The 144179-nt window shown below is 41.9% G+C and overlaps 1 protein-coding gene across 2 annotated transcripts; it reads left to right on the top strand.

Annotated features, from left to right (window-relative positions):
• Positions 1 to 25065: 25065 nt before the first annotated feature.
• LOC125892851 (sodium- and chloride-dependent transporter XTRP3-like) lies at positions 25066 to 141733 on the top strand. 2 transcript variants are annotated; one of them, XR_007449792.1, is made up of 12 exons: positions 25066 to 25305; positions 65173 to 65313; positions 65916 to 66007; positions 66135 to 66362; positions 70582 to 70692; positions 75367 to 75608; positions 84342 to 84504; positions 91602 to 91803; positions 96148 to 96307; positions 96471 to 96636; positions 141090 to 141203; positions 141300 to 141431. XR_007449792.1 is itself a non-coding variant. In XM_049583159.1 (11 exons), the coding sequence occupies exons 1-11, from the start codon at positions 25182 to 25184 to the stop codon at positions 141492 to 141494; spliced, it is 1824 nt and encodes a 607-aa protein (XP_049439116.1). In that variant the 5' UTR covers positions 25066 to 25181; the 3' UTR covers positions 141495 to 141733. The 2 variants fall into 2 exon arrangements, 1 of the variants encoding a protein (XP_049439116.1); XM_049583159.1 differs by lacking the exon at positions 141090 to 141203 and having other exon boundaries at positions 141300 to 141733.
• The last annotated feature ends 2446 nt before the right edge of the window (positions 141734 to 144179 follow it).

The raw sequence follows: 144179 nt of genomic DNA, 5'->3' as shown, positions 1-144179 counted from the left end.
TCTCCCCAATTTCTCTTCAAGAATTGACTGTAGTGATTTCTTCATCCAAATCATCGACGTGTCTCTTAGACCCCATCCCAACTAGGCTACTTAAGGAGGTCTTTCCTTTAGTTAACACTCATATATTAGATATGATCAATATATCCTTATTAACAGGCTATGTACCACAGTCTTTTAAGGTAGCTGTAATTAAACCTCTACTAAAAAAGCCCACCCTGGATCCAGAGGTGTTAGCCAACTATAGACCAATATCTAATCTTCCCTTTATGTCAAAGATCCTTGAGAAAGAAGTCGCAGACCAGCTGTGTGATTTTCTCCATGATAATAATTTATTTGAGGAATTTCAGTCAGGATTTAGAGTGCATCACAGCACTGAGACAGCACTAGTTAAAATTACAAATGACCTTCTGATTGCTTCGGACAAAGGACTTGTCTCTGTACTTGTTTTATTAGATCTTAGTGCGGCGTTTGACACAATTGACCATCAAATTCTACTGCAGAGACTGGAACACTTAATTGGCCTAAAAGGTTCTGCACTAAGCTGGTTTAAATCTTATTTATCTGATCTTTTTCAGTTTGTTCACGTTCATAATGAATCGTCATTACGTACCAAAGTTTGTTTTGGAGTTCCATGAGTTCTGTGCTTGGACCAATCCTATTTACTCTATATATGCTTCCTTTAGGTAACATCATTAGAAATCACTCTATAAATTTCCATTGTTATGCGGATGATACTCAGTTGTATTTATCGATGAAGCCAGAAGAAAGTAATCAATTAACTAAACTCTATAATTGCCTTAAGTACATAAAAACTTGGATGAGCACCAATTTCCTGATGTTAAATTCAGACAAAACTGAAGTTATTGTTCTTGGCCCCAAACAACTCAGAGACTCTTTATCTGATGACATAGTTTCTCTTGATGGCATTGCTCTGGCCTCTAGCACTACCGTAAGAAACCTCGGAGTAATATTTGATCAAGATTTGTCTTTTAATTCTCATTTAAAACAAACCTCATGGACTGCATTTTTTCATCTGCGTAATATTGCGAAAATTAGGCCTATCCTGACCCAAAAAGATGCAGAAAAATTGGTCCACGCTTTTGTTACCTCTAGGCTGGATTACTGTAACTCTCTGTTATCAGGTAGCTCTAGTAAGTCCTTAAAAACTCTCCAGCTAATTCAGAATGCAGCAGCATGTGTACTAACAGAAACTAAGAAACGAGATCATATTTCTCCTGTTTTAGCTTCTCTGCACTGGCTCCCTGTAAAATCCAGAATTGAATTTAAAATCCTACTGTTAACTTATAAAGCTCTAAATGGTCAAGCTCCGTCATATCTTAGAGAGCTCATAGTGCCTTATTATCCCACCAGAACACTGCGCTCTGAGAACGCAGGGTTACTCGTGGTCCCTAAAGTCTCCAAAAGTAGATCAGGAGCCAGAGCCTTTAGCTATCAGGCTCCTCTCCTGTGGAATCATCTTCCTGTTACGGTCCGGGAGGCAGACACCGTCTCCACATTTAAGACTAGACTTAAGACTTTCCTCTTTGATAAAGCTTATAGTTAGGGCTGGCTCAGGCTTGCCCTGTACCAGCCCCTAGTTAGGCTGACTTAGGCCTAGTCTGCCGGAGGACCCCCCTATAATACACCGGGCACCTTCTCTTCTTCTTCTTCTTCTTCTTCTTCTTCTCTCTCTCTCTCTCTCTCTCTCTCTCTCTCTCTCTCTCTCTCTCTCTCTCTCTCGTATTCTATTACTGCATCTTGCTAACTCGGCCATTCTGGATGTCACTAACTCGGCTTCTTCTCCGGAGCCTTTGTGCTCCACTGTCTCTCAGATTAACTCATATCGCAGCGGTGCCTGGACAGCGTGACGTGTGTGGTTGTGCTGCTGCTGTGGTCCTGCCAGATGCCTCCTGCTGCTGCTGCCATCATTAGTCATTAGTCATACTTCTACTGTTATTATACACAACTATTGTCACACATGTATACTGCCAGATATTAATACATACTTTCAACATATTGTACCACAGTAGCCAGAACTACAACTATAATATTATTACTTTCAATAATGTTGTTGTAAGCTACTGTCATTACCTGCATCTCTCTCTCTCTCTCTCTCTCTCTCTCTCTGTCTCATTGTGTCATGTGGATTACTGTTAATTTGTTATGCTGATCTGTTCTGTACGACATCTATTGCACGTCTGTCCATCCTGGAAGAGGGATCCTTCCTCAGTTGCTCTTCCTGAGGTTTCTACCGTTTTTTTTCCCCGTTAAAGGGTTTTTTTTGGGGAGTTTTTCCTTATCCGCTGCGAGGGTCATAAGGACAGAGGGATGTCGTATGCTGTAAAGCCCTGTGAGGCTGGGATATTGGGCTGTATAAATAAAATTGATTGATTGATTGATTGATGTTCCTCTGGAGCAGGAATGCATACAGCCTGAGGACGACATGCCACCTGAGCTGGAGGAAGAACATGGAGAAACAAACCAAATGGAGGACTTACCTGGGAGGGAGGATAATGATTTTTGGGACCTGCCTGTGGAGGATGCTGTCCCCTCGCCTGCATCAAGTGATCTCAAAAGTGAGGAGCTTCAGCGGCCTAGGCAGCAACACAGATGGCCTAAGGTTTTCACGTATGATAGACTTGGTTCACCAGCCTGCTACAACATGAGAATATTACCACTACATACAAACTACACAGTGCCATGGACATACACTGTGCAGCCGCACCGCTTCCAGCATTTTCGACAGTAGATACAAACATCGCACAACACTGAGTAGATGCACATACATTATATTCAAAGGACCATACAAAATGGACTGTTCAATGCAGAATTCACATTCAAATGGACTGTTGAACATAAAATGGACTGTGATTACACTCAACACCCATTTACATGACACTGTTGCAGTCAATTATAGTACACTCATGGACTGTACTAAAGGAGAGTGAAATTGACTTGTACATGCTGCACAAACGGAACTGTTTAAAAAAAGGGCAGCAATGGACTGTGAATGAACTGTGTTTACGCTATATGCAACCAAGTGGACTCTATAAGTCATAAATGACCAAAAGAGACAAAGGACACTGGTTATTTACTCGTGTGAAAGAATGTATGAAAAGAGTTCCAGACTGTAACACTGCATTACATAAGATAAACTGTAGCAGAAGTGACTGTCTGAAATGATACATCCTGTGTTTGGTAAAGCACAGTTTACTCCTTATTTGCACTAAAGGTCAAAGGTCAGGATGTTGAGGACAACATCTGTTTTGAGGGGGAGTATGTGACAAGTGATATGGCAGACATGACTAGTCACTCATTTGGGCATTGTTCATTTATATTGATCCATGCCTCATAATTGTTTGCACGTCATTCTGACAGTATTTAGTTTTAGTTTCATGTTTGATTGTGAATGTGTTAATATTGATTACTAATAATATTGTGTTTCAAAGAGGAGTACAGACAGGTGATGTAGAGCCACATCTGTGTGGGTTAATTGTTCGCTGCTCTATTAGTAATGTCTCGGGGATCCAGTAGGGGGAGCGCGCATCTCTTCCTCACTCATTACAGACGAGTGAAGGCAAGAGCTGCATGTGTGTCACACTCATTCATCTCCCATCACTATTCCCCTTGTTTAAGGTAAATATCGTACACAAAGCCCTGTAAAATTGTTAATGTGACGATAAGAGTTTCCTCTGTGTGACTGTGGTTTCAGTATGCAAGTAGAAATAGTTTCATTAAGTGTTTTAGAAGTTGTTGTGTATGGCTAATGCAAACGATGTTTAAGCTAAGCGGCTAGGTACCTCGTGGCTACGTCAGAAAGTTAGACTGTTTATAATTTCATGAACTCATGTTTGTACTGTGTAGTTTATGTGCTTTTTCACTTGTCCAAGTTGGATTTATGTTAGCAGCAAGATAAGTTAAGAGGTTAAAAACATGTATCATAATCTCATGGCAATGTAATAGTTTGTGTTAAAAATATAATTTAGATCATTTAGAATATGATAAAAATGTACGCTAGACATGGTTACTGTGGTCCTGAAGTTGGGTGTGATTATGCCTAATATGTGTACATTGTATTTGCCATGTTGAAATTTAAAACTCATTACAGACGAGTGAAGGCGAGAGCTGCATGTGTGTCACACTCATTCATCTCCCATCACTATTCCCCTTGTTTAAGGGCACAACACAAACATACCTTTTAAGTACATGTAGAGTCTATAAAACCACATTCATGAAAAACAGATTTAATTAACATTTTTTAAAATAATTAATTTACTAATATATTGGCCAAATGGATTAAATTACCATGAAATTGACACATGTTCAACCTCATCATTGTGACAATTAAAATATTAACAATAACATTAACAGAAAAACTATCACTCCATCAGCGTGCAGATAATCTGTAATGCCGACTGCCATACCCTTAAGGCTGTGGCCCGCTGGCCAGGAGGCACCCACGACTCATTTATTTTGCAAAACAGTACAGTGGGAATGCGTTTGGAGGCAGGGGCTGTGAGAAGTGGATGGCTTGTTGGTGAGCATCTTTTGTTCTAGTCTTTTATTTCAATTGTTTTTAGTTAGTATTTTTAGGAAGTCTCTATTCCGTTAATGTTAAAATGTTATATTGTTTTGGTGACCGGGCATATGGCCTTAAAACATGGCTGATGACACCATACGCAAACCCTGAAACCCCTCAAGAGGTGCACTATAATAACATACATGCCCACACACGTGCCGTAGAGCGCACTTTTGGCGTGCTTAAGGGCCGTTGGATGTGTTTGGATCAGATACGGACGGTGGCAAACTACTTTATACCCCTGAGAAGGTGTGCAAGATCATCCTGGCATGCTGTGTCCTCCACAATCTTACAATGACCCATGGCATTCCTGTAAGACCCGGCGTCATCGCTTCTAACAAACTGTGAAATTTACTACTTCTCTCCTCGCGTAACCGCTTCCTTCATTCATGAATCAACGCTAGGCAAGCAGTTTCCTTATATGGAGAAATGGAGGCATGGTAGTATGCTGATTGCAGATTGCGGACACGCGCCTGTCAATTTAGAATGGTTCTGATTTACTAACATACACACGGTGGCCGGTACGCACGTGTCATGAATCCGACGGTGATTTTGCGCAAGTACTTATTTTTTGCGGAGAGTAAGAACATTTCTGCGCAGATATTAGTGAATGAGGCTCATTGTCCCCAAAATATCCTCAGAATGCTATGGGTAAAACGTTCTTCCTTTGTTTATAAATGACATTACAGAAACATGTTATTTGTGATTTGAGGCATCAATTACATCCTGAAAATATTTTTGAAATATTGCTTTGTGCACATTCTTCATTTATCAACATATAACATTGTAAGAATGTTTTATAAATAACATAATGTAATCTGAGGCCTTTATAACACCATTAAAATGTTTTCTGAATGATGCTTTGAGAATGTTCTTTTGTGGTTTTCCTGTAACATCATGGAAATGTTCTATAGAAGAACATTCTATAATCAATTAACTCAACAACATCCCCAAAATATTCTAAGCATGTTGTAGACAAATGTTCTACATTTGTTAACATATCACATTGTATGATCTGAGGTATCAATAACATCCTCAAAACATGTTTCAAATATTTATTTAAAAATGTTCCTCATATGATATCATTTAACATTGTGGGAACATTTTATAAAATAACATTCTGTAATCTGTTACCAAACATTGTCCCTAAAATATCCCCAGAATTCTATGGGTAAAACGTTCTTCCTTTGTTTATAAATGATATTACGGAAACATGTTATTTGTGATCTGAGGCATCAATTACATCCAGAAAACATTTTTGAAATATTGCTTTGTGCACATTCTTCATTTATCATCATATAACATTGTAAGAATGTTTAAAAATAACATAATGTAATCTGAGGCCTTAATAACATCCTGAAAATATTTTTGAAATATTGCATTGAGAACGTTCCTTCTTTATTATCATATAACATTGTAAGAATGTTTAAAAAATAACAATGTAATCAGAGGCCTTAATAACATCCTGAAAATATTTTTAAAATGTTTCTTTGAGAATGTCCTTCCTTTGTTATGTAACATTGTGGTAATGTTTTATAGAGGAACATTCTGCAATCGCTTACCTCTCTAACATCCCCAAAACATTCTTAGAATGTTACATCTAAAACATTCTATCTTTGTCAACATTTAACAATACAGGAACATTATTTGAAATAAGAAACATAAGTATAATGTTCTGTGAACATTAGATGAAAATGTTTTCTTTAAAACATTAACAGAACCTATACGGAATGTTAGCCATTGTTGTGGGAACATTCCCTGCTAGCTGGGTTAAAAGAGCTACCTGATAATAGAGAGTTACAGTAATCCAGCCTTGAGGTAACAAAAGCGTGGACCAATTTTTCCGCATCTTTTCAGATCAGGATAGGCCTAATTTTCGCAATATTACGCAGATGAAAAAATGCAGTCCGTGAGGTTTGTTTTAAAAGAGAATTAAAAGACAAATCTTGATCAAATGTTACTCCGAGGTTTCTTACGGTAGTGCTAGAGGCCAGAGCAATGCCATCTAGAGAAACTATGTCATCAGATACAGAGTCTCTGAGTTGTTTGGGGCCAAGAACAATAACTTCAGTTTTGTCTGAATTTAACATCAGGAAATTGGTGCTCATCCAGGTTTTTATGTCTTTAAGGCAATTATGAAGTTTAGTTAATTGATTACTTTCTTCTGGCTTCATAGATAAATACAACTGTGCATCATCTGCATAACAATGGCAATTTACAGAGTGATTTCTAATGATGTTACCTAAAGGAAGCATATATAGAGTAAATAGGATTGGTCCGAGCACAGAACCTTGCGGAACTCCAAAACAAACTTTAGTACGTAAGGATGATTCATTATGAACGTGAACAAACTGAAAACAATCAGATAAATAAGATTTAAACCAGCTTAGTGCAGAACCTTTTAGGCCAATTAAGTGTTCCAGTCTCTGCAGTAGAATTTGATGGTCAATTGTGTCAAACGCCGCACTAAGATCTAATAAAACAAGTACAGAGACGAGTCATTTGTCTGAAGCAATCAGAAGGTCATTTGTAATTTTAACTAGTGCTGTCTCAGTGCTATGATGCACTCTAAATCCTGACTGAAATTCCTCAAATAAATTATTATCATGGAGAAAATCACACAGCTGGTCTGCGACTACTTTCTCAAGGATCTTTGACATAAAGGGAAGATTAGATATTGGTCTATAGTTGGCTAACACCTCTGGATCCAGGGTGGGCTTTTTTAGTAGAGGTTTAATTACAGCTACCTTAAAAGACTGTGGTACATAGCCTGTTAATAAGGATATATTAATCATATCTAATATATGAGTGTTAACTAAAGGTAAGACCTCCTTAAGTAGCCGAGTTGGGATGGGGTCTAAGAGACACGTTGATGATTTAGATGAAGAAATCACTGCGGTCAATTCTTGAAAAGAAATTGGGGAGAAGCAATCTAAATATATATTAGGTCTCACAGCTGTGTTTGAGGTTAGATAGGTACTATCTGAGGACAGGAGGTCATGAATTTTGCCTCTAATAGTTAGAATTTTGTCATTAAAAAAGCTCATAAAATCATTACTGCTAAGGGTTAGAGGAATACAAGGCTCAATAGAGCTTTGACTCTCAGTCAGCCTGGCTACAGTACTGAAAAGAAACCTGGGGTTATTCTTGTTTTCTTCTATTAATGCTGAGTAATAGTTTGCTCTGGCATTGCGGAGGCCCCTCTTATACGTTTTGAGACTGCCCAGATTAGACGAGATTCTTCCAGTTTGGTTAATCGCCAATTCCTTTCAAATTTTTGCGATATTTGTTTTAACTTACAGGTTTGAGAGTTATACCAAGGAGCGAACTTTCTTTGCTTTGTTAACTTCTTTTTAAGAGGAGCTACAGAGTCGAGTGTTGTTCGCAGCGAGCCTACGGCACTATCAACAAGATGATCAATTCGGGAGAGGTTAAAGTCTGTACGGGAAACCTCTGTTACTGAAGGACATGGTATTGAATTTTATGACGGAGTAATCATTTCCTTAAATTTTGCGACAGCACTATCTGATAAACATCTAGTATAGTAACTGTTGCTGAGTGGCGTGTAATCAAGTAAAAAGAAATCAAAAGTAATCAAATAATGATCCGATAGCAAGGGATTCCGTGGAAAGACTGTTAGGTTATCAATTTCAATTCCATACGTCAGAACTAGATCGAGGGTATGGTTAAAACAGTGAGTGGGTTCATGTACACCCTGACTGAAGCCAATGGAGTCTAATAATGAGATAAACGCGGTAGCCAGGGAGTCATTATCAACATTGACATGAATGTTAAAATCGCCTACAATAGTAACTTTATCTGATTTAAGAACTAAACTGGATAAAAACTCTGAGAATTCACATACAAATTCAGAATACGGGCCAGGAACATGGTACACTATAACAAATAAAATTTTTCCAGGTCGGATGTAAAAGACTAAGAATGAGGCTTTCAAATGAATTATAATCTAATTTAGGTTTAGGGCTGATTAACAGACTAGAGTTAAAAATGGCTGCAACTCCCTCTCCTCGGCCGCTGCCTCGAGGAATGTGGATATTATTATGACTGGGAGGAGTGGACTCATTTAGACTAAAATATTCATTTCAACACAGCCAGGTTTCAGTGAGACTGAGTAAATCAATATGATTATCTGATATTAATTCATTTACTAACACTGCTTTAGACGATAGAGACCTGATATTTAACAGTCCACATTTAATTCTCCTGTTTTGTCTTTCTGTCACAGAAGAGGTTTTAATTTTTATGAGGTTGTTATGCACAACTCCTCTTTGTTTAATTTTGGATTTAAATAATTTAGGTAGTCGGGGGACAGACACCGTTTGTATAAAACTATGAAAACTATGGGTGGGTAACTGAACTAGAAGCTCAGAGAAGCATGTAGGACTGCGACTCTGAGTTGTCAGGGATTTGAATTACTAATAAAATTTGCCAGGTTCCTAGAAATGAGAGCAGCTCCATCCAAAGTGGGATGAATGGCGTCTCTCCTAATAAGACCAGGTTTTCCCCAGAAAGTTTGCCAATTATTAACGAAACCCACATTGTTTGCTGGACACCACCTGGACAGCCAGCGATTAAATGATGACATGCGGCTAAACATGTCATCACTGGTCAGATTTGGGAGGGGTCCAGAGAAAACTACGGAGTCCGACATCGTTTTTGCATATTCACACACCGAGGCAATATTAATTTTAGTGACCTCCAATTGGCGTACCCGGGTGTCATTGCTGCCAACGTGAATAACACTCTTACTGAATCTACGTTTAGCTTTAGCCAGCAGTTTTAAATTTGATTCAGTGTCGCCCACTCTGGACCCAGGGATACATTTGATTATGGCCGCTGGTGTTGCTAACTTCACGTTCCTCAGAATAGAGCTGCCAATAACCAGAGTTTTATCCTCAGCGGGTGTGTCGCTGAGCGGGGAAAAGCGGTTGGAAACGTGAACAGGCTGGTGGTGAACCGTGGGCTTCGGCTTGGAGCTACGCCTCTCGCGAATGGTTACCCAACCTCCCGGCTGAACGGGTGTTACCAGAGGACCACTAGTGGAGGCTATGCTATGTGGCTCCGCACCGGCTACAGGGGACTGGCTAACTACCGCAGCTACTGAATGATTTTCCATGGTGCGGAGCCACGCTTCTAATTCACTAAGCCTCGCCTCCAACACAGCAAATAAGCTACACTTGTTACAATTACCACTGTCAGTAAAGGAGGCAGAGGCATAACTAAACATTTGGCACACCGAGCAAGAAAGAGCAGAGGGAGAAGCCATCACTAACTGTAAAGCTAATGTAGCTACCAAGGCTGGTAACGTGCAAACAACAGCTAAGAGATTAGCAGGGAAGTCGTAAAAAGGAGGAGAGCTATGAGTGCTTAAACAGAACGAGCGTGAGTTAAGACTTGAAGTAGATGTTAAAGCAGCTGAAGTGAGAAAGCATAAAGCAGGCTAGTAGAATTCACTAGAGCAGTACAGAGGCGCTGTCACAGAAACGGAAATGACACAACTTGCTTACCGCAATACGTCAGCACGTCAGAGTAACAGTCTAACAGTCTAAGTCCAGACTCACCACCGGCTACTGCTCCACCAGTTCTTGATCCCTGTCATCCTGTCCTTCAAGTGTAGCTCCACAGTTATACAATGAACCCAAAACCGAAATTGCTGGTAGTTATAGTAATCATATAACTTTTAGGAGAGGATTTTTTTTTGCCCTTTAAATAGATTTAAGATGAACTATTAATTTCCTTCCTGAGTGATCCTGTCTTTGTAACCCAGTTTGGAAATTTCCAACTCAGCATAAAATGTGTAATAATGTGCTTATCAAATAACACCCTATCCAAACAGAATAGACAGGTAGTAATAACTGTCAAACTCTTCTCGATATAAGCAAAGCCCCCTACACAATTTGGCTCACCAGTAAAGGTCAGTCAGTAAACATAACTTCAAGCTCTTGAACTGGATAGGCCACAACATTTTACAGTGAATAACATTATTAACAGGTGGCACGGTGATGTGGTGGTTAGCACTCTCGCCTCACAGCAAGAGGGTTGCCGGTTCGATCCCGGGCGTGGGAGCCCTTCTGTGCGGAGTTTCCATGTTCTCCCCGTGTCAGCGTGGGTTCTCTCCGGGCTCTCCGGGCACTCTGGCTTCCTCTCACAGTCCAAAGACATGCAGATTGGGGACTAGGTTAATTTATAACTCTAAATTGTCCATAGGTGTGAATGTGTGCGTGAATGGTTGTCTGTCTCTATGTGTCAGCCCTGCGATAGTCTGGCGACCTGTCCAGGGTGTACCTTGCCTCTCTCGCCCGATGTCAGCTGGGATAGGCTCCAGTCCCCCTGCGACCCTCAAGAGGATGAAGCGGTTAGAAGATGAATGAATGAATAAACATTATTAATCGTAATTGTGCAATTTAACCTTACATATAAACGATAACCCTCTGTAAAAACTGCATTCTATGGTCACCTGTATGAGGTTCATGTTAGATTCCTCATTCTCAGTTTTTCTCTAGAGGTCCGTAATGCAAAATCCTCCTCAGTCTTAAGCTGAAGGTCTGGAGAGGTGCTCGGCATACTGACAGGCTTCCTCTAGATCCATGAAGAACATCTCTGACTCGTCTTGAGACACTCTCACCTTCACGGGATACAGTAATCTAAATCTGACCCCAGGTTTGTCACGTAGCATCCTTCTAACTGGGGTGAATATGGCTCACCACTTGAGGTGGGAGATCCCTGAAAATCTGGATCAGCTGGCTATGATATGTTAGATCTTTGATGGACATCGCTTTCTGTATTATGTCTTCATAAGCATGACAGTGATGTATCCTTGCAATGAGATGTCTAGGGGGCTCATTGTCACCGGGTCGTCTCTGCAGGGCTCTATGGGCTCAGTCTATTTCTGGTGCTTTTTCAAGGTGTAATACCTTCTTTAACACGTGAGCCATTAAGTCCCTTGTTTTCTGGCCATCTTCTCTCCCCTCTTTGATTCCGACTACTCTCAAGTTCTGTCGTATCTATCGGCCTTCCAGGTCCAGACATTTTTCTGAGAGAGTTTTAACTTGCCCAGAAAGTTTCTTCACCTTGTCTTCCAAATCCTGTAGTGTATCCAAAGTGCCGTTAGCCGAATCTGCTAGCTCTTTCAAAGTTTGGTTTTGTGTATCAATTTGGGCCCTTAGTGTTGCTATCGCTGCGTCATTTTCGGCAACCTATCCTCTCAATGTGGTGGTAACCTCCGAAATCTCAGCCAAGATTTTGTTGTGAATCTCTAACTTTACGAGCATCAGCTCTGAGTGTAGCGACGCTATAGCCTCCAGCACGTCCCTGTTGTCGGCTCTCTGGGCGACCTTGCCCACACTTGTGTCTGTGGTTGAGCTGGAGGCGTCGATCAGGCCTGCTTCATTGTTCACGTCCAAATTTGTAGTGACCTTTTTCGGGATTTTCCACGGAATTGCTCTTCAAATTGAGAGAGTTACGTATACCACCAGAACTCTTCTTCAGTTAAAGCATGTATGGTTTTGACAAAATGAAGTTTTAAACTAAAAATCTGCAGGAGCTACTGGTGAGTGTGTCCTACTCGCTTATTGCTCGACAGTGCCCCTGGGTCCTTACATTCTTTTTTTGTTTTTTGTTTTTTTTTATGGGGCATTTTAGCTAGGGATGCACCAAATATTCAGTAACCGAATATATTCGGCCGAATATTGAAAAAAAAAAAAAAAAAAAACACATTCGGTATTTGGTGGAATAAGTGAAAAGCAAGGCCGAATAATAGCGGCGTGTTTTGATAACACAATCAAAAAGCGTGTGGTGACGGACGGAGTAAAATGTCGGCAGTGTGGCGATATTTTACTCCGTCTGTCACTGCACTCGCATTTGCGACTAAAAATAGTTTTGTTCGAGCAAAATAAATCATTCAGCACGCTGTGCGAGTACAGATTTCAACCAGCAGCAGAAACGAAAGGCGAATCCCTCCGGTTGTGGGTTGAACCGGGGTCACAGACACAGACAGGAATGTATTCCTGTCAAGTACGGTGGCCATAGGCTTACCGGTGACAGAGAAGTCTGGCTCCAATAATGTCCTCTTCTTGGCGTCATGACTGCCCAAAAGTACCTGGACAGCCAAGCCGTGGCAGCACACAGGTATGTGACGTGTCAGAGGAGAAACGAGCCGTTGACATTTCTCTCTTTATGGCAGGTAACGGTCCACAAACCTCACCGCACTTTAGAGACTGTTCTTTACTTATGAAGGGAGTGTTATTTACTTGTCAGAGTAGGATGGTGGCTGGTTGATTTTTATTTTATTTATTTATTTTATTTTGATCCCCGCTATGTTAATCACTTATTGATGATGTTTTTGAAGTATGAATAAGTCAATAAGTAATTTATTCCATTGAAATATCTTTGATGTATTATAGAGAAGTGATTTATCTTTTTATAAATGACAAAAGGCACATCTGCCTCATTTTCGCTGTGGTATCGTGATTCTACTCAGAACCATGATATTTTCACTGGTATCGTACCGTGGGTCCCAGTTTTGGTACCGTGACAACACTAATCTGGAGGGTGTTCATCTGCAAAAACTAATGAAAAACTAAACAATGGTATTCGGTATTCAGTACTTGGTATTCGGCCAAGCGTTTAATTTCATTCAGCTTTGGCTTCGGCCACAAATTTTCATTTCGGTGCATCCCTAATTTTAGCCTTTAATTGATAGGACAGACAAGCGTGAAGGGGGGAGAGAGAGAGGGAGGGAGTGACATGCAGCAAGGGGCCAAAGGCTGGAGTCGAACGCGGGCCGTTGCGGCAACAGCCTTGTACATGGGATGCCTGCTCTATCCACTAAGCCACTGACGCCCCATCCTTACATTCTTAAGTGCCTTGGTAAAAGACACTTCAATTGAGTTTTATTCAAGCCCTGGTGCCACAAAGTCTACTCCCAATTAAGCCTGGGCAACAGTGCAGTACCATAGCAGATATTGTTAGCGACCTGAATATGAGCAGAAAAAAAAACACAGTGACTCTGAACATATAATAATTACTGCAGTTATACTGTAAAACAAACTATATTGCACAGAAACATTGCATTCTCTTGCAGTGCAATTAAATGAATGCTCAATAGGCAAGGAACCTAGCACAATAGTCAGTTACTGAAGCTAACATTTAGAATTAGAAACACTTATATCCGTTGATGAACTTAAGGACATCATGAACAATGTAGTGATAAGGAAATGTGCTTGTTTTTCTTGAGAGGCCACTATGTTTGAATAGTTGTTGTTTTACTGGTTAAATAATGGTTAAATAAATAAAATAAAATAAAAACATTAAAAAAAAAATGGGAAAAAAAACATGTAGTTTTCCCATCCCCACCACAGGTCAGAATTACATTTTTGGTGTATGCACACTGTGATATCCACAAATTTAGTCCAACAAAGGAAAACACACTGTAAGAAGTGCCACCATTGTGAGTCAGTATCCTTCTTTTTTGGGGGCAGCCATCATCTAAGCCAAGAAGGGTGGAGCATGACCTTACAGCATACAGATGAATTAAGCAGGATTTACACTTGTGCCTCAGCTCTTTGCAGAGCCTATGCCGTAACCTATGCACGTGGTCTACGCCGCTGTGAGCATTTATACTTGTGCGGTGGTGTGTCTGTGTAACTCTGTGGTTACACTTCCATAACACTAGTCAGCGGTGTCATTCTGTGAAGTGATGTAAAGTTAAGTTGATTAAAAACACACCCAAAACACACAAGTACACACTATAACTCGCAGGATTCACAGACAAAGCACTTGTCTTTCTTTTGAACACATTTTCCCCACAAACACAACATGCTAATGCTTTTAGCACAAGCATACGGCATTTTACATTGTATAAATTAGCCTAGCGGCTAGCAGACATTTCTTCGACTCCTATGAAGCCTGGGACAATGGCAACATTTTACAAAATTCGGCTCCATCACAACTCACAAGGAAATATGCCATGCTAATGTTATTAGGTCAAGCCTTTAGCATTTTACATTGTATAAATTAGCCTAGCAATGAGCAGAGATTTCCTTTACTCATATGAAGCCAGGATAAATGGGAACTGCCCATTGGTTTGACAGCCCATTGGTTCGACATCCCATTGTTCCGACCATATTAAACTCATTGTTCCGAAGTCCATTCTGAAATCATCATGATGCCCTGTGGTTAAGGTCTGGTTAGGTTTAGGCACAAAAACCACTTGGTTAGGGTCAGGAAAAGATCATGGTGTGGGTTAAAATGAAAAAGAAAGTGACAAACACATAAGCCGTGAGCCTGCTCCGCCTCAAGCCGGTCGCGGCGCACCATACACCGCGAGCCGTTCAGCACCGTGGACAGTCAAACTAATGGGATGTCGAACCAATGGGCTGTCGAACCAATGACACGGACCCAGATAAATCACACAAAAGATTTAAAATGCTATTTTGTGGGGGCTTTATTTTCTTCACAATTTAATGTTTCTTACCTGTGAAATTATAATAAATAAAAGCTTTTGTTTCCAATTCGGGAAATGGTTTCAGCTTACAAAAAAAAGACAGGAGGTCTGCGTCGCTGCGACCTGTAGTTACATTTCTAGGGAGGCGCACATCAGGCTAAGGCATAGGGTTACCTCAGTGCAGAGCCTATGCCGTAGGTACTGTATCCATTCAACACAGAAGTACACATTTGGCTTTAATAGTCCAGGTAGAGCTAGCTAATACTGACAGAGCATGAGCATGTTACTTTAACCAGTTTAACCACACCAAGGGATGGCCTTTTCAACACTGACCCTGGGTGTATAAATCCTGCAGCGTGGGGTGTGAGGATCCAATGAGTGTGATGTAATGGTTTTTAATCCTTGCGTGCCTCCACAGTCCCATTGTTATAACCGAGACACCTCCTTTGCCGTCCTTTGTTTGTATTCCTGTATAAGAAGGATGGTGACAGGAAGTGGCTTTCTGAATGCTGAGAGAGAGTTAGGGTCTGTCCAGTGGAGTAGCGGTAGTTGATGAGTTGTGTGTAGTACTAGTACTAGTAGGTTACCAAGGAGGAAGTGGGTATACTGTCCTATACATTCCAATGGCTTTTTGGTTGATAGGTGGGTATACTGTAAACAGCCAGAAAAAGAGATGGGTATACCCTGTATAACTGCGTATACCCTCCACTACACCACAGGGCCTGTCCAGTATCTAGTTATTAATATCTATGGTCCTGATACATGCATGTCGAAGTATACTTGAGCAAGATACTGTTATAGGCATATGTTAATACTTGTTATTGGAGGACGCCTAGTGCCATCTCAAGATAGTGCAGGTTCTGTGCAAGGGGACTTATGCACATGTGCGGGTTGGCCTTTGTTTTTAACGGAAATAAAGTTCATGCTGGAGCATGGTGTCAGAAGCGGTCTAGCTCCGCTAACGAAAACCACGCCATGGCGAGTAATGTTCCTGCACCCGAAGGTATGCAAATGTCCAGGGATTTAGCAAAAAACTGGGAAGTTTTTAGGGCAGAGTTTGAGGACTTTCTGCTGGCAACAGGTCTGAGCGAGAAGTCAGGAAATTCGGGCAGCGGCACGGGTAACGAGTGCCGGCACATCTACACAGCCTCATATTAATGGAGGATCAAAAGAAGGACCCGAAGGCTATATTACATGCACTGGGGACATATTTCAAGCCGGTAAAGAATGTGATTTATGAAAGATACATGTTTGGATGTTGTACACAAGAGACTGATGAACTGATCGACAGTTTTCTGATGAGGCTGAGAGAAAGAGCATCATCATATGAGTACCGAGAGCTTAAGGACGAGCTGATACGGTTCGGGCTCGTGCTCGGTGTTGCTAGTGAGGACACCAGATGGCGCTTGCAGCGCGAACGGGAACTGACGCTACAGGCACCAGTCAAAATCAGCCGGCTCGCAGAACTGACTGAGAAACGCATAAGGATTATTGAAGGCCCACAAGTACAGACGGACAGCGTGCATGCTGTGCACAGACAAGGTGAGCGACGGAAAATGTATGGAAAAATGGCAGGGAGAGACCCGCCAGGGAGCTGTAAATATTGTGGAAACAACCACAAGAGAGGCAGAGAACAATGTCCAGCCTATGGCAAGATATGCAGAGTGTGTGGCATTTCAAACCACTTTGCCAAAGTATGCCAAGCCAGTAATAAGTCGGACAAAATAAAAAAAGTGCATGTGATAGAAGATGCTGAGCAAGGAGAAGGGGACTCAGATACTGACGAAAGACTGTTCCTAGCCACTGAATGCATTAACACTGTGGAATACCCAAGGCGAAAGCGAAAGTGGTTTGCACACCTGATTTTGAATAAGAAAAGGCAGGCATACCAGCTAGATTCAGGTGCCACCTGCAACATAATGAGCCGCAGGACAAAAGAGAGGCTTTCACCGGGAACTGCATTACTCTCAAGTGCATCCAGGATTAAACTGTACTCTGGACAATGGATGTGGTCACTTGGGACTTTCCACACAGACTGTATCATTCGGGGAGAGAAGCACAACCTCATATTTGAAATTGTGGAGACCAAGCAAGAGCCTCTGCTGTCAGGGGACACATGTGAACATCTGGGCCTTATGAGCATCACAATCCCAGATGAGCTGCAAAAAGCAGAAGCAAGCCAGCCCACACCGCTCACAAAGGAACAGCTGTTACAAAGATACCAGGACGTCTTCAAGGACCCAATTGAGTCAGTCCCAGGTGAGGTGCACTTTGAACTTGACCCCAGTGTAACGCCTGTACTGTGCATGCCACGCAACGTTCCAGTAGCCTTGAAACAGAGAGTTAAGAAAGAGTTGGACAGACATATTAGAGACGACAACATCTGAGCCAACAGCATGGATTAGTAACATGGTGACCATCGCAAAACCAGAAAAAATCAGACTTTGTATCGATCCAAAGCCTCTGAACCAAGCACTGCCAAGGTCTCACTACCATATGCCGACGCTGTATGAGCTGCCCAAAGCTTGCATTTTTACACTAGTGGAGGCTCGCAATGCCTTCCTACAATGCAAGCATCACGACGCCAGCAGCCGTCGGCCAACCTTCTGGACACCATGGGGCCGAATGAGGTGGCTAAAGCTCCCATTCGGAGTCTCAGTTGCACCTGAAATCTACCAGTGCAAACAGCACAAACTGCTATCGGGTCTGGCTGGCATCGAACCAATAGCGGAAGACATTCTGGTGGTCGGCTGCAGTGATACAGATGCAGAAGCCGAGAACGACCATGACAACAACTTACAGGCCCTCACGGGGCGCTGCAGGGCTGTGAAGCTCAGGCTGAGTGAGCGCAAGCTGCAGTTTAAGCTCAAGGCTGTGCACTTCCATGGTCACATACTGTCCTCAGACGGCCTGAAAATCGACCCTGAGAAAACACGGGCTGTGTTGGAAATGCCTACACTCATGGATGGGAAAGCTGTGCAATGCTTCATCGGGTTCGTAACGTATCTTGCTAGATTCCTGCCAAAGCTTTCTGAGACCTGTGATCCACTCCACAGGCTCCTGGACAAGGACACTCAATGGCACTGGTTGCCCAAACATTAGGATGCAGTGCGAGAAATAAAGCAGATGGTCTCCAGCACACCTGTTCTCAAATATTATGATGTCACCAAACCTGTTACAATCCAGAGCAATGCTAGTATGACCGGACTGGGGTGCTGCTTGTCACAAGGGGGACAGCCCGTGGCTTTTGCTTCAAGAGCACTGACACAAACAGAGCAAACTACGCTCAAATAGAGAAGGAGTGTTTGAGCATAGTTTTCACCTGCCAGAGATTCCACCAGTACTTATATGGCAGGGAGACAGTCACTGCAGAAACAGACCACAAGCCGTTAATAACTATCTTCAAGAGACCGCTCCTGAAAGCACCAGTCGTCTCCAAAGCATGTTGCTGCAGCTGCAAAACTACAATCTCAACGTTGTGTACAAGCCAGGGCCCGAGATGTATGTCAGTGACACTTGGAGCAGGGCAACTCCATCTGGCCGCGGGTCAGACACCCCATATGCACTACATGCTGCGTACATCATGGACAGCAACCAGGATGTGTATGCACAGGTTGACCAAGCGCAGCATCTGAACGTTACAGCCTTCAGATTCCAATAAATTACACAGCACACTGAAACGGATGATGCACTTCAGGAACTGAAGTCTGTTATCATCGGGGGGTGGCCAGATTACAAGGACATCCCGCTGGCAGTGCGGGAATACTGGCCCTTTAAGGATGAACTGAATGTCCAAAACGGGGTGCTATACAGAGGGCAGTGTGTAGTAATCCCAAAGGCCCTGAGAGCAGACCTGCTCAAACGCATACACACCAGCCATATTGGTGGGGAGGCATGTTACAGATGAGCCAGGGATACGCTTTTCTGGCCAAGCATGAAAGCAGAGATAAAAGACTTTGTGGCAAAATGTTCTGCGTGTAATGAATATGCACAAGCCCAACAGAAGGAATCCATGATGTCACACAATATACCAGTATGTCCCTGGCAGACAGTGAGCATGGATGTTTATTCTTATGCCGGCAAGGACATCCTTGTCATCACACGCTGCAAAGCCCAGTTTGCTCGATATGGGCAGCCAAAGTGATCACTGACAACGGCTCGTAGTTTGCTTGCGAACAGTTCAGGAGGTTTGCAGCCAGCTGGGGATTCAGCCATATCACATCCTCACCCAACACCCCAAATCGAATGGTAAGGCAGAGTCAGCTGTTAAGATAGTCAAATCACTCTGCAAGCAGGCGAAACTTGATGGCACAGATGCGTGGTTGTAGATCCTCCACTGGCGCAACACACCAACAGAGGGGTTGGACAGTAGCCTCGCACAACGCTTAATGTCACGCAGGTTCAAAACTTCACTGCCAGTCACTGACAATTTGCTTCTGCCACACATGGTGGATGGAGTTGCAGAAAAGTTGCGATGGAAACGGCGGATTGCAAAGTCAGCCTATGACACCTCCGCCAGAGAACTCCCTGAGCTAAATGTTGGAACTCGGATAAGAATGAAGCCCCTTCCAGGAGACCCCACAGGACGGTGGTGGCTCGGCCAGTGTCTTCAGAAGGTGGCTCCCCGATCATACATGGTGGATGTCGACGGCACACTTTACAGACGCAACCGTGTGGATCTGCGTGTTGCAGAGCGTTCAGCCCAAACACAGCAGGTGGGAATGCCAGAGCAGAGCAATCCTGATCAGGGACATCTTACTGGAGAGACAGTGTCAGCTGAGACAGGGACTGTCTCATGTCAGAGCGAAGCAGGACAGGGGTAATCTCCTCAAACCCCAGCTGCACGGATGCAGTGTCAGCACTCTACACCAGGAAGATCTGTGGACAAAGACTGAACTTGTAACAACCCCCCCCCCTCTTTACACACACACACACACACACACACACACACACACACAATTCCTCACCTATCCTCGGCTTAATACCCCTGGACTGTTATGCCCCAGGACTGTTCACTCATAGCCCAGGACTGTTCATTGAGTTGCGTGCATTAAGGGCACATATGTCAAAAAAAAAAAAAAAAAAAAGGCATGTATGTGTTTGGAATGCAATGTTGTGAAACTGCTATAGATGTACATGCAGACTTGAAGGAAGTTAAAAGGGGACAGCCCACAAGTTATTAGGTCAGTCCAGAGGTTTAAGGTCTGCCCACAAATTAATATGTTAATGTTTGTTTGATCACAACAGCTAAAGGGAAGGAGATGTTATAGGCATATGTTAATGCTTGTTATTGGAGGACGCCTAGTGGCGTCTCATGATAATGCAGGTTCTGTGTAAGGGGACTGATGCGCATGTGCGGGTTGGCCTTTGTTTTTAACGGAAATAAAGTTCATGCTGAAACAGATACTGAACCCCAGACAGTGTGTGAGTGTGTTAAAAGCTGAGTAGCAGGAGGCACCCTGTATGGTAGCCTCGGCCACCAGTGCATGAATGTGTGTGTGAATGGGTGAATGTGACTCGTAGTGTAAAAAGTGCTTTGAGTGGTCGGATGACTAGAAGGGTGCTATGTAAGTGCAGTCCATTTACCATTTACCCTTATGGTCTTGAACGCTTAATTGCGCATTCATGCAGCACCAGGTAGTGGCAAGTGTCTTCAAAGTTTGAAAAATGAAAAAATACACAGTATACTTAACTTACACCTGATGCACACTTTTTCCTAAACCCTGGGAGTGATACTCGAAGCGAAGGGTTTCCCACAAATAAACACCAGTCAAGTTGTTGGCGATAGTACATTTTTATGCTGGTTTCAGGACTGACATTAATCAGAAAACATAAAGAAGTTTAAGATTGTAGTATGTTGGTTGTTCTCATTGTAGGGGCTAAGGGCTCATTTATTTTCAACATTAGATACAGAGACCGAGACAAACAGGCCCCTCTGTTCGTACTCTGCATTCATTTCATCTGTATTTGTGCATGTTTTCTGAAAGCTTACAGATACAGACAAAGTGAAGAAGTACCGCTGGACATCATGGAGGCCATGTAATGTAGTTCAAGCAACATACATTGGTCGGAGATAACGAAGAAATTAAAGTAATGGCAGAACAGAACTAATTGGTAATATATAATAATACATATTAATATATGGTGAAATTAATGAAAATAATTCTCTGTCCACAGGTCAGGATGTATAATGGCTGCAAAGACTGCAACAGTCTACAACATTGCCTCCATTTACGACCTCCTCCACTGTCCCCTTGTTTGTTGTTGTGGGATTTTTTTTTCTGTAACCTCTAGTGCCATCTATTGGCTGTATCTATGCTATCATAAAGGATGCATACAAGTATGAGGCAGTGACATTTACAATGTTTGAAATGGAAATGTCTATTTTTGTATGTAAAGGGAGCCTAAATGAACCTTAAACCTAAGATTAAAGCCACCAAGGGGCTGCAGAGACAGGTTAATAATGGATGCGCTGGCCATAGCGCTGCTTAGTAGTGTCTAATGGAAATAAGAGAGTCAAACTTTGGTTTCACACCTTTTATAGTATATTTATTGCTCATTGTTATGGTCTTCATTGTGTTGCATGCAAGAATCCATAATCACAGTCCATAAAACTGCATATATCCAAACATTTAACAAATACAAAAAACACGTTCACCTAGCATGGCATGGCAGTCAAAGAACTGTTTGTGGTCCTCCGTCCAGGAACACCTTTCCCCTGAATTAAGGTAATACCTTTACATGGTAAATAACACCAAACACAAAGTTGCCATCTACTGGACCAATTTGGTGCCTTCATACAAAGATCTATAAATAGCTCCTACACATACACCAATGTTGTGACAGCACCTCTACAGATCGTTAACATGTAATATGTGTTTGTTATGATGGGACTGATAAGAATCATACTGCATATCTGAGACACTCAAGATAAGTATTACACATCATATCCTTTTATCAAAGATTTGAGAAATATCCTCCGGTAAACATTTTACAAGACACCATTTAGAGGTAATCACATCATGTATCTTTTCTGTATAGTAGTTCCATGTGCTTCTAAATAACTCAGTTTAACAGGTTTATTACCGTAAAACTTGGTGTATAAGTCGCACTTTTTTTCCCCTTTTTTTCATCTAAAAAGTTGGGTGCGGGTTATAGACCGGTGCGACCTACAGACCAAGGTAAATGCTGACATAGGTAATTTGACCCACAAGATGGCGTTATGTAGTAATTTAACTCATTCGTTTTTGTGATTTGAGTAAGCATTTATAGTTACAGCCCACACTGTAATAAGGTACTGTAATGCTGTCTTCTTAAAAAAGAAAAGATGTGTAAAGATGACAAAATGGCCGCACTTAAAAGTAATAACAAGTACAGTCTTTGGAGAGCAGCCACAACATTGCGTGGACCCCTGCCATAATTGATTCTAATCAATTATGAAATCAAAAGTATGCCAAACAGATGGCTGGGATAGGATCAAGTCAGCAGGTAGAGGTGGGTTATGTGGTGTCGGGGTTCAGTATGAGAGATGGCTCCCAGACAAGAGCTTATTCATATTATTCATGTGTCCAGGTTGATATTCAACCTGTTGTAGGTTATCTCTGAAGAGGGCTGCAGGGTCATCACATTCTACCTTGAAGTCAGTGTCATTGAAATATATTAACTGTTTCATGAATGGTTAACCAATGGAGCCAACTATGACTTGTTTATGGGTCCTGTAAATACAATATTGTAAAATAACAGAATTTATCAAATAGTTTTGCAATAAGTGAATGGTTTGGTGGGACGATTACCCACACAAAAAGAAAAGAAGACTGGATAGATATAAACAGTGGGTCACACCATTTGTCAACAGTTGTCTGCAGTTGCCCCTCCAGCACACACACACACACACACACACACACACACACACACACACACATACTATGAATGTTTATAATGATTGTGCTTCCATAAGACCATGTACCTTTTTCCAAAATTCATTAGGTCATTTGTTCACCACATATGAAGAATTAAATCAAATCAGGCCAATCAGGTCCCCTGCTGCTGGCTTCCAGGGTTGGACATCAAGATAATTAATTATTAATTGGCAAATATAATTCTATTATTGGTATTTTTGTTTGAGCTCCATAAAACATTTAAATGCAACTTTGATCACTCAGTCTTGCTTTATAATTATCAATCACTCAACTACCTTTAATGCTATAAACCTCCATATCTATTCCAGTGGCACAGTCCAGGCTCCACAGCATGATGTTACATAACTACATAATTATTATAAATGAATGAAAATTGTCTTTTTCTGTTGGGTCAGGTTCAGGTGTAGAGGCTTTCTGCTAAGACAGGGTGCTGTTGGGTTAATGTGTACAATTAAACATTCACCTTCATCTTCCATGTCCTGCCCACCTCACAGTTACTTTGACTGACAACAGCCTCCCTCTCACCATAACTGAGACATACATTACGACTGAGACATACTCTCTATGCCCAAACTAACTCCCAGGATAAGTGCTGTACTTGACCATAGTCTTTTTAACATCTCCTCCTTTTAACAGAAAATTGTTTTATCATTTAAGGACTATATACAATGGGGTGAATAAGTATTTAACACATCAACATATTTTCCTTAAACATATTTCTAGTACAGCTATTCACATGAAATTTACACCAGACACTGGAATTAACTCAATAAACTACACAGATAAAGAAATCATAACATTTCAAGCCATAAATGGTTATGAGAAATAAAGATGAATAACACAGGAAAAAAGTATTGAACATGCCAACTGAAATGTATTTAATACTTGGTGGAGAACTTTTGTTTGCAGTGCCAGCGTTTGCTTCCTCTATCGGGTAATCGATCTGTCACAGTGAATTTTGATCTTCAGCGTCTTCCACAAATGTTCTTTCAGGTTTAAGTTTGGTGATTGACTGGGCCATTCAAACAATCTTTATTTTCTTCCTCTGGAACCAGTTGAGTCTCTTCTTTGCATCATGTTTTCAATCGTTGTCTTGCTGGAAGGTCCAATTCAATTTTTTTCAGTTCAATTTTATTTATAAAGCCCAATATCACAAATCACAATTTGCCTCACAGGCCTTTATATCATACGACATCCCTCTGTCCTTAGGACCCTCACAGCAGATAAGGAAAAACTCCATCTGTGTCTAATTCTCACCGTCCTGGTGGATGGCAACCTAAAGAAATTTATGGTATATGGCTCCATTCATCTTCTCTTTTTTTATGTGAATTCTGCTGGTACTACAAAAAGAGAAACAGTCCCATACGATGATGCTTCCACCTCCAAACTTCACTGTAGGTGTGGTATTATTAAGGTCATATACAAAACCATTTCTCCTCCTAACATTACACGTTGTACTGTCTCGTCTGACCCATGATCTACAGGCTTCTACAAATTTTGTGAAACAAAAATAAAACAAGCTTTTGGGTAAGACTCTCAACTGACTCCAGCAGGGAAAAAATAAAGGTGTCCAAATGACCCAGTCAGTCATCAGACTTAACCTGATTCACCAGCAAACCCAACCCCAACGCCCCCACCCCAGAATCTTCTAGATTTATGGACTGTTTGTTTGGAAGAATGCACCAAAATCCACCTGGACATTGTGAGACTGATTTCTTCTTAAAAGCTGGCATAACAAACAAAGGCTTCTCCACCAAGTAGGCCTATTAAATTCAGTTGGTATGTTCAATTTTTTGGTATTTTGTTTTTTTGGTATTTTCAAGTTTTTGATTAATTAAAATATGATCATTTCTTTATCTGTGTAGGTTTCTTGAGGTAATAGCAATGTGTGGTGTAAATTTCTTGTGTGGAAATATGTGTGTGTGTGTATAATGAAAAAAAATGTTGACGTGTTGAATACGTTTTTCCCCCACTATATATTAAAAGCGTTTACAGCGCTTTAAAGTCAAAGGCTCATGCGAGGAGTGGTTATGTAATAAAATAAGAATGGTGAGAAGACCCTCCTCCTGAGAGTGACCACATCACAATCACAGTGAGCTAAGAAACGTTATCAGGGCGCACACACCGCGGCGCGCACTGATCCACTTGTTATTCTTGTACTGACTGGTTGACGTTTGGCTGTGGAGCAGTAACCTGGAGACCTTCTGAGGACGCAGACATGGAAAAAGGAGCAAGACCAAACTGGGACAACCCCATAGAGTTTGTTCTGGCATGTGTATCGTACGCAGTCGGACTGGGAAACGTGTGGCGTTTTCCATACCTTTGTCAAATGCACGGCGGAGGTAAGTGACCGATTCATTTACATAAGAATAGCCTACTGAATAGTGACAAGTTCATGTTTTACCAACGGGCTGTGCTCTCCACCAGTGTGGTTGCATTTTATATAGGGAAACCACCTTCATTTTCAACAAAACTGATCACAAAACTGATCCTCATGTGAGATTTAGCTGCACCTGAATATAACGAGCCTTTTCATTTCACTTCCACACAACACACCCAGAGTGAGAGTGTGGGTGTCAGTGTAAATAATTTACAGTAGTGTGTTATCCTCGTTTAAACCCGAGACCTCACACAATTGTACCTCTGCCCTTTAATATCGAGAAAAAAAAAATTAAATTAGTAGTAGTTACGCTATTCCTGGTACAGGGGAACATATCCTCCGGTTTATTGACTTGTTGCCAGTAATCTGAGTCATGCAGGTGCTGTTTCTGGCGTAAATATGCAAAAAACTGGACTGAATGAGTTGGACAGTCAGTTGACCTATAGTTGAGACTGGCAGTAAACTTATTGCAGGTCATAAACAAGGGTAGAACCGGAATTAGTTGACATTTATACAGCATGCAGCAATATCTACAGACTTTACACTCTGTAGCACCATAGTGAGGTGATAAGAGACAATACACAGTAGTAAAATAACATGAGTACAGAAATTATCCATAACTTCCATAATTTTAGTGGGTTTTCCTCTCAAAATTTCAGCAGTAAACTCTCATACTGCCTGAGTCATTCCAGCTTTTTATTTCTAACTGCCAGAAAGCTGCAGCCCAGAAAAGCCATTTGTTTTTCTACTGCATGAATATGAAATTTGTCAATCTATTCAAAACCCTGTGTCACAGTACAGTATAGTAGTACTGTGGTAAAGTAAGTAGTGCAATAAAACCATATAAGGCACACTGTAAAAAGGTTGCTGTAAATTTAACAGCAACTTACCGGCAGCGGGATGCCAGTAAGTTACTGTTTTTGTTGTTGTTGCTGTTGTTGTTGTTTTTACTGTATTTTAATTATTATTGTATTGTATAATTTTTTGAAGGATTTTTTATTTTTTGGTTTCAGTTTACAATTAGTTCCAATAACTTTCAACAAAGTCACAGTCCATGACTGAAATGAGAAATTGCTAGCAATATGTTTCTGTCAGAGGGTCACCAAAATGTTACAGTTTATCCTGATGGGAATATGAATGTACAAACCACATTTCATCACAGTCCATCCAGCAGTTGTTGAGATATTTCAGTCTGGACCACAACAAGTGTCCAAAGCCAGAAAAATGCTCTAATATCCAGGCTGATGTTACCAAATACTCCTCTGAGAGTGCTGAGCCACTGAGAGACACACACAGTCATTACAACCCACTAACGTTAGCAAGATGAAAGACCACTAAAGATGGAAAACAATATGTCATATAATATTTGAGGGCGGCACAGTGGTGTGGTGGATAGCACTGTCGCCACGGGTGCCCTTCTGTGAGGACTTTGCATGTTCTCCCCGTGTCAGCGTGGGTTTTCTCCGGGTACTCCGGCTTCCTCCCACAGTCCAAAGACATGCAGGCTGGGGATAGTGTAGGTTCATGGGTGACACTAAATTGGCCGTAGGTGTGAATGTGAGTGCGAATGGTTGTCTGTCTCTACATGTCAGAGTGTACCCCGCCACTTGCCCAATGTCAGCTGGGATATGCTCCAGCCCCCCCGTGACCCCCAAGAGGATAAGCGGGTAGAAAATGGGTGAATGGATGGGATGGACATAATATTTAAATAATATTTTGGTGGTATCAAAGACCGGTGCAAGATAACATTAATAATCTTTATGTAACTTAGCTGAATTAAAGGAACACTTACCTTTCTGGACATTTTACACTTTTCTTTGTTTAGGTTAAAATGCTATTAATAAGCTGATGGCACACTAAAATGTAAGTGAATTCCACCAGAGATAAAATCTCATAATTGTACCATATGGTTCTAAGAAAACTACAACCAATCATTGCATTCGGACAGACCAGGAAGAGTCTGTAAGACAACAAATAGGCTCGTAACAGGGACGCTTGTGAATATAAACCTTCCGTAACAATGGCAGATAAATGCGGATCACCGCTTCCACCTCCAGCCGCTACAACATGGAAATCAGTTCAGTGGTGGTTCTAGGCCAGTTTCAATGGGAGGGCCAAGCTAGGGCCAGTCCTTTGATACAGGGGCACATATAAGTAGGGTCAAATATCTAAGTCTGAACAATAAGATATATATGTACATATATATATATATGTATATCAGTGTTTCCCACAGGATTTTTGGAGACTACATCCAACCCTGTAGGGGGGTCCGGGGGCATGCTGCCCCAGGAGAAAATTTTGTATCTATTTGATTTAAAGGCATCAATCTGGTGAATTCTGAGAGCCAAGTTATGATGGCAGAATATGCCTAGATTTCAACATATTTGTGCATTTTATATGTGAAAAATGTTCTATTTTTACTGATAAAAACACTGGTGGTATGTTATGGTGAAGGGTTACACTTAAAATATGGCTAAGTATTAGTGGTTTAACATTTCAGTAATCAAAAGAAAAATGACTAACGTCCTAAGGGAGGGCTATTATATTATTTTAAAGCATGAGCAGACAAAATATTCTTTTAAAACTGTCTCACTCAAAAACACAGTTACAGATACGCAAAACAATACAAAATACGCAATACGAAAAGAAAACAAAAAGACTTAAATTAAAGCTGCAAGCAGCGTTTGGTGGGACCTCGCACTCGCGCCTGTTTCGGCCCCCAGCATATGTTGTCACTGTGAATTATTTAGAAATATCAAACATATTGCCACAAACATCAGAAAATCCTTACAGAGCTGAACGTTTTGATGTTTGAATGCTTTCTGTAGCTGTAGGTATATAGAAGTGATGTCATAATATGCAAATTAGATGAGCGAATTTCTTCCCATCAGATTCCTCTTCCTTTATTTTGAGGATGAGATGACAAAAACAGCACAAAACAAAAGAAATTGTGTAAATGAGCCAAGTTTTCTTAATTTATCCCCCCTCGCACACCATTTAGACATTAGTTTCATGTTATAAAAATTTGTCAATGCATTATAACATGAAAGATTTTATAGACATTATATTACACATCCTAACAAGATAAATTGTATATTTTTTATAAAACCAGCTCGCTGTGTTAACATGATAAGTTTGTATGTTGTAATATCATGAAAATATTTTGTCAGGTGAAAAACATCTTGGTATAACAAAAAAAAAAAAAAAAGAAATAAATTTCGCATATTAACATGATACTGATCCGTTTTCCTTTTCTGGCATGGCAGCAATGCTGCAGTAAAAAAAAGTATCACAGTATTGTTTGAAGTTCCATTTCTATTTACAGAAGATACGTGCTGATACTATTGTCCCATGTGCTGACTAGGTCTGTCTCTCCTAAACCCCAAAATTATGTCATCGTATGTCTTGTTTCATACTCGAGCCAAAGGGTTTTAGTTCACTGTCATGGAAGAGTGTGTAAAGCTGCCAGTATTTGAATGCAAGAAGCTGCAATAAGAGTATTTTGGGGTACTTCATAGTTCTTCTCTGAGTCAAACCGATTAGTTGACTACTAAAATAGTCACAGATTATTTCAATAGTCGATTAGTCACCAATTAGTCGACTAATTGTTGTAGCCCTAATGCTAACTAGATCTTTTAAAATGTTGCTGTGTTTCTTTATAGCAATATTTGGTCCAAATCACTGTTATGTCCCTGGTCTAGGGGAACCTTGACATAACATGCTACAAATCCCCACTCTTCCCACTCACAAGGAAGGCCACTTACACAATATTAAGCTTTTCAACAAAGTAAGCAGATTATTTCGCTTCAGAGGTGAGCAGTGCCCAAAACAACAAACAAACATATACTCATGGTCCCTGACAATTTTCTAACCTAAACTCCTACCATTCAAAACAAGAGAAAAGAACATGGCAATGCCAAAGAAAAAGGGCTTCTCACTCTTACTAAAGCTGCTTAATGTGCTCTATTTACATTGCTCAACAAAAGAATACAAGAAAACCCACTGATAACTTTAAAAAGTAAACTGTTAAACAAATCTCAACTTGCCTACTCAAGACTGACCAACTAACTTTCCTGAATGCCAAAGTTATCCAAATATTCACACTACTTCACCTAAATCAGAAGGTTTTTGGCCTGCAGATACTCACAGCAATTTCACAGTCGCAGTCTAAGTTCTGGCTCTGTTGGTTAAAGAGTGAAAAGGAGGAGAGCGCTTCTGTCAGCTGGTGATTTAAAAATCCTCTGTCTTGCTGTGGACCAATCCGGTGACAGCAATGTCTTCGGACAACCCAATCAGCAAACACCACCTGCTTTGCAACAACCAATCACACTCAAAAACATGCACACACTCTGAAAGGAGGAGAGACACCATCTCACTTATCACTACAGACCAATACAAGCACATCAATACAAAAAATAATGACCTGGGTCATAACACCTCCCCAACTGAAAATCTAACATTTAACTCTAGAAAAAATTGTTTGATTCAAAACCTAGACAGAGCATCACCCATGACATTATCAAGACCCTTCTTATAACGAATATCAGTGTTGATATGCAACAAGGACCAGCACATGAGGCACTGGTTTCGATTCTGCATCTGAGTTAGGAACACAAAAGGGTTGTGGACAGAGAAAACCTGTCTTGGGCTCTTGGCTGAACCCCAGATACACTTTAAAATGTTGTATCACTAAAAGCAAGGCCAAAGCTTCTTTTTCAATCATGCTATAGTGAAGCTGGTGTTTTTTGAACTTTCTGGAAAAATAATAGATCAGGCGATCAATGCCACACTCATCCTCCTGCAGAAGCACAGTACCCGCCCCAAGTGCACTGGCATCTACTTCCAGTTTAAAGGCTGTGTGAAGTTTGGGGCGACAAGCACAGGGGCACTGCAGAGGAGAGCTTTGGCGGCCTCAAATGCCAACTGACCACTGGAAGGGAGTTTTGGGGCTAACTAAGTTTGTCAATGGAGCCACTACAACAGAAAGTTTTTACAGAACACACAATTATACCCAGCCATCCCCAGCAAACGACAGAGTTCACGTCGGGTTCGGGGAGCTGGGACATCTAAGATTACTTGTACCTTGGCACCAACTGGGCAAACCTGAACTTGCCCTACCTTTTTACCCAAGTAGGGAACAACAGCCTTCCCAAACTCACATTTGGCCAAATTTAAAGTAAGTGAAGCAGAACACAGGCGATCAAAAATCTCATGGAGGGATTTCAAATGTTCAGTCCACATGAATGATTAGGCCACAGTATCATACGAATAAACCTCACAGTTATTAACACTGAAAAGAACTGTTAAGCTCATGCTTGTAAACTGAATATTTCAATTACACAGGATATGGTGTTAGGAATCCAAAGTGCCTATGGACTGTGCATGGCAGGGGCATCCTCCTCCCTAAGCTAGGCTTGTGCCTGGTTGCATACCTAGACATAGAGGACTTGAGCGCTGTATTACTCTGGTGTTGTTGAGGAAGGCTGGACATCACTGGGGTTGTCAAGCAGGATCCTACTTTCACTGATGTTTCGCTGATTAAGCCCACAAGATCACCAGCAGGCTCAGCAGTGGATTCTAGCGTCCCAGAACCAACCCCCTCTGCATCAGTCCAGCCAGCCTATTTGATCTTTCCTTTTCAGCCAAAACCACCGGCTACTCCGCTCCACCACCCTTGATGTCTCTTTGATGGCCTGGCATAGTGCTTGTCCACTGATGCTCAGGTCCCTCATCAGCCTTATTGTTGATGTTGCCACAAAGCCCCGACACCCGACTTCTACTGGGCGGATTTTAACGTTCCAGCCTTGTTGTTCAGCCTCTGCTGCAAGTTCGGAGTATCGCAGTTTTTTTCTTTTAAAGGCTTCCTGCACAGCATCCTCCCAAGGAACTGTGAGCTCCACCAAGTATACACTGCACTGTGAGTTGGACCACAGGACCAGGTCAGGCCTCAGGTGTGATATTGCTATTTCTGGTGGGACTGTGAGCTGTTGGCCCACATCCACCAGCATCTGCCAGTCCCGGGCTGCCTCCAGTTCTCCCAACCTGGTCCTTGGTTGGAACTTGCGGTGTCCTTGTTCCCCTTCTTGAACGAACACCATTGGCAAGCTGGAACTAGTTGTTCTGGGCGGCAAGGCATTGATCGTGGTCCTCTTGCTTTCCAGGGTTGCTGCCAGGCATTTTAGCACTTGGTTATGTCTCCAGGTGTACCGTCCTTGAGAGAGGCTTACTGTGCAACCAGTGAGTGTAGCTGGTGTTGAACACAAGGGGCATGATGGATCTTCACCCACCCACTGGTTGAGATGTTGAGGGAATGGAAGGACATCATAGGTGGCACAATTGAGGAAATTTATCCTGCTCGCCACCATGGCTCACATGTCCTTCTAGCTGATCTTTCGTTTTACCACACTCTCCCATCTCATCCACTGGCCCTGTTTGGCCTGCAACACAGCCTTGGCCGCCTGGTACATGGTGCTGTTGTTGTCACGGTTGTCATGTCATCCATATAGGCCCTGATGGGTGGTAGACGGACTCCAGTAGTCAGACGCTCACCATCACTTGGAGGCCTTATGATGACTTCCATCGCCATGGTGAATGCCAATGGGGAGATGGTACATCCTGCGACTATGTCAATCTCCATGCAGTGCCATGCAGTGGCAAATTCTGGTAAAGTGAAACAGAGCTGCAGATCTCGGAAATAGGACTTTTTAGCGAGGATGTTTGTGATGGTTGCTGGTATCCTGAAGAAATTAGAAGGTGCCCAAAGGAAACTGTGTGAGACGGATCGCCTTGGCTAGGTCGAGGAAGACAACATGAACATTCTTTCCCTCTGTCTTAGCAGTTTGGATCTGGTGCCAAATGATGCTGGTATGTTCAAGGCATCCAGAAAAACCCGAGATGCCTGCTTTTTGTACCAATGTATCTACAAGATTGTTTCTTTCCAGATAGTTGGACATCCCCTGAGCTATGACACTGAAGAAGATCTTACCCTCTACACTGAGTAGACAGATGGGACGGAATTGGCTAATGTCCGTGGATTCCTTCTCTTTCGGCATCAGGACTATACTCTGCGCCATGCTTTGGGTATGATTCCCTTCTCCCAGACCATTCTCATTAGCTTCCAGAGGTAAAGGAGAATGTTAGGAGCATTCTTGTACAGTTGGTATGGAACTCCATTTGGCCCTGGCGCTGATGAAGCTCTTCCCTGCTCTACTGCCTGCTCCACTTCTCCCCACTTCTTCTTCTGCTTCTTCTCATCTCCATACATACTTTCCAGGTATTGTTCTAACTCCTGCTCTGATGTTTTCAGGTTTCCTCCCTTTTCTTTGGTGAAGAGTGATACCGTACCGTGAGAAACCGTTCTACTCCATATGAGTAGATTATGTTCCCCATGTTGTTGAATGAATCCCAACAGAATCACAAACAGACAGAGATGCAGTTCAAAAGTGAAAAGTTTTTTTAATACAAAAAGGTGCAGGGAAAAACTGAGGACAGTAGCATAAGCTGGCAAAAAGAAAAAAAAAAGGCAAAAAGGACAGCAGGCTGGGCGCAGCAGGCAAGGAGACAAAAGGTGGCATGGCTTCTGGATGAAAGGAGAAAAATCCACAGGTAAGTGTTCAGGCAAAAACAGAGCAGGCAAAAGTCCAATTTGTCCAAACAGGTTTCAAGCAGAGATGGCCATGTTGTGTTACCACTGTAGGACAGAAACGAACTGGCGATGAATGGATGATCAGACCAGGCTTAAATACAGGTGGAGGTGAGTAATTTATGAGGAGATGAGCTGTGGGTGAGTAGGTGGAGGAGCAGAAAATCCGGATGTAGGTCAGCAACGCCCAGCCAACAGACACAGACAAGACAGAAAGGAACACAAGGGAGGGGGAAACAGAGGAAACAAGAGGAAAACAGGAGCAAAACCTCAAACCCTGACAAGAACTGTATTCATCAGCCACTGGAAAGTGGCAGGAGCATTTCGCAAACCGAATGGCACAACTGTGTATTGCAGAAAGTGATCAGGAGTGATGAAACTACTAATCTCGGAGGCGTGCTGTTAGTGGAACCTCCCAATAGCCTTGAAGGAGGTCTAGTTTGATGACTTCAATCAATACAATCAACCAAACGATCCAACTTCCTTTATATATACTTTTCATACAAAAAGAATGCAACACAAAGTGCCTCACACAATAAAAACAATATTGAGAGAGAAACGGTCGCACTCACAATGTTCTTAAGATGATAAAATTCAGTTTTGGCTATACTTCTAATATGTGTATCAAAACTAAGATTTGAATCAAAGATAACTCCAAGGTTTTTCACCTTTTGACAGGGTTTTAGTCCTGAGCTTCAGGACCAAAAAGTAAGACTTCGGTTTTGTCCTGGTTGAGCTGAAGAAAGTTTTCTGCCATCTAGGACTTGATATCTGAAATACAGTTAAAATGGGCATCAGTTAGCCCTAAGTCATCAGGAGACGTGGTGATGTACAGCTGTGTATCATCAGCATAACTATGGAAACTGATGTTGCATGTAAAGATTAGAAAAATGTTGGACCTAAAATGGAACCTTGGGGGACCCCACAATCCACAGTTTTGATGAACGTTTATCCATTGTTAAATAAAATTCTCTATCAGAGAGATAAGATTTAAACCATTTAAAAACAGTACCAAAGAGGCCAAACAGATTGCGAAGTCTAGCTTAAAGAATTGAGTGGTTGACTGTATTAATTAAAAGCTCTATAAAATTTGCAGCCTCTTCAGCAATAAGATAGCATTTCCTGACTGTTCGTTCTGGAAGAGGGATCCCTCCTCAGTTGCTCTTCCTGAGGTTTCTACCATTTTTTTTCCCCCATTAAAGGTTTTTTTTGGAGGGAGTTTTTCCTTATCCGCTGTGAGGGTCCTAAGGACAGAGGGATGTCGTATGCTGTAAAGCCCTGTGAGGCAAATTGTGATTTGTGATATTGGGCTTTATAAATCAAATTGATTGATTGATTAATTGATCAATTTTTAAAAAAAATCTATGCAAAAGAGTCAGATTGTTTGTCTACGTGCAGATTAAAATCACCTAAAATAATAACTTTATGGTTAGTGTGGATGATGGACAGCATTTCTGAAAAGTCTCCGATAAAAGACGAGCATCGTTTGGGTGGTCTGTAAACACACATACATATTATAGGAGGACTATTAAAAACAAAGGAGGGATATTCCAAAGAAGTGTATTCATCAAATGTAATTTGTTTAAAACCAAGTGATGCTGAGAGAAGGGATGCTGTTCCCCCACCTCTTTTACCTGTCCTGGATGAATAAGAAAAACTGTAGTTGTATGGCGAGGCTTCAATGAGTGTAGCTGGTCCATCTGTGATAAGCCAGGTCTCAGTTTAAAATATACAAACAATATTATTGTCTAAAATCAAGTCAGTAATAGTCTTGTTTTAAAGAAATCTGACATTTAATAGTGCCATACTCAGGGTCACTGGTACGGTTTTATTGTGAGGAGGGTTAGCACCTGGTGATATATGTGTGTACAGAGATCTGAGGTGGTTAGTAAGATTGACTGTCTTGCTTTGATCTGTACAGTCACTAGATGTAGGGATGCATAAAAGGTTGTTTAAAAAAAGTTTACTACACTGCAAGTCCACCTAGATTTTGTAAGAGATTGAGAATTTATCAGATTGAATTTCAAAAACGGTCTGTTAGATCTATTAGTTATATGGGTTAGTTACAAAGACAGTTGTGATGACTAAATACGTTGTTGTTAGAGGGCCCTGGCTCTACTTAATTAATGGAGGAAGAACATGCGGAACCAAGTGGATTGGCTTTGGCTGCAATGCTGGGGCATGTTGGAGACAGAGGAGGCGGTGGAAGATTGGAGCACTCCTTCAGCAGTGGAAACTCCTACATGTTGAGGATGTCGTACCTGTTGGCCATCGAAAGGTTCCAAAGTGGAGCTCAGGGAGACGGGCACTTTGCACTGTGTTTGCCCTTAATAGTCCATGCTCCTGCTGACATGGGGTTGAGCTCACTGGATCCGACGGGCGACTGAGTCACAGCTGGGATAGGAGTACTGTCTGCTGCTTGGGGCTTAGCCCCCAGGAGAGACCACCAATCCTCAGGCTAAGATAAACAGCCACACACTGGATCATTGTCCGTTTCTGGAATGGAGCAGCCACAGGATTGAAATGGACAGGTTGCATTCCTGTTGACACAGCTGGGGGAGCCCAGGATGGCTAGGTGTTTAGCCTGAGCCGTGGTGACAGAGGAAAACTCCAAAATTAGCTTGTCTTTCTCCCTGAACTCAGCTTCCGGATGAGTGATGCTTTTCTTATTCTTTGTCACGGTAAGCTAACATGAATGACACTAGGCCTGGGCGGTTCATTGATTTTTTTTTTTTTTTTTTTTTTTACAATATATCGATATATATTTTCAAGCAAGATGTAAATTTAGACAATACCGTTTGTATTGATATAGGGTCAAGGTGAGTCACATAATGCATACCAGTGTTCATCTCTCCTCTCTCATATTCCACACAGCTCTGCCCCACACACTCACTCACAAGTTCTCCATCAACACTCAGAGAGACACAGAGCTGCTCCTCTGTTTAATCTGTCTGTTAATTAACCTACAGTGAGACATCGCTCTGTATAGCACAAGCTATGCTAAATCAGTCTGTATGATAAATGAAGTTACCGCAGTAGCACACATACAATACTGTGGGCCTTTTCCTCTGTAACTCTTAGCCACTTCCAGTCAATTTGTGTTTATCTGTTATTGGTTTAGACGTGTGGTGCCATGCCAAGCTGCGCAACTACTCCAGTCCAAAAGCCGGGCTGCCCACACTCAAGCAGCGTTTAGCTGACCGCAGCCAACCCCCGACTGGCCCGTTTCTCCCCCTCAAACAAGTATATGTGTTGTAATACTCTACTCACCTCTGTGTGCAGGAGACCAGAGAGAAAGGCATTTGTAAAAGTCTCTATGTGTTCAGCTCTCAGGACTTTTGTAGCTTCTAACTGAATCTCCGTGGTAGTGTAGTCACGGTACCAAAATTGGGACCCACGGTACAATACCAGTGGAAGCATCACGGTTCTGAGTAGTATCACAATACCACAGCCAAAATGAGGCAGATGTGCCTTTTGTCATTTATAAAAAGATAAATCACATTCTATAATACATCAACGATATTTCAATGGAATAAATTACTTGTTGACTTATTCCTACTTCAAAAACAGCATCAATAAGTGATTAACATAAGGGGGATCAAAATAAAATGAATAAATAAAATAAAAATCAACCAGCCACCCTCCTCCTCTGATAAGTTACGAACAGTCCCTTAAGTCCAGTGAGGTTTGTGGACTGTTACCTGCCACAAAGAGAGAAATGTGAATGGCTCATCTCCTCTGATACGTCACATACCTGTGTGCCGTCATGGCTCGGCTGTTCAGGAATTTCTAGGCAGTCATGACACCAACAAAGAGGAAATTATTGGACCAGGAGCTGGGTTTCTCGGTCGCCGATAAACCGTTATCTTGCGTGGCCACAGCACTCCGTCGTATTCCTGTCTGTGTCCCCCGTTCAACCCACAACTGTCAGGATTCGCCTTTCGTTTCTGCTGCTGGTTGAAATCTGTACTGGCACAGCGTGCTCCTGAATGATTTCTTTTGCTCGCGCAAAACTATTTTTAGTCACAAATGTGAGTAAAATGCTTGCACCGTAGAGCTCTGTGGAAAACAAATCACTGTAGCATATATAAACAAATCTAGCCTACAAGTAAAAAGAAATAAATAATAACTTTCACTGCTTAAAGATACTCAATAGCTCAGCTAATACCTGAAATGTCACTGGAAAACAAACCACTGCAGCAGCATATTGAGTGCCAGGTGGCCAGCGTGCGCTGTTATTGGACGGCCCATGGACACTCACCCTCTTGCGACTGGACTTTGAACTTATCCCACAGTAGTGGCACCGTAGTACTACGGGACTCCAGCATTATGGTATCATATGTACCATGGTGTTTAAGTACCATGGTCTACCATTGGTACCAGTATACCATGTGTAAGTTTTCCAATAAAACCTCTCTGAATCCACTGGAGCTTATGGCTGACGCGTGTTATCCAAAAAGTGTGTCCTCCACAGTATTATGTCTTTTATAATTTTATTGACAAAAATGCAAAAGGAAAAGCTTACATGTTCCACGGGCCTCACTGGTATAAACACAAAAAAAAACCGTAACACGGTCAGGAAAACCGTGAGCTCCTGCCGTCTCTCCTCGTACATCAGCCTTGAACATCACCTCTTAAAGATACAGGCGCTAAATTTTATCTGCCTCTCTGAACATAATATCACCATTTTTAAATGCAATTAATTATTAAACTATTATGAAATCCATAACATATTCCATTGGGAACTGACATGGCAATGAACTATTTCATTCTGTAATACGGCACCTACATTACCGGCCCCTAATTGTTCTGATAATAAAACTTAGAACAATTACTACAATGCTATATCTTTCAGTAAATACTTTTTACAGGTAACCACACTGCCAATCATCAAACTTTCAAACAAGCATAAGTCAGCCAATCTTCGTCTTCATCAGATGTGGAGAAAAGGATTGAATGATAGAAAAAGAGGGAAGAGAAAGAAGGAGAAAGAGCCAGAGGTTACCAGCACTTGGCTCATCGTGGGAGCTCAGTCTTTACCACTGGCCCATTCAGATTCCACGAGCAGACAGATCTTTGTAATGGGTCTGTCCAAGGTGTTAGTCTTTGTCTTTATCCGCACTCTGCGAACAAAACCCTTCTTGTCCGGAACAGTCTCGATGATCTTTCCCATAATCCACGAATTCCTCGGAGCACAGTCATCCACAAGAAGAACCACATCTCCTTCTGTGAAGTTTCGGGAAGCTGTGGCCCAGCGCTGGCGCTCCTGGAGCTGAGGCAGGTACTCTTTGATCCACCTCTTCCAAAACAGGTTGGACACATATTGCACCTGTCTCCACCTACGTCGCGCGTAGATGTCATTCTTGTCGAACAATCCTGGAGGAAAGTTTGGTTTCGTTTTCAGAAGCAGGAGATGATTAGGCGTTAGTGCCTCCAAATCGTTCGGGTCATTGGACGCCTTCGTGATAGGTCGACTATTGATGATCGACTCTGCCTCACACAATAATGTGTGAAGGCTTTCGTCATCGACGAGTTGTTCTTTCACTGTGGAGTTCAGCACCTTCCTTACTGATCTTATCAGCCGCTCCCATGTTCCTCCATGATGTGACGCGGCGGGTGGGCTGAATGTCCATTTGATTTTGTGTTGATGGAACAGGTGTTGAAACTCTGAGGAATTCCAGTCAGCAATGGACGCCTTCAACTCACGGCTCGCACCAACAAAATTCGTCCCATTATCTGAGAGAATCTCTTCCACCTGACCTCGCCGTGCTATAAACCGCCGGAGTGCATTTATGCACGAATCTGTGTCTAACGAGGAGGCGAGTTCAATATGCACTGCACGCACAGCCAGGCAAGTGAATATGACGCCATACCTTTTTATGGTGCTTCTTCCACGTCTCACTTCAAATCGTGTTCAACTCTCGTGAAGGGTGGATCATCTGGTAACACTCGTTGCAGTGGGAGGTCAGCCATTAACTGCTTTCCAGTTTTACCATGTAAGCGGCGACACGTCACGCACCTCCCACATATCTTTCTGATAGCCGTGTTGGCACTCGTCATCCAAAACTTCTGACGCAACTCAGAAAGCATATAGTTGCGTCCTCCATGCCCTGTTTCCTCATGAATCTGTTGAAGAACTAAATCCGAAATGTGAAATTCTCTGGCCAGAATGACAGGTTGCTTGTTGTTCTCTGGCATGGCTGCCCGACTCAGCCTTCCACCAACCCGCAGCACTCCATCTTGAAGCATGGGGTTCAGCCTGTACAAGGAGCTGCTGCGCTCACATTTTGTCTTTTGTTCAGAGCTGTAATCTCTTCTGAAAATTTCTCCTTCTGACAGAATCGGATAATGTGAAGCTCCGCCTTTTCCAGGTCTTCCACTGAAATGTGTGTGCTCTTGTGGTTTTTCTTAAAGGTGTCCATCTGACTTTGGATCAGCTGCTCACTACTGTCCAAGCTGGCTTCCTCACTGGCTGCACATAGCTCCTTCCTCCTTTGACGGAGACTCCAAAGCAAAGCTTTAAGCTTTGTGAACCATGCCACAGTCCGTTTCAACTTCATCCAAGATGAGAAGTAGTGGATCAGTTTCTTGAACGGAGTCTCACTTTCTTCCAGACCTATGGAGTTTACTGTTACTCTTTTGATCTCAGGATCATCCAAAGCAATCTCTGTGTTGCTCAACGGACTCTTTGGCCAACACTCAACTGGACTGCAAAGGAACTGTGGACCTGAAATCCAACTCGTGTTTTTCATGAAGTCCTCCACTTTTTGCCCTCTAGACGCACAGTCAGCTGGATTCTTGTCGGTTCCAACATGTCTCCATTGTTCCACTTCAGAGCTTTTTAGAATGGCAGACACCCTGTTTGCCACAAACGTTCTGTAACGTGTTGTCTCATTTTGCAGATACTTTAGAACGACCGTACTATCAGTCCAAAAAATTGATTGTGCAAGGTCTAATTGCAGCTCTCTTCTCAGGACACCATCCATATTCACTGCTACTGTAGCAGCGGTAAGCTCCATCCGTGGAATGGTAGGTGACCTGAGAGGTGCCACCCTGGACTTGCCCATCATGAACGCACAATGCAGTTTGTTGCTTGTGTTCCGCATGAGAAGATAACTGACTGATCCATATGCATGCTCGCTTGCATCAGCGAAGTGATGCAGCTGTGCAAACGCACAATCTCCAAATCCCTCAGGCTTCAGACATCTGGGAAAACTGAAGTGCTCTAAAACAGGAAGACCGGCCAACCAGTCGCACCACCTCTTTTTGACGTGCTCAGGTAAGTCGTCGTCCCATCCGATCTTCAACCTGCATAAATCTTGGAGAATAGTCTTTGCCGGCAAAACCACGGGTGCAAACATGCCCAGTGGATCGTATACTGATCCGACAACTGAGAGAAGCCCCCTTCTTGTGAACGGGCGGTCCCTGATGGTGATTTTAAACTTAAACGTGTCGGACTCCACGCACCAATTGAGACCCAGGGCTCTCTTCATAGGAAGTTCTTCCTGATCAAGGTCCAAGGTTTTCATCTCCTTCGCCAATTCAGACTTTGGGATGGAGTCGAGCACTTTCCGACGATTGCTCACCCATTTGTTAAGACGAAAGCCTCCACGGCCACAGATTTTCATGAGGTCTTGGCACATTGTTATGGCTTCTTCTTCTGTTGCGACAGACTTGAGGCAGTCGTCTACATAAAAGTTCTGTAGGACTGTCTGTACAACCTCAGTTCTGAACTGTTGAATCTGGTCTTCAGCACACTTCCTCAGTGCAAAACTGGCACAGCTGGGTGATGAAGTGGCTCCAAACAGGTGTACAGTCATCTTGTGTTCAGCCAGAGCTTGATTGTAATCCCCACCTGGCCACCAAAGAAACCTCAGCAAATTGGAGTCATCTTCTGCCACTTTAACCTGGTGAAACATTGCTTCAACGTCCGCCATGATTGCTACAGGTTCTTGTCTGAACCTAATGACAACACCAATCAAGCTGCTGGTTAAATCAGGGCCTCGCAAGAGTTGGTCATTTAGTGACGTTCCCTGGTAGGAAGCCGCGCAGTCGAACACAACTCTCAGTTTCTGCTTCACAGGGTGATATACAGCTGTATGTGGAATATACCACACTTTACCTTCCTCATGCTTCAGTTCTTCACCAGACAACTGCACAGCATAGCCCTTCTGCAGAACGTCGTCCATGAAGTCTGTGTACTCTTTGTGAAAGCACCCATTCCTGATAAATTTCCTCTTTAAGTTCTGTGTTCGCTGCTCAGCCATTATCCGATTATTTGGCATATTGACCATTCTGTTCTTCACAGGCAAACATATGACATAGTTGCCTTCAACCAGTTCAGTGGATTCCATGACCATGTCCATGAACTGGTGATCCTCTTTAGACATTTCCACTTCATCATGTTTTCCTCCCTCTGGGAAATCCATCTGGAACTGTTGAAGCCACAAGTTCTCCAAACTAGCCACAGAGATGCGGTTCGCCAAGGCCTTGGTAGGTTTCCTTTTATCTGTCCAACTGCAACTTTCCCTCAAAGGCCCGTTCACAGTCCAGCCGAGCTTCGTTCTTACAGCATATGGTCCGTTACCAATGCTGCTCACCACCTCCCACGGCTCCATAGCTTTAGGCATGAGCAGTCCAATGTCAGCTTCAATCTGAGGCAGTTGTACTTCTTTAAGGTAAGGCCACCTTTCAAGATCCTTCTGTCGTGGTATGTTTTCTTTACCTACAGGTATTGTCTTATGAGTGAAAGCATCTGGAAGATCAATAAACTCATCCCCTGACAAACTACTGACCTCCAGGCCAGATACCACGTAGGTACTGACAGGTTTCTCTTCATTCATAGTTCTCAGCAGCATGTCCATCTTTCTTCCACTAAGCTTCAGGTCGTTCATCAGTGCCTCGGTACAAAACGTGGCAGAGCTGCCCGGGTCGAGGAAGGCATATGTCTGCACTGTCTCACTTCCAAACTTAGACTTGACTTGGACAGGAACTATTGCGAGGGTGCAATCGTCCTCCCCGGCCCCAGTCAGCTCACGACCCTCAGACTGAGCAGAGACAAATGCACTTAAAACTGTCTGACCATCACTGTTATTTTTCCCTTTTTCTGCATCAGCAATTACGTTCTTTTTCTTGATGTGCAGAAGTGTCGGATGTGTTAAAGAACACACCTCACAGCTCACTTTTGCTTTACACAGTTTACTCATGTGACCATGCTTGAGACAGCTGAAACAAAGTCCCTTGCTTCTCAAGAATTCCAATTTCTCTTTGTTTGTCTTGCCTTTAAGCTTGTTACAAGTCTCTATGACATGCTCACCCTTACAGAAGAGACACACCGAAGTTGTTGGTGAAGCAGTGGCTGAGTGTTCCACTTGCTCTGCATCCCTCTGTTCCAGCTTTACTGTACTTGTGGTGAAAGACTTCCTGACTATGCCCTTTTTCTGCTCTTTGGGATAGTTTTGTTTAGTTGATGGTGTTTTAGCTGCCACGTTATCCTTTATGTCACCGAAGACTGGGTGAAGAGCTACTTTGGCTTGTTTGTGAATAAAGTCTGCTAAATCCTTAAACTTGACTCTTCTATCATAATCCTCTTGTATGCGACACACGACACTTCTCCACCTTTCACGCAGCTTGAATGGAAGCTTTGCAACAATAGCTTTCAAGTTTGCAATATTGTCCAGTTCTTCCATGTAACTCACCTCAGTCATGGTGTTGCAGCATGCTGTCAGGAAGAGTGAAAAGGCGTTCAGAGCCTCTGCGTCCTCAGGCTTGATAGGTGTCCAGTCAAACACTTTCTTCATGTATGCTACAGCGATTTTATAATTGTTTCCAAAATGCTCTTTTAGTAGCTGTTTGGCCCTTTGGTAGCCTTCTTCTGGCTTCATGTGAAGGCAACTCTTTATCAGCTCCTTCGGCTGTCCATCAGTGAACTGCTCCAAGTAGTAGAGACGGTCTTTAAAGCTTTCAGTGCGGGATTCTACACCATGTTCAAAGGCTCTCACAAACGAATTATAATCCAGAGGATCGCCACTGAAGGTAGGGATGTCCATTGGGGGCAGTGTCATCATTCTCTGTTGTTTTACCATTAGCTCTGTTATGTTATTTTGTCTTGACATAACACTACAGAGAGTCTCCACGGTGCGATCATCTGTTACAAATTCACCACTGGACTCTTGCAATGTGGTAAGTTGAGGTTGCGGTGACCTGAACTCACCATGCCCATTCCTCACATCACTAACTGGACTTTGACTCACACGTAATGCTAAGTATCCAGAGTCCATAGTCAATCCTCCCTCTGCACTTACACGTGACAGGCGTTCACTCTCATAATTTTCTAAAACTTTGAGTTTAGCATCAGAGGCTGCAATGGCAGTTTGCAGATCCAAAGCTTCTCTTTTTGCTTTCAGCTCAGCTTCTTGACGTTCTAGATCTTGTTTTTGTTTAAGAGCTGCAGCCTTTGCGAGCAACGAGGCCCTCTCCACTTCAGCTCTAAGGCGCGCTGAGGATGCGGTGGACACTTTGCTCCAGACAGCTGAACCACGTCGTCTGCTCCTACAGCTTTCAGCAGCTGACGCCAGCGATACACTGTCTGCTGGCTGTATGTCTGCGTCACATTCTTTTGCTTGTTTAGCACGATCATCAGCTGCCTTTATCCACATCTCCACTTGTTGCATAAATCCACAAATGTGCATTAACTTAGGCTCAAACCATGAACTCTGATCATTTTTTAGTTCTTCTTCACACAGCAGTTCTGTTAAAGCATCATTTGTCTTTCTCCAATCCTCCAGCGAGTCTTGATAATCCCGACGTAATTTCTGTTTAACTGTGTTTACGTTAGCATCGTCTTCCATTAGCCGTTCGATCTCGTTAGCTTGGCTAGTTAGATGGCCCAGTTTAGCTTTCCTGGATTGAGTTAATCGATGCACTTTTTCCACAACAGCCTTCTCTGTCATTTTCGTTTCTCTTTTTCCACAAACTAGCTCCTCGTAGCATTCTTCCATAATGTCCAATTGCATAGAAATAGCAACGTTAGCTTGCTTGCTTGCTTACCGTGTAGCTCTCCTTTTTTTTTTTTTTTTTTTGATCCACGGCGGCTCAAATCAATAATCCACCCGGGCTATCATCAACGAGCTCTCGTTGTCACGTTGTCCACAGAAGCAGTCCACGGTTTCCACACGACTTGTCCTTTCCAAAGTCCTTTCCACACGGAGAAGACGAAGGTTTTCCTGACTAAAATGTAAGTTTTCCAATAAAACCTCTCTGAATCCACTGGAGCTTATGGCTGACGCGTGTTATCCAAAAAGTGTGTCCTCCACAGTATTATGTCTTTTATAATTTTATTGACAAAAATGCAAAAGGAAAAGCTCACATGTTCCACGGGCCTCACTGGTATAAACACAAAAAAAAACCGTAACACGGTCAGGAAAACCGTGAGCTCCTGCCGTCTCTCCTCGTACATCAGCCTTGAACATCACCTCTTAAAGATACAGGCGCTAAATTTTATCTGCCTCTCTGAACATAATATCACCATTTTTAAATGCAATTAATTATTAAACTATTATGAAATCCATAACATATTCCATTGGGAACTGACATGGCAATGAACTATTTCATTCTGTAATACGGCACCTACACCATGCAATACTACTCTGTGGTTTGGAGTTTAGTTTCTTTCCTGCGTCCTGTTGGTACTTTACATATCTGCTATATTTTAGTGTTTAGGTTGGCTATCCGCCATATTAGAGGAAGTTGCTGCTCAAAAATTCAACACTTCCTAATTTTGCTGCATCACAGTAAAACTTTTTACACAACAAAATAATGGGAAACTTTAATTTTTAAGGTGTTTCTTCAATTAAGACACGAAGAGTAAAAGCAGAAACAGCCACAGTGAGATGTTGATGAAGAGCTGCAGACAACAGGCTCTTACTGCACCTTTGCAAAAAGCTCACCTCCAACAGGTAAACTTCTTTGACCTGCCATGCTATGGAGAAATACATACAGCAGAAATAACAGGGGATTCAGCCATGGATCAGCTTGCAACTAAACATTTAGCCCACTTAGTAGAAAATACCGGGATATATATTGATTATTACCATTCAGCCTGAAAATACTGGGATATGAATTTTTGTCCATATCGCCCAGCCCTTAATGACACTTAGGTCTACATTCAGCCATCACACATGCAGATCATAAAAGTCCATAAAAGTGCTCAAAGCTTAGCCTAGCCATCAGGCTAAAAACAAACTTCGGTCATCATCCAGCTGTTAGCCAATTTAACTTAAGATGCAGGCATCTGATGACTTAAAAGCTCTTCATCGTTAAAGTGTATAGATAAAACAATCAGGATCTTAAAGTGTAGCATATAATATGGCTTAAAACTGGATAAAAAGTCACCTTTGTGACAGAGCTTTTCACAGGGACAGCGTATACCCCAACACATGCGCAGTTCTCCAGTACTCAGCCAAAGTTGTTAAATGACTTTGGAAGATCCCACACGATCAACACAGTCCTCCATGCATGGAAGCGGGAATGAATCGTGTTTTGTAGTGGCGTTAACCTTGCGGTTATCATTACAGAACTGTGAGGTTTGGTCAGCTTTAGGAATGAGGAGGGAAGGGGAACTCCAAGGACTGCTGCTTGGAACGGCGAAACCATGATCAAGGAGATATTTTACCTCCTGTTGCATCACAGCGTGTTTAGTTGGATGAACATGATATGAGTCCTTTTTAATAGGTTTGTGATTTCCCATATCAATGTCATGTTTTAACATATTAGTTTGAGTGGATATGTCACCAAAAAGGCTGGGAAAGCTTTTGATGAGTGCACTGATGTCAGACCTGGCTGAATCAGACAGATGCGCCAAATATGCATTTAGGTCTGACAATATCTCAGAGTTTCTGAGGCCCACACATAAACAGAGCTGCGTCTGTCATCCTGCCCATCATCACTAGGACTGTACAGGGCCGGAGCGACACACACTGAGGCAACAGATGAACAACAGGAGATGAGCCTGCGCAAGTATCGCAGTCAACATACTTTTTAATCATGTCGATATGACACACAAGTGTTTTTCTTACGGTCCGGAGTTTGGATTACATAATCCGTTTCACCAAGTTTTCGGTCTACTATGTATGGACCAGAAAAATTGGCCTGCAGGCCAGAACAAACTATAGGCAACAGGACTAGTACACGGTCAGCTGCCTGGAATTTCTGGGCAACAGACCTTTTGTCATAATTTGTTTTCATTTTTGACTGAGAGGTCGCGAGTGAATCATGTGGCCAGATCACATGAATGATGTAATCTCTCTCTGAACGAACTTAAGTAGCCCAAGTTATACTTTAGTGCTGTATTTATCGGAGAGCTAGCTCTCACTCAACAGACGCAAAGGGCCATGCACAGTGTGGCCAAAAACCAAGTCGGCTGGACTGAACCCTGAAGACTCCTGCAAGGTTTCCCTCACAGCGAACAACAACTGGTCTCTGATTGGGTTTGTGAAAATAGGTTAAAGCTGAATGTTTCAAAAACAAAGAGTATCATGCTGGGGTCTAGATATATGCTAAGATCTAATCCTGAATTACATTTGGTTTTACAGGGTGACAATATTGAGCAAGATAGAGAGGCCAGATTGTTGGGAGTGATTATAGATGAAACACTTAGCTGGTCTTCACATAATAACAACAATAAAATGGTGTCTAAAATGAGTAGTAATATTTCAATGATAAAAAGGGGCGCACATTTATTGACTGTTGATGCAGTTAAATTGGTATTGCAATCTTTAGTATTATACCCAACCAACTACTGCCCAACAATATGGTCTAGTGCTTCAAAACAGGACTTAAACAAATTACAGATCACTCAGAACAGGGCGGCATGACTAGCACTCCGCTGCTCTGGGAGGAGTAGTGTTGAATGGATACACACTGCACTGACTTGGATGAAGTAGATCAAAGAGTAGCATGTAGCCTGGTGATTTTTCTGTTTAATGTTGATCAGTTGGGTAGACTGGAGAAATTGCTGTTACAGTTACAACCTACTGATACTAGACATGGCTATGCGACTAGGCATGCCTGGGGTGCCCACTTTACTTCACCTATACCAAGAACTAATGCACTTAAAGGTGATAGATATAGGATTCATAAACAACAGACACTTGAGACAGTGATGTCAAGTGAAGAGTCTTTTGTTTTTTTGTTTTTTTTAGATTATTTTTATTGGCTTTTTTGCCTTGAGCCGGATTCAAACCCACGGCCCCTGTACATGGGGCGCCGGCACTATAAGTGAAGAGTCTTTTGTGGTATAGTAATTAAAAAATAATAATAATAAATCATGAATCCTCTCTTGTGCGCCCTGTAACACACTGTAACAATATCCGTAAAGCATTTTTAGCTCTACTCGTCTCTAATGCTAACGTAATCAGTCAATTAGGATCCTTTGTCGTGGTGGACACTGATTCTGCAATATCCTGTATACACGCAAAAACACGAAAGTGTTCTTGATATTAAAACGGCAAATATATTCCTCTGTTATAATTTCCCACCAATAATAATAATAATAATAATAACATGATAGTTCGGCTTTACTAGATATTTGATATATTCAGTAGATTTACTTTTTTTACGACACTATTTGACAACTCTACAACGTTACCGTTACCATCCCAAAAACGCTGTTTCTAGAGTATTAGGTAAAATAACTGAAATTAGCCGACATTTTAACTTTTTCTTAACATAGTTCATCTAGGTGCAGTGTGAGTACTACTTCTGCTTTAATAGATATTTGATATATTCAGTAGATTTACTTTTTTACGACACTACTTGACAACTCTAAAACCGGAAGAATCACAGTCCCAAAAACGCCGTTTCTAGAACTAAAATATCTGAAATTAACCATCATCCTTACTTTTTCTTAACATATTTCATCTAGGTGCAGTGTAATTACTAGTTCGGCTTTACTAGATATTAGATATATTCAGCAGATATATCTTTTTACAACCCTGCTGCGTTAGTTAGCAAACATTAGCTTACCTGTCCAGAAGGAACGCGGCAACCTCTGTGTGGCTTTTTAGCCCTTTTTCTGGCCTCAGCTGACACCAACGATCAAAAGCTGAACCGATGTTGATTCTGGTTTTGCTTCTCTGTTGGTCGGCTAGAATTTGAGATGGATAGCGCTGGGACGAAGCCATACCTCTGCAGCTATCACAATCTGGCAACCCTGAGCTCCCCCCCTCCGTAACCAACGTAACCAAATCAAAATATTGACACATTTTGGGCCCGTCAAAATTTCTAAAACAATTATTTCTCTACTGTAATTTTTTTTTTTCAGGAAAATATAGACTTTAATTCTACACCTTTCTAGACATTCTATGGATGTATTATTTTTTTTTAAATAATTGTTTTGATGAAACAGCTATACATTTGACCTTTAAGAGAACTGTAATGTATAGAGCGATGACATACTGGAATAGGCATCCACCACATATAATTAGGATATCCAATAAATTGAGATTCAAAAAGAAATTAAAAGAAGCGGTGATCGGTAAAGTTATGTTTGTATAGACAGATGATTCTTTTTTTGAGTTATGAATGCTCTTCTGGTGATTTTATGAAGAACCTTAAAAAAGGCAATGTGAAAAAAAAAATCATTGGCTACTTCTGATGTTTTCCTTTGTGGTAGGTTAAGTGTGCTAAGTGCTATGTAGTTGTGGTTTTTGGTAAAGTTCCAACACAGTCAACTATAACATGTCCAAATGGGTCTCCAACAACAGGAACCAACTTTAATGGAGCAGCAGGAATCACCTGATTTAGTATGCCAGAGATTTGACAGGTATGGCATGAACAACAGTACTTAACAACATCGGATTACAATCCTGGCCAGAAATAGATAAGAAATAATGGAGGACCGATTGTATGTTTTTCTGATACCGAAATGGCCAGATATGCTCTGGTCATGAGCTAAGCTCAGGACCTGTAGACGAAAAGGCTGAGGCACGACAATTTAGCACACAGACTTGCGTAAAACCAGAGCTTGGAGAACAGCAGCGCATCAGAACACCATCATTAAGAAAGTAAGACAGAGAATATTCACGTCGGGTTTTTCACAAAAGATAAGCAAGACGACAAATCAACATCACTTTGCTGGACTCTAATCAGCTGTTCTCTATATACTGAAAGTGTCAGGGTTTTGTCATCAGGCTGAAGCTCAAAGGAGACAGGTACAGTTTCTTTACACTCTGAGGGTGAGCTTGTTGGATCAGAGGTACTCATAAAAGAGTTACCAAGGTCCACCAAGTCTCCCAAGTTTTTGTGCCTGAGCTTGAGTTACGGCACACACAGGGAACAGGGTGTCTGAGTTTAGCGCAGCGAAGCCAGAAACACACACCTCTGTGGTTTGGTTTTCCGTTACCTCGGCAGACAGGAAAACTTTTCTGCGAGCCAAATCATTCTGGAGGATAAGATAAATACCGGCAATCAGTAACTCAGGAGGCACAGCAATTTGAAATTTACCTGTCACAGTTCTGGATGACAGCTGAATGGAATGCAAAGGCGCGTGTATCATACTTATTCGTAAGAGTGAGCCAAATGGGTAACACACCACCACGATGAATGGATTTTTTGCATCAGTATCTCTCAGAATGGTGATGGGGACATGCTTTTCCTCATCCACTAGCGAAACATAATCTTCATTAACAAATGGTTTGAAATCCTCATCCTCACTTTGTCTTTTTCTGTTTCTGCCAAAGTCAAGTTTTGCATGGAGAGTGGTTTGGTTTGAATCACTACCAAATGGAGAGGGGCCTTTCTATGTTTGGTTTGCTCTTTTCTTTTTAGAGTGGGGCAGGCGGCGATGATGTGTTCTTGCTCATGGCAGTAAAATACTCACAAATTCCAGTGGCTGCAGTAGGGTTGTGACAAGCAGTTTTTGGAGACTTGACCTTTCGGTCAGCTGAAACTGGTTCACAACGAACTGGAAGAGAAAAGACGTTTTTGCGAGTTAAATCAAAATTGATCTGTCAGCAACTGTGGCAGCAGTGAGGGACGTGACTTTTTGTTCATTTAGATTAAATTTTCCCGGGGAGCCGAGTTTTAAACTCTTCAGGCAATATGAGCTCATGCATGTCATCCAATGTTTTAACCTTGCTGGCTTGGCACCATTTGTCAAAAAGAGCCCCTTTCTCCCTTGCAAACTCCACTTATGTCTGGTTGGCAGTTATTTTACAATTTCTACAATTTTGCCTATATGCTTCTGGCACTAACTTAGAAGCACAAAGGACAGTGGCTTTCACAGCTTTGTAATTCAGGATTTCTTTAATTCAATTCAATTCAATTTTATTTATAAAGCCCAATATCACAAATCACAATTTGCCTCACAGGGCTTTACAGCATACGACATCCCTCTGTCCTTATGACCCTCGCAGCGGATAAGAAAAAACTCCCCAAAAAAACCCCTTTAACGGGGAAAAAAACCAGTAGAAACCTCAGGAAGAGCAACTGAGGAGGGATCCCTCTTCCAGGACGGACAGACGTGCAATATGTCGTACAGAACAGATCAGCATAACAAATTAACAGTAATCCACATGGCACAATGAGACAGAGAGAGAGAGAGAGAGAGAGAGAGAGATGCAGGTAATGACAGTAGCTTACAACAACATTATTGAAAGTAATAATATTATAGTTCTGGCTACTGCGGTACAATATGTTGAAAGTATGTATTAATATTTGGCAGTATACAAGTGTGACAATAGTCATATGTGTATAATAACAGTAGAAGCATGACTAATGACTAGTGATTGCAGCAGCAGCAGGAGGCATCTGGCAGGACCACGACAGCAGCACAACCACACACGTCACGCTGTCCAGGCACCGCTGCGATATGAGTTAATCTGAGAGACAGTGGAGCACAAAGGCTCCGGAGAAGAAGCCGAGTTAGTGACATCCAGAATGGCCGAGTTAGCAAGATGCAGTAATAGAATACGAGAGAGAGAGAGAGAGAGAAGGAGAGAAGGTGCCCGGTGTATTATAGGGGGTCCTGCGGCAGACTAGGCCTAAGTCAGCCTAACTAGGGGCTGGTACAGGGCAAGCCTGAGCCAGCCCTAACTATAAGCTTTATCAAAGAGGAAAGTCTTAAGTCTAGTCTTAAAAGTGAGACGGTGTCTGCCTCCCGGACCGTAACAGGAAGATGATTCCACAGGAGAGGAGCCTGATAGCTAAAGGCTCTGGCTCCTGATCTACTTTTGGAGACTTTAGGGACCACGAGTAACCCTGCGTTCTCAGAGCACAGAGTTCTGGTGGGATAATAAGGCACTATGAGCTCTCTAAGATATGACGGAGCTTGACCATTTAGAGCTTTATAAGTTAACAGAAGGATTTTAAATTCAATTCTGGATTTTACAGGGAGCCAGTGCAGAGAAGCTAAAACAGGAGAAATATGATCTCGTTTCTCAGTTCCTGTTAGTACACGTGCTGCTGCATTCTGAATTAGTTGGAGAGTTTTTAAGGACTTACTAGAGCTACCTGATAATAGAGAGTTACAGTAATCCAGCCTTGAGGTAACAAAAGCGTGGACCAATTTTTCTGCATCTTTTCGGGTCAGGATAGGCCTAATTTTCGCAATATTACGCAGATGAAAAAATGCAGTCCGTGAGGTTTGTTTTAAATGAGAATTAAAAGACAAATCTTGATCAAATATTACTCATGCTCATCCAGGTCTTTATGTCTTTAAGGCAGTTATGGAGTTTAGTTAATTGATTACTTTCTTCTGGCTTCATCGATAAATACAACTGAGTATCATCCGCATAACAATGAAAATTTATAGAGTGATTTCTAATGATGTTACCTAAAGGAAGCATATATAGAGTAAATAGGATTGGTCCGAGCACAGAACCTTGCGGAACTCCAAAACAAACTTTGGTACGTAAGGACGATTGATTATGAACGTGAACAAACTGAAAACTATCAGATAAATAAGATTTAAACCAGCTCAGTGCAGAACCTTTTAGGCCAATTAAGTGTTCCAGTCTCTGCAGTAGAATTTGATGGTCAACTGTGTCAAACGCCGCACTAAGATCTAATAAAACAAGTACAGAGACAAGTCCTTTTTCTGAAGCAATCAGAAGGTCAAGGTCAAGGTTTAGTTGTCAAAGAAGTACACACTTCTTGAGTTTTTCCCGCTGATTTGCACTGCAGCAAAAGACCATTCTTTGGCCAATGCAGTGTAGCTGAGGTACGTTCAAACACATTTAAACATGAATCTACCTCAGATTCTCTAAAGGGTGGGACTAGTACAATGTGCCTACTCACATCGAAGCTGTCTTGGGGACTAGGGTTGGGTTACTGGTGAGGGGTCGATGGACTGGCAGTTACAGCGGCTCCCTGCTCTATCTCCAGTGCCCTTACCCTGAAATGCATGGCTTCCACCTCCACCTCCAGCAAACGATGTGGGTTTTGTTAATAATTGGCAAACTTTCTGGGGAAAACCTGGTCTTATTAGGAGAGACGGCATTCATCCCACTTTGGATGGAGCTGCTCTCATTTCTAGGAACCTGGCAAACTTTATTAGTAATTTAAATCCCTGACAACCCAGAGTTGAGACCAGGACTCGGAGATGCAGTCCTAAACGCCTCTCTGAGCTTCTAGTTCAGTTACCCAGCCATAGTTTTAATAGTTTTATACAAACGGTGTCTGTCCCCCGACCGCCTAAATTATCTAAATCTAAAATTAAACAAAGAGGAGTTGTGCATAACAACCTCATAAAAATTAAAACCTCTTCTGTGACAGAAAGACAAAACAGGAGAATTAAATGCGGACTGTTGAATATCAGGTCTCTATCGTCTAAAGCAGTGTTAGTAAACGAATTAATATCAGATTATCATATTGATTTACTCAGTCTCACTGAAACCTGGCTGTGTCAAGATGAATATGTTAGTCTAAATGAGTCCACTCCTCCCAGTCATAATAATACCCACATTCCTCGAGGCAGTGGCCGAGGAGGGGGAGTTGCAGCCATTTTTAACTCTAGCCTGTTAATCAGCCCTAAACCTAAACTAGATTATAATTCATTTGAAAGCCTCGTTCTTAGTCTTTTACATCCGACCTGGAAAACCTCGCAGCCACTTGTATTTGTTATAGTGCTCCTGGCCCGTATTCTGAATTTTTATTTGAATTCTCAGAGTTTTTATCCAGTTTAGTTCTTAAATCAGATAAAGTTATTATTGTAGGCGATTTTAACATTCATGTCGAAGTTGATAATGACTACCTGGCTACCGAGTTTATCTCATTATTAGACTCCATTGTCTTCAGTCATGGTGTACATGAACCTACTCATTTTTTTAACCATACCCTCGATCTAGTTCTGACGTATGGAATTTAAATTGATAGCCTAACAGTATTTCCACAGAATCCTCGCTATCGGATCAGAATCTGAGTACTTTCGATTTCTTTTTACTCGATTACATGCCACTCAGCAACAGTTACTATACTAGATGTTTATCAGATAGTGCTGTCGCAAAACTTAAGGAAAAGATTACTTCGTCGTTAAATTCAATACCAATACCTTCAGTAACAGAGTTTTCCCGTGCCGACTTTAACCTCTCCCGAATTGATCATTTTGTTGATAGCACCGTAGGCTCGCTACGAACAATGCTTGACTCTGTAGCTCCTCTTAAAAAGAAGTTAAAAAAGCAAAGAAAGTTCGCTCCTTGGTATAACTGTCAAACCCGTAAGTTAAAACAAATATCGCGAAAATTTGAAAGGAATTGGCGATTAACCAAACTGGAAGAATCTCGTTTAATCTGGACAGACAATCTCAAAACTTATAAGAGGGGCCTCCGCAATGCCAGAGCAAACTATTACTCAGCTCTAATAGAAGACAATAAGAACAACCCCAGGTTTCTTTTCAGCACTGTAGCCAGGCTGACTGAGAGTCAAAGCTCTATTGAGCCTTGTATTCCTTTAGCCCTTAGCAGTAATGATTTTATGAGCTTTTTTATGACAAAATTCTAACTATTAGAGGCAAAATTCATGACCTCCTGCCCTCAGATAGTACCTATCTAACCTCAAACACAGCTGTAAAATCTAATATATATTTAGATTGCTTCTCCCCAATTTCTCTTCAAGAATCGACTGCAGTGATTTCATCATCTAAATCATCAACGTGTCTCTTAGACCCCATCCCAACTAGGCTACTTAAGGAGGTCTTTCCTTTAGTTAACACTCATATATTAGATATGATCAATATATCCTTATTAACAGGCTATGTACCACAGTCTTTTAAGGTAGCTGTAATTAAACCTCTACTAAAAAAGCCCACCCTGGATCCAGAGGTGTTAGCCAATTATAGACCAATATCTAATCTTCCCTTTATGTCAAAGATCCTTGAGAAAGTAGTCACAGACCAGCTGTGTGATTTTCTCCAGGATAATAATTTATTTGAGGAATTTCAGTCAGGATTTAGAGTGCATCATAGCACTGAGACAGCTCTAGTTAAAATTACAAATGACCTTCTGATTGCTTCAGACAAAGGACTCGTCTCTGTACTTGTTTTATTAGATCTTAGTGCGTTTGACACAATTGACCATCAAATTCTACTGCAGAGACTGGATCACTTAATTGGCTTAAAAGGTTCAGCACTAAGCTGGTTTAAATCTTATTTATCTGATCGTTTTCAATTTGTTGACGTTCGCAATGAACCATCCTTACGTACTAAAGTTTGTTTTGGAGTTCCATGAGTTCTGTGCTCGGACCAATCCTGTTTACTTTATATATGCTTCCTTTAGGTAACATCATTAGAAATCACTCTATAAATTTCCATTGTTATGCGGATGATACTCAGTTGTATTTATCAATGAAGCCAGAAGAAAGCAATCAATTAACTAAACTCCATAATTGCCTTAAAGACATAAAAACTTGGATGAGCACCAATTTCCTGATGTTAAATTCAGACAAAACTGAAGTTATTGTTCTTGGCCCCAAACAACTCAGAGACTCTTTATCTGATGACATAGTTTCTCTAGATGGCATTGCTCTGGCCTCTGCCACTACCGTAAGAAACCTCGGAGTAATATTTGATCAAGATTTGTCTTTTAATTCTCATTTAAAGCAAACCTCACGGACTGCATTTTTTCATCTGCGTAATATTGCGAAAATTAGGCCTATCCTGACACGAAAGATGCAGAAAAATTGGTCCACACTTTTGTTACCTCAAGGCTGGATTACTGTAACTCTCTATTATCAGGTAGCTCTAGTAAGTCCTTAAAAACTCTCCAGCTAATTCAGAATGCAGCAGCACGTGTACTAACAGGAACTAATAAACGCGATCATATTTCTCCTGTTTTAGCTTCTCTGCACTGGCTCCCTGTAAAATCCAGAATTGAATTTAAAATCCTACTGTTAACTTATAAAGCTCTAAATGGTCAAGCTCCGTCATATCTTAGAGAGCTCATAGTGCCATATTATCCCACCAGAACACTGCGCTCTGAGAACGCAGGGTTACTCGTGGTCCCTAAAGTCTCCAAAAGTAGATCAGGAGCCAGAGCCTTTAGCTATCAGGCCCCTCTCCTGTGGAATCATCTTCCTGTTACGGTCCGGGAGGCAGACACCGTCTCCACATTTAAGACTAGACTTAAGACTTTCCTCTTTGATAAAGCTTATAGTTAGGGCTGGCTCAGGCTTGTCCTGTACCAGCCCTTAGTTAGTCTGACTTAGGCCTAGTCTGCCGGAGGACCCCTCTATAATACACCGGGCCCCTTCTCTCCTTCTCTCTCTCTCTCTCTCTCGTATCCTATTACTGCATCTAGCTAACCCGGCCATTCTGGATGTCACTAACTCGGCTTCTTCTCCGGAGCCTTTGTGCTCCACTGTCTCTCAGATTAACTCATATCACAGCGGTGCCTGGACAGCGTGACGTGTGTGGTTGTGCTGCTGCCGTGGTCCCGCCAGATGCCTCCTGCTGCTGCTGCCATCATTAGTCATTAGTCATACTTCTTCTGTTATTATACACATATGATTATTGTCACACATGTATACTGCCAGGTATTAATACATACTTTCAACATATTGTACCGCAGTAACCAGAACTATAACTATAATATTATTACTTTCATTAATGTTGTTGTAAGCTACTGTCATTACCTGCATCTCTCTCTCTCTCTCTCTCTCTCTCTCTCTCTGTGTCATATGGATTACTGTTAATTTATTATGCTGATCTGTTCTGTACAACATCTATTGCACGTCTGTCCGTCCTGGAAGAGGGATCCCTCCTCAGTTGCTCTTCCTGAGGTTTCTACCGTTTTTTTTCCCCGTTAAAGGGGTTTTTTTGGGGAGTTTTTCCTTATCCGCTGTGAGGGTCATAAGGACAGAGGGATGTTGTATGCTGTAAAGCCCTGTGAGGCAAATTGTGATTTGTGATATTGGGCTTTATAAATAAAATTGATTGATTGATTGATCTCGTGCTTCCACACCTCCATCTGCCTGATCTGCAGGGTTAGCTCCCAGTCCTCTGTAGTCATGTTAGTTTTTGATAGGAGGTCTGGAGAAGGGGCAGGAATACCAGCAGGTCCACCCAGTTCAACTCTACCCGTGGGAGCAGGCTTACCAAACAGACTCCTTTCATTCAGCTTAGTACACAGGAGCTCTTTTAACTTCTCTTTCTTTGCATTTATTGGCACCTGCACATCAAATTTGCAATCAAGACTAAATCAGATTTTTTACATTTATCTAGTTTTTCCACTGTCTCTTCAGTGGTGAAATCCTCCAATTTAAACTCCATGTTGTCACCACCACAAAAGAAAAACTCGGGCACCGAAACCTGATACTAAATTAGCCCCGGGGCTACATTATCAAAGACCGTAGTATTGATAAGCGCTAACAGTATCGGGTTCTTTTGTGCTGCCGCTGAACTCCTCCACATACACACACATTCACACACATACACACACTCGCTAGCCTACACGACACGGTAACTGGTGAACACCTGCGCGGCCGTGGTGGAAATGAAGTGAAGATAACTCGAAAATGACTTGAGTTGACGACAGCTACGCTCGTTACTGTAAGTGACATTAAACCTTAGGGAATAAGAAGCCAAATGACAGCTGTCAGTATGTAAACTAACTTAGTCTGAAACTTTTTAACTTAGCTGCTGGTTGAGACAAACAGCTCTCCTCTATCTACCAGCAATATGTTACCAGCCAAGGCACGCGCTGAATCATCTACGTCATCACGCTAATTTGAATACATACAGAACTTTGAGGTACAGTGGAAACGCAAACCACACAGATTACCAGGAATTCTTTTACCCAGGTAAATAAATTCCTGGTAATAAAAGTTCCTGGGAATGTTGGTGGAAAAGGTGTTATTGCCAAACAAAAAGAGCTTCTCACTCTTACTAAAACTGCTTAAAGTGCTCTATTTACAGTGCTCAACAAAAGAATACAAGAAAACCCACTGATAACTCTTAAAAGTAAACTGTTAAACAAAACTCAACTTGTCTACTCAAAACTGACCAACTAACTTTCCTGAATGCCTGAATTCCTGAATGGGTCATGGGTCCATTCTGAAAAGTGACTCGCAAATGTGTCAAGTTTGTAAAAAACACACTTTATTTTGAAGTACAGTACATTTTCAGTAAAAAGCTTTTATTTTGAAGTGCCATTTCCTGCTGTAAAATAAGACACTAGCAGACAGCTACAGGACAGAGACAGCAAACCAACCCGACAACGTTGCCAGATGCAAGTATGACGCTTAATAAGTACAAAAAGTAAGGAAATTTGTGTTTGGTTGTGTATATGGTTCTTCCACAAGCTACTGAGGCTCCTGTTTGTTGAATGTATAAATTGTTAAATTGCCAATATGTCTTGTTTCTTCAGACTTCAACCATCCAATCCACCAAACAACACCAAATGTGGCACCATTTAAAAGGGAAATAAAAAGGCTTTCCAACGGTGTAAAAATTTTTGCCAAGAAGCATTGTTACAACAAAGAAATAATCTGCCAAACACAAAATTTCCTTGCTTTTTATTAAACCATGTGGACTTTAAACTAATGACAAAGGAGAAATCTTGACCTGTGGTGTGGCTGGGAATCACTGCTCTACAGTATTCATTAGCTACTATGTAAAAAGATTTCTCTGTCAATAAGAATGAAGAGTTGCTTTTATACTGTTTCCCTACCCCTCTTGTGTGGATCAGTGAAGACAAACAGCAGTATAACAAGAAAGATAAGAATTTACAGGGGCTTTGATGGACATTGTCAATAGGTTCTAATGTGTCCAGCGTAGATATAATGAGTGTAGATGACAGACTTGCTATGTCTTTATGTGTCTATATGCACGGATCACTGAACAATGAGAATACATCTGCTGTAATTACTGATTAATTACCATAATATGTAACTTTTGAGGAGAAAGCAGTGAGACATGTGACAGCCTGCTTCCAAGGTTGGGTGGAGACAACTAAATGCATTTCTCTGATTCACCAACTCCACAAAATGTTGTCAAATCATTTTACTAAATAATTAACTATGTGCATTTCCTGTAGAAAATGCAGTGTGAGAGCTAGAAGCTGTGGCCGCTGCCAGCTGCAAGCTGCTGCTACAACAGCAATTATTTAAATCATTTACCACCACCTACTGGTGATATTGAATCAAATGCTACAGACTCAATCAGCATACCCATCTGTGCAACTTTGAATTTTGTGTTCATGCCCTTAGCAGGATACAAACTCATGACCTTTGGATCTAATAGGGGCACAAAAGTAGCTTGAACTAGTGGTCTTTTCTGATGTACTGTACCTGTCTACTGAACAACAAAAGATGAATGCTTTTAAAAATGCATATCAATCAATCTAAACGTAAAAAACTCATATTGAATGATGGTTCATGAGCAACTTTATCCATAAACACAAAGCCAATGGAGGATCGCAGCAGCACAGGGCATAAATTCACATTTGGTCAAGGATAAACTGATTTGCCTAAAACAAAGTCAGAAATTTAAACATTATTATGTGCTTTGCAAACAGCATTAACATGTCTAAGCACTGCATGTGTATTAAACTGACTCAGAGACACCATTAGGTCAAGGTAAAGCTTTACAGAGTCATGATGCAATCATCGCCCTTGCACTTCCCAAAATGCACATTGATTTGCGCCATTTGCTTTACCCTCATGTGCTACCAAGCATCCTGGTCAGTAGAAGTGAATGATAAACAATAAAAAGGAAAGAGGTCCTAACTGTTGAATCATCTTAGAAGCGAAAAGACACTGCTGTAGGCGTGATCAATGATCCAATCAGCCATGTGGGGTTTGAGACAATTATTATTTTTTGACAGCCACATTGGGAAGGATGTGAACCTCCGATCACCTGTCCCATAAGGGGTGCAAACAGCTGGCATGTGCTGTTACCACTACATTACAAAGCAATCTGATTACTTAAAGAGACAGAGGCCCAAACCATCAGAAACAGAGGCAGATTAAATATTAATTAAAAACAGAGAAAATTCAAAAATGTAATACAACAGAAAGATTGTAGGAGTAGTAGCACTGCTACTGGTACCACTACTTTTAGTAGTAGTACTGATAGCCACAGTAGTAGTGGTATTAAAAGCAGCAGTTGTATTCATATAAGTAGTAGCCACAGACCTCACTCCCATAGACTGTCATTATAAATTTTAATACATAAAAAAATTACTGAAACATTTGAAATTAAGAAAGGCAATAGGATACATCTCCTCAGATGATATGGAAATGAACTTTGTATGACAAATGGTACAGAGGTAGACAGATGCTGAACAAAAGGCAAAATAATATACAACTAGAATATTTGAATTTTCTGAAGAAAATACGTGTAAGAGCTGGAAGGTGTTAGCTGCTGCTGCTGCATGCACCCAGTTGCAGCTGCTGCCAGTGGCAAGCTGCTGCTACAAGGTCAATTTTCAACTTTGCTGAAATTGTATACCGTGGAAAATATCATTAAAGAGATATGGCCATTAAGTAGTACTGTGATGTTTTACTCATGGCCATTGCTGCCTTGCTTAGATATGTCATGCACATGCTCATGGCAAACTTGTTTAAGTTTCATTTAAGTCAACAGATTTTTAAAAATTTGAGCAAATGCAAAATGAAGTTTCACTCATTCTTCCTTCTGTGCAGCCCTATGGATTTCATAGTCCTTATTAGAATATGCATACTTTATAAAGTATCATCCACCATGCTTTATAACAGCAGAAACTCGCAATGTCTCAACCCAAGCATGCAGTAGAACAGATTTTGTAAATGAGTCATGTTTCTTAACTTAACCCTCCTCCACATACCATTTCTTCATTCCAATATGAGTTTCACATTTGGCAATATGTTATCATGTTAAAAGCTGAAACGTTTCACATTATAAATAGATAAATAGTTTATTGTTATTGAAAGAAACATTTCTTGTTTACATGTAAAAAGGCTTTTTTGTAGAGCACATTGAATTGTACTTGTTTTCAAATCTCTAGTCAATCAGACTTACAGTGTGAGGGATATGGCTTGTCATAGTTTTCACTGGCTGTAAATTATAGCGCTCGCCTTGAGATCATTGGGATCAAATGTGATGAGAAGCATTAAGACATAATTTTCAGTTACTGAGCCAAGTTTCATGTCTTTAGTTCATCCCAGCTCACAGCAAATTCTGAAAAAGCATAGTAAAGTATATAATGCAAAACAGGCCACGCCCACAGACACTAATCATTATTAATATTTGGTTGATAATTAATAATTGATAACTGGTTCGTAGTTGCCCCCAGAGCATGTGTACCAAATTTGGTTAAATTCTGTTCACCAGTTGAGGTACATGTTTTCAGTATTGGTGGTGCCCTCTGTGGGTTGAGTTCAAAATGCTTTACCAATCTACCAGGATTTATGATGATTTGATAAATTGTTAATGAGTTTTGGTCAATTTCCTGTAGGCCTTGCCTTTTGCAAAGACCTTTTGATTAATGGCGGCCATGTCTCTTGACCAGTCTTGCTTATTTTAATAGAAATGTGTATATAAACTTTGGACCTGCATAAACCTGCACTTGTATAGCCTTTCCAGTCTTCTGACTACTCAAAGCACTTTAACACCACAGGCTCTAGTTTCGCAGACCGGGCGCGGTGGAGGTGCAGCACGGTGGAGGTGCAGCACACCTACGCTTCGCCAACTGGGTGTGGCTAGGCGGATTTTGTAAGTTTGGCACACTGTGCGCCCTGGCGCAGCTACTCCTCTATCCCACCTCCATCCCTCCTACCGGCGCAAGTCGGAAAGAGGGAGGAGAGAAGGCGTGGAGTGTGTTTTACACAGCCCATTCACATCACACCAATCAAATGATCAAATGATTGATTCTCCTTGCCCTTAAATGCACCGCATGAAGGCGTAATGAGAGTTTACTCAATTCGCCATGGCGGAAGAGAGCAGCAGCGTCAGACGGCCAAACTTCTCCCAGGAGGAAACTGATGTTTTGGTCCGGGAGGTCCAAGCTCGCAGTGTCCGAATATATGGAACTGTGAGCAGACCTCCACGGGCTGATGATGCAAAGGTAGCCTGGGAGGAGGTCACCACAATTGTAAATCAATGTTGCATTTCTCTCGTGCGCACGCGCTCTCTCTTTCTCTCTCGCAGTCTCACTCAGTTTCTTTTCTTTTGACTTTTCTAAGATGACAGTTGCTGAATATATATATATATATATATATATATATACACTCCCTATCTGATGCTGTGGCCAGATAGGGACAGTCGATATAGAGATACATTTATGTGCTGATTGCAGATAGTTGCATTGAATAGTGGTTTTTTGGGTATTTATTGCATCGTTAATGTGCCTGATATTCTGGAAACCTGCCTGTGAGGTTTTGTTGACGTGTGCACACTGTCCGCCGGTCAGCCAAACTTTGGCTTACGCCGGCTGCGCTCCCCCTGCACTGACAGTAGATGTGGTTTCAGTTGGCGAGCTTTTAGCGCACCTTCGGCGAAGCCTTTTGACCCAAAACTGTCACTGTGCCAAGCTGGATCTGTCGACACCTCCCCCTGCTGCGCCGCCACACCCATCTCAGCGCACCTCGGTCTGCCAAACTACCAAACCAAGCTCGCCTCGGGTTGCGCTGCTCGAAACTAGCTCTGCACGGGGTTCGCCACCCTGTGCCACCCTGCGAAACTAGAGCCCCACATGTCATATTCACATATACACTGGTGGCCAAGGCTACCATATACAGTAAGATTCAACCTGCTACTCAGCTTATACACACTTCCACACCAATGGAACAGCCACTGGGAGCAATCTGGGGTTCAGTATCTTGCCCAAGAAGATCTCAAGGATTTGACATACGGACTGGGAAGCCAGGCATCAAACTGATGATTTTGTAATTAGTGGACAATCTGCTCTACCTCCTGAGCCACAGCCAATCCAATTTGGTGTTATTAGAGTCAAAATATATTGGTAGATGTCACGTTACTGTTTTTCACATTATGCAAATTAGGATAACCCGCATCATGTCTGACTTCTATGGTCGAAGAGGCTTTTTGCAAAGCACATTGAGGTGGATATGTATATACCACATTTCAAGTCAGTCACTTGCAAGGCCTTACCAAAATTGTGGAAATTTTGAAAAAGGTCTCCCGGCAGAACATTGCATTATAACAGAATGAACAATGTTAGTCACCTCACCCACCAATGGTTTTAATGTTTTGGCTGATCGGTGTATATAGGTGCTACAATTGCCAATCATGGCACATGCCAAGTACCAAAACTGCGCTGTTCTGTGAGTGAGGACAGGAATCACACTTACATGTATACTGTAAAAAAGGGCCCAGTAACAAACTACCATTATGACTGCTGTCGTAAACTACAATATTAGGCCTCACCAAGGGGCACCATTAGAATTGTAAACAATTCTGGGCATCACATGGAGGCACCAAAAATAAATTATAATAGTGATACTGTAAAAGAGGGGATACTATTTGTTGTGATCTAGGCACCAGTGCTATGTTTTACATGGCGGCACCATTTGTTGGGACTTAAGCTTTAACCTGACCTTGTAATAGATCTCCAATTAAAGTATAAAAATGGCTATCTGAAAAATTAATATATTATTAATAGTAATTATTAGTTATGTTAAATAATATGACTTAATTTACATTAAATCACCTTGTGGGGCACCATTCCCAAAAAAGGAAAAAATGATAGCCAGTTAAAGATATCAGTCTCATAAAGTTCACTAAACTATCAATTTGGAATTTTGATTAATAGTTAAATTAATAACAATAACCAAAATTGATAGTAAAGCCTGAAGGATTTCAGAGTTCTTGACATAGCAGAGGTTGACTATTCATTCACTCTTGTGCAACATTAAACAGACAGCAGGTATGATTCCAAAAAAATATATTTATTCATAAAGTAAGCAAAGCAAAACCAAAACACACAAATTCTAACTAACTAACTAACTAACTATATAAAAGCTTGGTGTGTGTGTGTGTGTGTGTGTGTGTGTGTGTGTGTGTGTGTGTGCGCGCGCGCAAGAGAGAAAGACAAAGGCGGGTGTGGTAATCAAAGGGCAGTTTGACCTACAAAACAAAATGGCTTACAACAGAGAACTACAAGATGGCTGAATCAAAGCTGGCTCCAGATCAGGGTCTTGTCTCGCGTGTGGTCAGGAAAAAGACAAAGGAAGGGAAGTGAGACTTTGAGTTGCCCCTTTGGGTGTAGCTCTGTTGAAAGCAAATTTGTAAATGAGTCTATGTGAATGTGATATGTGTTGCAAGGGGTCTGGATTAGTGCAGAGGATGATAAGTTGCATGCAAGACATTGTGAACAAACAGCATTAGCAAACTACCATCACTCAGCTTTGGCAAAGCCAACTAACCAACAACCTAACTGCAAACAATCACAACAACAACTCAGTAAACAGCATTAAATACATACAACAAGTTACACAGTCTTGCTTAGCCTGTACAGCTGTGATAAAGCTATGCCCAGTTGAAACATTACCAATCCTTGAATGAATGGAGGGAAGAGTTGGTATGAGGCATGCTGGTTTTGTGAGCCGGCAGAGGAAGGCTGGAAAGAGCTGTGGTTCCAGTGGCAGTCTTTGTCATGTCCTTGTTCCGAAGGTGCAGATCTGAGGAAGCCGGTCGCTCTGGGTCCTTGCAGAGTTAGATGCTGAGGAACTAACTCAACTTGGTTCTCCTTGTTGCTGGAACGTTAGTTGCAAACCTTGTGTTTGCATTCTAATTTCTCAGGTTTCCAGATTTTTGCTCCTCCCGTGAGCAAGGGCACGTCGTGGGGCATGTCACTGTAAGGTCCCATTTATATGACAACGATTTCAACTGAAAAAGGTAAACTTTAGTTGCGTTTTGGCCGATCGTTTACACGACAGCGGCATTTTGGGTGCCTGAAAACGCACGTTTTGAAAATGGGTTCCAGAAACGGCAGTGTCTCCGTTGTCATGTAAACTTGCAATATGCAGTTCCTCTGAAAACGGAGACTTTTTGCACATGTGCATTACGGTTCCAGTCACTAGGCATGCATGAGAAAGTCGACCGTCACAACAACAATGCCGAGCTCTGTTTGTGCTGCACACCCCGTTGATTTGAAGTGAAGTGTAGATCTGTTACTCCAACTCCACCTCGTCGTCCGTCCAGACCAGAAGTTATCTGTGCATGCTTTTGCCATTGTGTCTTTGTTTTGGTTTGTAATCACCGCATTGTAGAGGAAGGCGCTTCAGCGCAGGCGCATGGTGTCATGCCGTGGTGTTTGCTTTGCAAATTTACACTGCCACCCATTGGCCTGGCGTGCATACTACAGCGTTTCCAGTAGATTTTGCGGCTCCGTGTGAACGGGGATCGTTTCAATAATGTCGTCATATAAACACAGACGTTTTTTAAAACGCAAAGGACAGACTTTTCTGTTTTTTAAAAAAAACGTTGTCGTCTAAACAGGGCCTAAAAGTACTGTGCAATCAAGTTTTGAGACTTGGCTCTTACTGAGGTGTGAGGTGGGGCATCCTGTGGAGATGAGTGTCAAATAGCTCTCTTTGTTTGAAGAACAAAGAGCATGCAGAGAAGAAATGCCTTCACATATCCAGTTTAGATTTTAACAAATGACAAATCATCTGTGGTGCTGTGAAATCCAACACTGCTATTGTTCAAATGTTAACTTTTATGTTTTTACTATAAAAGTATGTTTTCGCCCTCAGGTGGATTCTTGATTCCATATTTGGTCATGCTGATTCTAGAGGGTGTTCCCTTATTCTACTTGGAGCTTGCCATTGGTCAAAAGATGAGTAGAGGCAGCATCGGGGCATGGACTGCCATCAGCCCATATTTGGGAGGAATAGGTATGTGCTGACTGAACTAACTGACAATACTGTGCATCAGTACAGCTTTGGAACTCCTCACTGCATCCAGATAAAGCAGTGATGAGGGAGCTTCCTCGCCCCTCTGGTGGCAGAAAAGAGAACAACATGTTGGATTTTATAAGGCTAGATGTGCAGCAAATACAAGGTGGAAAAGTTGGACACAAAGTGCTGTCACTTTATACTGTACTGTCAGTAAAATATTGTTGCTTGCAGTGCATTGTATACTGTGGTTTCTGTCTGGATCTCAGTTTTGTTTTTGTGGCTAACTAAGTTAGCTTGATTTTATGTACCATTGTAACTGGTCACTGAGTAATGTATTTCAGTGTGTGAAGCATTACTTTTCAAAGCTGTCGAACGAACCAAAACTTTTGCATCTCTTGATTTTTTTTTTTTAACCCTGCTCATGGGGCTTGGTTTCTACATCATAGACCTTTGAATCTATTTTTGACTCAAATGGACAAAATGGAATGGAATAATTATGGGTGAATAGGTGGTTGTAGATTATTTAAAATGGGAAACAAATAATTCCTTGTAGTGAATTTTTTATTTTATTTATTTTTTGTATAATTCTCTCATTTTAGGTCTTGCTAGTGTTGTGACATCCCTGTATCTGTGTCTCTATTACAACATCATCAATGGATGGAGTTTCTGGTACCTCTTTCATTCATTTCAAGTGAGCTGCTAACTAACAAACTACCGTTATTTTTGCAGTAGTTAATATAAATGCATACAAAATGTTGGATCTGGTTTACACAGTATGATAACATACCTATACTGTTCTATGTTCACTCCCATGTCAGTCAGTCCTGCCATGGGCAGAGTGCCCAATCAATTCCAACTGGACAGGACCTACAGAGGAGTGTGAAACGGCTACACCCACCCAGTACTTCTTCTACAGGCAAACACTAAACATCTCATCTTCTATTGAAGAAAATGGAGGCATTCATACAGGCCAGGCCCTGTGCCTCCTGCTTTCCTGGCTGATTACCTACCTGTTCATTGTCCGAGGAGTAAAGTCAACTGGAAAGGTAAGCAAGCTCCAAGTCCCTAAAACTGCAAGTATTAAGAGTATATCAACCTGTTCACATCCCAAGTCGTCACATATCGCTGTGCTACATATCTGCCTGCATATGCTGTTGACGTTTCAGTGTGCCACTACCAGCGCTAGGACATCAACAAAAGCACTGGATTAGGTTAAGAAAAAACATTATTGAGTAACACTTTACTTGAAGGTATCTACTGTCATAACTATGACATGACACTGTCATGAACTTGTCATAAACATTATGTACACGTCATAAACGTTTATGACTGTTGTCATTGAAGCATCACAGTGGAGTTTTTGAGCCTTCAAAATATATATCCAAGATCCTTGTGATGCTACATCAACTCACAATAGGTTGGATGACACCTCCGTCATTGCTTGAGAGCGTCTGTTTTGCTTGCACTGGCACTATGTAGTTTCGGGGTTCGGGTAGGAACCCGGACACAAAAAGGACTACAAAATTCGGCTGCGTTACAGCATATGTCATATCCCCTCCTCTCTTTAGACTAGCGTAGCCGAACCAAGGTGAACGAAGTTAGACGTGGTTGTCATGGCTGAAGCAACAAAGAAAAGGAAGAAGGTGAAGGTGTTGTCCAAGGAGACAAAGAAAAGAAAATGGGAGAGTGATAAAACAAGAGCTCGAACAAGGATTAATATCGGCCCGGGTTTCACACACTGGTGAGAGCTGAAAGAGGAGGAGGGATGCCCGACCGATGGTGACCTGGCGCTGTTACTTCTGTCACCCTCTACTTAGGAGACTCACTGTCTGCAGGTCGGCTGCCTCAGCTACATCTTAAGATGAAGTGTTAGCCTACATACAGACAGCTTTCATTTTAGTTTGTCTTTAACAGTTTGCTGTTAGCACGTGAGCGCGATGTACTTGAGTCGACCGCAATTGTAAATCATAATAGCAGTGAATGAGACTGCGGACAGAGCAGATTGAAATATGGCTTTCTACATGCTGATCACATGTATTGATAGTATTAGTAAGTATTGGCTTGGCTAGCAGAGGTTTTACTGCACTTATCGCACACTTTGTGTGTGTGTGTGTGTGTGTGTGAGGAGTGAAACGTATAAGCGAACACACACAGTGCATTCACTGCGTACTTGATCCGTGTACATTGCATGTGCAACCATCACCGTGTACTTGCTGCGCGTGCACTGCATGTGCATTCACCGTGTACTTGTTACACATGCAATGCGCGTGCAATGCCTGCACACGCCTAGACGTGTGGTTATTAGACGTGCATGCGTTGACACGTCATGTGATTGCAGGGGTCAAAAGTGTCAGCTCGAAGCAACAACGCGTCGTGTGACTGGTAGCATGTCATACGAAAACTATTATAAATTTCAATAGAATAAACTTGCCTGATTAACTGAAAACAATTATACAATAACGAAAAAAATAATAGCCTATCGAAAATATAAGTCAAGTCAAGTAAACTGATCATCTGAAAAAAGCCCATTTTATTGCGCTGAGCAATAAGCCTAATCATGTATGTACAAAATGCTATAGGGCTATTTTACCTGTTCTTAAGACATGATGATCGCGCATTACACAGCCAGCTTCAGGAAGCTCACTGGTATCGTTGGCTTGTCAACAAATGCACGCGAAGAAAATATTTTTGCAACAGTTGTAACAGACAATGCCGTTTTTCATCTGTAGGGGGACCCCATGAGGTAAAAAGCGCAATCCTCCTTTGTGTTGCTAAAGGTGTAATTCAGTTTTTGTAATGACAAGTTGACATTGTTTGGGTTGTCTTGATTTTGACAACTTGACATTAATTAAAGTGACATTACCAGAAGTTGTCTTTGTCATGACAACATAACCCTAACCCCAATTTGTTTGGGATGTCCTTATTATGACAACTTGGCATTAACCAGGATGACATTACCAGAAGATGTCTTTGTCATAACAACTTGACATGAACAAAATTGCACCTCTTTTTGTGTTTATGACAAGGTGACATAATGATTATTATAAAAAGATGTCCAAGGTTACAGACTGATTCTAACACTCGGTCAGATAGACGTCTGGCAGGATAAGACACAAAACTGGCTGTCATCACACCATTATGACAGTGTAATGAATAAATTCTTTGACCTCAAGTAAAGTGGTACCATTTTGAGTTGTCATTAAGATATCTTGATGACATGGTAGTTTGCAGCATGGCGAGTTTGGAGAGAAAGTGCAAAGTGATATTCGACCCTATGGAATTAGAGGTGTTGGTAGATGAGGCCAATTAACACTTAAATGAGCTACAGCAAAGAAACCTGACTGTCTCACAAAGGAACGCTATATGGGAAGAAATCTGTGAAAAAGTAAATGCTGTTGGTAAAACAATGCGGACAGTGGATGAAGTGAAAAGAAGATATCAAGATATCAGAAGAAGAATAAAAGAAAAATTGGCGTATAATAAAACGTCTGCAAATAAAACAGGTGGGGGCACAGTAGATAAGATGCCTCTGACCCACAGCCAGGGACTGGAGAGGGAGGAGAGGTGCGCACGGCGGGCAAGTTCCACCTGCATAAAAGGAAACACAAATAATACACTCAAACTGTCACGTTTAAGTTTTCTTATATTGGCTGTGAGTGTTAATTTTGTGTAAAATAGGCTATACGATAAAGAACTGTTTAGTTTGGGGTTTTTTGCCACGGTAAATGTTAGAGCTGTAGCCTAATATATTTTGTGACTGAAACAATATGTCTTTAATATGATTTTGCGTGGCTTAACATAATTAGATGTTAATAAGACTGTGTATTTTGTTTGATAGTAATGTTTGAATCTAGAAAGTGATTTCAATCGTCTTTTTTTCAGTAAATGTTGATTTGCTTAACTTTGCAATGCTCTGCAATTTATTGGGTCACACTAGCACTCGTATTCTAATCTACAGCATATGTTTAATCAAGGTGTATTTCTGCATTACATATTACTGAATGAAAATAGAAAACTAAATGCATATACCAAACAGCTCACAAGAAGTGACTTCGAATGAGATTGCTGTGTGTCTGCATCCCCGCAGCACTGGGTTGTTGCTTCATACGGCGGGGGGGGGCAGGTTGGCGTTTTCCTCCGGCATGGCATTATGCTCCAGCCCGAGGGGGATTTAAGTATATAAAATGAATAAAAAATAAATAAAAGAATTTCAACCTGATGCTGTCCAGCTGCATATCATGCTGCTGCAACAGGTGCCATACAGCCACATTATGAACTGACACCACCTGTCTGCATAGCATTATGCTGTGACGGGGCTGACCGACAGTGATCACAACACTGTAAAAGGTTACTGTCAGGCCATATTAAAAGCGTATCACACCACCACGAAAGGTCGCTTTTGGCATCAGGTGACACTGAAATCACTGATGCATCAGTGGTATTTGATGACTTTGGAATGAGACTGGGCTGGACATAGATACTGAAAGGTAGTCTTCACTGTACATGGTTGGTTCTAGTCTGCCAGATGAAACTTACAAGCTTTTAAGACACTTGAAAAATCAAGGACTTGGGATATACTTTATGTAATGTTAAAAATGAATATGTCAAAATAATGATCAGTATTTTTATTTATTCATTTTATTGAAAATATTACATACATTCTTTGTGTCAAACTCAAATCATACAGTTTACATTTGCCCCTCAACACGTAGCCAAATCATTATCCTCATGAACTGCATAGGATTCTACATTAGTGGAATAATAATCATCTTAATTTAGTATGTAGAAATGACATTTATGGAATGAAAGATAGGTCATATTCACGTTACCAGTATTAAGTGTCTAACAATACTGTACATTAACGTTACCCACAATCAACAATTAGTTTAATATAGCCTAAGGCCACTAAGAGGACTTTGATCTAGTATGTCAAGTGATGAAATCTCAACTGAAAACTACAGAAAACTATTTTTGTATTCTTATATATTTGTTAGCCATATGAAAGGTCTTTGGTCATACAATCAGGTACAATCACAGGAACTAACAATTGAAATATTTGAAATAGACCTGTGGACCTATCCGACCAACTAAAAGAATGTGTATTTAAGAAATTATGAAGCATGCAAGTGTTTGTTTTTTTTTACTTTGACCAGACAAGAGGAATGACTGTGGGGATATGATGGAATTATATACTACCTCCTCCCCACACATTCACTCTCATATTTGAACTTTTACCCTAACTTTGCTGTTTGGCTCCATCTTGAGGTTGTGTACTTCACAGCCACATTTCCATATGTGGTCCTCTTCATCTACCTGATCCGGGGCGTCACTCTTCATGGTGCCATCAATGGTGTCAAATACATGTTCACACCAAAGGTAAGTTTGTGTTTGAGATTTGGCAATAGGCATACAGACATGCAGTACAGTGTATGGGGGCTTTGCATTACAGCCTTGGGTTTACCTAACTAATTGCTGGCAGGAGGGGGAGTCTTTGTCTGTGATACACTTCTCACTTGATTTATTACCTCAGTAAACATTTTCCTATTGAGTGTACGGTCTCAATTGCTAGTGTCACGTCTTCCTTAATCAAGCACATGATGTTTATTTTGTAGATCATGGTCCCATTTAGAGTAAAATGGACAATAGAGCAGGTCATGTTTTAGGCCCCAAACATACAACACGTGGGCCAGAACCGGTCTGTCAAAGGGTCCAATCCGGCCTACTGGATGACTCTGCACACCTAATATTGATGCATTCATGAAGGCTAAGAGTTAAACGATGCAGGTGATATTTCCCTATTTCATGTAAAATGTACAATCCCAGCACATTTTGCCATCTAAAAACTATCATGTGATGGATGAATTAATTCAACAAGTACAAATTCAAGCAGAGCTCTGCCCTTCAGCCCCAACCCACAAAGAACTTTGCAGGTTGCAAAATGTGAGGCACACCGCACTGCCTTTTTTTTTTTAATTGAATTTGACAGTTTGACAACCTGCTGTCCATAGTTGGGCCATATAGCTCTGGTTATCCAGTAGGGCATTAACAGAAAAGTCAATGTCCGCAGTCATTCAGGCTTTCGTAGTCGAGCGCACTTCCGCGTTGTAGTTTCCTGTAAAAATGTCTGTGAAAAATCCCCGCGATGTGAAAAATACATGCCGAGCAGTCACTGGTGCGCGGAGCGGAGTCCGCGCGGTCGTAAAATCTGAGCTTTGTGCACACAGGGCTTGCGGACGTCTGCTTTGAGTCCACGTGGACCTCCGCAGAGTCCGTTCCGCGTACAGTACAGGCCAAAAGTTTGGACACACCTTCTCATTCAATGCGTTTTCTTTATTTTCATGACTATTTACATTGTAGATTCTCACTGAAGGCATCAAAACTATGAATGAACACGTGGAGTTATGTACTTAACAAAAAAAGGTGAAATAACTGAAAACATGTTTTATATTCTAGTTTCTTCAAAATAGCCACCCTTTGCTCTGATTACTGCTTTGCACACTCTTGGCATTCTCTCGATGAGCTTCAAGAGGTAGTCACCTGAAATGGTTTCCACTTCACAGGTGTGCCTTATCAGGGTTAATTAGTGGAATTTCTTGCTTTATCAATGGGGTTGGGACCATCAGTTGTGCTGTGCAGAAGTCAGGTCAATACACAGCCGACAGCCCTATTGGACAACTGTTAAAATTCATATTATGGCAAGAACCAATCAGCTAACTAAAGAAAAACGAGTGGCCATCATTACTTTAAGAAATGAAGGTCAGTCAGTCCAGAAAATTGCAAAAACTTTAAATGTGTCCCCAGGTGGAGTCGCAAAAACCATCAAGCGCTACAACGAAACTGGCACACATGAGGACCGACCCAGGAAAGGAAGACCAAGAGTCACCTCTGCTTCTGAGGATAAGTTCATCCGAGTCACCAGCCTCAGAAATGGCAAGTTAACAGCAGCTCAGATCAGAGACCAGATGAATGCCACACAGAGTTCTAGCAGCAGACCCAGAACAACTGTTAAGAGGAGACTGCGCAATCAGGCCTTCATGGTCAAATAGCTGCTAGGAAACCACTGCTAAGGAGAGGCAACAAGCAGAAGAGATTTGTTTGGGCCAAGAAACACAAGGAATGGACATTAGACCAGTGGAAATCTGTGCTTTGGTCTGATGAGTCCAAATTTGAGATCTTTGGTTCCAACTGCCGTGTCTTTGTGAGACGCAGAAAAGGTGAACAGATGGATTCCACATGCCTGGTTCCCACTGTGAAGCATGGAGGAGGAGGTGTGATGGTGTGGGGGTGTTTTGCTGGTGACACTGTTGGGGATTTATTCAAAATTGAAGGCACACTGAACCAGCATGGCTACCACAGCATCCTGCAGCGACATGCCATCCAATCCGGTTTGCGTTTAGTTGGACGATCATTTATTTTTCAACAGGACAATGACCCCAAACACACCTCCAGGCTGTGTAAGGGCTATTTGACCAAGAAGGAGAGTGATGGAGTGCTGCGGCAGATGACCTGGCCTCCACAGTCACCGGACCTGAACCCAATCGAGATGGTTTGGGGTGAGCTGGTGAGCTTCAAGAGGTAGTCACCTGAAATGGTTTTCCAACAGTCTTGAAGGAGTTCCCAGAGGTGTTTAGCACTTGTTGGCCCCTTTGCCTTCACTCTGTGGTCCAGCTCACCCCAAACCATCTCGACTGGGTTCAGGTCCGGTGACTGTGGAGGCCAGGTCATCTGCCGCAGCACTCCATCACTCTCCTTCTTGGTCAAATAGCCCTTACACAGCCTGGAGGTGTGTTTGGGGTCACTGTCCTGTTGAAAAATAAATGATCGTCCAACTAAACGCAAACCGGATGGGATGGCATGTCGCTGCAGGATGCTGTGGTAGCCATGCTGGTTCAGTGTGCCTTCAATTTTGAATAAATCCCCAACAGTGTCACCAGCAAAACACCCCCACACCATCACAGCTCCTCCTCCATGCTTCACAGTGGGAACCAGGCATGTGGAATCCATCTGTTCACCTTTTCTGCGTCTCACACGGCGGTTGGAACCAAAGATCTCAAATTTGGACTCATCAGACCAAAGCACAGATTTCCACTGGTCTAATGTCCATTCCTTGTGTTTCTTGGCCCAAACAAATCTCTTCTGCTTGTTGCCTCTCCTTAGCAGTGGTTTCCTAGCAGCTATTTGACCATGAAGGCCTGATTCGCGCAGTCTCCTCTTAACAGTTGTTCTAGAGATGGGTCTGCTGCTAGAACTCTGTGTGGCATTCATCTGGTCTCTGATCTGAGCTGCTGTTAACTTGCCATTTCTGAGGCTGGTGACTCGGATGAACTTATCCTCAGAAGCAGAGGTGACTCTTGGTCTTCCTTTCCTGGGTCGGTCCTCATGTGTGCCAGTTTCGTTGTAGCGCTTGATGGTTTTTGCGACTCCACCTGGGGACACATTTAAAGTTTTTGCAATTTTCTGGACTGACTGACCTTCATTTCTTAAAGTAATGATGGCCACTCGTTTTTCTTTAGTTAGCTGATTGGTTCTTGCCATAATATGAATTTTAACAGTTGTCCAATAGGGCTGTCGGCTGTGTATTGACCTGACTTCTGCACAGCACAACTGACGGTCCCAACCCCATTGATAAAGCAAGAAATTCCACTAATTAACCCTGATAAGGCACACCTGTGAAGTGGAAACCATTTCAGGTGACTACCTCTTGAAGCTCATCGAGAGAATGCCAAGAGTGTGCAAAGCAGTAATCAGAGCAAAGGGTGGCTATTTTGAAGAAACTAGAATATAAAACATGTTTTCGGTTATTTCACCTTTTTTTGTTAAGTACATAACTCCACGTGTTCATTCATAGTTTTGATGCCTTCAGTGAGAATCTACAATGTAAATAGTCATGAAAATAAAGAAAACGCATTGAATGAGAAGGTGTGTCCAAACTTTTGGCCTGTACTGTACGTTCCGCCCGAGTATGTTTGGGCCTTGACAGACACACATCACATGTGTGGAGATACTTCACTTTCCTCCGCCATGTCAATGTAATGACGTCATCAAATGACTTGTCGACTCGACTCGACGTTATTGACGGATAAGTCGACTTGAAAAAAATCAAAGTCGTTAATGCCCTAGTATCCAGCAACTGCTAACAACTCTCCTCTATTGTTAACCAACTGTAAACAGGTCATCATTACCACCACAGAAGGCCCGCCTCTCAAATCATCTGTTTGGACAATGGGGAAAATGTGGAGGTGACGGGGGGGGTGCTTTTTTTGTTCTGAGTTGAAATTTTTTCACCTCAAGTTCAGAGCACTCTGGCAAAAATGTGAGGTGTCTAGAGCATAGAAATGTGAGGGGTGTAGCAATGCAAAAAGAGCGAGCAAAAAGCTTTATTCTCATTAAAAACAATTACAAAAAGCCGCCTCCAGCTGCTAAAAGGTTTTCTGTGTGATCTGGGCCTTAGTGAAACACCAACTCAGAGAGTAGAAGACAGACGTGGCATGCCCATAAATGACGTTTATTGTTTTCTACAGTGTGGAAATTTGGCCCTGGTTTCAGAACTCTGATTCTTTCACACTGTGTTTTCACTTCATCAAAGCTAATTATAACATTTTGGTTTTGTTCAGTGATCAGTTGTACTAAAAAATACTTTTTGTTTCATGCCTGTTTTTTGCTAGCATCCCAATTAATATCACATTTAACGTAAATTATGGATGCATCTTGTTTCTGGTGTTGGTGGGTGTGGGGTCCTCAGTGAGATCCATTCCTCCCTCCTCCACAACTCCATCCTTTTGTCAAAGTATGGCCAATTCAGGCTGCAAAACACCAAGATGGTGACAGCCAAAATACCAAATTCAAGACTTCCAAACAGTTGTCCAGAAACCAGTGGGTGATGTCTATGAATGTGGAAGTGAGACAGTGCATTCACCTGAGAAGCCTCTGCTGAACTATTAAAAAATGTATTATGAATGCTGAAAATGTAACGTGTAATGTTTTGTGCTTGTACGCGTGTGTGTGTCTGCACCTGTGTCCATATGTGCATGTGTGTTTGTCTGCATTCAGATGGAACAGCTTGCCAATCCTACTACATGGATCAATGCGGCCACTCAGATCTTTTTCTCTTTGGGTTTGGGTTTTGGGACACTCATAGCCTTTGCCAGCTATAACCAGTACAACAACAACTTTGAGCGCCAGGCCATCGTTGTTTCTGTCATCAACAGTGGAACCTCCATCTTTGCCAGCATTGTCACTTTTTCCATCTATGGGTTCAAGGCCACTGTCAACTACGAGGACTGTCTCGAGAGGTATGTGTGGTTTTTTTTGCTAATGTGTATATGGCCCTGTTTACACCTGGTATTAACATGCATTCTGGGTTATCAGATTTCAAGTTGACAGCTCTACGAATGTGTCTTCACTAATGTGTGTTTAGATCTAATCTCCCAGATCACATTTGAAGAAGGTATTCTTTCAGCAGTGTGAACACTCATGTGTCCCAGGCCAGGTTGCTTATCTGATGCCCAGATAAGAAAACTTTCTGTTGGTGTACTCACACAGACACAGAGCTGAAGGACCGTCTCTAGAGAAACTCTCGTCCCAGTGAACGGTCAGTTCATTGTCTGCCTGGTTAGCCTCACAAAGGCTGTAAGTGTGTGTATATAACATGACAAACCTCATGCCAGTTAAAAACAGCAACATCTTATTCAGTCTGTGCAAATGAAAATGATTCATGTGTTTATTTGCATATTGAGGAGGAAAGTGAGATCAGATCACAAGTGGTCACCCAAGACACATTTGGAGACATACTTTAATGCCAGGTGTGAACATACAGACTTAGAGCTGTCCACTTGTGATGCATCACCCAAGACACAAGACATATTAAAATTATCAGGTGTAAACAGCTTCTTTGTGAGTGCATGCTTACACCAGTGTGCATGTGTATGCCTTTAAACACTGTACAGATGCTGTGTATACGTGTAATCTAGAGGGTCTGTGTATCATTCGTTCATTCCATTTGCAATTTAAAATCAAAAAACGAAAAAACGGTTTGTTTTTACATTATTTGTTTAATAATCAAATTCAAAAATACAAAAAACGGTTTGTTTTTCTTATTTTTGATTTTATGCTCACATTAAAAATAGCAAATCGAAAAATGGGCCACGATTAAAATTTGATTTTGATTTTTCATTTGTTCCAACTTGCGTGACCTGGAACTATTTTCTATGGATGCACATTGCATTCAGTGGATAAAAAGAAAATGAGACACCTTATCTCATAATTATGAGATCAGGATCTCGTAATTACGAGATAAGATCTCGTAATTATGAGATCAAGAAAGTGCCAAATTGGCCAATGCTTCGCTCAGAACCACATACTGCACATCCACGAAGGGGGGTCAGAACTACTGTAACCAGCTGCCACTGAGGTGGTGCCATCTTGACTATATCCCATATCTTTATTATAATGTGTATATATTGTAAATTACGATGGAGTATTAGGGTACAACGGAGTATTAGCGCCACATTGAAGAAAAAAAAAAACATCGATTTCGAGAATAAAGTCAAAATATTACGAGAAAAAACTCGTAATATTTCCAGAATAAAGTCATAACTGAGAAAAAGTCATAATATTACAAGAATAAAGTTGAAATATTGTGAGATTAAAGTCATAATATTACGAGAATAAAGTCGAAATATTATGAGATTAAAGTCGTAATATTTCCAGAATAAAGTCGTAGTTTTTAAGGAAATAACCAACAACACACAGAATGTCAGATTGTCTTTCATGCCGTTGTAAGTAGCCTACTTAATTAGGTTTGGGAACCGGCACCGTGTCGGTTCTGTGTCGAAATGCGCTGTTTGTGACTCCGGGCCCAACTCTGCCACTGATTGGCCAGTCTGACATTCTTCATAATACATAAAGAACGTTAGTGAAACACATAGGCCTAACAGAAACATGGGTTCGTTTGGGGACAAGTTAGTAGTCATGTTACTTGTTCCACAGGCGAAGGACTCCGGACACATACAGTAGCCTAAATACACCGGTTGTAAGTAACTTTTAACATACGTGAGTCTTTGTGACTCTCGGCTCTTGTCCCCTAACTAACGCTTATTTCTGTTTCACTAACAATATTTACAGAAGAAGAAAGGGAGGGAATTAATGTGTTGCAAGAGGAGTTGAGAAGCAGGCTAGCAGTTCTTAGAAGGGCAGAGCATCTCAGAAAAAAGAGGAAGAAGAAGGAACATGTAGGGACAGGTTTTTTCAGGGACCCTTTTAAGTTTGTTAAAGGGTTGTTCAGCCAGGAAAAGGGGGGGCAGCTCAAAGCAGAAAGGCCAGAGGTTGAAGAATATTTGAGAAATACATATACAGATTTAGAGAAGAATAGGATAGTAGGTGTCCCACCGGATATCCCTCCCTTAGGAGGGATAGAGCATGAGATGGATGTCAGGCCACCTCGGTGGAAGGAAGTTCAGGAGGTGGTCAGGCGTGCAAAGGCTTCTTCGGCCCCAGGGCCTAACGGAGTCCCCCTACCGGGTTTATAAAAGTGCGCCTGATATCCTAAATTTTTGTGGAAACAGCTAAGAATAGTTTGGGAGAAACAAATTATCCCAAGAGCACGGCGTAGGGCAGGGGGTGTCCTCATTCCTAAAGAGAAGGAGTGTGTGGACCTTAGCCAATTCCGGATGATTTCTCTCTTGAATGTAGAAGGGAAGATTTTCTTTAGTGTAGTAGCGCAGAGATTAGCTAGCTACTTAGAAAGGAATAGCTTAATAGATACTATGGTGCAGAAGGCAGGAATACCAGGTTTTGCAGGGTGTTTAGAGCATACTAGCATGATCTGGCACCAGATTCAGGCAGCGAAGATTAAGAAAAGGGACCTGCATGTAATATTTTTAGATCTTGCAAATGCGTTTGGTTCAGTACCACATAGCCTCATTTGGAGTGCGTTTGACTACTTCAAAGTGCCACAGGTAGTTGTTAACTTAGTGAAGGCATGGTTTCAGGATATTAGGTTGTGTCTAAATACAGCAGGTTTCACAACAGGTTGGCAGAGGCTAGAAATAGGCATCATGGCAGGGTGTACAATTTCTCCATAAGCATTTACTATGGCAATGGAAGTAATCATCAGGGCTTCTAAGTGGGTGGTAGGTGGGGAGAGAAAGGGTTGCATCTTCCACCAGTTAGGGCTTACATGGATGACATGACAGTGGTGACCACAACAATGTCATGTACAAAGAGGCTACTAGAGAAGGCGGACCGCAGAGTGAAGGCAAAGGGGCCAACAAGTGCTAAACACCTCTGGGAACTCCTTCAAGACTATTGGAAAACCATTTCAGGTGACTACCTCTTGAAGCTCATCAAGAGAATGCCAAGAGTGTGCAAAGCAGTAATCAGAGCAAAGGGTGGCTATTTTGAAGAAACTAGAATATAAAACATGTTTTCAGTTATTTCACCTTTTTTTGTTAAGTACATAACTCCACATGTGTTCATTCATAGTTTTGATGCCTTCAGTGAGAATCTACAATGTAAATAGTCATGAAAATTAAGAAAACGCATTGAATGAGAAGGTGTGTCCAAACTTTTGGCCTGTACTGTATATATATATATATATATATATATATATATGCTTTAGAGAGGTCGCCATCTTGCGCCGCCATATATGTAAGGCAGCCCTAGCGGACAATCCAGCCAGCCAGAGAACGCGTTTCGCGTGTATAAATAAACCAACGAAGACAGCTGAAGGAAGGAAGGAGGAGGAGGAAACAGCAAAGAGTGTTAGTCGTTAGTCGATAGAGAGTAGTGAAAGGTTTTTTAGTTATAAAGTTTGCGAATGGACCACACTTACCACGCAACAGGAGAAAATGAACCTGAACCGTCATCTGCGAGGAAAAGAAGACGCAACTTCACTCCTTGTGATGCACTCTCTGCAGCGCTTTTCCTCCTGATCATATATCTCCCCAACAATGGTAGCACCGAATCCCATTCTGTGCAGCCAAATGGGAGCGGAGGATTCAGCCTCTCTTCTCGCCCGCTTAGCATTCAAGTTCCTCATCAGTATGCTCTGGCTCAAACAGGTATGGCTCTGGGTCTGTGTCCGCTACAAGAAACTCTTCAAAATTGCGTTCAAAGTCGTCCATTGCAGCTACTATAGTCCGGAGGTATTGCTAGGCTAAATAAACAGCTGAGCTCTGTTACAGGCTACGCTGTCAGTCAGTGTGCGGGCTGGAGGTTGGCGGAGCAGAGAGGGGAGGGGGTACCCGCTTGGTATTGTAAACGAGAATGTGTGTATGAACTGTGTGTGTTATGCTAGAAGAGTCAGAGTTTGGGACGGAGTCTTTTACCCCCTGGAGTGTTACCGGAGTTTTTGGAGTGCTCAAATAAACGGGCCTTTTTCCCGAACGCTACTCTGGTCTTCTGCACGTGAGGGATTCATTACAATATCGTAACATGGCTTAGATTTCTAATAAACATTCACCTCGTCGCTAGATAGACCTACTCCTGAAAAACTTGTGTCTGCGCAAGGCTTTTTGTCCCTACGAGGCCACCGTCATTTACCCGATGGGAGGGGTGAGTGAGTGAGCCCTGCAATCTAGAATTTGACCACTGATGTCACTGTTTTCAACGGTTTTCAGCCCATTTTACACAGTGGCCCTTTAATGGGAAGCCTGATCTGGTCCTCTCGGACGAACTGAACAGTTTTCATAACCGTTTTAATTTCTGTGACTTTAATGATGAACTGTCAGTTTTTAAAAACACTGTCTCCTCACAGAACAGTGTTGTTGTTGACAGGAACACAGTTTGTAGACTTTTTCAGCGTGTCAAAGAGAGGAAAAGTCCAGGCCTGGATGGCATTGGAGGTCGGGTCCTCAAGAACTGTGCTGTCCAGCTGGCAGATATTTTTAGTTTTATTTTTTCAACGTCCCTCCAGCTTCACAAGATCCCTTCACTCTGGGAGAATTCTATTATAGTTCCAGTACCCAAATCTGCATCTCCAATATCACTAAATGACTTCAGACATGTCGCACTGACCTCCCTTGTTATGAAGTCGTTTGAAAAAATTGTGAAGGAATCACTTCTGACCTGTGTCCAAAATTACTTGGACCCACTGTAGTTTGCCTACAGTTCAGGCAGAGGTGTTGAAGATGCAGTTGGCACCCTGTTGAACTTTGTTCTAACTCATCTTGAGGGAGCCAAGTCCTGTCTTTTATTTATCGATTTCTCATCCGCTTTTAATTGCATTCAGCCACACATTTTAGCAGAGAGGCTAAGGGACTCCCATAACATTGATCCTGGTCTTATAGCCTGGGTTATTGACTTTTTAACAGTGAGACCACAGCGTGTGAGGGTTAATGGTGTTCTGTCAGACACTCTTGTCTCCTCCACTGGATCACCCCAGGGCTGCGTTCTTTCACCTTTATTATTTGTTTTATATACAAATGAATGCCGGAGTCAACATGTGGGGCGACACATTGTTAAATTTGCAGATGACTCTGTCATTGTGTCCCTGCTGAGCAGTGATGACCTGGAGCATGGACCTGTAGTGAAGGAATTCATGGACTGGTGCAGCTCTTCCTTCCTACATATCAGTGTAGCAAAAACTAAAGAGATGTTGGTTGACTTTCGGAAAAATCCCACAGTCATCTCCCCTGTTATGATTGAGAATGAAGCAGTGGAGCTGGTCAACAATTACAAGTACCTTGGGACTTATGTAGATGACAAGCTGACCTTCGAGACTCAAGTTGATGCTGTGTGTAAAAAGGCCCACCAGCGCATGTATTTTTACAGGAAGCTGTGTAATTTTAATGTTGATAGCACATTTATGCAGATATTTTACTCTCGTTTTATTGAATCCATCCTCACCTTCTCCTTCATTTGTTGGTAAGGCTCCCTCTCCCTCAGAAACAAAAACAAACTGCAGGGTTCGTCCATTGGGGCGTAGGTATATCCTGCCAAAATGCAGGACTAACAAACTAAAACATTCCTTTGTCCCTGCTGCCATTGCTCTCCTGAATAAGTGACTGACCTGCTCTTCATTTTTTTTGTTGTCTCTGGTTATTTATTGTTGTCTGAGTGATTGTTGTTTAATTGTTTGTTTATTACTGCTGGCTGTACAACAAATTGCCCCACGGGGATAATAAAGACTCCTTGAACCTTGAACCTTGAAGCCTGTGAAAGAAAAAAGCTTAGATATGCAGACTTAGGAGCAGAAGCTAAGCAGTGAGGATGGAAAACTAGGATTTGTCCAGTGAAAGTGGGGTGTAGGGGATTCATAGCAAGATCAGCTGCCTCGCTCCTGGGGGAACTCGGAGTGCGGGGACAGAGTTTGAGGAAGACAGTGAAGGAAATGTCAGATGAAGCAGGTAGAGCAAGCCAATGGATCTGGGTGAGAAGAAATAATATCAGTTGGGGGCCAGCAGGCGGAACTACTAAGCAGAGTACATAACTCCTTGAGATCAGGTGGAGTGATCCACTTCTTAGGAGGAAATCCAGGAAGAGGAAGGTTATTTAAGTGTGGGAGTGGCCTATTTGAATCCTTTTGTTTGAGACCATGCTGCAAGGTGAGTGTGTCTGCTGATCCTATGAGTTATCTGTCTCCTTTAACTTTAGCTTATATTGGAGTTATGCTATGTAGCGTTTGAGATAGAGTTTGGTGAATGTGCTAGGAAAGGTAGTATCAGCACTGTTTCTACCTGGAGCTCGCATGTACGGAGCCTGGGTTTGGTTGAAGGTGGCAGTGCTGTTTGGGCTGAGAAAGCCATGCGTAAGTAAGGTAAAGGAGGTTATTGGGTTGGTGCGGGGAGCAGTGAGACCTGGCATTAGGGGAGTGTCTCTGGGACGCCAGAGATCACTATCTAGGAGCTGGCCACTACCGCGGTGCTGAAACTAAATCAATCGATGTCAGGCAAATCGATCACCCACCACTTAATCAGCGCATAAGTCACACACAGCCTACTTATTTTTCGTCTTATTATTATTTTTCTTCCGCCAGATTTCAGTGCGTAACTTGTGCCACAGCTCTGAGCGCACATAGCGTCTTCATAAAACATAGATTCAAGATTCAGTATGCACAGTAAGGACATGCGTTTCCCTGCAGAATGAAATTCATTCTTTTCTGTCACCAAGTAATGCTAAACAATATAAATCTGAAGTATGAAATAGATCAAAATATATACGGTGCGCACTGTTGTAACATCTCCTTGCTTAGTGTAATACTCCGTCGTAATTTACAATATATACACATTATAATAAAGATATGGGATATAGTCAAGGTGGAACCACCCGAGTGGCAGCTGGTTACAGTAGTTCCGACCCCCCTTCGTGGATGTGCAGTATGTGGTTCTGAGCGAAGCAGTGGCCAATGTGGCACCTTTCCTGATCTTGTAATTACAAGATCTTACCTTGAGATCCTGATCTCGTAATTATGAGATCTAATCTCGTAATTACGAGATCCTTATCTCGTAATTACGAATAATGAAAAAACAAACAATTTTTTAGTTTTTTGATTTTTGATTTTAAATTGAAAATGGAATGAACGAATGATACACGGACTCTAGAGCCGCAAGTAATTTCATCGATTTATTTTTTGGGCTGTCGGGTTTGTTTGTTTTTTATGAAAAGGTAACTCACACAAGCCAAAAAGAAAGAACAAAGCGATATAGACACATTACAACACACACATTCATTCAAGGCAGTTATACAAGGTGCCACCTGCTACTCAGTTTAAACATTCACAAGCACTAACATGCCAGTAATTTAAGGTTTAGTATCTGCCTGTGGATACTTCAACATGCAGACTAGAGGAGCCAGAAATTGAGGCACTGATCTTCCAATTAGCGGCGACCCGCTTTTCCTTCTTAGCCATATTCCCAAGAAGAGAACAGATGTAAGCTTGGAATTTATCTGAGCAGAGGGGAAGCCTGGGCTGAGCTGAGCAGGTTGCCTAGAGAGGAGGGAGACCAAGCTGAGCTGTCTAACATGGAATCAGCAGAGCAGCTGAGCTGAGTGGGGATCCATGGCAGGTCTGGAGACAGGGACCTGAGCAAAGCAGTTGGAACAGCAGGGAGAGGAGAAACAGGATTAGGATGGAGTAACAGACAACTGATGTGCAACAAGAGAGGCTGGAAACACAGACTGACTGAGCAGCCTCAACAATCTGGCAAGGTGGACTTGGAAGAGCTGAGTCTTAGTAGGAGTTTTGACTGCAGGATGTGATGCAGCTGCCGGGGCTCTGCTCGGGCTCTGACACGTCTGTCTCCTCTCAGACATTTTTTTTTTTTAGGAGGTGGACAGTTTCTCCATGGAGGTATGGTCTGTATGTAGGTTTGTCCAATTTGAAATATTTATGGACTTTATTGATTTCTCGTTATTTTTTTCTTGGCGATGGTAAAGAGCCATGAGGAGTAGAACCTTTACTGAACTTCTGTAATTAAGTGTTAAGTATCTCACAGTAAACAGAGTGATGAGGACAGGGGGATACAGCAGCCCAGCGGATTGAATGCCAAGTTTAGCAATCTCTTGGCAGAATTGATTCACTGGTGAGCAGTGGTGAGTGCTGTTTGAACAGATTTCAGATTTTGTGAATCCTATTCTGAACATCATATAGCTGTACAGAGCTAGATGGGTCCTGCTCCCAGCTTGTTTTTAAAACAGAAATGGATTGATCACATGTGGATATTATTTTGAATATTTTAGATAGGAGTTTTACTGGTGATAATATACTCGCAAAGTAGTGGGGGTGGTTCAAAGCTGTACATTTTTTCTTTTTATTTCGAACACAATCTGTAAGTATTTCAGATCATCTCTTGGACAAAATAACTGTGTCTGGTAAAAGCTATCAGGCCGACATTGAGTTAAAACATTTTTGGCACATTATTTACTCCAAAATTTATCTTATTAGCCTTCGTATATAAGTTCAATTTCTTGAACAAAGTGTTGATGTAATACTAAACTATACTCAGCAAATAGCGAAGGACCCTGCTGGGTGAAAGTCAGGGTCATGATAGTGTTCATGTAATTGTCCTTTTTTTTCCCTCTTCCAGGACACGCTTACTGCTACTGAATGCCTTTGATCTAGCAGAGGACAGTATCGTCATGAACAATGTCAGTGACTGGATTGAGAAACTGAATGCAACATACCCAGAGCAGTTTGCTGAACTCAGCAACAAACTGGAAGATTGTAACCTGGAGAGTGAGCTAGACACCGTATGTTCCTCCTCATTACCATCGTCTATATAATATGTATAATTATGTATAATTATTCATATAATAAGAATGCAACTGGCTGTTATTGTGTCTCTCACAATCTGTGCCAAATACATAGAAAATACAAAAAAATACATATGAAAAGTGCAATAAGTAATACTTAAGTGCTACATAATTATTAGAGAAAATCCAGTACCTGCATTAGTAGTAGTAGTAATAGTATAACTACAGTAGGCCTGTGATCTGATCTTTCAATTGTGATTTAAAAGACAGAATTAAAAACACAGGTTGCCTTTGGTAGAGAATAATTTTGGTAAACTAGACAGGACTAAACACAGATTGAACTAGACATGGCATTCACATCAAGTCACTGTTGCATTTTGTAGCAATCTGCAAAAAAGAGAAACAAAAAAAACCATTAAGAGGTGATGTGATGGTATTTTGACATTTTGACGCTAATGCCATTTCAGTGCAACAGTTCTTTTAGAGCCATAAAAAGGAGCTACACCAGCCACTTTACAGAGTTTGATTTTTGTGAGAAGAGCACAGAAGTATCCGAAAAATGTGAGATAAATGTGAAATGTTTTTTAAAAGGCAGTCCAAGCCAAACACAAATTAGGAAGTGTTTCAAGAACTTTTCTTCTTGTTATTATGATTATGATTATGATTATGATGATTATTATTATCATTATTATTTAAATTCATAATTAACATGTCTGCGTGTCAGCCATTTTGCTTCTTTTGCTTCTTCAAATTGATTTATATAATTTCAGATGACCACAAGATAAAAAATCCTACTGTTTGCAACACAGAACAGGACTAGGTGTTTCATTCATTGAAAAGTGATGGAGATCAAAGAGCATGGATACCAAGAGGCAAAGCTCAATAGAACGCCCCATAGCAACAGACTCACCCATGGTTTCGTCCTACCGCCGCCATTTTGGACTGTCAGCAGACCGCAGCAGACCCGCTTGCATACAAAAACACACAGACAAGCTGAAGTATATCGCTATTAATTATGCTTACAATGCTACTCACCTCATGATAGCTTGGTCACAGCTGCTTTTTCATGTTTTTGTAAAGCAAAATATAGACTTTAAAAAAAACAAAATGAAGAAAAACAGCCTAGATGGCATCTCTACATATTACATCCACTTATGAGAAGATTAACTTAATTACTCCTTCAAAATCACCCCATAAGCCAGTCTACCAAAAAATTAAAAAAAAAAAAAAAAAAAAAATTTAACTAGAAACACATTAATGGCGACATCACATAGTCAGGAATAAAGATTTATTCACAGTTTGTACAGTAAGGGGACAGTAATAGTAATAATAATAATAATAATAATATATAGGCTATTTTAATATGATATATTTTAATGTTAAGCAGTAATCAGTTCTGATATAAATGGTCCAATAAACTGGCATATTAAATTGATATTAAAACACTTTAAAACTTACACCTCAGGAGTTCTTACCTGTCAGGATCCTTCGGGAAAGGGTGGAAGGCCAGGTGCGGGGTGTTACACTGATAGTTGTTGCAGTTAATTGCACTACACTGTTTTCTTTTACTTTTTTTCTCCTCTCTCCTTGGCATGTTGTCTGGGCGCAACAGTCCAAGCTCAACAGTCCAAAATGGCGGCAGCGCCCCTAGTGGCTGTTGGCAAAAATTCAACGGAGTTTCACCTCTTGGTATCCATGCTCTTTGATGGCGATGCTTTAGTCACCCACACAGAGCAGGGAGTGGCCATTCTGGTATGCGAGGGTCAAGATTTTTTTTAAGACCACACCCACCAATCTGTTAAGAGCCAATGTTCTGCATTATAGTTGCAGTTGTCAAGACTGAGGACTTATAGAAGTAATTCCAGAGTAAGCACAATTGCACCAAAAACACTAGGAAGAACAAGACAATCTGAGTGGAGCAGTTGGGAAGAAGAGAGGGGTGACAGATGGGTGAACACACACCAGACTTTTACCCGTAGACCAGTGTCCCAGGTGGGAAGTCAACTTTGAGTTTTTTCAACCATGTAATGTAGTTACTATCGTATGTCACATGACATAGTACTCAGGGGAAATACTCACCAAGTTACCGTAATGGACAGTTTTTTTCAACTCAAACTAAGCCTTTTTCCAAACCTAACCAAGCAGGATAGTTTTGTACTTAAAGTAGTTTTTGTTGCAAAACAGCTTTGTTGCCTAACTCTAAAGCAGTTTTGCTTGTGAAACCTATGTTTCCTGTGAAGAGTTTAGTGTGAAAGACATTGTAGCATGTAACAAGCAGACATTGACAAGCTTTCCAGAACCCGCATGGGACCCGTAGGTGGGTAGAGCTGCAGCATGCATCATAGCCCTTGGCTATCACTCAGCAAAACTCTGGAGTAGTGATACAAAAAGCCTGGTGTGTAAGCTGCATTTCTTTCAAAACCCTGCAACCTACACATCACAATGAATGATGTGTAGGTTGCAGGGTAGTTTTTAGCTGTGGTCTGTGTTACTTTCCTCCATTTAAAAAATACTGAAGCATATCACTGTCACTCCAGACGAAAAACATGGATCAGTATCACATAATAATGTGATAACTTAATCATTATAACAAGATGTTTTCCACATTTTAACTAGATATTTTCACATTATAACAAGAAACCTTTATTGTTATAATATACTTATCTTGTTATAATGTAATGTTGTAATGTTTTAACATAATCACATGTATTGTTTTAATGTGAAGCATTAACGTCAGAAAAGGATGATTTATTGTTATTTATTATAACAAATCGTTTCACATTATAATGTGATCACCTATGTTGTCTTAACGTGAAATGTTTCCCTTTTTAACGTGATAACATTATTTGTATATGATTCTTTTTAAATGAGGAAGCTGCGCAGAGAAGGATAAATTGAGGAATATGATTCAAAGTGGTTCAGTTGCAGTAGTCAAGGGTATTTTTCAGTGCTGGCTCCATTTGGCAGTGATAGAAACACAACACCCAGGTGAACGCACTAATTTTATCCCCTTTACTGGCTAGATGCAATGACGGGCTACCACAAAATACCATACATCTTTGCCCAAGCAGAATGCGAATATTGATTCAAATTTGTCTGCACTGAGTTTGAAAAAGGGACTAAATAAGAGATATATAAAAAGCAGTAACCAATGTAACATTTTCAGTGGCCCCCATGTTGCTTTCTACTCTTTACCAGCCTGTTTTCCAGCCTGTCTGTGATGTTGAATGTGACACAGCAGTAAGAAGAAAAACAAAAGGGCAGAAGGGCATATTTGTGTGCTGCAGAGCTGTGTACATGGCTCTAGTCTACTAGCAATGGGAAAGCAGTCTACAACCTATTTTTAGCAGGTGGTCCCCTGTGTCACTACCTCAACTTGCCTCTTTCAACGCAAAGCAGCAACAGCTCTACTTTGAACTCCCTCCAGATGTCTTACCTTCTCACCCTGTCTCCATAGCCAACCTATGGAGGAAACTCCTTTCAGTGGTTTGTATCCGTGTTCTTATTCTTTTGGTCACTACCCAAAGCTCATGACCGTAGGCGAGGGCTGGAACATAGATGCACTAGTAAATCAAGAGCTTTGCCTTCTGGCTCAGCTCCCTCTTAACCTCAATGGTCTGGTGCAACACCTGCATCTTACACTCACACTCCATTTTACCTTCATTCATGCAAAAGATCTCTGTGGTACTTGAACTCCCTCTGGGGCAGTAACTCTCTCCTAACCCAGAGGGGCCAATCCACCATTTTCCCATAAAGAACCATGGCCTCAGACTTGGTACTGACTCTCATCCAGACCATTTCATGCACATCGCTGCAGTGTGTGCTGGAGGTCACCATTTGATGGAGCCAATAAAACCACATCATCGCAAAAAGCAGAGATGCAAATACAAACAGGACACTCTGCTCCCATGGGCTGCACCTTGAGATTCTGTCCATTAATTTTATAAATAGAATTGGTGACAAGGGAAATCCCTAGTGGAGACCAGCGCCCACTGAAAATGTTTGTCTTTGTGCCAATATAGACAAAGCTCTCTCTTTGGTCATAGAGGGACCAGATGGCTTGTATCAACGACCCTAGTCAGAGACTTTCCTGCAGTACCCCCATAGGACTCCCCATGGGACACAGTCATAAACCTTCTCCATGTCCACAAAACACATGTAGACTGGATGAGCACTCTACCATGAACTTTTCAGCAGCCCTGCAAGATTAAAGAACTGGTCCACTGTCCCACGGCCACGACGAGCTTCACATTGCTCCTCCTAAATCTGAGGTACGACAGTCAGTCGGAGCCTCCTTTCCACTGCCCTGGAATAAACTTTTTTGTGGAGGCCAAGCAACGTGATACCCTGATAATTGGAGCACACCCTTTGGTCTCCGGATTTCCACTCGACAATATCCCCAGTCCAGGTCAGTAATTCTCTTCCTTTGCTGAGCACAGTCTGAGACAAGCCCTGCTTTCTCTTTCTGAGTCATCTAAAGGTTTGCCAGAACTTCTTTGAGGTCCCTCTCTATAGCCTCCCTGAACTCCTCCCATACACGGGCTTTTGCTTGGGTGACCGCCATATTCCTCCCTCTACAGCTTAACTGGTACCCACCAGTGGGTTGCTGCCACAACTTCTAGCAGCTGCCTCCATAATTTTGAATATGGCCTGCTCAGTTTTCACGAAAATGTCTTCCAGAGGTGTGAGTTGAAGACTTCACAGGCAGGAACCTCAGCCAGACATTCTTAGTTCACCCTCACTACATGTTTGGGTTTACAGGTATCTCTGGCAGCCCCTGTTGCCATCAGATCCAACTCACCACCAGGTGGTGATCAGTTGACAGTTGCTTTCCTCTTCAGCTGAGTATTGGAGACATAGACATAGATCTGATGATATGAATGCAAAGTCAAACATTGATCTTTGACTTAGTGCATTCTGGTACTCTGTACACTTACAAGCCACCCTATGCTTTAACATGGTGTTTGCTATGGCCAATTTATTACAAGCAAGTCCAGTAATAAAACACCACTCAGATTCAGATTAGGCAGGCCATTTCTCCCAGATGTTGCACACATGAGTGTTGATGTCCCCCAGCACAACTGTAGAATCCCGAGTCGGTGCCCTTTCCAGGACACCCCCAGAGACTTCAAGAAGGCCGCACACTCTAAACTGCTGTTTTGTGCATTAGACTTCTTTTCAGCAACTTGCAGTCGCATAGAGGCGACTCATTCCCTGGGGAGAACTTCAACACAGTGGCACTCAACCAGAGGCTTGTAAGTATCCCCACACCCGCTCGACACCTTTTACCGTGGGCAACTCTGGAAAAGGCAAGAGCCCACCCCTCTCCAAGATTTGGTTCCAGAGTCCAGTTGTATCTAGCTGATACTGCTCCACCTCCTGCTCTAGCTCCAGTTCCTTGCCCACTAGAGAGGTGACATTACATGTCACTAGAGCCAGTCTGCTATGCCAGGGGTCAGCATGCCTAGATCCCCACCCCAGTCTGCTGCCTAGCTCAAAATGCACCAACCACACCGCCTATCCCCACAAGTGGTGGGCACACCAAATAAGGGTAAATGATTGACAATAATGTTCAATGATTCCTCTGTAATGATTGTAGTATGTATGAATAGTACACAGAGAGCATAAAACTGTACAAGAACTGTTAGATTCCTTTAATGTTTGTGTTTTGTCTAGCTTCTGCTGCCAATGGTTCAGTAAATATGGTGAAGAGTGAGGGATGGGAGACAGACATCTTTGAAAATCAGTAGACACTACAAAATATGGACTTTTGATTGGAAAAATAGGTAAAGGAGTAACAGTCTAAATGAGCTTTAGACAAGTTTAGACAACAGTCCTGAATGGAAAACCATTTGCACTGTGTGCACATTAGGGATATAATTGCAGTTGTTCATTGCATGGCTCATGGTGGCTATCTGAGCCCTATAGAAAAATTCTATTAGATATTGCTAAATTGAATTATCTCCAATTGTAGATTGAGCAATGTAAAATAATAGGCAGAGAGACTAATCAGCCCCATTGGACAAAAAAAATACAAATATTCTCGAATCACTGAATGAGTAAATGAAAAGCTACAGATTAGATTATGCAGGGATAATATGTGTGGTTAATGTCATTAGGGATACACACTGTTACGCCCCACCCTCAGGCGGCCCTATGGGACGAACAAAACTCCAAAACACTGACCCATAATAATCACATGAACACCTTTAAAAACACTCAAATCCATGGGATTTATTAGAATTAAAACAGGCAAACAAGACAACAAAAATCCCTCGGTGAGAGGCAGCAGGACCAGCAGTCCCCACACCAGAGCCTCTCCCCTCTGCTGCTGGCACAAGAGCTCTTAAGCACCTCCTCCATGTCAAGTGTGCTGCACCTCGTTAGGTAATGCAGCACACTTGAGCAGATCTACAAGGGAGGGAAAAAGGGACAGCAGCACAGAACACACACAGCCGTAACACACACACATTTCCCACCTAATGGTATAACACCAGAAATAAAATGATGACAACACTAAGATATTTGGAAAACTGGAAAAATGCAACAGTGCAGCAGTGATGACTTGGGTCTGTCTCATCCTTTCATTAGCAGAGCAATCACACTAACAAAGGGCAAAACTTTTACAATCTCATATTGTGATACTGTTCATTTCATTTCCATTGGGTGTCCACACCTTACAGCCTCACAAAATGGCGTGTCTCTGACAACCAATCACATCTGTTAAAAGAATGCATCACACTGAGCAATGGGGTCAACCACACCTCCTCACAAAGGTAAAAGTTTCTGTCCCTACCTAGCTCAGAGCTGCTCTGAGAACTTTCCTAAATGACTCCCAAGCTCAGACTCCTTACTAAAAAAAATTAGGCTAAGTTAGGAGCTCTCTGAGTCCCTGATGTGCTTTGAGTGATGTGTGCTAAGCCTCTCCCTCAAGACCTCATCACTTCTACTTTGTAGAGCAAAAGCCATCTGAATGCAGGAAATGTATGTCTATTCTCTGAGGCTTTTCAGGAGGCCAAGTCAAAGTGGGTCAAAGCCCAATTCAGATTCCACTTCAGTCATAAACTGTTGTCTCTCCCTTTCATCTGTTTCAGGCGGTCGAGGGGACAGGTTTGGCCTTCATTGTGTACAGTGAGGCCATTAAGAATATGCCACTGTCTCAGCTCTGGTCAGTGCTGTACTTCATTATGCTCCTCCTGTTGGGAATGGGCAGCATGCTGGGCAACGTCACTGCCATCATCACCCCACTACGAGACTTCAAGGTTGTGTCCAAAATAAGCAACGAGTTGTTTAACGGTAAGATCCAGGCTGATGTTGATGAAAATTTTACCATCATCATCCTTGTGGCCATCAGCCTAGTTCCAGTAAGCTATTTCCCATTTTTTCCTCCTGTCCATAATTCCTAATGGTTGGCATGCTCTAAGATGTAATAGAGTAGAAGTATAAAGTATGTAGGGACCACCAGAACCTCACATATGAAATTGTTCATTTGCATGACTTAAACTAGACTGTTATTGTGAAATGAAAAAAGGGAATCTTGCCAGCTTCTACTATCAGAACTCTACTACTTTTTGTAGCTATTGATATGGTCATTTTGGTTGTAGTAATTAGTTTAATTATTAAGCAGAGTTCCAAATTGATAGCCTAGTATATTTTATTTGACAACATTGATTAATTGGCTACTATATCATAATTTTACTTGAGTACAGTACTTGTAGTTAGTTACTTTCCACAACTAGTGTTGTTTACACTGGTTGTGGTCACAAATAAAATCAGAAGTGTCTTGTTGACACACTCTCCAGTAAAGAGAAGCACCATTTCGCCACAGTGGGAGATCTTTTGAAGTTGGTTTTCGGCTGAGCACACACACAGACGCTCATATACATAAAGGTGAAACTGAGGGCAAAATGGACCTGGAGGTCCCACAGGATCTTAGCTCGATCATTCTCAACCACCTTAGGAGGTGTCTTCCATTGTGACCTTGGGACTTCCAGTCCATAGCCAGCCACTTGGTTAAGGCGGTCCAGGTACGTTCATCCTGTCTGCATCTTACACCCTGCTGCCATGTGCTGAACTGTCTAAGGAGCATCTTTGCATAGCCTGCACCTGGGGTCCTGTCTGGAGTGGTAGAGCCCTACTTCTATTGATCTTGTACTAAGTGCCTGTTCTGTGCTGCCATGATTAGTGCTTCCATGCTGTCTTTCAGTCCAGCCTTTTCCAGCTGCTGGTAGGATTTCTTGATTTCGGCCATTTTGTCAACCTGTTAGTGGTACATGCCATGCAGGGGCTTGTCCTTCCATGATGATCCATCCCCTCTTCTGCTTTTTCAGGTTTCTGCTGCCTGAGGTATTCACTTAGCAGCTCATCTTTGGGGGCCATCTTCCTGATGTATTCCTGGATCTTGATTGTTTTGTCCTGAACAGTGGCTCTGACGCTCACGAGTCCTCAGGGTGCTGGACTTGGGATGAAACCATCCATGCATTGTGAAAAGCTCCTTTGTCTTGATATCAGTGGCCTCTATCTCCTCCTTTGGCTTGCTTATTATACCAGCAGGGTATCTAATGACTGGCAGGACGTACGGGTTGATGGCACGGGTTGATGGCTCGGATATTGTTCTTTCCATTCAGCTAACTTTTCAGGACCTGCCTAACTCTGTGTAGGTATTTGGCTGTGGCTGACTTCCTTGCTACCTCCTCGTTGTTCACATTTGCCTGCGGGACCCCAAGGTATCTGTAGCTGTCCCGAACATCTGCAATGCTGCCCTCTGGCAGTTCAACCCCCTTGGTTCTGATCGTCTTCCCTCTCTTGGACACCATCTGACCACACTTATTTAGTCCAAATGACATTGCAATGTCATTGCTGTAGATCCTGGTAAGGTGGATCAGTGAGTCAATGTCTTACTCACTCCTGGCATACAGCTTGATGTCATCCATGTAGAGGAGGTGACTGATGTTTGCTCCACTTTTGAACCCCCTCAGTCACTCTTTGTGATGAATTGGCTGAGGCTGTTCAGGCCTATGCAGGAGTGTAGCAGGGACAGTGCATGACCTTGGTTTATGTCGCACTTGATGGCAACTTATGCAGTTAGCTTTGAGTTGGCTTCCAGAGATGTTTTCCACAGCCCCACTGATTACTTGATGAAGGCATTGAGACAAAGGCTTTCTTGCAGTCAATCTAGGCAGTGCACAGGTTGGTCTGCCTGGTCTTGCAGTCTTGGGTGACTGCTCTATTGACCAGTAGCTGGTGCTTAGCTCCCCTGGTATTACTACCAATTCCTTTCTGGGCCTTGCTCATGAATTGGGCCATGTACCTATTCATTTTAGCTGCTATGGATGATGCCTGACAGGAGCTTCCATGTTGTACAGAGGCAGGTTATTGGCGGGTAGTTTGATGGGACTGCACCCTTCTGGGGATCCTTCATGAGCAAGACTGTCCGTCCCTGGGTCATCCATTATGGATTGGTCCCATCCATCAGCAGCTGGTTCATTTGTGCTGCCAGGCATTCATGGGGTGCAGTTAGTTTCTTAAGCCAGTAGGTATGGATCATGTCAGGGCCCTGTGCTATCCAGCTCTTCATACCTGATACTCTTTCTTGGATGTCTTGTAATGGTAACTGGCTCTTGTTCTGGGAGAACACTATGGTCTGCTCTTAGATCCACTAGTCACTAGTCATGCATCAGTGTTATGTGATGCCTTCTTCTCCCACATGCTCTTCCAGTATTGTTCAGTTTCAGCTTTGGGTGGATCTATTCTCATTTTGTTACCTTGCCACTGAGAGTACACTTTGGATGGTTTGGTGGAGAACATCCTATTTATTCTCCTGACTTCTACTTCTCTTGTGTATCTCTTCAGGCGGGTAGCCAGAGCTGTGAGCCTTTACTTGGCAGTCTCCAGTGTCTCAGGTATAGACAGTTTGTTGTAATTCCTAGGGATCCCTTTCTTCCCCACACCTTTCTGTAGCTCTGAGAGTTGACTGACCTCTGTCTGTGTTGCCTTGATCTTGGCACTCTTTGTGGCTCAAGGTGCTCATCTTGTGGCCAAGCACATAGGATCACTGTTGCTGTGGTGTACAACAGCTGAATTGTCTCAGTAACGGTCCCAGTGGGGATAGTTCATAGAGCTGCATTCACATCATCTAGCAGACTTTCAGAGGGTACTTTGACACTTAGTCTTGGTATATATATATATATATATATATATATATATATATATATATATATATATATATATATATATACATATATATAGATAAGCTAAATATATATATTCAAATAAACACAAGGAGTTTGTGCTCTAGAAAAGGATCAGCACTCAGTGAATAACCTCCTAAGCTATGATAAGCTATTATGGCAAGGCTTAACTATACAGACCAGTGAGCAGTGATAACTAACATGTCTTTGGGGTCATCGGGTGGGAACCTCCTTTCACCGGTGTTTTGTCTAGTTGGTCCCACGACACCTCCAGGAGGCTAGACAGTGATCTCTGGCGTCCCAGAGACACTCCCCTAATGCCAGGTCTCACTGCTCCCCACACCAACCCAATAACCTCCTTTACCTTACTTACACATGGCTTTCTCAGCCCAAACAGCACCGCCACCTTCAACCAAACCCAGGCTCCGTACATGCAAGCTCCAGGTAGAAGCAGTGCTGATACTACCTTTTCTAGCACATTCACCATACTCTATTTTTTATTTTATACATTTACATTATAACTGTGCTACTTTTATCCTCAACAGATGCGCTCGCCTTGCCCTGAGTGCTGCTAATTCTAGCCCTGGTGGATAGGTCCGTGCCCCTATCCTTCACTGAGTCACAGATCCAAGTCATAGTCGTGTCCGTTCCAATGTCTGTTACCGTGTAATCCACCTGTGAGTCATCTTCCACCCCTGCTTTCGCTGACTCTTGGGGTATTTTCCTATAAGCTAAAAAAAAAGTTTTCTATAGGTTGCTCGCTCCTATAAATGTCTGGCCCATTGACCGATTCTGGTATTAAAATCCGGCCCAATTGAATTTGTAATTGAATAGTCCTGCTTTAGCGATTAAAGATCAAGGCCATTGAATATTGATTTCCGGCCTTGCCCCTAATATGCAGAGATTTCTCTGGATTCTCTGAATCTTTTGATGATATTATGAATTGTACATGGTGAAATCTCTAAATGACTTGCTATTGTGCATTGAGAAGTGTTGTTTTCAAACATTTTTACTGTTTGCCCTTGCATTATTTCACAAAGTGACCATTCTTGCTTGTGAAGAACCTAGGATTTCGAGGATGCCCCTTTAGCCCTAGTAATAATACTTTAATTTGTTCCCAGTTAACCTGTTTACCTGTGGAAAGTTCAAACTTGTGTTTTTTGGCTTTTGTTTTAACATTTTGCAGGCATCAAATTTAAAACAAGTGTATATTTAAAAAGCAATTAAAAAAGAAGTTTAGCAGTTTGAACATCAGATATGTATTGAACTAAATATAGGTCAAAAAAGATTTGCAATCATTGCAGTCTGTTTTTATTTATGTTTTACACAGGGTCCTAACTTGTTTGGAATCAGGGTTGTATGTCTAGTATGTGTTGCAATGAAGCCAATGTTAAAACGTACTGATTGGAAATACAAGTGTCAGCTACTGAGTGCTGTGTTTTGCTTGCAGGTTTAGTGTGTTTGTTTTGTCTGCTACTTGGCCTGGGCTTCACCACCACATCTGGAAATTATTGGTTTACCATGTTCAACGACTATGGAGCCAATTTTTCGCTACTGTTTGTTGTCCTCGTTGAGGTCATAACTGTCAGTTACATCTATGGAATTAGAAGGTTTGTGTATTTGTGTATGGAAGCACCCACATTTGTATGCATTCCGCTTTTGTATTGTGTCAACGTGTAGCTATTGTCACGTCTTAACTGCAAATCATCAGCAATGTTCTTTTAAACTATATAGAAAAGCATTTAATTTTAATTCCTCATCGACTCATTTTAGGTTTGAAAAAGACATAGAAGACATGCTTGGTCATCGTCCCAACTGGTACTGGAAGATCATGTGGGCAGTAGTCAGTCCCCTTCTCCTCATCACCCTCTTCATCATCTACATTGTCAATTACATCAAAGGAGGGACACCTACATACCAAGCATGGAACAAAGAGCTGGTGAGCTGTGACTTTTTTCTTTTCCATTGCTGAGGTCTTGTGAATACTGCTTTTCAATCTTCAAGCTGGTGCTAATGTTTGCATGCACAGGGGTTACACTGGGCCAGAGCCTGCCGGAGTTGAGTTTCTCCTCTTGATTGCACTTACACAGCTTCAATATCATATCCAGGGCTGCCAGCTCTCATACTGTTAGAGGCCCTTCTTGCAGGTTCTGTCTCATTTTCTCACACTATTCAAACAAATTCCTTTCCAAAAAAGAGGACGCCACAGAATAGAATAGAATACAATCGGAAGAACTTTATTCATCCCCGAAAGGAAATTCAATTGTCCAGCAGCTTATAAAAAACAACAACCACATTTCGCCTCATCAACAACAACACAGTGATATTACAATAGACATAAAATTAATAAGTTAATATAAGTGCATAAATAGAAATTAGAACTCAAATAAAAATTAAATTAAAATGGTTCATTCCACAGTCCAGTCCAGTTGTGGCTAATGTGACGTGTGTGAGTGTATGTGGGTGCGGTTACATGATGGCTTCTCATTCAGAATGAAATAAATCTGAATGAAATCATTCAGAATTAAAGTTTTTCCAGGTAGTTTACGTGGGAAATATTCATTCTGAATGAGGGTTTACATGGGAGATCAGTTTAATCGCCTTTATTAGGGTCTGCGTAAGGTTTGAGGCAGGGAAGGTTTCTGATTGGATAGGGGGCAGGGCGGATGTTATGTGTACCAGAAGAAAACACTGTAGTCCTCGCCCCGGATAACAAGATGCTTGACGATGCCGTTCTTAGTGCCTTTTTCGGGCTTGTTTTGCTTATATTCTTGAAGCAGCAGTACAACAACAACCTTGTTCTGCTAATGCTTCATCTGTTGAGGAGGAGAAGAGAGGTAGAAGGTCGAAGAAGGGAGATAGAGGACCGTGCTGTGGCGAATGGAAACCGGTGAGTGCAACGAGTCCAACTGCTCTATCTCAGCCCGTTGCTATGCACACTGTATACGTCATCGCGCCAGAAGGGCAAGGAAACGAGCATGCGCAGAAAGAACAGAATGGCTGGAATTGGGTAGGAGGTGTATCCACCTTATTTTCAAACACGGAAGTAAATAGTGATCAACTTCTGTTTTTTTGTGTGTGACTTCCGGTCAGCCACTTTCCCTCATGCTTTCCCTTAACGGAGCTAACAGTGCAAGCTAATTTTTTTCAATTTTCAGTTGTTTATGTTAGGCAATCAGTTAGTTAGTTAGTTAGTTAGTCTGTGTGTTTTATATATATTTAGATAACTGTGCCCACGTTTCCGTTATAACGGAAATTTATTCCCTCTAAACGCGAATAAATCGCACGTCAATCAAAAACTATGAACCAAAAAAGCACAATATATCCCGAGTGAGACAAACTGCTTGATCCCCGTCTCCAGTGTACCAGCAGAGAACCTACAGAACTGAATCAGCGAAAAAACACACTGGGCTACACAGCCTCTCTACCTGAGCAACTGAAGCTGCGGCTCGCACCCTCAGCACACAGACACACAGACGGTGCTTCTGCATGCCAGCCAAACGTGTGCTCAACTGTGAGAAATAAATATGTGAGGTGTACGCTGCTTTTCTATCTTTTTTTCCCCTTTTCTTTCTTTCTTTCTGTCAGCGACATACACTCCTAACACAGGACAGGTTGTTTTTATTGATTGAGTTGATTATTAAGCCATAGTGATGCGCGGATCAGCTCTGATAGCACCCCAATCAGCATGTACGCATCAACCATCCAGCTGTTACAACATGATTGAGCTAGCAAAGCAGTTTTGTGTTGCTGTGTGTGGTATTTATTCAGTTTTGGGAAATCACGATGTCTAGAAAGCATCAGTGGCTGCAGCTGACAGGGACAGCTAACACTAGCAGCAAAGCTAACATCAGGACGTCATCCGTTAAAAGCCTCCCGTGTTGGATACGACATGAAACTACTCCAGTTAGCTCAAATATGTTGTGACTAAGACATCCGCTGGAAAAAATATTTTTTTTCACGGACCGTTTATTAAGTTATTGAGTTACAGACACCACTAACGGCTAACAGGTAACGGTTAGCCCAGCTAATCTACGATAGCCATGTTATTAATTACAAACAAAATGTGCACACAGAAATAGTAAAGTTTGTTCGATCATTGTGTTTATAGACTTTACAAACATCAGATTAGTCTAAACGGTGATATAGTGACGTGAAAAATGTGATATATATGTACATATATATATATACAGTACAGGCCAAAAGTTTGGACACACCTTCTCATTCAATGCGTTTTCTTTATTTTCATGACTATTTACATTGTAGATTCTCACTGAAGGCATCAAAACTATGAATGAACACATGTGGAGTTATGTACTTAACAAAAAAGGTGAAATAACTGAAAACATGTTTTATATTCTAGTTTCTTCAAAATAGCCACCCTTTGCTCTGATTACTGCTTTGCACACTCTTGGCATTCTCTCCATGAGCTTCAAGAGGTAGTCACCTGAAATGGTTTTCCAACAGTCTTGAAGGAGTTCCCAGAGGTGTTTAGCACTTGTTGGCCCCTTTGCCTTCACTCTGCGGTCCAGCTCACCCCAAACCATCTCGACTGGGTTCAGGTCCGGTGACTGTGGAGGCCAGGTCATCTGCCGCAGCACTCCATCACTCTCCTTCTTGGTCAAATAGCCCTTACACAGCCTGGAGGTGTGTTTGGGGTCATTGTCCTGTTGAAAAATAAATGATCGTCCAACTAAACGCAAACCGGATGGGATGGCATGTCGCTGCAGGATGCTGTGGTAGCCATGCTGGTTCAGTGTGCCTTCAATTTTGAATAAATCCCCAACAGTGTCACCAGCAAAACACCCCCACACCATCACACCTCCTCCTCCATGCTTCACAGTGGGAACCAGGCATGTGGAATCCATCCGTTCACCTTTTCTGCGTCTCACAAAGACACGGCGGTTGGAACCAAAGATCTCAAATTTGGACTCATCAGACCAAAGCACAGATTTCCACTGGTCTAATGTCCATTCCTTGTGTTTCTTGGCCTAAACAAATCTCTTCTGCTTGTTGTCTCTCCTTAGCAGTGGTTTCCTAGCAGCTATTTGACCATGAAGGCCTGATTCGCGCAGTCTCCTCTTAACAGTTGTTCTAGAGATGGGTCTGCTGCTAGAACTCTGTGTGGCATTCATCTGGTCTCTGATCTGAGCTGCTGTTAACTTGCCATTTCTGAGGCTGGTGACTCGGATGAACTTATCCTCAGAAGCAGAGGTGACTCTTGGTCTTCCTTTCCTGGGTCGGTCCTCATGTGTGCCAGTTTCGTTGTAGCGCTTGATGGTTTTTGTGACTCCACTTGGGGACACATTTAAAGTTTTGCAATTTTCCGGACTGACTGACCTTCATTTCTTAAAGTAATGATGGCCACTCTTTTTCTTTAGTTAGCTGATTGGTTCTTGCCATAATATGAATTTTAACAGTTGTCCAATAGGGCTGTCGGCTGTGTATTAACCTGACTTCTGCACAACACAACTGATGGTCCCAACCCCATTGATAAAGCAAGAAATTCCACTAATTAACCCTGATAAGGCACACCTGTGAAGTGGAAACCATTTCAGGTGACTACCTCTTGAAGCTCATGGAGAGAATGCCAAGAGTGTGCAAAGCAGTAATTCAGAGCAAAGGGTGGCTATTTTGAAGAAAGTAGAATATAAAACATGTTTTCAGTTATTTCACCTTTTTTTGTTAAGTACATAACTCCACATGTGTTCATTCATAGTTTTGATGCCTTCAGTGAGAATCTACAATGTAAATAGTCATGAAAATAAAGAAAACGCATTAAATGAGAAGGTGTGTCCAAACTTTTGGCCTGTACTGTATATATATATAGAGAGAGAGAGAGAGAGAGAGATAGCTAAACTCAACAAGGTAAACAACAAGGCGATTCCCATTTACACAGTAGTCAAGAGTGCTGGACCGGAAGTGTCGCACAAAAAAACGGAAGCTGGCTGCCTTCTGTTTTGCCTCCGTGTATCCGTGAAAAATAAGGTGGTACCATTCAGGTTCTGAAAAGGAATATTCCATCCCTGTGCACCCAATTAGATTTTCTTTCAGGTTGGCTGTTTTCATTCGGGTTGAGGTGATTACAAGGAGCATTTCTTTTCGGGTAGGGCTTCCAACCCGAATGCAAACAGAATACATGGCTCCATGTAAACGCACGTTGTGTGACTGGATACAAGAGGTGTCCCCAGTTATTGCCGTGGGGACGAAGGATCTCCTGAAACTATGGGGAAACATGTTTCTTGTTATTTTAGGTAGTTATTATCACGCTAATGTATGTTCAAGTGTTCATTTCCCCCGATAAGCTGGTTTTAATTCGTTATTTGATTCTATAAACACAGTCTGACCATCTCGAGCTTTTATTTTGGTACATCCGGTGACCGGCAATGTGAATTTGCATATTAGCTAAATATTTAGTTTCACCCAGAACATTCAGATTTAACATTTAACATTTAGATTTAGATTTAGCATTTAGATTTAACATTTAGATTTAGATTTAATATTTAGATTTAACATTTAACATTTAGATTTAGATTTAGCATTTAGATTTAACATTTAGATTTAGATTTAATATTTAGATTTAACATTTAGATTTAGATTTATATTTAGCATTTAGATTTAACATTATATTTATATTTAATATTTAGATTTAGATTTAGATTTAGCATTTAGATTTAACATTTAGATTTAGATTTAATATTTAGATTTAACATTTAACATTTAGGTGCCACATTTAATATTTAGATTTAACTATTTAATATATTTCTAAGTTAACAAATATTGCTGTAAATGTGGTAAAAGGTGACGTTAAAAAATTCTTTTTTAAACATTGTTTGAAGCTAAATGTGGCAAAATGTTGATGTTATTTTCAGCGTGAGACACTTTACAAACGGCACCCCTCAGTATCCGCAGAAAGAACAGGCGGCTCTGCCCCCTCCTGTATAGGGTGTCGGTATTAGAGGACCAGTCCAACTTATCATCCAAGAGGACTCTCAGATATTTGTAGGTATGCACCACCTCAGTGTCCTCCCCCTGTATGGAGACTGGTTGATGGTGTGACCTCTTTCTTCTGAAATCCACCACCATCTCCTTGGTTTTGGCTGTGTTCAGGTGGAGAAACCACTTACTGCACCACTCCCTGAATGGCATCCACAAGGTCTCTGTACTCCCATTCCTGACTGCTCCTGATACAAGCCACAATACCTGTATCGTCAAAGTATTTTTGTATGTGGCAGGGCTCTGAGATGTACTTGTTGTACGCTGTGTAGAGTCTGAACAGGAACGGTGCTAAAGCAACTGTGGAGCACCAGTGCTGCTCCTGACCATTCCAGAGACACAGCTTCCAAGCCTGACATACTGAGGCCACTCTGTCAGGTAGTCTGTCATCCAGGAAGTCAGGAAGCAATCTATTCCCATCCCCTCCAACCAGTCTCTCAGTATGGGGGGCTGGATGGTATCGAAAGCACATGAAAAGTCAAGGAAAAGGATCCTCACACTTCAAGGTGACAGTGGAGCAGGAGCAGCAGCAGCAGGTGACACTGTAGAAGGGTGGATGGATGCAGGGGTAGGCTGACTACTGCCCCCTCCAGCAAACATCTTAAAGAACAGGTTGGCGTTGTTGGCCAACAAAGCCAGTCAGATGGGAGAAGAGAGAAGTGCTGTTAAAATCCCCCAATATTGCCATGAATGCACTAGGGGTGCTGGGTCTGAATTCTAGCAACAGTTTCATGGATGACGTCACATGCCACTGCTATTGCTGCCTGCGGTGAAATGTAAACAATAATGGCAACAATGTTTGAAAACTCCCGTGGTACATAATACGGTCTAAGACCAACTGCCAACAGTTCAATCCTGAAAGTCCTTCACCATGACATGTCATGTCATTGTTCACAAGCAGGATGAGTCTCCTACCTCTGTTTTTGCCGCTCGCCTTTGCGTCCCTGTCTGCTCGCACAGTAAAGTAGCCAGGTAGGTTCACACAGGAGTCAGGCAAGGTGTCATTTAGCCACATCTCTGTGAAGCACATCAGACTACACTCCCTGTATAGTTGTCGGCTCCTCACCAATGCCAGCAGCTCATCACACTTGTTGAAGAGTGAGTTGACATTCCCCATAAGGACCGACAGCAGGAAAGGCTTGTATCCCCACCTCCTAGCCTTTAGCTTAGCTCCTGCTCTGTTCTTGTTCTTGTTCTTCTCTGTTCTTGTTCTTGTCAGAGCCAGAAGATTATCCCTCATGTACACAACTTAACTCATCACGTTAGAAAGATTAACAGTTATTGAAAAAGATAAAAAACACACTCAAATATGACTCAAAAACAGGAGCTACTCAGACTTGCTGCTACTCTGACCGGTGCACCACAGAGCCCCCTGTTGAAGAGAGAAGATATATAAATATAACTATATATATATATATATAGATAGATAGATAGATAGATAGATAGATGTATATGATATAATACTCTTACTTCCTGCTTCTGAAGAGTGCAGACGCTTTCCTGCTTGCACCAGCCTGCTTCCTTCTTTACTCTGCTTTTTAATCGTTTTACTCCTTCTACAAATCCTGGAAAATCTCTATATCCATCATTTCATGAATTATTTTAAGTAAACCAAGACTCTGAAGAACATTTTTATATTTTTAACCGATCTGACGAGCCAGCAGCATGTCCGGGGGAAGAAACCAAACAAATTCCTTCTGTGAACGCTGTCGGAGATATCAACAAGAAATTAATGAGCTACAAGCACGGATTTTTGCTTTAGAATCTGAAAAAGGACTTCACAAGACGCTCCCAGTGACATCCGGTGGTAAGAAGACCACAGTTACTTTCAGTAAAAAGGGTGAAAAACCTGCTACTTTCATTTTAAACCTGAGTGATACTGTGTCTTTTCCAAAACTCTGTAAAGACCAAAATGCCTCATCCTGGAGAGAACTTGGTGCTAAGCCAAAGCAGCACAAAGTGATGAGAGACAATGTTAATACCTGTGTAACATCACCCAAAATACAGCTTACAAACAGATTTTTGCCACTGTCAGAGACTGAATTTAATGTTTCTAACGAACAAAGAGAAAATGGATTATCTTCACGAAACTGGAGCCATAAAGTCGGCAAAAGACAGCAGGCAAACAGACAATCTGGACCAAACGTCAAGGTCAGAGATACGCTGCTGATAGGAGACGGTGCTATCAGTGGCATAAACCACGGAAGAATTTAAACATGCTGCTGTCCCAGTGCCACTGTCTCTGAGATAACAACACTCCTCCCAAAAGTTTTGTCTACACACCGAGGAGTCAAACAGCTGATCGTGCACGTGGGTGCAGTGGACATCAGAAAGCAACAGACTGAAGTCTTGAAAAGGGATTTCACTAAGTTCTTCGAGGAGCTTGATAAAGTTGAGGTCAAGGCATTCATTAGTGGACCTCTTCCAAACATAGACAGGAAGATAAACAAGTTCAGCCGGCTGCTTCAGCTGAACACATGGCTGTCCAAAGAGTGTGCACAGAGGATTGCACTACATTGAGAACTTTTATCTGTTCTGGAAACGAGAGGACCTGTTCAAGGGAAAGGGCCCACACCTGTGCAGAGGTGGGAGGAGAGTGCTGACGGAACACCTCCTCCACGCTCTGAGGCATCAGAATGGGCCGGGGCAGGGTCCTGAGCGACCAGTGAGAGAAAAGAGGAACGAGAGAAGCATCTCTGTCGCAGAAGCCAGAGACCGAGCCAGTGTTTCAGCACCAGCTGCACCACAACAGCCTCCACCGCCCCCAGCGAAGGATTCAGCTCCAGCACCACAACAGCCTCCACTGCCCCCAGTGAAGGATTCAGGCCCGCCATCGGTTCCACCTCCCCCCGGGCCCTCATCACAGGCCTCGGACTCGTCTGTGACGGCCCCAGCAGAAGTTTCAGACCCAGCAGCACCCCCATCACCTCCTCTACCCACAGACCAGCCCTGGGCCCCCCCTGCCACATCTACCCCCTCTAGAGACTTGTCCCTCTCCTTTTCATCCCCACCTTCCCCCATGGGCCTTCCCAACCATCTTGAAAGCCTGATCAAATCAGGGATTAAGATGGTTCCCCTCACCCCTAATATAGCAAGGTCAAGACTTCTATCACCAACTATGCTGAACTCTTCCCCGTATAAAACTGTGCCCTTCAAGTCACACAGGAGCTTCAACTCTCCTGCTTCACAAACTAAAGCTCCCCCAGCTTGTCCCCCTCGGTTTTCATCTGGTCCATCACCCAAACTTCCCCCCCCACTTTGATGGGGTGTTTTCATCATTTGAGTATGTATCCTTTAAAATGGAGCTAAAACAATCTCCGTCCATACTCTATGTAGTCATATACAAGCCTCCCCAGCACCGTCAAAGTTTTATCGATGATTTTACCAGGATGCTTTCAATTGTATGCACAGACTTTGATGGTTTGGTCATTACAGGTGATTTTAATGTACATGTGGATAATGTCTGTGACAAAAATGCTAAAGAGCTCAGTGCTGTCCTTGAAACCTTTGGCCTGACTCAGCATGTGTGTGAGCCCACACACAGCAGAGCACAGCACACTCTGGACCTGCTCATTACAAAGGGGGTTAATATTTCAAACGTCAATGTGGTTGATGTTGCTCTGTCTGATCATTTCTGTGTCTTCTTTGACCTGTCTGTTTCTCCCAAACCACCGGCTGGTCCTGCAGTTGTTCGGAGGAGACACATAAATAACAGCACAGGTGCTCTGTTCATGGAAATGATAAACTTTGAAAATGCCTCATGCTCTAATGTTGATGATTTGTTGAACTCTGTTATTTTGAGTGTTTTGAATGTTGTGGACACCATTGCCCCTGTGAAGGTTAAAATGGTTAAAAATAAGCAGAAGGCGCTATGGAGGAATGACGACTCGGTCAGGGCACAGAAAAGGGAGTGCCGGAGGGCCGAGCGGAAATGGCGCAAGTCGAAGCTTCATGTTCATGATGAAATTTATAAAGAAAAGTTGTTCGTGTTCAACCGGATCTTACGTAGAACAAGGGAGAGGTACTTTTCTGAAATTATTGGAAATGGCAGTAACAACTCGCGTGTCTTATTTGCAACAGTGAACAGATTAACAAACCCTCCAGCTCAACTGCCGTTGGAACTGATCTCCACATCTAAGTGTAATGAGTTTGCAGTATTCTTTTGCGACAAGGTTCAGACCATTAAAAATGCCATCAATTCCACAACACCAATAACAACCCTGCAGCCACCTAGACACTTAGAGCTGACTCATTTTGCACCTGTAACTGACAAAACTGTCCAAGAGATCATCACCAGTCTGACTTCATCTACATGCTGCCTCGATGTGTTACCCACTAGATTTCTAAAGTCTGTGTTGAGCAGTTTGTTACCACCACTCGCTCACATAGTTAACATGTCACTACAATCTGGAACATTCCCAAAGGCCTTGAAAACTGCGGTCATAAAGCCTCTCTAAAGAAGAGCAGTCTTGATGCCACAGTACTGAACAACTACCGCCCATTTCAAATCTGACGTTTTTAGGCAAAGTCCTTGAGAAAGTTGTTTACCAACAGCTTACTGACTTTCTCCTAAAGAACAACTCCTTTGATGTTTTCCAGTCAGGTTTTAGACCCCATCACAGCACTGAGACCGCTCTTATTAAGGTGACAAATGACATCCGCCTGAACACTGACGCAGGCAAAGTCTCAGTTTTAATCCTGCTAGATCTGAGTGCTGCTTTTGAAACAGTCGATCATGAGATCCTTTCACAGAGACTAGAGGACTGGGTGGGCATCTCTGGCACTGCCCTAAATTGGTTGAAGTCCTATCTAGAAGACAGGAAGTACTTTGTTGAAATTGGTAACTGTGTCTCAGACCACATGGCCTTGACCTGTGGGGTGCCCCAAGGGTCAATCCTGGGACCCCTTCTGTTCACTCTCTACATGCTGCCTTTAGGCCAGTTAATACAAAGTAATAATGTGTCCTATCACAATTATGCAGACGACACTCAGATCTATGTCTCACTGACAGCAGGTGAATATGGACCAGTGGATTCACTCTGTCACTGCATCCAACAGGTCAGTGTGTGGATGCAAAACAACTTTCTCCAGCTAAATTCAGACAAGACTGAAGTCATCGTATTTGGTCCACAGAAACAAAGAGAAAGTGTCAGCAGTCACCTCCAGTCTCTCTCTCTAAAACCTACAAATCAGGTTAGAAATCTCGGGGTAATAATGGACTCAAACTTGAACTTTAACAGCCACATCAAATCAATAACATCAGCAGCTTTTTACCATCTAAAAAACATTGCCAAAATCAAAGGTATAGTGTCTAAACCTGACTTGGAGAGACTTATCCATGCATTTGTCTCTAGTAGGTTAGACTACTGTAACGGCCTGCTCACTGGCCTCTCCAAACGGGCTGTAAGACAGCTGCAGTACATCCAGAATGCTGCTGCTCGGGTCCTGACCAGAACCAGGAAGTACAAGCACATTAGTCCTGTGCTCAGGTCTCTACACTGGCTTCCTGTGGCTCAGAGAATAGACTTTAAAGCAGCTCTGCTTGTGTACAAGTCTATCTACGGCCTAGCACCAAAGTACATCTCTGACATGTTAGTGCCATATGAACCATCTCGGACTCTGAGGACCTCAGGGACCGGCCTCCTGCTGGTGCCCAGTGTCAGGACTAAACATGGGGAATCAGGATTCCAGTTTTGTGCAGCTAAAATCTGGAACAGTCTTTCTGAAGATGTGAGACAGGCCTCTACTCTGACAATGTTCAAATCTAGGCTCAAAACAGCTCTATTTCACTGTGCATATGACTGAAAGGATCTTATCTGCACTCTTCTCTTTTAAAGTTCATTTTATAATGATTATTTATGTTTTTATTTTGTATTGTGATTTTAATGCATTTTCTTGTTCTGTAAAGCACTTTGAATTACTTTGTGTATGAATTGTGCTCTACAAATAAACTTGCCTTGCCTTGCCCTGCCTATTTTCTAGTACTATATGATTCGAGTTCATTGATCCAGTGTTTGGGTGCTGGGGATTTTTCAGATTTCCAGTTTTTCAGAATACATTTTTTTTGCTGCAGTACAATAAAGTACTTTTCATGAGGAGTCATATTAAGTGAACTGACATTGCCCAGTATCCAAACTTTAAGATCGGAGATGATATGAGATTTTGAAATTTCAGAGATTGTTGTGAGAACATATTTCCAAAAAGCATCTAGTATCGGACAGCCCCAGAGCATATGAAGCAAAGTGCCAGTGGATATTTTACATCTTTGACACATGGCAGAAACTGCACTATTAAGTTTGTTTAATCTATAAGGAGTATAATAAATTTGACATAAAATGTTATACTGAATTTGTCTGTGCTGAGTAGATATTAGTACCATTTGTGTCTGCACCAATCTTTATCATCATAAGAACATTCCAAGTCTGATTCCCATTTTTGCTTCATTTAAGGTCTATGATATAACGGGAGGTTATTAATGAGAATGTTGTATATTAAAGATGTTAGGCCTTCTGTTGATGTGATTCTGCTGTCAAGTAACTGTCTTTCCAATGGAGATATATCAGGTATATTGGGGAATAAATCAAGTGATTGACTCCGAATCCATTCTCTTATTTGAAAATACTTGAAAAGATTATGAGTGGGTAAATCAAATAACTCAGATAATTGGGGAAAACTGGCAAACAAACCATTAATATATAGGTCACAGATTGTTTTAATACCCTTCCCAGTCCAACTTCGTAGAATTCTGTCAGCAATGGGACTTGGTATATTAGGATTATCATTAAGAGGAGTATTCACAAGTAAACATGTATTTAAACTTGAGAATGTGTGAGGGTCCTGCCATGCGCCAAAGGTGCTCAAGAGAATTGAATTTTTTGTGATCTTAGAAAGTTTCTTCCTCGAGCCCAGGAAGGGAATTGTTGTTAATGGAGTGGTTTTCATTTCATTTTGCTCTATTGAGACCCATCTCACATCCCTGTTCTTTGGTTGCAGCCAAATCCACAGAGGACGAAACTGAGAAGCTACGTAATATAATCTGAAATTTGGAAAATTTAGTCCACCTTTAGCATATGAAGCCTGAAGTGTGAGGAGTTTAACCCTTGGTGTTTTCTTTTGCCATAGAAATGATGATATAGCTTTGTTAAGATTTTTTTTAAAAATACATAGGAATTTTAAAAGGGATACAATGAAATAAATAAATGAATTTGGGTAGTACATTCATTTTAATAGTGTTGACTCTACCAATTAATGACAACAGTAAGCCCATCCACCTCTCAAGGTCCAGTTTAGTTTGATTAAATAGTTTCACATAATTTTCTTTATACACTTTACCAGAGGCGCCACAAATATTAATACCCAGGTATTTAAAACCGCTGGGGATCCAGAAGTAATTCTAATATCACTGTCGAGTATATTAATTGGAAAAGCCTCACTTTTTGAATAATTGATTTTGTAACCAGATACAGAACTATATTCTTTAAGACACTGAAATAATGGGGAGAAAGAATGAATTGGGTTCGTTAGGAATAATAGAAGGTTGTCCGCATAAAGAGCTAATTTGTGCTCATCTGTAAATGGGTTTGAGCAAATAGCAATGGCTAAAGGTTCGATGGCAAGTGAGAATAATCCAGGTGAGCGCGGACATCCCTGCCTACATCCTCTTGAAAGCGAGAAGGCGTCCGACAGAACTCCATTAGTTATAATCTGAGCCTTAGGAGCATTAAAGAGCATTTTGATAAATTGAATAAATATGTCACCAAAGTTCATAGCTTGAAGGGTCTGCAGAAGAAAATTTGGTATTATTCTGTTGAACACCTTCTCAGCATCCATAGATACAATCAGAGTTGGGTAAGGCTTCCTTTAAAAGTAATAAAAATACTTTACTGTGTTACTTTTTTAAAAAGTAACCAGTTACTTTACTGTGTTACTCCCTGAGTAAAGTAACTCAAGTACTTTTAAAGTACTTCCAACATTATTCCTTGAGAAAAGTAACTCAAGCACTTTTAAAGTACTTTTGAGTATTCTACATTTCCTATTGGGCAATGGGTGCTCAGCCTACATTATTTGTCTCCAAAATTAAAGTTATGGACCACTTGCCCTTCACTGAGATCCAGTTCTCCCATCACAGCCGTCACTTTGACCAGTAGAAACACAGAACGATATGCTGCCATAGACAACTGTATGACAACAACAAACCAGCGTTTTTAATATTTCCTCTAGGGATGTTACCACACAGAGTAAAAGGGGAAAATGATAGTGTGAAACAGCAGAGGCACTTTGTCAACCCGGTGAGTTACTGTCATTAGCATCAAGCTAGCAAACAATGTTATTTCTTCATAACGGAGACGGACATAAAGTAATAACATTAACAAATAGTGGCGGGGCTTTTACTCACCACAACTGCAGAGGCTACCAGCTTCATTTGAAACAGACTACATTATAGATGGTCCGTTATTTATTAATCCCTCTGTGCTTTTATATATCTACTTTTTATCCGCTCCCGTTGTCTTTATAAAGTTAACATATCGTGCCGTCATTTCAAACTCAGCACTACCTGAATTGTTTTCAGATTAAAAGCCCCTTATAACCTTGGCTGAGAGAATCCCTCCATTTTCTAAATAGGCTTTTATTCTAAAACATTTGTAGGACCTTGGTTGTGGAGGATACAGTAACTTGAATGTTTACGTACGGTATTTCAAAGGTAGCTCCTGCCATCTGCTGACGCTTTTAGGTGACTACAACAACATTTCGGCTGGCACATGAACAGACACAGTGACTGAAATAATAGTAAAAGTAATAAAAATAGGACAAGAATAACCCGATGACATCACACACGCTGTGAAAGACCACCAGGGATAATTGGTGAGTACCATCATGTGTGTGTCATGTCTGTCGGCCAAGTCACGGCACGATTTTATGACTCCACAATTGTGTAATGTGACATAGTGACTTTCAGAACAGGCAGAAAAGTTGTGTAGTGTGTACCAGGCATAATGCAAGTCCTGAGTCTGACCTGTCTGTCAGCAAATCCTCCTCCACCTTTTTTAGACTCCACCGTAGACAACGGCAGCATTTCTTCTACCACGTAGCGAGCCACAAGCTTTATGGCTTCTTTCGGACTGATAGGTTTAACGTTATCTCCGTTATTAGAACCAAAAGACAGTCGTTGCTGTTTCGGAGCTGAAGGATCAGTGTTTTAAAAGTAACGGAAATAACTGATGGCTTGTTTGAAAATGTACTCAAGTAAAATAGAAATAGAATAGAATAATCTTTATTGTATAATCTCAATGCTGTAGTCTAGATAGAAGGAGATTCGCTTGTTGTCCAGGTACATAGCCCCCTTCTCTCTGGCTAAACGGAGCACCTTGTCTTTTTCCCTGTAGTTAAGGAATTTTGCAATGATGGGTCTAATCCGGTCTGAAGGTCTTCCCAAGCGGTGAGCTCTCTCCAGAATAATCGGGGAATTGAAGTTGTGTTTCCCCAGCAGGGATGGTGCGCCCTAGGTATCCAACCATGTCACTCCCCTCAGATTTCTCCATTTATGATCTTTATATTTGATCTCCTGCTCCGGTTTTCCAAATCATCTGCTTTGTCTTTAAGAAAAGCTATCTCCTTTTCCATTGTTTAAATTCGAGAGCAGGCGTCCGTCAAATTATCCTCATTAGCACTAACTCGGGTCTCCACCTCATGAACCCATTCAGCTAAAGTTGAGATTAACTGCTCGATTTTGGACAGTGAAGTTTGGATATCGGTTGTCCTGTTGTCTATGTGACAAGTCAGATCTTCATTAGAATCTCGAATCACTTTCATCAGTGATTTGAGCATCAGCCTTTCTTGATCAGCAGCCAATTCAGCCATGAAGGAGATCTCAGTCGGTAGCGTGTGATTTATATCGGTGTGTAAGTTTCTTACACTTTGAGTTTGCTTTCAATTGCTGAGGCATACCAGGAGCTCACAGACACACGTCCAGCGTCAGTCTGCCCATTTTCCCCAAAAAATACCTTTAATGGGGAAACCTTCCTATCGTTTGTTTTGTCCTACCAGCAGTTTAAACATCAACACAAAATTATTAAATAATAAAAAGCGCAAGCAGCAAAAAATCCCTTATCCTTTATTTTCTGTCAGTTCATAATTGACTTAGTTCCAGCTGTACTTGTACATCTTCATATGTTTTGATTGCAAAATCTTAATTTGTAAAGTAACTAGTAACTGAAGCTAAATGACAGATAAATGTAGTGTAGTAGAGGAAGACGGTAAAAAGAAACAACTAAGATTTGTACTTACAGTACCTGACTAAGTGTGTTTAGTTACATTCCACGACTGAGTGCCGTCTGTCATTTTACCTTTATTAGTTTGTGAGTATGACTTGACTCGACGGGATAAACAATTAATATTTATTTATTGGTATTGTGTGGCTAGACCATCTGACTATTTATAACCATTTTGTACACACAAAACAAGGTTGAAAAGAGGCGTACGGCACTTCCCATGCGAAGACTTGTGAGCTATAAAAACAAACTTGATGGGTGAATTTGCATATCTGTAAAGAAACTCCCACCCATGCATACAAACATTCTGGAGACAGGGGAAATTGGTGACACACAGTCCCGTCCCCTCAGATGGCGTGGCGTTTACTGGCAGTCTGTAATCGGAGAGAATTGTTGTTAAGCTAACTAAGTGGCTATCTGAATGATTTTGAAATGGATATCCGAAAGTGGATGAAGACTAGTAGGCCGCCTACTGCTGCCTCTGAAGCCTCGGATCTAGCACATCAGCACCACCACCACAATGCATGAGATCACTTATGGTTGGGTGTATGTGTTGAGCAGTGGTGGAATATGTAGAAAATACGCGAGTGCTCTAGGTGCTCCCCGGGGATACTTCTACTTTTACACGCAGTCTCAATTGTGGCAGCAAATAATGCAATTTTGCAACCAGGTGGCGAGCGCGCACTGCACACACCTCTTGCCAGATTTTGGGGTTTTTTTAGACACCGCCCCCTCCTTGCAACTCAGTTGCCCCCTGCATCTATCAATTCTGGCCCCAGGTCTGGCGACACAGATTGTGAGGTGGTGAATTGAAGCCAGATTGATTGTGAGGGAAGTCATTAAATGTATAATGATGGGTCTTACACATTAAATTCAGCGGCAAATCACAAATTAATTATAGATCCAATTTATTGAAAACATTCAGTCCAGCAGCTTTATGGTAATGGTAAATGGATCTGCATTTGTATAGCGCCTTTCTAGTCTTCCGACCAATCAAAGCACTTTTTACAGTACGAGTCACATTCACCTATTCACACACACATTCATACACTGGTGGCTGAGGCTACCATACAAGGTGCCACCTGCTACTCAGTTTCTAACACACTCACACAGTGATGGAAGCATCATTGGGAGCAATTTGGGCTTCAGTATCTTGCTAAAGGATACTTCGACATGCAGACTAGAGGAACCGGGGATCGAACCGCTGATCTTCCGATTGGTGGACAACCCGCTCTATCTCTGGCCACAGCCGCCCTTTATTTGTGCTGGTGAGCCACAACTTTTTCATAAACACATTTCAGTTGTAAAAGTTATAAGCCAACTCAAATCTCACCTCGAATTCTGCTCATTACTTCATCATCACTATCTCACCATCACATTCCCACTACCAGAGCGCAGAGGAGAGGGCCAGACTGTGTGCTGCTGACTCATGGTCAGCTGTAGAGCACATCTCAGCTGTTGAGATGCAAACATCAAATAGCATCAAATAATTGTAAAACAGAGCGTCAGCAATTTTCAAAAATATATTCCAGTACTATAAATATGTATCACTAGGTATGATTCAAGTTTTCAGATTTGTTTTTGTCTGTAAAATGGCTGCAGTAAACATAGCAGTGTGCGCACAGAGCACACTGGAGACACTGTGTTATTGCCATACCCACCCTGCCTTCTTCAGTCACCTTACGCCAATCACTACGTGTGATTCTAGTTTTCAGATAGTTTTTGTCTGTAAAATGGCTGCAGCAAACACACTGGAGACACTGTGTTATTGCCACACGCACTCTGCCTCTGGTGAAGTAGTAGGAATAGTTGGTAATGTGTAAATAGTTTTAATTAGTATGAATGTAATTGAAAACTTGAATGATACTCATAAGGTGGAATCTTTTAAGGTTATTTGAAAGGCTGACACTACACTGCAATGATGACTGAAATGTGTAAGAAGAAGGTGAAGTAGTAGGAGTTGGAAAAGTGGTGAGGGGTTTAATTTCTTTGAATACATGCAGTAGTATTAGTAACAAAGGCTGTAGTAGTATATCAAAGATGGGAAACACTGATATATAATGTTTAGATGCTGTTTAAAATGAAGCTTCTGCTGCTTTAATCTCTGCCTTTGAGAATCAGTGACACGTACATGCCCACAGGTCTGTGTTTGTCAGTAGCCATTGCCACGGTAATTAATGAGGGCAACCTGAGAGAGCACAGAGAGGTGAGGCACACAACAACTGACAGGGAAAAGCTGTCTTAGTGGAGATCACACTTCTCAAAACAACTTCTTGTTATGCCCAAACCGTGAGTCTAATCATCAAAATAATGTGTTGACCAGAGAGAGGACCTTCTCCTCAATGTATAGATGTTATTTTTGTGTTTGTGGAGTCAAAAATGTGATCACTGGTGCCCCCAGCTGTTTTCCAGAAATTTCTCTGCTTAGTTTACATTGGTGTGAATGAGGGAAAATCTGGCTCAACCTTTGCTTTGAAGCTCACTGAGCCAAATGTGTAAGTCTGTTTGATTCCATAAGGACATGCCTGTGACCAGCACAAATTTTCCTGCGTTTTGTAAATAAATTGTATATGTAGGTTAAAATTGTGGCCATGCCAGCTAGTTAAAGAGAAATTTTTTAGACGATTTTAGAGCCCTTCTTCACTCTGGCGATGATGTCAGCACTCTAGCTCTGTCCAATAGAAACCGATTATAAAACGTGAGGAGGGCATTTTTTCCACAAAAGTATAAATGGGATATGAATGTTGAATACAAGTAACGGCCAGGCTCCACCGGGCACGTCAGCGGCGCGACACGTCTGCAGCGCGAGTCCCGTAGCAGCTCGCCCCCCTGTTAATCAATTACAGCGGCTCCACCAGCAACGGGAACGGCGCGACAACCCCCGTCTGTCGCGCGACAACTCTCTATTTTACGCAGCTCTTCTATTTTTGTCGTGCTACGCTCCCCTACACGACCCTCCAGCAGATAAAAACTATATGAAATAGTGTGCTAAACGAGCATAGTGTGTTTTTAAATGAATAAACCATTATCAGAGGTGATATGTGATTTTTTTCATGCATTTACCCATGTTTATCCGTGACGAAAGCGAGTAGATGACAAACAGTACAGTAAACTTAGTTACTTACAGTAAACAACCCTGCTGGCTTCTCTGCACATCGCTTCCGTATGCAGTCAGTGGAGCCCAAATGAATACGCCGCGACGCTATGCTGATGTGACGCTTATGTTTGCAGCTGGTGGAGCTCGTCTGTAAGAATGTAGAGAGGATGGGGAACATTTTAAAGTTTGAATGGTGTTTCTACGTGTAAGTATTAATGACGAGATAGGAGTTGAAAATTCTTGAAGAATTTGTCAAATTTGAACATTCCTCCATCTGCTTGAATACATAGGGCGTTATAATGTCCAGAATCCGCTGTGCATGTGATAATTGCTTGTAAGCTGCAGTGTAGATGCAGTCCATGCAAGGACATTTTATCTTGGTTACAAAGTCAAATGTTGTCTTTAAACTTTTGGTTGCATGTGTTGCTTTGTTACCATGACTTAACAAACTCCTAATTACATGATATGACGAGATGAAAATGTCAGTTTAAGTGGGAACCAAAAGTAAAAGCAGATGTTTTACTCCTACTATAACCTATTCAATAAGCCAATATTCAGTGGCCTAGGCCACATTATGTGATTGACAACATGAAGTAGAAATCTCCTTGTTTGGAATCAGCTGACTGGGACTTTAAGAGGTTGTTGTCAGACAAGACCTTTCGTAGTTAGGAGTATAAGAGTATTAGGATAGTCTTAATGTAGCCCCCTCAGGCTACATTAATAATGTGAGCTAACTTTAGGTAAGAGGAGACAGTGTTCAACTTGTAAATAGAGCAGACAAAAATGGCATTGACTGCTTTTGTAGCCCTTAAAGAAGCTTTAAAAGTTATTGCAATGGGTCTTGATATAACTTCTTTCCATCAACTGCACACAAGAAACTGTCCTCATCAGAATGTCTGCTTTTTGATGAAAGGGCCTTCAGTATATTAACATTTTTTCTGTTTAGTTTAGTATATATGTTTTCACATGTGCAAAAACAAACAAACAAATGAACAAAAACAAAGTAGTAAAAGAGCAAGAAAAATGTGATGGAAAGATGAAAAAAAAAAAAAAACGTCAGAGGGGCATAATTAAGGAACTCTCCAGTGTATACCCTAATCCATTAGGTAATAAGTAAAAATATCACAAAAATGGGATAAAGAGAAAGACAATGATAAAATGCACACAGACCATAGCTGTGAAATCACTCAAAATATAGTCCACTTTATAGTGACTTTGCCATTTTGCAGTATTGTCCAGATGTATAGTGGGAATTATTATACCCTATATAGTGGACTCAAAGTATCCCATAATGCATTGTGAAAAGTAGTTCACAACTGATGGTCACTAGCCAAGCAATATATCCCACCATGCACTGAAGAAACGGATTGTCTGTTTGGCACAGATACAAGAGATGGACGAAAGGAGAGAGAGCAGCATGACTGCAACCTGTTGTACATGTTTAACTTTAGATGATATGTTGAAGTTTAATATCCATGTAAAAAAATGTTTTTTCGTCGATCCACAAAGAGATTAAAATAAATCGGCTAAAATGGCCAGTATACCATTATTATGTTTAATGTGAGCATCAATAAAACATTTCAAAAATAGTTATAGCAAAAATACACATATAGATGCATACATATATACATACATCTAAACAGATTTTTATGTTCCCCAGAAGGACTCAGGCTGTAAAGGCAGGGTCCGATGTTAAGGTATTTTCCTACTTGCCCTGCCGGGTAAGTACTTCTCAAATCTACTTGCCCCATCTAAATTCTTACTTGCCCTGCTTAAGAGGTTCTTTTTCTGGCTGTGTGGTGCATATTTTCGCTTATGACTTATATCTTACGTCAGCAGAGACGCTCTGCCAATGGAGGCAGCGGCACATAAAAAAGCAGCACACTGCAACTGGCCCCTCCGAGGACAGAAACAGGAGAGGAAATACACGATTACAGGCCTGGAATTAAGTCATTTTTAGGGCAAGGCCACTTTGGCCTTTGATAAATACAAATTTATTGGGGCATCACGGCCAAAATGTGGGGCACCAAGGCCAAAACCAATGGCGCAATAACAGTATGTGCTAAGTACATTGAATGAAGACAAAACAATATATGTGTTGAAAAAGAGTACTGAGTTTATTAAAACTGGGTGTGCATGACTGGGGATATATCTCGTTTTTTGTTGTTTTGATTCATATCCCTTATTTTTTAAGTCTTTGAAATCTCTATATTCTTTCGTTATCTCCTAGTTATTAAGAAATTATTAGAAGAAGAAGATTCTTTATTGTCCTTTCTCAGCACATTACATACATTGAAACGAAATTTGACCCATCCTACTGTATACACTAGGAGCAGTGGGCAGCCGTAGTGCAGCATCCGGGGACCAACTCCAGTTCTTTTGCTAATGCCAGTGGTCAGGGTCACTGACAGGAGTATTCATCTAACATAGTCTACATATCTTTAATTATTTAATTATTTATATGTCTTTATGTATATTTTTACATAAATCCCCAATATTTTATTTGACTTAAAAAAAATCCTCTTCCTTCATTTGATTTGACAATGTTTATTGTATTGTATTATATGTATTAATTCTCTACAGGATCTTGTATGTTCTTTAATGTGTGTTCAATTTATTAAAAGAAAAATAAACAAAAAAAAAAAACATTTTGGTGAACCCTGCAGCAAAGTGAACCCTCTTCTTCAGAGAGGATCTTTGCCTCCGTTTGTTCCTGGCGGCAGAGCAGAGTGAATCGTCTTTCTTCTCAGAGGATCTTTGTCCCCATGAGCAGCTGCTCTTCGTGTCCGCAGTGTAAACAGCTTTCGCTGGCGATTTGACAGTCACTAGAAGCACATTATGACCCTTTGTAAAAGTTTCTGTGTTGTACCTCTGTTGTACATGAGCTAACGTTAGCGGCTAAGGACTGAGAGGCTGTCCGGGGTGTGTGTGTGTGTGTGTGTGTGTGTGTGTGTGTGTGTGTGTGTGTCTGTCTGTCTGTCTGTCTGTCTGAGGAGTGTCGTTATCTTGTTAGCCGTAGCCTTGCTGTTTGTCATGTTAATGTCAATATAAAAAAACAGGGCATGCTACACTGGCCGTATGGGTAGGAGGGGCATTATGGTCACACTCCGGGGCATCCACGGCACTGGCCGTTTAGCCGTGGTATAATTCCTGCCCTGCGATTAGAAAAAAAATCTATCTATCCGAGTCGGTGCTGCTTGCCCGATCGGGGATGTCTGCGCAGGGTCTGCTGGCCCACTGGCTATTTTTATTTGCCCCAGGCATTCGGGCAACCGTTAATGTCGGACTCTGAAAATAAAAAAATAAAAAACTATTATTAGAGGCGCCTCTTTTTTAGTATTAAATATCAGCTACAGGGACAATAATACTCGTGGGAAATACTCAAAATTCTCAAAATTCCTGGAGATAACCAGATCTCCAATACCACAGCGGAGATATACAGTATTGATATACATACCATGACAAAATACACTGAAAAAAACACAATGATAAAAAAAGTCATGACATAAACCTCAATATGTATATTGACATGTCCATATAAAGAGCATCAGAAAGAATCCATAAGAGACAATACATCCGAACGTACACACAGCATCTAGATCGAGGAGCATACAATAACAGTCCACATCTACAGAAAAGGTCTAATATCAAAGTCTTCATTTAGGCCCTTGGGGGCCAATGTACCCAGTGTGTGGATTCAAAAGAGCTCTCATTTGAGGAGCATGGAGTTAAGATCACCCCCTCTGCGTAGATGTTTTAAAGCTTCGATCCCAATGTATTTAAAAGTAGAAATGTTGTGTTTTGCTTCAGCAAAGTGTACTGCTACAGGGCTCGAGGCAACTTGATTTCTGATGGTGCTCCGGCAGAGCATCACAACACAAACAGCCACAAAGTACGTTGTAATGTTATTTATTAATTTGGGGAAAATACACTGAGTATAATATCATGTATTTATCGCAAATGTGTATGTCAGTGTTTCTTACGAATGGTTCACTGGAAGACGTTGATATGACATGTTTTAATTGTGTGACACCAACAATGGCAGCACAGAGAAAATGACCTGGGTAGTGTCTGAAAGTGTTTTTTCATTTTGCTGAAGAGCTCATAGAACTCCCGAATAATGAGTAGGGAGTAGTGAGAGAGTGGATGATTTCACAGCTTATATATACAAGTATACAAAATTAAGATCGTTAAATATTAGTAGACAGTTTACACAGGGAACCCATGAGTATAACATGAGGAAGATAAAAGACAACCTTTAAAATCTTTATGGGTAGTTTACACAGTTAATCCATAAGGATAACACTGGGGAGATCAAAATAACCCTTTAACAGCTTTCTTACATTGTGCAGGTACTAATTACAATAAAAATGTTAGGAGGTTTATAATTATTTAGAGTAGAATAATTGTGAAAATGATGATTGTATGAAGAGTGGTCATAAAAATATGGGGGAAGGGTCCTGTTCAGGATAAGTATAGTTTTTTCTTCATCCAGGGCAGGTAAAAAAAAGGTGGGGGAACTGCATCCATTTTCTCAGGGTCATTTTGTTTTAAACAAACTACATTTGATAAATACACTTCTTTTGAATATTACTCATTTTTTTAACGTCCTTCCATACTGTGTATGTGTGTTTACAGGCCACCCAAACAATGCTCCTCTTTTATCTGAGGCTTTTCAGAAATGCTGTCAATCATCCACACTAATTACAACAAAGTTATTATTTTAGGTGACTTTAATCTGCACAAAGACAAACAATCTGACTCTTTTGCATTTGAATTTTTAAATTTACTAATCCAACATATTACCCAGTCAACACACAACAGAAGTCACACCTTAGACCTGGTGATAAGCCATGGCCTCTCTGCACATACTTCAGTTGTCGATGGAGGCATTTCTGATCATTTCTGTCTTCTTCACTGTAAGCGGTTTCATACAGAAGGATATTCCAGAACGAACTGTCAGGAAATGCTATCTTACTGCTTAAGTGGCTGCAAATTTTATTGAGCATTTAAGTGACTCTCCTGCAGACTTTTTACCCTCGCCTTGTGATTTTATTGTACATAGTTTAAACAGTAAACTCAGATCAACTCTTGATAAAGTGGAGTGGACCCACTAAAACTGAAAAAGATTGCTACCAGTCCAACAACCTCCTGGAGAAATTAAGAGATTAAACAATTAAACAGAAACTGTTGGATTGCAGAAAGAAAATAGAGAAAGAATAAGCTAATGATCAACTACCAAATTTTCAGAGATCAACCCACTGTCTACAATAAAGCAGTTAAACATGCAAGGCAGGCACATTTCTCTAAATTGATCACTGACAACTGCAACAACCCTAAAATTCTTCTTTTTTTTTCAACCATTTATTGCTTAATTAACCCAGTTTTTATGAGGTCCAGCAGTATGTCAACAAACTTAAAATGTGAAGAATTCACAGTCCACTTCAGAAGTAAAATAGAAACAACTGGATTTAATTTATGTCAATCCCAGCCAATGAATTTTGACACCCCTGAACCTTTGTTTTTATGTGAGGAAACATTAGAGAAGTTTGTCCTGTTTGATGCTGAAATGAATGGGAAAGTAATCTTTCAATTACAACCAGCAACCTGTATTTTAGATCCCATTCCCACATCCTTTTTTAAAACAGTTTATTGCTTTTTAGATGAAGACGTTCTTAACGTTGTAATTATTTGCTTCAGATAGGTGTTTTCCTCGCTGCTTTTAAAACTGTCATGGTTAAGCCTCTTTTGAAACAAAATAATATAGATGCCTCGGTACTTAGCAACTACAGACCAGTGTCCAATCTGCCATTTTTAAGTAAAATTTTAGAGATGAAATGATTTTATGATCTCCAACAATATTTTTGAAAAATAGCAGTCTGGCTTTCACAGCACAGAGAGGCATTAGTCAGGGTTGTTAATGACCTGAGGTCAAAAATGGATATGAAAAAACTCTCTGTATTAGTACTACTCAATCTTACTGCAGCCTTTGATCCAGTCGACCACTCAATTCTTTTAGCTGGACTTTATAATCTGGTTGGCCTCTCTGGGACTTTTTTTTAACTGGTTTAACTATCTTTCTGACAGAGAATTTTAAGTAACAATGGATGAATGTTCATCAAGAGTCCAATACTTTTTAATCTTTATGTGCTGCCACTTGGAAACGTCATCAGGAGGCACGGCATCAGTTTCCATAGTTGTGCTGATGATACACAGCTGTACATCACCATGTCTCCTGATGACTCAGGGCCAATGAATGCCGTTTTCAACTGTATTTTAAGTATCAAGTCCTGTATGGCAGAAAACTTTCTTTAACTCAACCAGGACAAAAACGAGGTCGTTGGTCCTGAAGCTCAGAGAGAGAACTCAACACAAAACTGTAAGAACTGGCACTAAAATCCTGTCAACAAGTGAAAACCCATGGAGTTATCTTTGATTCGACTCTAAGTTTTGAACCACATATTAGAAGTATAACCAAAACTGGATTTTATCATCTTAAGAGCATTGTCAGAGTGTGACCGTTTCTCTCACAAGCCAACACAGATGCATGCTTTCATTACCTGAAGAACTGATTACAGTAATGCGCTACTTTCTGGTCTTTCTAAGAAAAACATTGCTCAGTTATAGTTATAACAAAACTCAGCTGCACGTGTGCTGACGAGGACCAGGAAGAGAGCACACATTACATCAATTTTAAAGTCTCTGCACTGGCTTCCTGCATGCTTCAGAATTGATTTTAAGATCCTTTTCATTGGTTTATAAAGCTCTTAATGGTCCAAGTCCTGCCTATTAGATTTGAGGACCTTCCTTCAACTTGGCCGCCATCTCACCTAAAAATAAACAGTTATTGGCTGCAGGTGGTCTCAGGCGACCTCCATGCTGTGCCACAGACACTGCTGCCTTTATGCCAGGCAGCAGCAGTGCACAGAGCTTCAGAGAGCCGGGGGCGAGGGCAAGTAGGAGGGCAGCCACGTGTCAGATCTACACAGAGCATCAGAATAAAAATACCAGCACATCACAGACAGTATGATAATAACATCCAAAACAAGTTTCACGCTCCGCAGTTTCTGTGACATGAGAAATACTTTCACAAAAAGTCATGTGATGCCACTCTTTTTATGATTTCAACACTGATTTGTTGTTAACAATGTAGCATTTTTCAGGAAATTTATAGTCTCCAGGACATATCAATAGTGAGTTTACTGCATCCTTTCAAATAATTTTGCGTTGGGGCGCAGCACACATACTTAGCAATATCTCTGCCACAATCAGTATTGGTGCGAAGTGGCTATAGCAGAAGAGCTGGGCATTTACAGAATGATTTAAGTTGTATCCAAATTTAACAGGCCTGGATGAATTTGTGCATGTTTTGCTTCATGGTTGGCCGTCGGAACCTCCTTTTGATGAACTTGAGGGTAGGATCCAGGACCTGGGATCATGCTGAGTGGGGAACATACAGAGAGCCCGATGTTCCCTTTCCTGGGTCTGGTTTCTGCTTCTGTGTCTCCTTCGCCACACTCTGGACAGTCCACTGCAGCGGGCCGACACTGCAGGAACTTGGCAGTATGGAGTGAGTAACCTTATCTGTCTCACAAAAATTGCACTACTAGGAGAGAGAGAATCAGCTTTCTGATTCTTAGTACCAGGTCAGTAGGACAGAGGAAAATGAAAGCAACTGAAAGACAAGGCCCACCTGCCTTTACATGAGTTAAGATGCTTGGTCTCCCTGATGAAGAAAAGGTTCTTGTGGTCAGTCCAGATAACAAATGGATAGGATGCACCCTCCAGCCAGTGTCTGCACCTCTCCAATGCCAGCTTTATGGCCAGGAGACTCCAGGTCATCAACATTACAGTTCCTCTCAGCAGGAGTGAGTTTCCTGGAGAAACAAGCACAGGGGTGCAAACCATTGTCTTCCTCTGATACCTGAGGCAGGATGACTCCCACCATCAGACTGAAAGCATCCACCTACACGACAACAAGGAGGTCAGTGTCAGGATTGACTAAAATCTACTCTTCGGGTGCTCGAAGGCTTTCTAGGCCTCTTGAATCCATTGTAGAACCATGAGTCAAAGCTGTGATGGGGACTGCAAGAGCACTCAAATTTTGAATGGATTTGCGGTAGAAATGGGAAAATCCCCAAAACATTACCCCTGTTTGAGTGTGGAAGGTTTATGACATTCCTTGTATGTCTTCACAGTACCTTATCCATCTGAATGCATGAAGAGAAGATGATATAGCATAGACACACTGGTAGTAAGGAAGTCACATTTCTCCAGCAAGATGATGCGATGGAGCACCATCTGGACGTATAGCACATGATCCTTAAAACAACACTTACCTTTCTGGAAATTTTACAAATTTTAAATTTTGTTTAGGTTAAAATGCTATTAATAAGCTGATGGCACACTAAAATGTAAGTGAATTCCATCAGAAATAAAAACTCATAATTACACCATTTACATATGGTTCTAAGAAAACGCCGACCAATCAATTGGTCAAGCGTCTTGTCTGTCTTCCCCACGTGGAGGCCTCCGACTGACGTAATCGCTCGCGTAACACCCCAACCCTGTGGGTCTGTGAGGCAGCAAATAGGCTAGTAACAGGTAGGCTTGTGGATATAAACTTTTCTCCGTAACAATGGCAGACAAATGCGGACCACCGCTTCCAACTCCAGCCGCTCCAACAGGGAAATTGAAGTTGAAGTTGGCAAAAGAAAGAATATTGCAGAAGAAGCTAACACTAAGAGAGAATGTTTTTGCAAGAGCCAAAACTCAGGTCAACATTGGCTCTGCTATCAAGCTATGGTGAAGACTGATGCAGCTTCATCCTGAGCTAAAAAGGAATGAGATGGTCGCAGACTTTCTCCTGGACAGGTATTTTTAGTTTGCCTCTAAGTGTGAATCAACATGGTGGCATGACCAATGCTTGCGGCAGCCTCTGCATACACTGGCGAAGTAAACACGGTGCAACAAGGAGTTAATTCTTCAGTGCAATACAGTCACGACTTTCTAACAGGCATTAGAAACCGCTACAGAGCTCTAACGCTACAACCGAGAGAGCTCAGGATGTGTAGCAAGCTTGGCCTGCTACGTCAAGCTAGCCCTGAGATGACCGTGGTTTCGCCTGGAGCTGTCCCGACGAGGAGACGCCAGCAGCACTGTGACAGGATGCGGAAGCAGGGGATGCGCAGAGGGGTTAGCTCGAGGCTAAGAGCTAACCCCATCAAATCAGCTGTTCCCAGCGTCCTTCTGGCCAACGTCCGCTTGCTGGACATGAAAATGGATTACATCCAACTGTGGAGATCCACTTACTGAGAAGTGAGGGACTGCTGCATCCTTGTGTTCACTGAGACATGGATGAATGGTAACATAGCAGACTCTGGTATTGAGCTAACGGGGCTAACACTACATAGTAGTGTTGCACGGTATACTAGTACCAACGGTAGACCGCGGTACTTAAACACCACGGTACATATGATACCATAATTTTGGAGTACCGTGGTACTACGGTACCTCACGGTACCACTACTGTGGGATAAGTTCAAAGTCCAATCGCAAGAGGGTGAGTGTCCATGTGCCGTCCGATAACGGCACGTGCTGGCCACCTGGCACTATGCTGCTGCAGTGGTTTGTTTTCCAGTGACATTTCAGGTATTAGCTGAGCTATTGAGTATCTTTAAGCAGTGAAAGTTATTACTTATTTATCTTTACTTGTAGGCTAGATTTGTTTATATATGCTACAGTGATTTGTTTTCCACAGAGCTCTACAGTGCGAACATTTTACTCGCATTTGCGACTAAAAATAGTTTTGTGCAAGCAAAAGAAATCATTCAGGAGCACCCTGTGTGAGTACAGATTTCAACCAGCAGCAGAAACGACAGTTGCGGGTTGAACGGGGGTCACAGACAGGAATACGGCGGAGCACTATGGCCACTACTATGGCCCCTACACCCGGCTCCAGGTCCAATAATTTGCTCTCCGTTGGTGCCCAGAAATACCTGAATAGCCGAGCCGTGGCGGCACACAGGTATGTGGCATGTCAGAGGAGAGACAAGCCTTTCAGATTTCTCTCTTTGTGGCAGGTAACAGTCCACAAACCTCACCTCACTTAAGGGACTGTTCATAACTTATCAGAGGAGGAGGGTGGCCGGTTGATTTTTATTTTATTTATTTATTTCATTTTGATCCCCCCCTATGTTAATCACTTATTGATGCTGTTTTTGAAGTATGAATAAGTCAATAAGTAATTTATTCCATTGAAATATCATTGAGGTATTATAGAAAAGTGATTTATCTTTTTATAAATGACAAAAGGCACATCTGCCTAATTTTTGCTGTGGTATCATGATACTACTCAGAACCGTGATACTTTCACTGGTATCATACCGTGGGTCCCAATTTGGGTACCGTGACAACACTACTACATAGAGTAGACAGGGACCGTGGCGGTCGGCAATATACACAAACAATTCATGGTGCTGTGATGTGAAGAGGATCTCCCAGTTCTGCTGTCAGGATGTGGAGTTTTTGACTGTGAAATGTCAACCCTTTTCATCTTACTATTGCACTATATGTTATTTCTTATATGTTGCACAAATTGTTTTTAAATGTTTTGTTTCGTTTTGCTTGGGGTATGCAAAATGTCATTTAGTTTTTGTGCTGCATATAAAAATGACAAATAAAGAAGTTCTGTTCAGTTCAAAACGTTATGACAACACAGCATCCAGTTGCTAACGGCTAACGTTAGCCTACTGTAGCGTAGCCTCTGAAACATTAACGTTATCTTCCTTGTGCATTTCCACTTACTAGCAACGTTAATGCTACTATCTAATGTTAGCACTGTAACCTTATTCTAAAACTCATCTGTCATCACTGACTCAAGTTGAGTTTTAAAGGCGCTGTATGTAAGGATGTGGCCAAAATGATTACTGCACTCAAATTCAAAATACTGCCGCGAGTCGTGTCCGCCCCTCCTCCCCTACAGATTCGAGGTTGCTGGACAGCGGCACACTGGAGACTGATTTGTTTGCCCACAGGCGGCTGCTGTGGCAGGGCTGCGTTGCCGCGTCCTTGATCTTCGGTGTTCCAGCGGACCATTTGAGCAAGTCTGGCTTCTCTGCTGCTAACGCTGCTGTCGGGATACAGCTGAGGAGAAGCCGGCTGCTAATGCTGGGACACTGCTAATGCTGCTTCCAGGATACAGCTGAGGAGGAGCCGGCTGCTAATGCTATGTACTGGGACACTGCTAATGCTGCTTGCCATGCTGCTGTAGCTCAGTCGTAACTGTAACTGATGCTGAAACTCTACTGACTGCGTGACTGGTAGACGGCGGTGGGTGGCGCAACAGGCCAAAACACAAATTCAAAACATAAACATGATTTGCAGACTGCAAAAAAAAAAAATTTAGATGCAAATATTATGGCTGTACTATTGTTGTCGGTGAGATCAGTATGTTATATGAACATTATTCCTTAGTCTCTGTGACATATTAGGATGATTTTACGACTATTTGCTTTAGATTTCTTACATATAGCTCCTTTAAAACTCCGGGGTTGCGTTTGGCTGTCTTGGTTATAACGTTACACTCGCTCTCCTCTTCCATGTATCTAACGTTATCTAGCCAACGCCTTCGTCTATCATAGACGTAATGAGAACGTAATGGAGGAGGGGGGAGTAGGTCTTTGGAGGGAGGTGGAGTTGCAGGAGGAGGGGGATGGGATTTTGGAGCAACCTGATCTCACAGAAATACGTGAAATGACCACGACCTCTTAACACCGCATTCCGTGGTGGCAGCACGTAATGGGTTGAAATTACGGGCCGGTACCACAGAAACAACGCCAATGTAAAGTCAATTACGATCCTTTTTCGTGGTGGACGCACAAATTCCCTGATTCAATAACGTCCTGTATACACACAAAAACACGAAAGTGTTCTTGATGTTCAAACAGCAAATATATTCCTCTGTTATAATTTCCCACCAAGAATAATAATAATAACATGATAGTTCGGCTGTACTAGATATTTGATATAGGTAGGGTTGGGACTCATTTTTTTTTCAACAGGATTTTAACGATTCCGATTCCTTACCGATTCCTCTTACCGATTCCTACATTATATTCATTATACTTGCTATACTTAAACAACTATATAATAAACACAAATGCAATCACACAAATAAAAAAACTTTATTCTAACTGTTGCACAGTACAATTAGATGAAAATACACATTTGTGTCTCGTCTCGTCTCGTCTTGTCTCGTCTCGTCTCGTCTCGTCGTCTGGGTCGCGGGGGCAGCAGCCTCAGCAGAGAAGCCCAGACAGTCCTCTCCCCAGCCACCTCTGTCAGCTCCTCTCGATGTGGAGGAGCAGCAGCTCTACTCCGAGTCCCTCCCGGATGTCCCAGCTCCTCACCCTTTCCCTAAGGCTGAGCCCAGCCACCCTGCGGAGGAAACTCATTTCGGCCGCTTGTACTCGCGATCGCGTTCTTTCGATCACTACCCAAAGCTCATGACCATAGGTGAAGGTTGGAACGTAGATCGACCGGTAAATCGAGAGCTTCGCTTTCTGGCTAAGCTCCCTCTTCACCACAACGGTTAAGCGGCCGCATCACTGCTGACGCCACTCCAATCCTCCTGTCAATCTCCCGCTCCATCCTACCCTCACTCAGCTGCTTCACACTTGGCTGCGAACCGTCGCAGCGAGAGCTGGAGGACACTATTCGCTGGAGCTAGGAGGACCACGTCATCCGCAAATAGCAGGGACGAGATCCTCCCATCACCGAACCTGACACCCTCCACCCCTCGGCTGCACCTAGAAATTCTGTCCATGAAAGTTACAAACAGAACTGCTGACAAAGGGTAGCCCTGGCAGAGTCCAACCCTCACCGGGAACAGGTCCGACTTACTGCAAGCCACACGAACCAGACTCGAGCTCCTTCAGTACAGGGACTGGATGGCCCTTAGCAGAGGGCCACCAACCCCATACTCCCGGAGCACCCCCCACACGATGCCCCTGGGGACACGGTTGTAAGCCTTCTCCAAATCCACAAAACATGTGTGGACTGGTTGGGTGAATTCCCAGGGGACGATGGGGACCACCACCCAGGTTTGCCATTCCAGAGGCACTGCCCCCGATGTCCACGCAATATTGCAGAGGCGTGTCAGCCAGGACAGCCCTACAACATCCAGAGCCTTGAGATATCCAGGGCGAATTTCGTCCACCCCCGGGGCTCCGCCACTGCGTAGTTCCTTCACTACCTTGGTGACTTCTGCCCCTGAAATTGGACAACCCGCCCCCGAGACCCCCGGCTCTGTTTCCTCACTGAAATACGTGTTGGTGGGATTGAGGGGCTCCTCAAAGTATTCCTTCCACCGCCCGACAATGTCCCCAGTTGACGTCAGCAGCTCCCTGCCCCCACTGTAAACAGTGTGAGCAAGTTGCCCCCCCCCCCCAGGCGCCGGACGGTTTGCCAGAACCTCTTTGGAGCCGATCGATAGTCTTTCTCCATGGCCTCACGGAGACTCAATGTCCCCCTCCACCCTCAGGACATGGTCGAAGCTCAATAACTGCACACCACTCGGGTTCAGATCGGGCAGGCCGTTCCTCCCAGTCACGCCCCTCCAGGTCCTGCTGTCATTGCCCACGTGAGCGTTGAAGTACCCCAGCAGAACAATGGAGTCCCCGGTCGGGGCACTGTCCAGCACCCCTCCCAGGGACAAAAAGGGCGGGTACTCTGAACTGCTATTCGGCGCATAAGCGCAGACAACAGTCAGGACCCGTTCCTTGACCTGAAGGTGCAGGGACGCAACCCTTTCGTCCACTGGGGTGAACCCCAACATACAGGCAGAGAGTCTGGGGGCTATCAAAAAACCCACCCCGGCCCTCTGCCTCTCACCCGGAGCAACTCCAGCAAAGGAGAGAGTCTAACCCCTCTCAAGGACTTGGGTTCCAGAGCCGGAACTATGTGTCGAGGTGAGGCCAACTATATCTAGCCGGTAGCGCTCAACCTCTTCCACAAGCTCCGGCTCCTTCCTCGCCAGAGAGGTGACATTCCATGTTCCAAGAGCCAACTTCCGTAGCCAAGAATTGGACCGCCAAGGCCCCTGCCTTGGTCTGCTGCCCGATCCACACTGCACCGAACCCTTCTGGATCCCTCTGACCCCATGGGGCCTGGCCACCAGGCGCTCGCCCACGGGCCCCAGCCCCAGGCCTGGCTCCAGGGCGGGGCCCCGGTAACCTTCTGGGCCGGGCACGCCAACTCTTGTTATTTTTTGTCATGAAGGGTCTTCTGAACCATTCTTCGTCTGACCCTTCGCCCAGAACCAATCTGCCATGGGAAACCCTACCGGGGGCGAAATGCCCCCGACAGCACAGCTCCTAGGGTCATTAGGGCACTCAAACTCCTCCACCATGATAAGGCGACGGTTCTCGGAGAAGTACACATTTGTGTGTGGTGTGTATTTCAGATTTAGAGCTTGTATCATCTCCCTGAGAATATATAACAACAAAAAGTGATTCTCTGATTTCTACAGTAACACTATTACCTCAAATTAACCACAGCAATGTAATAAAAAATACTTATATACTCATATATATTCATGCTTGGGTATTCATGCTTGGGCACTGTTATTTACGTGACAACACCTGAACAGAACACACACACACACATTGGCTGTTTGTTTCTACCTCTCCCCTCGCTGGAAGCGGACTTCCCGCCGCCCGCCTCCGCCTTGATTAAATGCTGAAAATTAAATAAAAGCGAGAGACAGGTTTTTCCTATTTTATCTTATTTTGTTATATTTCTCCCTCTCCTCTCACTGGAAGCGTCAGACCTTGCGCCTCCCGCTGCCGTCTCAAACACGGAGGTCTCCCTCTGAGCTGAGCACCCACGGCGCACGCCCGGCCTGTTAAATAGCCGGTAACCATGACAACTGTGTGACACAATCTCAGTGCTTTGGTCATTAAATAATGTCAGGCTCGGTTCAGCGGGTTTTTTTTTACAATCTAGGAACCATTTGCGGGAACCGTTACTCCAAATGTGATGGAACTGGTTCCGGAGCCGGAACTTTGGACCCGGTTCCAAAAAAGAACTGGATCCGGATCCCAACCCTAGATATAGGCCTATTCAAATATTCAGTCCCAAAAACGCAGTTTCTAGAGAACTTGCTAAAATATATGAAATTAACCATCATCCTTACTTTTTCTTAACATATTTCATCTAGGTGCAGAGTCATTACTAGTTCGACTTTACTAGACATTTGATTTAATCAGTAGATGTATCTTTTTACAACTCTATTTTACAACAAGCCAACCTCTTCCACAAGCTCCGGCTCCTTCTATTTTACAAGCCACAAAAAACCTACCGTCCCAAAAACGCTGTTTCTAGCGTTTTAGCAAAAATGTCAAAAATTAGCAGACATCTTTACTTTTTCTTAACATAGTTCATCTAGGTGCAGTGTAATAACTTGTTCGGCTTGACTAGATATTAGATATATTGGGTAGATATATCTTTTTACAACCCTAATTAGAACCCTACTTTGCAAATCAGAAGAACTACAACTATGTTGCTGATATGTATCAAGCTGCATTGCACGGTCCCAGGGAATTGTAGTTTTTAAAAAAGATAAGTGTTTTTCCTAGATTTGGAAGTTGTAAATACTGAATTGAGAGTACACTGTGGACTTTAAGAGGGTGGTAATCAGATTTTAAATATCTAATTTCTAAATGGGTGAAAATTAATTTTATCCATATTTTACCCATATCTGACAGCACCCCCAGTTGTTGACTGCACTCACATGATAGTTGAGGTCAAGAGCTCTCTATAACAGTTGGTCCCATGTCTGTACCCCCTTTTGTTGCTGAGTTATATGCCTTCAAACATGCACTGAGGTCAAGGTTCAAAGGTCAATGGCTGAAAGCAGGAGCCATGTAGAATCTTCATACTGACATATGTTACTCTCCAGGTTGAGACCTTTCCAATGATGTATTTGGTTTAGCACTACGACAAAGTTTAGATTTTTCATTTTTTGGACACAAGCCATGCCAGGTGTAGTTTCAGAGAGCACTTTGAAGGTCCAGTGTATAAAATGATTTTTATTTGTTTCTTTGCTTGTTTTTTTCTTTTTTACTCTAGATAGTTACTGAAATGAGACATCCTCAGACAATACAGTACTGCTAAAAGTAAAACCAATAATAACAATAAAGAAATAAGCAAAAATAATATTAAAATTATATTGAAATTTTAAAATCTATTTACAGAGTGGAATGGTAGCCTAATAGATAACTTAGATACAATTTGTTATTGTTTAGACACTATTTATTATTGCTTAGATACTATTTAGCCTATTATTATATTTACTTTTAGCATGCTCTACTTTTATCTACTGTAGGCTATATGTTTTAATTTATTTAATAACGAAATTATTTTATGTTAGGCCCACATCTTAACTCCACTGGTTCTGTGGCGCTGGCTTGGGGTCCGCTCTCCCCTGGTGGAGTGGAGGGTGGCCGAGTTGCCGGGGGTGGATGGCTCCAACTGATGGTGTTTCCTCTCTGGTTCTTCCATGCTCAGCCTTATTTTTTTCTTATTAGTGGGCCAAGCCCGAGGGGCCTCGGGGAACGCATATGCAAGCAGACACGTTTCCTAAGACCAGCGGTGCTAGGAACCCTATTGTCCTTGTAAAGATTTTTATAGTTTTTCTCTTTTTTTATTCTTTCATTGATAAAAGTGGTGCTGCAGGCTAAACCGTGCAAGGAACAGTGGTGCAATTTGGAGGGTTGGTCCAGACCCCTGCATGTACCTCAGATGCAAAAAACTATCCTATATCCACCTGCAGGGGGCGCTATAACCAAGGCCTATAACTCCCACACCGTATGTCGTACATTCAAAAACGTTATATCCCCAGATTCCCTGAATAGAGCTGAATCAAATTGCAATTGGCCATGCCCACTTCCGCCTATAATTTTTTTTTTTTTTTTTGCGAAATCGCAAAAACTGGAAAATCTACTTTTTTGACTCCTCCTTGGGATTTTGTCCGAAAACACGTACACTCTTCACCTGAACCTGATCTAAGTTATTAAAAGAATTTTGTTCCGTCAAAAATTCCGCAAATTATTAATGAACAAATTTGTGTAGCTAGTTATAAAAATGTAAACTGTTGCATATCTCAGTCAAACTTAATGCAATCAACACCAAATCTCACATCCTTAGTTGGCATGACACTGTGAAGGTATGGGCCGAATTTGGCGAATGTTGGCCACTAGGAGGCGCTACAAATATGGGAAGTTTATATCTCTTAAACGGCTACACCCATTTCTACGAAATTCGGTCAGTATGATATAGGGCCATTCCTGAGGCCATATATTGAAGGTGGTCATGACTGGTCAATGTGGGCGTGGCTTATTATAGGATAAACAACAAACATTTACTACAGCTGAACTATTATGCTGAGGGCTGTGAAATTTATAGGGTACATATAGAATAGGACACAGATCTTCCATACCAAAAATTGTGCATATGCTCCAATAGGTGGTACTATAACGGATGCAAACGCGTTTTTGCGTGTAACTTCCACATTTTAAATGACACATTCATAAACATTATATCAATGCAGTGGCGGACTGGGACTAAAAAACAGCCCTGGACTTTGACTCGGCCCAGCCCACAACAACCGGTGCGCATACGGTATGCGCTTCCTTCTTCTTCAATTTGATTGGTGGCTGGCCAGCTCATAGATATCTATGGGCCGGCTGGCATCCAATTTAAAGGCTGCCACCTAGCGGACTGGACGTGGAAGAGTAGCTTATCAGGGAGAAAAAGAAAAAAAAAACGGTGATGACTGCGTGGCGGCCGCCGGCCATCCTGGAGTACCAGCCGTTCTGTGATTCTCCAGAACCTCCAGATGGCCAGTCCTCCCCTGTATCCATGTGTTCCCTGAATAGAGCTGGGTTTTCTGACACAGGTCCCACCCACTTCTGCTGCACATTCTCTTTGCTAATTTGCCACATGTCCAAAACCTACTTTTTCGAACTCCTCCCACAGTTTAAGCACCACCTGCATGAAACTTTGCACATAGAATCTCCAGATGTGTCTGATCAAAAGTAGAATGTTGGCACTCCAAAAAATACGCTAGTTATAATCAAACTATTTTTTTTTTTTTTTGCTAGCTAAAAAACACATATTGTTTCATATTTTGGTCAAAATAAATGCTTTCAACATCAAACTTACGTCACTTGTTCCCAAGGTCATCAAGAGGTTCTATACCAAATTTGGTGCAAATCAGCCTATAGGTGTCGCTACAACAGATGCAAATGCGATTTTGCCTGTAACTTCCACATTTTAAACAACACATTCATGGACATCAATGCAATGCATTTCCTGAATAGAGGTGGGTTTTCTGACATAGGCCCCGCCCACTTCTGCTGCAATTTTCCCTTGCTAAGTCACCACATATCCAAAACCTACTTTTTCGAACTACTCCTACGGTTTAAGCGCCATCTGTGTGAAACTTTGCACATAGAATCTCCAGATGTGTCTGATCAAAAGTTATCAAAAGAATCCTGGCACTCCAAAAAATGCGCTAGTTATAACCAAACAGTCTTTTTTGCTAGCTAAAAAACACACATTGTTTCATATTTTGGTCAAAGTAAATGCTTTTAACATCAAACTTAATTCACTTGTTCTGGAGGTCATCCAGAGGCTCTGTGCCAAATTTGGTGCAAATCGGCTAATGGGGGGTGCTAAAAACCCACAAACATCAAGTCTCAAGTACAAGATTTGAACAAAATTTGGTGAGTGTGATGCGGGGTCACTCCTGAGGCCGGACATAAAGTTAAGGAATAATTAGTCAAAGTGGGCGTGATTTATTACAATAAATCCAAATTGCCACACATTCAGCCTTTCACACTTCCGGCACATTTCCCATTACAGCAAATACCACAGCTCAGACATCGGCCCGCGTCCCTGCGCTCGCCCTGAGCCTGTCATGCTTCGGGGCCGACTTCCGTGGGCTCCGTAGGGCACAGGGGCCGAGTTCATAACTGCTTGCAGTTCTAGTTCATTTATTTATTAGTGGCGTTTGGATTTGGTTACGGCAGACGGAATCTGAAATGGAATGAAGCCCACAGACAGCAGACAGTAGCTACAAAACAGTAGTGGAATGCGCCCCATCCGCCCACAGCACAATGCTCTTAAAGCCCTATGCTATCAAAAGCTGGCAAAATACATTTATTTTATTTTATGGCCTTGACATTAACCTGTCATATTGTTGAGTTATCAAGAACACTTCCATGTTTTTGTGTGTATACAGGACTGTTAAAGATATCATTGAGGAAAACGAGGTTGAGGTGATGTTATTGAATCAGGGAATTCGTGTGTCCACCATGGGAAAGGATCCTTATTGACTTTACATTGGCATTGTTTCCGTGGTACCGGCAAGTAATTTCAACCCATTACGTGCTGCCACCACGGAATGCAGTGTTAAGAGGTCGTGGTCATTTCACGTATTTCTGTGAGATCAGGTTGCTTTGGAGGGAGGCAAGAGTTGTGGATGTTTTTTCTAAGTGTTGTGTGAAATGCAAGAAAGGTAAGAATAGCTTTAAGATTCTATGAAAAGACCAAGATGTCTATCCAAGTATACAAAAACAAATCTGTTACATTTATCTCCAAGGACATCATTAACAAAGCTTTGAAAGACAGCTGGAACATTTGCCAACCTGAAAGGCATAAACAGACATACATATAATGGCCACTTGGAGTGATAAAGGCTGTTTTCCATCAATCACCTTGTCTGATCCTAATCATGTTATATGTATTGCACAAATCCAGCTTAGTGAACACTGCGGCTCCTTGGACTGACTCAAATGCAGAAAAAACAGGACAGAAAGGGTACCTGTTCTTGATGGTAATCTCATTCAGGCCACAATAATCAGTGCAAGGACTCATGCAGTCTTTTTTCTCCACAAAGAAACCCAGCTCCAGCAGGTGAAGTGGACCGGATGAAATCATACTTTCTTGATGTAAACCTCCATGGTTGCAGACTTTGACTTAGAGAAAGAGAACAATTTACCTCTCGGTGTCAGGTTTCAGGCAGGAAGTTAATGTCACACTCCGCAGGCTGATGTGGTGGGAGAATGGCAGCTCTTTGCTTGTCAAAAACCTTGTCCAGATTATGGCGTTCTGGAGGAAACCTGGAGAGCTCTTAGACATTTTTGGAAATGACAGTGGTAGACTGGCTGTTAATTACTATGGAGATAGAGACTAGAGGGTGAGCACAACAGGTATCAAAAGAGGAGTCAACCCAGGAGAGGAGAGAAGCTGTAGCACAACTGAACTGAGGATTGTCGAGACATGACCATGGATATTTGAGAATGAGAGGACTCAGGAGAGACCCAAATGTAGAGTAAGGCTGCATTCACACCAAATCAGGTGTATGGAGGTCAGTCACAGGTTTTGCATCAGTATGATTTAAATGGCCTATTTGTGGGGGAGCGGAGGGTGGAGAGAAAACCAATCTCCCCATCTCAGCAACTGAGTATTTGTCTTTGGTAAGTTTGTTTGTGTTGGCTTAAAAGATCTGTAGAATTCTTTTCATCACTACTGTAGTATCTTTACTGCCACAAAAGGCACGTGTGTGCATACACAATGGTGCAAATATTTTCCTTTGTAGGATACTACACACGAAACGTTAATACCAGTGTTGGGCAAGCTACTTGGAAAGTGTAGTGAGCTAAGCTACTAGTTACTCTAATATTAAATGAAGCTTTACAACATCAAAACTGTCACCCTCAGAAATGTAGCAAGCTAAGCTACAGCAAAATGAAAGTAACTAGTGCAACTACATCCAAGCTTTGTACTAAATTGAACCAACTTCGTGCCAAGTCAGTGTTACCTTACTGATCAATAAAACTGTCAGTCGAACAGACAGGCAGGTAAAAAAGTTAAGTTCAATTGTTTATTGAACAGTGAGCTGCACTAACTCCCAACACGACTCAAACCACAATAGCAAGAATGAAGACCTGCTTCAAACAGTCACAACATGGTCAAAAACGTTCATGCGTGTATGTATGTGTATGTACACTGCAAAAACTCAAAATCTTACCAAGAATATTTATTTCTAGTCAGAACAAATCTCATTACAATTGAAATAAGACTCATCACCTAAAAAGTAACTTGTTTTTAGACAGTTTTAACTTGTTTCAGGAAAATTTTCACTTGAAATAAGTTGAAAAAAAATCTGTCCATGGAGCAATTTTTTTTTCTTATTGAAAGCAAAAAAGAAAAACTTGCTCCATGGGCAGATTTTCATACTTTTTTCAACTGAAAATTTGCTTGAAACAAGTATTTTTTAAGTGTAAAGAGATTTGTTTTGACTAGAAATGAGGCTAGTAAACACATTTTAGCAAACACATTTTATAGTGAGCAGCATACACATGTATGTCCCCTACAAATCCCAACCGTGTTTACAAAGTTTGAATGAACGAGACGGACGCAAAGGAAACGCAGTCTGCACATTGATCCTTTTGCCTCTGTCTGCAGGAACGAAAATAAATCCCATTCATGATGGGGTCAAATGGATTATGTACATTATTAACCACAAAACAAGCAAATACTTAATCTTAATGGCAAATAACACTCATTATGCTTCAGCTGAATCCTCTAAGCAAATGACCATGTTGGACTGAAATTAGTTTATCACGTTAAATGTCCGAAATTGTATGAAATTGCTCCAGTGCGTTAAACCAATAATCACACAGCCTGATATGCCCTGGCAAACACAGTGGGACTGCTGTACAGACCATTAGTCTTTCTTACCCTAACCCTGGTTATTTTCTGAAAGCACAGAGCAAAGAAATCTTTTTTTTCTCCCCCGGTCTGCTGTCAGCAGAGAGCAGCGGCTGCAGCGGGGATTTCAGCACTACGGACGGCGTGCGTAAAAGGACTTGACAAGCATCTCCTTTAAATGTGTTTGCTGCTAGTGAAATTATACATAGGCCTAATAAATGAAGACAGTGACATATTTTCAATAAAAAACAATGAGTTGAACGTTCATTTCAAGCTTTTGTAGTACAACGAGTTTCAGAATTGTGCGAGTGACGGAGAGCGGGTGGCAGTGTTTGATGCAGGAAACTCGATATGGACTTGAAAATCAATTTCGGAGTCGGGGTCGTTTGGAACGGCGGTGTTTGGGAATGGAGGGCTGTCCCCCATCAGGTTCAATTGGAAGTGACTCTGTGTGGTAGCGGTGACAGTTTTATTTCAGTCCATAACAGAAATCCCCGGCTCGTTTGAGCTTCAGAAATGATTTTGGAAATGTAGCTTGTGTGGACGCTACCACACTAAGTGATCAATAAAAGAGCTTAACTACTGAGAAGTTACTTGATTCAGAAAACAGCGACGCTACCACCAAGCTACTGAGAAATGTAGTTAGACTACAAATGTCCGCTACTGTAGTGACACTACTGCCCAACACTGGTTAATACATACCTTATTTCTTTTACTCACTATAATAATTAATGATAGAAAGAGACTACATTGTTTTTTCCTGTGGACTGTTGGCACTTTTTCAGTCTGACTGGGGGCTACGTGATTGGCCACTGCAGTGTGACAACAGATAGCATTTCCAAAAGTTCAATGATTTTGTAACCAGAAGTGTTCTGTTCCATTTGTAGTCTTGAAGTTTTGACCAGTTAGAATAGAATAGAATAGAATAGAATAGAATAGCGAATAGCTCGGAGTAGAGCCGCTGCTCCTTCGCATCGAAAGGGGTCAGTTGAGGTGGCTCGCGCATCTGATCAGGACCTGCTGGGCGCCTCCCGCTGGAGGTGTTCTGGGCACGTCCCACTGGTAGGAGGCCCCGGGGCAGACCCAGAACACACTGGAGGGATTATATATCTTGTCTGGCCTGGTAACGCCTTGGTGTCCCCCACGAGGAGCTGGAAAGTGTTGATGGGAAGAGGGATGTCTGGGGTGCTTTGCTTGGCCTGCTGCCCCCGCAACCCGGCCCCAGATAAGCGAATGAAAATGGATGGATGGATGGATGGATGGATGGATGGATGGATGGATGGATGGAATGGAATAGAAAGAACTTTATTCATTCCCCAAGGGAAATTTAGCTGTCCAGCAGCTCTTAAGAGACAAAAAACAACAACCACATTTCCCCACAACAACCACGTTTCCCCTCAACAACACAGTGGTATATCACATTTATTATACATTTAAGCAACAGGTCAACAGTCCCTGAAGAGAGCAAAAGAGGCAGGACACATTGGTGAAAATGCAGTCTTGGAACCTAATTCATTATGGTCTGGGCCCAGTATTTGAACACATTTAATCCAGATCAGAATTATCTAAATGGGATTAAATCTTAAAATTGGGTATTTCCAAAGCAGGAGATGTGATCCTGATCTCACAAACTGGTATACAGATTTCTTAATCAAATGTTTGGGAGGATTTCAAAATGCAGTGGAGATAGTTTTAATGACTTTTGCTAAAAATCAGGAAAAATCCTAATCATGAAAGGGTGGATTCAGCACAGATTTAAGGTGAATGTAGAGACATGTAGGACCTGTCGCACATTTTTTATCATTCTTGTATTCAATTCTTGCATATTGAAGTGAGACAGATAATGCCAAAGCAATATTCATTCTAAATTAATCAACTATTTAATACAAAATTTTCAAATAGAACACCAAAAAGAACTCCAAGATGCTGCATATTGCAACATAATTCTTGACTGCCTTGTGCTTCATAATATCAAGCAGGGCTTTTCATTGTGACTCCTCCAACCTTAAGTAGATGGCCCTTACCTACCACGTTTATAGAGCACTTTTCTCAAACCCAAAGAGCTTCAGAGGCAAAAACAAAACATCAGAAATAAATGCAGCACTAAGTACACCAGAGAGATGGTTATAAACAGCCCCAGCTAATTTACTCGTCCAAACATCATCTGAATTAGAATGATCCTATCTGTAAAATTACAAAAAAGAGAGACATTACAAAATCCAGATAATTCTGGTCTGAACTAAGGTGAGAAACTCCAGCTGAAAACATTTTTTATCCATCAGTAAATTTTGAGATTTTGAGCTATTTCAGACTTCTTTCAGACAAGTGTAACAGACAAGTGTAAGAAAATTTCGGTGTTTAATTTAGTTCAGCTTTCTATTGTGGAAATGTATGCAAATATTTAAGTAGATACTGCATGTTCATTTGAATATTCAAGAATTGTAATACAAAAAATAATTGTCAACTGGGGAAGTTTCATTGTGATATCTATAAGATAATTGTGTATTTGTGTATCAGTGATAGCCATGGCCGAAGGCATTATGTTTTCAGGTTGTCCATCTGTTCACACATCAGTTTGTCCATCTGTTCATATGTACCTCCATCTGTCCCATTCTTGTGAACATGATATCTCAAGAACACCTCGATGGAATTTCTTCAAATTTGGCACAAACATCCACTTGGACTCAACAATGAACTGATTTGATTTTGATGGTCAAGGTCACTGTGACCTTGCATCCAGTGCTGGCCCATGGCATCGGCTGTACAGGCAAAAGCTAAGGGTGCAGTCATCCATAGGGGGCGCCACAAATGGGGGAAAGAAAAAAAATCTAAATGTTTATCTTTTACTATTTTTACTAATACTATTACTACTATTACTTTGAAATATTACATAAGGCCACAACAATATAACTACATAGCAAAGCCTACCTGCAGCCCCCTGGCCCCCCTCCCCAGCTTGTTACACTTTACCTTCTCTCTGGGGAGATGGGTGAGTTATCCAACATCACGTGAACCCCAAAACACGCTGTACCATTATCATGTCAAAACGATCAATGCTGTCTGATGCCCACTCACCCACCACTACACTACTGAGACGAGTGAATGTGGAGAGAAAAAAAAACATGAAATTTAAAAACAAAAACAAATCTGTGTTGAAATTGTGAACGTGGTTTCTCAACAATATTATGATGTAATTTCTTCAAATTTGTTACAAACTTTAACTTGGACTGAAGAATGAACTGATTAGATTAGAGGTCACTGTGACCTCCCAAAACATGTTTTTGGCCATAACTCAAGAATTCATACGCTAATTATGACAAAACTTCACACAAATGTCTAATAGGATAAAATGTTGACATGGATGTAAACTGTAAGTGCAACTTGGCTGGTTCACCAAGACATGCAACTGTGAAGCGGTAATTCTAGTTTAGCCTAGTGTCTTATTTTAGGTCTGACAATGTATGGAATTTCACACTACATTTTTTTAAAGGCTGTTGTCTTAAAATTAAATTTTCTCACTCTCTGATCCAAAAATCTTCAGAAGCACAGACCCAGCTTTACAGTCTTATTTCTGTCTATATGAGGGGTTTATTAATATGTCATTCATAGCCTGATTTCTAGAAAATTTTGTTCCTTAAAACATAACAAAAATGTTTGTTTTTTATGGTCATTAGCAGTATTTACTGATATTAAAATGAGATATCCAAAATTCCCTCTGTAAAAACATTTGACTCTAATTTGACAACAAAATGAAAAAAGAATTTTAAACCCTTTTGTTCTGGAAACTCATGGAAATCAGCACATATATCGTTAGATAATGCCTAGATATGCCTTGAGTATTTAAGCACACATTTTCAGAAAACTTGTAATATAAAAACAACTTGTCTTAATGTAAATAATGAACTAGGAAAGTTTCATGGTGGTATTTACTAGATAAAGAATTTACCCTGTTTACTTGGGGTGTCTCCCAGTTTAGCATTTTCATTTATTCGTCAGCATTTATATGCAGATATCTGTTTATAGAGAGTAGCCAAAATGACTGCCACACAGAAGAGAGTCTTGGCTGGACATTTGCTGGCTTCACTGGAAACCCCCCAAAAAATGTCCGTTGCTCCAAGGCTTATTGTCATCAGGCGATAAATTACTGCTGCTGTGCCATCCCTGCGTAAAATTAGCAAAGCCATCTCTCAAATCAGAGACTGTAGATGACAACTGTTTATCATTCCTAAAGCTGTGTGATGACTATTTCAGCCTGTCCAAAGTCGTCATATACCACCGCTTTGTCAGTGATTTTGGTGAGAGGTCTGCGTGAGTGCATCTCTGCCAACTGAAGCCACCAAAGTTGTCTTGCATCCGCACTAAAAGGTGGTCTAAGCACACTGCACTGCACTGCGCCAGCTGACAAATGATATTTGATATTCTACTAAAATGTCTGGGTAACTGTTCCTGTTGTTTTCTCAGGGTAAGTCAGTGGTGACGCAGTATCCTGTCTATGGTCAAGTCTTCATCGGGCTGCTGCTGGTGTCATCAGTCAGCTGTGTTCCCCTCACAGCTCTGTATGTCTACTGCAGAAAGAGGAAAGGTGGTAACTATCACCAGAGGCAGCAGGCTGTCAACACAGCATCTAGTTATCGACCAGAAGATGACAGGGACTAACCTCCCAACATCACCTGCTTTCCTCAACACCTCCTATCTCGGTCATTTAGCTGGCCTATCTATGTCCTTCATTGCAGCTGTACTGTTACAATAAATGCAGCAGTACAGTATTTATTGGTTTGGGGTATTTTGAGGGGAATGTATTACTGTACATTTTTTCCTCATTATTAAATCACACTTATGATTCTAATAAAAACTCTGCACATTGAAAGATATTCAAGTTCAACTGTGCAACATGATATTATTGCAGATATTTTGTTTAATCTCCAAACATTTAGATTGAATAAAGTTGTAATTTACCACTTTTATATGATGCTAGTTTACTAAATTATCATAATGTGATGAATGTATGAAATTATGTAGTTTACACAGTGGGTTATGTTTGAGTATGTTAATCATTTTTTCACATTTTATACAGTTGTCTTAAGTAATTTTCTTTTACATTTAGCCTTAAATTATAATTTCTCTTATTACTGGAGTGAGCTAATTCAGGTTCAAATCAAGTTTATTTGTAGAGAAACTAAATACCAAATGGGATTACAGTTCAGCAATAGGATTATGGAAAGTCCAGTAATACTGCCTCTAGTAACACTTGTTCTTACAGTTTCCCTTGTTTCAGGAAGTTTCTAAAAGTAAGAGTCAGTAGTTTAAAAAAAAGAAAAGAGGCAGTTTACATCACCGGTACCAAAATAATTTCAAGACTCAATAATAGACTGATAAAAGTGTAGATGGCGTGTAATTAGTTGTCTGAATTAGTTGTCTGGTAAGTCGATTTATGTGGGTGCTCTTTTGTAAGAAGGTTGTGCAAATGATCTGTTTTCCTATATAAATAGTATTATAGTACTAGTTTTATATCTAGTTTTATATCTGCGTGCGTGCGTGCGTGCGTGCATGCGTGCGTGCGTGCGATATTGGCTCAATTAGTAAGTAAGAAAGTAATATTCTAATAATTTTGTTATTCTTCAGCTTTTTATTTTCATACTGAATAGCAAATGGTGATCCCTTTTTTATTAAAGAAAAATTAGGCTAGTAATGGACATGCAGTGTGTGTGAGTGTGTGCTTGTGTAATATGCAAACATCCATTTCAGTTTCATGGAAGGATGAACTTGCCATTTGCAGATACTTGTAACTACTTTGAGCAACCCGAACTACAGTGAATTATGTATTGCTTCCTACATTTCTGGTCATACATGAATATAGCATCAGTAAAACTGCCATACAACAGTAGATGTAACAAGTTGTATTTAGACCCAAATACAGCACATAGGAAACTAGGAACAGTTGGTAATGATGTTTAATGCCACAGCACAGTAGGTACAGGACAGGGCAGGTAATCAGCACACGGTACATTTCAACACTTCAGCAAAGTATCCTCACAAAGTCTCTGGCAGCCTGGCTGGTCCAGCAGGCTGATCCAGACCAGGAGGCAGGTGAGTGGGCAGGGACATTTGCCCAAACACACACAGTTCAGTTCAGCAACAGGCAACAGTACCATGAATGAGCAGGCAGGGGACATAGTCGTGGAGGCAGAAGATCCAACACCAGGTAAGTACACAGTCCAAGCAGATGAATCAGTAGGTGACAAGCAGAAGGTAGGTCGAGGCCAGGCAGAGGATCTAGCCAACGGGTAGGTACTCCCAGGACTCACACACAATGGCCGGTGTGGCAACACAGTGAAATTCTGATAGGAAACCACAGGTAAGCAGACAGAAGCACTCAAACTGTAGCGTTGTGGTCAGACAGAAACACCAAACAGTAACCAAGGATGCAGAAGCAGATCTTGAGGTCAGGGACAGAGGGATGATGCGTTTACCAGGAATAAGATGAGGCAGCCAGGGTTGGCAATCATCAATCAGTCTGAAATAAAGTACGAGAGTGTCTTGCACAAGTGATTAAGAACAATCTGGCAAAGAGTGTCTGTAAGGCTGGGGTATATATACTGGCTGTGTGTAATCAGGAACAGGTGAATGCAGTTGCCTTGATGAGGTGGGTGCGACTGATTCTGAGGGATGGGAAAACGTGAATGGAAAACTGCTGAATGGTACCTGTGTGCCTGGTTAGGCAAAAATGAGTAGGTGACGAGTAATGCAGAACTGTGACAGAAGAAGTAATGTTAAACCTGAAAGTTCACCCTTGACCTCAGAAATAGTAGCTGACAAAATAATTCTCAATATAAGGTCCAATGCACTTGTGATTTCCTTGCAGTTTGAGTTGAGTTTTCAAGCACAGCTCTTGACATTCTTCAGCAGGTGAAAGTGGTTTCATGGGTTGTTGTATATGTAGTAATTCTAACCAATCCTATTCCTCGTGCCTAAATTTTACCAATACAACCAACGAAAGCAATGAGTACTAGCCAATCACAGGGAAAGTATTGGAAAAAATTGCATCCTGGAAGGTGCTCAAGACTGCGTTGTGTAGTGCAAACTGTTGGGTGGCCTCTGATTGGCCTGACTATTTCCTGATCTCTCGAATCACTGGGGGCATGCGTCATAGTTTGTTGACCTCAGCAAAGTTGCCACATGTTTTTTGCTTGGTAGCCATTTTCAAATGGAGTAAAACAGTGATCCAGAGGGTTTATTTCCACTGTGGCACAGTCAATGGCCCTCATTTATCAAACGAACGTACGGCAGAAAACTGGAGACGGGTATGGCTGCAGACTGGAGCCTCTTGTCTTGTGGCTCTCG

This window comes from Epinephelus fuscoguttatus, linkage group LG8 (assembly GCF_011397635.1).
Source record: "Epinephelus fuscoguttatus linkage group LG8, E.fuscoguttatus.final_Chr_v1".
Classification (NCBI taxonomy): domain Eukaryota; kingdom Metazoa; phylum Chordata; class Actinopteri; order Perciformes; family Serranidae; genus Epinephelus; species Epinephelus fuscoguttatus.
This window is presented reverse-complemented; position numbering and strand designations above follow the sequence as displayed.

Excerpts from the sequence above, each read along its gene's own strand:
- LOC125892851 (XM_049583159.1), top strand. The coding sequence starts at position 25,182 with ATGGAAAAAGGAGCAAGACCAAACTGGGACAACCCCATAGAGTTTGTT. Across the intron at positions 70,693-75,366 it reads AATACATGTTCACACCAAAG|ATGGAACAGCTTGCCAATCC; the intron begins GTAAGTTTGTGT and ends GTCTGCATTCAG. Across the intron at positions 96,308-96,470 it reads TACATCTATGGAATTAGAAG|GTTTGAAAAAGACATAGAAG; the intron begins GTTTGTGTATTT and ends GACTCATTTTAG.